The sequence below is a fragment of the Acinonyx jubatus genome, chromosome B1, assembly GCF_027475565.1.
Source record: "Acinonyx jubatus isolate Ajub_Pintada_27869175 chromosome B1, VMU_Ajub_asm_v1.0, whole genome shotgun sequence".
Lineage (NCBI taxonomy): Eukaryota > Metazoa > Chordata > Mammalia > Carnivora > Felidae > Acinonyx > Acinonyx jubatus.
The window spans coordinates 186,498,359-186,642,537 of NC_069382.1; the positions used below are offsets into that span (position 1 = coordinate 186,498,359).

General features: G+C 36.1%; 1 pseudogene; it reads left to right on the top strand.

The window, feature by feature from the left end:
- Positions 1 to 26,879: 26,879 nt before the first annotated feature.
- LOC106986825 (probable ATP-dependent RNA helicase DDX10) lies at positions 26,880 to 117,904 on the top strand (annotated as a pseudogene).
- The last annotated feature ends 26,275 nt before the right edge of the window (positions 117,905 to 144,179 follow it).

The following is a 144,179-nucleotide window of genomic DNA, read 5'->3' on the forward strand; positions in this document are numbered from 1 at the left end:
CTGCCATGAAACTATGAGCTCTAAGAGATGGCTTATCTTTTAGTTACCTTCACACTCATGTGTGAGGGAATGCATTAAATGAGATTTATAATTCTCTTCTGAGGAACATGTAAATCTTCTTTATTTTACTTATTTAAAATATTTTCAAACTTTGGGGCACCTGGATGTCTCAGTCAGTTGAGCCACTGACTTCGGCTCAGGGCATGATCTCACGGTTTGTGAGTTCGAGCCCCACGTTGGGCTCTGTGCTGACAGCTCAGAGCCTGGAGCCTGCTTGGATTCTGTGTCTCCCCCTCTCTCTGCCTCTCCCATGCTCATGCTCTGTCTCTTTCTGTCTCTTAATAATAAATAAACTTAAAAAAATTAAAAAAATATTTTCAAAATTTCAATTTTTTGTATTGTGTTTGGCATATGTTGTTATATTTAGACTCTCCACAAATTGTTAGATGGCAGTCACAATCATGGCCCTAAATTCCTGGGACCTGTGACTATGTTACATTACCTGGCAAAGGGGAATTAACTATCTGATCTTTACCAGTATCTGATGAGTTTCTCATCCCATACCTTTGATATCTGATCACCCTGACTTGCCTTCAGCAAGAATCCTGTTAAATTGGTTTAGCAAGAATCCTCTTATCCTTGATGTCTCTGTTTAGGGATTTTCTCACTCGGCTCCTTGGCTATAAATCCCCACTTACTTCTTGTATTTGGAATTAAATTTGGTTCTATAGTGAAAACTTTTCTCCCCTATTGCAATAGCGACGGAATAAAATCTGCCTTTACTACTTTAACTAGTGTCTGGCTCTGATTCTCTTTATAGTACCAACAACACCTAGCTAGCATCTGATAGAATACCCGTGACATATCTCAACCTTTGACTATCTATCGGTGCAACACCAAAGCAGTAAGTTGAAAGTGAAACACTAAGGCAATTATATATTTATTTTTTGTCTGGTGTGCTCAACTGCCTCTTAATTTATTTGAAAGATTGCCCTCATTTGAGCAATGAATCAAATTTTAATACTTAAATAGTTATTTCAGTTTCCACTATAAGCAATCAACCCAATTTATTTATTTTTAAAAAATTTTAATGTTTATTTTATTTTTGAGAGAGAGAGACAGAGACAGAGCTTGAGCAGGGGAGGGGCAGAGAGAGAGAGAGAGAGAGACACAGAATCTGAACCAGGTTCCAGGCTCCGAGCTGTCAGCACAGAGCCTGACTCCGGGCTCGAACCCATGAACCATGAGATCATGACCTGAGCCAAAGTCAGAGGCTTAACTGACTGAACCACCCAGGCGCTCCTCAACTCAATTTAGGGAGTGATGGGAAATAATTTTGATATGTTGAGTTTCCCTTAATTAACCTGTCAACATTAGGTAAGACAGTAAGGAGAATGAAGAGTTTACAGAAAAGGAGGGCTGTTAGAAAGCACTTGAGATAATCCACACAAGAGGTGGTAATTGCCAGAACCTGGATTGAGGCAGAAGGCTGGAAGGGATGACACATTTCATGAATGTGACAATATCCTTAGAGTTTCACTCCCAGTGACCTGGTTGGACTAAAAGAACGTAGGAGCTATTGATGGTTCCCAGGATTCAAGCCTTTGCAACAGAAAGATGGTAACATTCACCAAAAGGGAGGTCAGGCAGATGAGCTATTCTGGTGGCTCTGAGAATGAGTTCAGGTTTTGATATGCGGAGTTAGAGACACAGCAGGATGTTAAGGAGGGGATGATCAACAATTCCATGGAAGGAAAGTTTACAGGAAGGTAAGAAAAGAGGGTTCAAATAGAGTCTGGGAAAAGACCTGTAGTAAAGAGGCTCAAAAATGAGGATTCAGGGAGGAATGAGTTTACAAAGGAAAGGAAGAGTACAAGTGAATACTGGAGAGAGGTCAAGAATGATGAGAATGTCTGGGATTGTAGCAATATTTTCTCCCCCTGAAGCAGCAGTTCTGGGAAAGTGGTAAGGGTGGAACACATTTTGCAATTGGCCCACCAGTAAGTGTGTTCAAGGATGCAGAGAGAGTGAGAGAAAAATACACTTCCAATAATTTCAGAGGGATATTTGGAACAGGAACTTCGTAAGGTGGTAGGAATGGTGATTTCATCTGTTTCTGCTAAATCCATATACTGCATTGTTATAGGACAACGCTAATAAAAGAGACACAAATATTAAAATTGAGTGATCAGTTACATTTACAAATTCATGCATTCACAAACCAATGGTAGGACCCTATTATCTTTCAACATATACAAATCAAAGTTTGTATTCCTTTAAATTCATTCAAAATCTTTATCAAATTCTTTCCTCCAAGAGGAGAAGTATGTGGCAATATTTTCTTTGTAAAGCAGTTAAGGGTTTTGATACAATTGGAATAGCAGTCCCCAGGGTATTATCTGACCTCCAAGCCTTTCATTTTGGGGAGCTTGATCCACTATTTATGTCAACTGAAACATGGAATTTATCCCAATAAAGAGAAAAGGCCAGATCCTTAAGAAGTTGAAAGCTCCGACTGATAATTCATGTCACCAAGAGAAACTTAAGTTCTGTGCTGCATAGACCAACTCACCTTGGAAGGCTTGGGGATCAGACAGCCAGCTCTAGAAAACCACAGAAATTTTAGCTGAAGACTATAATTTCAGGCAAGGTTGATGAAAATCTAGATGGTGATCTGTGCCTTGTTCCTTTCAGAGAGCTACACAGTGATTTCAACCTTCGGAATAGACCATTAATGAAGGGGGGAAATGGGCAGAAAAATGTGTGATACAGACGAAGCGCACAGTGTTAGTAGAAAATACAGGTGGGGTGATCCCAGTGGTGAATTATCTAAAATTCCTTATGCCAACTCCAGCAATGGAGATAATTTCTGGCAGTATGTGTATCTCAAAGAGGAGCCAATAGCCACATGATGATTATTATAGCATATCCATGTGTAGCTTGGAATACACAAAACAAAACAAAAACGGGGCTCTTTGGGCTCAAATCAGGTAAAATAACTTATCCTTTATTCTATTTCTTCTTGACCACATTGTGCTATAATGTTTTTAATTTGTTGGATTTTGCTGTAGCTTTCCTTTATGTCCACATAGACAGAAGGAATTCTTCCTTCAAAATACTCTGTATGCTTTACTGTAAGAGCATACTTTCTATTTTCTTTCTTTCTTTCTTTCTTTCTTTCTTTCTTTCTTTCTTTCTTTCTTTCTTTCTTTCCTTCTTTCTTTCTTTCTTTCTTTTAAATGTTTTTGTCCCTGTGCAAAACCGAATTCCTCCAGAGTATAGGTCATGCCTTCAGCTTGGAGGGGCTCAAAACACATTTACAGAATAACCTTAATAGAACCAAAGAACTACTTCCTAAAGCAATTTCTATGCATATAAAGAGTTGTGGGCTTTTTTTTTTCCCTCTGACTTTCACAAAAATAAAGGGCTAATATCACCAGCGGGCAAATTTTGTAAAATTACTCTCCAAAGTGCTTCAACAAAACCTGCCAACACAACTCAAACCCAAACTTCCCCCTTCCCTGCTTTGTAGCAAAGGGCCTCCCTGGGACAAGCTGCCAGTCATGCAGACGAGAGCCAAATTGTTTAGTGGATTTGGGAAGTGGACAGATGTTCTCCTGGGATGATGGAGACAGGCACCGCCACATACATTTTCACTTGACGTGTTAACCAATATTCTTAGCCAATTATTCAGAGGCGACCAGCAGTTAATGCATGCAAAGGCAGGAGCTAGAATCATCACTCATGGCTCCCACTCAGCCCCAAACTCCTGCCAAAGTGCTAAATTCCTCCCCTGCTCTGAAAGACACGGAGTTCATTTTGTGTGCCCTTGGATGTGCTTCTTGAGGATTATATTAGAACATCTAAAACTGATTATGAAATGGCCATCACGGATGAATAAATAAAAGAAAATAAAGCAAACGCTGAGGATATATGTCTCAAAATACTGAACGGGAAAGAATGGGTTTTACATATGAGAATGCATTTGAGGTCTCAAAGGTAATTACCCCGAGGCACTGCAATAGTGCAATAAAAACAATAGCAGCTGGGCCACACCAGTGATATACTATGGTAACTGCTATTGAGCTAATTTGCAAAAGAAATATGATGTAATAAGATTTATCATTTTTAATGGAAAATAGAAAAAAAAATTTAAAAGGATGATGTGGTCCATTTCATTCAGAGAAATGACAGCAAAAGAAAGTCAATGACTAGAATCCTTACTGCCAAGCCTCTATATGCACAATGCCACGTATCTCTGCCATTGGGCTTTAAAAGACGCAAACTTGGACCTGTACCTGGAAAATAAGAGACTGGAGGGATGTCAACCTTGTTTTCTAAGAAGCTTACAATCTAAGAATCTTTTTAAAGTAGCTTGTTATTTTAAGAAAAAAGGGCAGCTTATTATTTCTGGGGGAAATTGTGCTATATTAAAAGTATATACTAGCCATTTCTATAATTGTTTTTTTAGACAAATGTATCCATGTGGCAGAATATATAGGATTGTATCTCTTAGTGTCCAGACAGTAAAACAGAAAGGCTCTGAGTTTGTTTTTGTTTTTTTTTTTCCCAAAATAGGCAATAAAATAGGGGTAACTGATCAAGTGATGGTGGCAAACCAAATAAGGGACTGAGCCACCCAGAGATGGGCAATTGCAGGAAGTGGGAGGGAACGGTAGACATGGAGCCACAAGAAGCTGGGGACACCCTGTAACACTGCCCCATGGAAGCTGTGACCGGGGTAAGAGGAAGTGAGAAAAGCAAGAGCCAAAACCACCACAGAGACACAGGCACGGCATCACAACTGCAGGCAGGAGAAGTGGGAGAAATATCTTGCTTCTCCCTTCCTCCCACTCTCAAGTCTCCTGCCGTGCTCCCTATTGGTGAACTCAGACAGGAACTGGCCAGCAAGGGATGCTGGGACACAGCATTTTAGACACAAGGTCTGTTCCAATACAGAGCAGGGCAGAGCAAAGATGAGGAAGGGAAGTGAGAGCAACCTGGGGAAAGACCGGCACTGTTTCCAAAGACTAGCCTTGCCAACCACCCATAATCTCTCTCCCGGATGATGGCCACAGTCTATAGCAGCTCTTCCTTAAGAAACTCTGATCTCTCCCTAATCTACTTTGTATTCTGCAGAGAGATTGATCTCTTTAAATCCCCCATCCTGATGATGGGGTACTCTGATCCCTTTGAAATCCTTCACTGTCTTCTTTTGCACTTGGGAGAAAGATAAAATCCTTTGTGTGACCCACAGGCCCTTCACGAAGTGGCAGGGCCACCTCTCCAGGCTCATCTCATTTAGTTCCCCATTACTGTTTGAACTGCAGTGGCTCTGGTCTTCTTGACACGTATTCACTGATTCATTCGCTCATTCTGCAAAGCTTTATCAAGGGGTTACTTTCTGCCAGACATTCTTCTTAATTCCAGAGCAAGAGCAGTTAATAAAACAGATGCAGTAGATATTTCCCCAAAGTATGTATATTTTGTGTGTGTGAATGTAGAAAGACAGGCACTAAATAAGACACAGATATAGATTATTTAAGGCAGTTAACAGTGCCGTGAAGGATGCTTTCATGTACAAAAACAGCCACATTAGGAAGTCCTTTCTAATCATGTGACATTTGGGCAAAGATCTAAAGGAAGTAAGGGTGCACCTCCTATGTGATAGCTATATATGCTATATGTAGGGGATGAACTTACCAGGCAGAGGAAAGAGCAAGTGCAAAGTCCTTGAACAATAAGTATAAAATTCTAGAACTTTCCATGTCACTACTTCAGAAAAGGATTTCATACTTTCCTCTCACCCTGTGTTGATCAGATCCTTTAAAAAAAATGTCTGTAAGATAAAGTTTCTTGCATAGTTTCAAATGTAAATTGTATATTCACTGGTATGATAAGTTGATAAACAGTTACCTCAGATCCTTGACTGCATACTCTAGGATGGTGGTGACTGGATATCTCTTAGAAAATAGGTTTGCTGCATAAAAGAGAGGAATCAAGTACAGTGACTTCAGAAAGACCAAAGCATATTTTTCCTGCATATAACTGTTGTGATGAGTCTGACAGTTCATGATGTCAAGAACCCAGGCTCTCTATTTTATTTCTCTGGTGTCCCTAGAGTAGTTCTGTACTAGCCAAGATATTTTATCAGTATATTCATAATCCAGGCAGCAGAAGAGGGGAAGGTGAGCAGGAGAAAGAGAAGGACAACAATGTCATCTCTCCTACAGTCACAACCCGGAAGTCACATGCATCACTCCCCCGTGAGGCAAACCTGATCGCATGACCACACTATGCTAGAAGGAGGGCTAATGTGCCCTAATAAAAATGCTATTTCCGTGAAAGAAGGAAGGGACAGATATTGAGAGATACCTGGCAATATCTACTCCACCAAGCAAGAGAACCCAAGAAGACAGAGGTCTAGAGATACACATGAGAGCTAGTCAGCTTAGAGAAAATGGAACTGAGTGACCAAATATGGAAGAACCTAACAACAACAACAACAACAACAAAAACAACAATCAAAATCCTGCAAAACATCCAAAGAGGAAGCTAAATGTGCTTCTCAAGTGCTGTATTACACAGTCCAGTCTCAGCTTAAATTGGTGGTAGATTAGGTTCACGCATCAGTGCCTAAGGTGAAATCACTTCAGTGCTGGAATTATCATTATATCTTCTCAGAAAACTGACAGTGTAAACCAACAAATCAACTATCAAGGCATCCTGCCTATACTGTGAACAGATTGCTGTTTTTTCACTGATACCAGATAAAGGAATGGCCCTTTGTTTAATGGTCGGGCTATATGAAAAACCTTTTCTTTGCCTTTAAACTTCAGAATCCAGTTACAGCCATAGAATAGAGCTGAAACCAACTACAGATTCTTATAATCTGCTAGGCTTGTCTTAGAACATACACTCATATTGTAGAATGGCCTACTCCAGGAGAAGTAGACAAACTTGGACTATAAAAGGCCCAATAGTAACTATTTTAGGCCTTGTGGGTCATATGATCTTTGTTGTGATTATCCAACTCTGCTGTTGTAGCACTAAAGCAGGCATAGAGAACATGTAAATGAATGATCATAGCTGTTTCCTAATAAAACTTTATTTACAAAAACAGGTGGCAGCTGGATTTAGCCCAAGAGTCCTAGTTGGCCAAGACCAAGTTTAATCTCTGTTCTTGGAGGGGCGGAGGAAGCATATTTTCTTTTTTACTTCGAAGAAATTAAATGAGCACATGATGTCTCTCTTGTTAGAAAGGACTCTTATACTGTGGCATGGTGTTTGCTCCCTTGTTAATTATGCAGCATAAACAATTCAGGAAGCAGAAGCGAAGGAAGGAATGGCCAGAGGTCGCAGAATCGTTAAGTGAGGACTTCATAGAGGAGGCAGAGTTCAGCTAAACCATAAAGGATGCTATTTATTCAGAATCATTAAGAGCACTATACAGACTGTGTCATTCTATTCTCCAACACTTCTGTGTAGTTTCATAACTACAGAGAGGTTAAGAAACTTTCTAAGGGTCCCAGAGCTAGCAAGAAATGGAGCCAAACTGAGATTTCAACTCAGATGCCTCTCATTTGTTACGCTATTAGCCTTCTGAATTTGAATGGCTTAGGGAAGTTGGGACTTAAGTTTATTGCCTTTCAATATCAGGAGCCCTATCCCCCTCTACATAGATCCATCTCATTAATACTCAGGTCATTTTCAGGGATGTTGTCCTTACTCCGCATTGTGTGGTCATAAACCTAATAAGGAAATAAAAGATTTCAACTATGTTTATAGTGTTGTACCAGGAGGATACCAGTAGGTTTTGGAAAAGAAGAAGCATTCGCTTTCTATAAATCAGAATGCATGATGCCTGCAACAAGTCCAAGTCTGAACTAGGTCAAACTCCTATCCATTTATTCCATATTTAAATTACTTTCTGAAATACAAGTTCTATGATTTCAAATATTTACCACCAGGCAGAAACAAATTAGCATTTTTTTTTCTTTCTATTATCCTCCTCTCTCTGAACAACAGTGGTGGCTCACCAAGTCATTAAAGGGTCCCATACCCCATGGCTGTACCCGCCACATTAAAGACCAGAGTAAACAGCAGATTTTAATTAGAATTTGGAAAGAGCATTTCTGTGTAAGTAAAATAAAAACACAGGTGGTTTAGTGAGTTCACTCTGAGTCTAAACCCCAAAACACTATTTAAAGAGCAAAGTGGTTAAAGGATTTCGTTTTTCTGGTCAACTTTACCCCAGGTAGAATCAACAACCCTACCATTCCTGACAGCATGGGGTGATCATGTGCATTTGGCCCCAAGCCAACTGTTCTATGCTTTCATATTCTCCAACTGTAGAAAAAAGTTCTCCAGTAAAATGTCAAGCAGTTTTCAAGCATAATATCATTCATGCCTTATTTTTCCCTTAGCTATCTTAAATTTTTGTTAGAATCCTGATGTGCCTCGGCCCCTGCCTACTATCACCTTCCCTGCCCCCAACCACGACCACCACCCTGGGGAATTTCTTTCTGTTTTTCAGTACCTCTTGTGAGAGCCTATTTCATCACCTTATGTTTTGTTTTGTTTTGTTTTTTTTCTCTTCCCCATTAACAATCAAATCAATAGTTATCTTTGGAGCATGCATCTGGCTAGGAAATCATGCTAAAATCAAGCTGGTGACTGATTTGCTGACAATTACTCATCAGTGTCATCGCTGAAAATCTAATTTGGTCTCATTTTGAATGCTGGTTGGACGACTAACACATAATGAGTGAAAAATCTAGACGAACGTGACATTCTGCTTATTGAGATTAAGTCAAGTTCTGGTGTTTGTCAATGGCAGGCACTAAGAATCTCAGGCTTTAGAACAGGGCCATTTAGGTTCAAATTCTAATGTAGCCACTTTCCAGCTATTGGAAATGACAGAAGTTACTTAAGCTTTCTGTGGCTTGGTGTCTTCATCTGTAAAATGGGAGTGATGGTGTAGAATCTAAGTCAGAGGAGTACTTTGAGGACCACCCAAGTTAACATATACCAGGCATTTAAAACACAGGCTGACATATAAGTTAGTGCTACAGGAGCGTCTTCAATTATTACTTGGATGGTATGTGCCAAAGTTTGAGAGCTTGTACTATATTCAGTACTTAACGCACATTATTTCATTTACTCTCCAGTCAACTCTGGAGAGTTGTGTATTTGAGAAAAAGGATCTCAGATATTTATAGCTCCAAGTTTTACAGTAGTAAGATGGAGAAGCCTGTCTGACTCCTAAATCCATAATACAATAGCAGAATGAAAAGATTTAAGACTACTTTTCTCACTGAATGAATGTAAATAAAGTAGGACATCTTCTAAAGCACATGCATCTACAAACATTGTAATATATATTTGCATATGGACATGCTTCCTAAGCACAATAAATGTTTGCAAAAATATTTATATTGAAATACACCATCTCCTTTAAAATCATAAAGAATACTTTATACCTTAGGACAGATGGTAACTTGGGTTAGAAGCACATTTCAGAGGCATTGATCTTGTAGCCAGCACCTTCTCATTATTCTTGCACATTCATATGAACTATTTGGGGGAAATTAAAGGTGTAGTTGTTTTAATGAGGCTTTTATGTTTCTTCAGAATTATCTCTAATATTTCTCAGAATACTCACTCTTAAATTAAATATATGGCATATTATGGAGGTTGTTGGGCTTCTTTGTGGCATTTTTATCTCACCTAACTTCCTTTCCAGGTTATTGATTTCTTAGTGCATTTTACTGAATCATCACTAGCTTTTACATGGCACTATTATAGGGTATTTTTAAAAGATCTTAAATTATGATAGCAGTAAATAATGTAAGTGCAGGAACTTGAGTCACCAAAGCATTTGTAGATGTTCCAGTACAGGTAAATAACCAGGAGGGCCAAGTAATACCAACAAGGGCTATTGGCATTTCTCTTTCATATGTAAATGGAATTTCACCAGGACAATATGAAGGTACAGTATACTATTTACTTGAATTTCAAGCTTAGACATTCTGTGACTCTTGATAAATTTTGAATATTCGGAGAGCATCACTTTCAAATTGGTCACATAAAATTATTCTTCCTATCACATTACAAGATTATATTTCAATCCCACATAAAATGCTTCCATACTATTTACGAGTGGAGCAAGGAGCTTACTCTTTGCTGTTTTCCATATCTCCTTTGAGTTAGCCTCATTGTTCTTCTGCTATGCCACTCATTGCATTGATTCCATTGGAGCATTTGGACATTTAGGACAAAATGTCCTGTTTGGTGCAAGGCATTTAGCCTTCTGGCTTCTGGGCAAACAAACCAGTAGGTCCAGATATTGTGGTGATCAAAGGCCTCCACCCAGTTCATAAAGCCTGGTAGGGAATTAAAATCCCTCCCTCTCAAAAATCACTGGATGCCAAAAAGCCTTCTTTCCCTGCCAGCCCATTGACCACCTTGCACATTTCCTGTTTTCTGACAGTATGCCCATCCTGGCCTTCTCTACACTTCTACATTTCAACATGATGTAGGCAGAGGAAAGTGAAGTGATAGGAATGAAAATAACTGTCTAAGTGGTGAATCTGGGACCTGGGAAAAAATTCTGAGAGGAATCTGGAGGACAGATAAAATCACATGAACGATAATAAATAGCAAAACTAGTAATAAATTAAACATTTCCTGCATCCCAGGCATTACATAAAGTGCCTTGTGTGGGTTATTTTGTGTCTTTATTCTCACAACAGGCTTGTGTGGTAAATACAAGTCATGCCCGAATTCTACAGATCAGAGAATGATTACACAGTGTTAGGTGTAGGTTAGTTATTGTTCAGTTTTATTAATTTAGGGGAGAAGGTACAAGGATAAGAAGGAAGGGAACGCATTACAGGACAAAAGATAAAGAAAGGCCTTGCCCTTTAAAGATCCATACATAATGGCAGATGTCAGAATATAATGTTAAGTTGACTTTCAGCCTCAAGGAAGTGGATAACACTAAAAGTTTATTTAAATTTCTTGAGTATTTTCATAAAGGACATACAAGAGGTCAACCAAGAAGTGAGAAAGCCAAGCTAGAGAATGCTATTCTTACACTGATAGAGAGCCACTTAAAACAGTTTTTCTCAGAAAGCAAAACCAATTTCAGCAGGTCTAGAAATTATACTTAGGCCATCTAATAAATAGCCAGATGACCAAGTTGATACTCAAAATGTTTCTCAACTGGCTGAAACAACGAGTAACAACAAACACATGGAAATCTATCGAATGCAGAGTTCCTCGCTTTGCTTCAGAAATTCAAACGTGTAAGTAGAAGATAGCAAAGTCCCTATTCGAAAACAGAACATGAAGTCATAGTCCTGGGGATCTGACTCTAGTCTGGTTTCTAAAAAAGGCCGCTTAGACAAATTCAGGCTGCATTAACAGAAGCAAAGTATACAGATCACAGGAAGCAACATTTTTATTGCACTCCGCTATAGACCACATAAAACCTTCACAGTGGTAAAATCCTTGTGAGTTTGGAATCACTGCTGAGCAGAGCATGGAATCAGTGCTGGTAGTATAGGTGATGTTTTAAATCATGGCTGTCTTATCTCACGTGAGGCATTTTTGCTGCTGCTGCTTGATTACAGTCCATCAATTACACTGTAAGTGATCGTGGCCTCAAACCCACTGAGCTCTCAGCTTCTTGGAGGTTGTCTTGCAATACTTTTGGGGCCACTGCAGACAGACTGGGCTTGTGATAAAATATGTTGCATTTTCGCATCCAGGATCTATCCATCAAGCTGTGTAACCCTTTTATTTATAATGATTTGGGTTAGATATTTGTCTTGGATAATTTAATAATAATTAGTAGAAGTATTGGTAGTTAAAATTTTCTTTAAAATGTAATGAGTAAGTGTAATGACAAAGTGATCTGGCTTTTCTAAAAAGATATTACACTCAGTAGTCCTAGTCCCAACATGACTTTCTGTAAACCACTACGAGAGAAGAATCAAAGAAGGTAAGAGTTGGAGAGACTCATAACTAACCGAAAAAATCACTAAGACCAATTCAGAAGTGCACACACATGTGCATACACACATATACATATGCACACCTACACCCACATGTGTGTCCACCTGTGCACGTGTGCGTGCAGCCTGCTCTCCCTGGATCCCTGTGGTGACGTGGGTTGGTATTGTTTCCACAGAGCTCAACTGAACTACTTTTCCCATAAATCCCTTCTCTGGTTCCAAGTGAGAGTTGCTATGGGACAGGTTTGAATGGGGTTTGAAAAGAGATAAAGGAAGATTCATTTTCACACTTGGAAGGCAGGCAAGGGTGGTTGGCACCATGGCACTTTGCACACAGCTTTGCTGCTGTGCCAGGTTACCTGCTTGGTGGAGCCACCCCACAGCTTGCCCCTCAACTCCTCCAGATCCTGGAGCAGGTGCATTATGAGCTCCATGTTGCAAGTGACGGATGCTCCTATAGGTCACCTGTACCATCGAGGTTGGAGATGGCAAGAGACAGATGTGGACTCTGGTTTGTCCCCCTGGGTTTCTCCTGGTCTTCGTTCTCCTCCACTTGAGTTCTTCTTTTGTGCTAACCTATGGACTGTCCACTCCTCCCCAACATCGAACACATAGGCTATGGCTTTGCATAGACTTTTAACTAGCCCCTCAGTTGTGTATGGTCTAGTCCCTCAATGAACCCTGTATTTTTTATCTTTTATAGTAATTTTGCTTTTCTGACTGAAGCCTGACTGATTCAAACTAAAATATTAAAGGTGGGATTACATCTTTTGTTGGTTTGGGTTTAAATACAAGCGTTACTGGTTGTGTCATCTTTGCAGGTTACATACCACTTATGAGCCTCAATTTCCTTGTCTATAAAATGGGAATGATAATATTTCCTTTGCAAGGTTAATATGGGGACTAAATGGGATCATGCAAACAATCAATTTATCTCAGTACCAGGCATGCAGTATGACTTCAATTAATGATAATGGTATTGTCACTTGTGGGTTTGTCACTTGTCACTTTATGATTTTAATATATCATTTAATTTCTCAAAGCTTAAGTTACCTTATGGTTGTTTTATTTTTTTTTAATGTTTATTGACTTTGGAGAGACAGAGAGACACAGACAGAGTGCAAGTGGGTGAGGGGCAGAGAAAGAGAGAGACTCAGAATCCGAAGCAGGTTCCAGGCTCTGAGCTGTCAGCACAGAGCCTGACACAGGGCTCGAACCCACGAATTGTGAGATCATGACCTGAGCCAAAGTTGGAAGCTTAACCAACTGAGCCACCCCTATTTTAAAATTAAGAAGTAATATATCAAAATCAAAATTGCCTAAGCCCTTTACCTGTCTCAATTACCCAGTGATGTTAAAAAGCAAAGATAATATAAATTATACCTTGTATATTTTCATGAGTAAATTGAGTACCGTTCATTTAGTTCCTGTTTATTTTTCCCTTAATGACAATTGCAGGCTTTCCTTATTCCACTGTTGTAATAAGTTGCTTACAAGTCATTGAGCTTTGTCATAGATATCACTTAATTAAAAGGTGTTATTTTTCTACATCTGCCTGTCTATCCGTCCAATGTATTCTGATGTTATGCTTAAGAATATGGATTTCCTGGGGCTCTTGGGTGGCTTGGACAGTTGAGCATCAAGACTCTTGATTTCTGCTCAAGTCATGATCTCATGGTTAGTGAGATCAAGCCCCTCGTAGGGCTCTACAATCACAGCAATCTCTGCTTGGGATTTTCTCTCTTCTTCTGTCTTTGCCCCTCCCCAGCTAGTATTAGCACTCTTTTTCTCTCTCTCATAATAAATAAATAAACATTAAAAAAAAAGAATGTAAATTTCCCATTTCTTGGTAGTTCTTATGGTCTCAGATATACAGAACAAAAGCATCCCCAACTTACAACCCTCTTATTCATGCCTGCCCTCTCTTAACACATGGAACAGTCTAGTTCAAAGTTGAATTTACTTCTTCTCTCCTTTCTTCTTCCATCAAGAATTGCAAAACCCTCCACTCCCCCGCCTGCTATTTAACTCCCTCTCCAAGTCACAATCTCTACTCTATTTTACCACTTAGTTATCCTGAAGAGGAAAAGCCCACATCTTAGGTGTAAAGAAAACAAAATGCTCACATTTGCCAAACAAAATCTCCAAAATTATATGTTTTATCCACATGAAGGGAATTTTGTGGTTGAGGAGGCATTACAGTATCGTTAAAGAGTTTATTTTAACGGGAAGTAGGAAAAACACACACGCCAACATATTTGAAGAGAAAGGAGGTATTTCTGTATTCTGTGGTTTGATTCATGTTGTCTGTTTTCTTTTAAATACTTGTTGTATTGGTATATTTGAGTTGTTCTTTTCTAAGTCAACGGTTTTCTAGGATAAATTTTAAATTTTATTAATAACTTTATGCCTTTGTCTTTTCATATTCAGACGAGTTCATAATCCGTGTTGCTCATATATTTAGTTTCAGTTTAGATTTATCTTAAATGTTTTCCTTCCTCCTTTGACCCATCTATGTACTGGCGATCCTTCTCCAGTTCAGTTCTGTGCACCTGATGGTCTGGCTAAAACCCAGCCCTGTGTGTTTATGCTCTAACAGATGATAAAAATTCTCAAATTGAGTTCTGCTTCCATTTAAGTCCATTTCCTTTTTCGGATTTCTTGTGGATCGGGTTGAAGTATACTGAGAAATTGTTCGATTTATTTTGTTTATTTTATTTTATTTTATTTTATTTTATTTTATTTTATTTGGTCTTCACCTCCTATTTTTTCCGCACTAAATGGTTATTCTAAAACTTTCCCCTGTTTCTGCTGGCATTCCTCTGTCCTCAGGGTATTAGTCTAAAGATAGCTTCCTTTCTTCTTGCCTCTTACTATATACCTTCTTACACTTTGTTAACATTTCTTTCTAACTCTGTCACTCTCCTATCATCACCCTATGATCGCTCCCTCGTGTCTGTATCCGTGTAGTGTCACATCCGTGAGTGTTGGATCATAGAAGACTATTGGCTTCATAATCCAGTCTCTCACATCCACTCCACCTATTTTCCTTCTAAAACTTCTCAGCAATGTGACACCTGGGTGGCTGAGTCGGTTAAGCATTCCACTTCAGGTAAGGTCATGATCTCATGGTTCATGGGTTCGAGTCCCACATTGGGCTCTGTGCTGACAGTCCAGAGCCTGGAGCCTGCTTTGGATTCTGTGTCCCCCTCTGTCTTTGCCCCTCCTTTGCTGATGCCCTCTCTCTCTCTGTCTCTCGGAAATGAATAAATGTTAAAAAAAAAAAAAAACCTCAGCGATCATGCAATAGCACTGTAAACAAGTGAGGGAAACACTGGAGCTTCAGATTATTAGAATCATTTTCTCCGTCTAGCAAATTGCTGAGCACACAAAAATGCTATTCCCCTTTCACTGATACTCTTTACTTCTATATGCTCCATGTTTCTGTTCTCAGTAATCCAAGTAAATATATTTTCTTTTATCTGCAATGTTCTTGCACCATATATTTTTTAAATGTGCTTGTGTAATATTGTATCATTAAGATTCCTGCAGTAACATTGCCTCTGCTCAGTATATTACATTTTTTTTTTAATTCTGCTGTGCTTGTTTAGTTGACTTAGAAAATTGATGATTGATTTGCTTTCAACAACCAAGATTAGAAATAGTGCAATTCCAGGTGCCTGGGTGGCTCAGTCTATTAAGCATCTGACTTCGGCTCAGGTCATGGTCTCGTGGTTCATGAGTTTGAGCCCCACGTCTTGTGCTGACAGCCCAGAGCCTGGAGCCTGCTTCAGATTCTGTGCCTCCCTCTCTCTCTGCCCTCCCCTGCTCACACTCTGTCTCTGTGTTTCTCAAAAATAAATAAACATTTAAAACTTTTTTAAAAAAGAAATAGTGTTATTCCCTTTCTCTGTTACTTGAACCCTTAAAAATATCAGTAGATCTCTCACTTAAGCTAGAAGGTTAAGGTTTCCAGAGCTTGGAGAAAACTCTGACACTTATATTCAGAACATTGATTTTTGTGTGCAGATATATAGCTTTTAGGAAAGAAAATCAATAGCATTCATCAAATTCTCTTATTGTCATTTTAATATTCATCACATCCAACTACTATATACCAGATATTGTTGAAATACTCAGCATCAAATATTTTATTTGATGACCAATGCCTGTAGATAGGTATTATTGTCCCATTTTACAGATGAAGACATTAAATGCCAGGAAAGTTAAATGAATTTGTCAATACTAAAAAGCTAAAAAGTAGTAAATCTGGGGCTTGAATGTAGCCTTGGCTATAGAACACACACAATTGGTAAACACTAATGGGTCCAGGTCTACAAATTTTAAAAAGTACTGCTGAGAATTTCCCTTAGAGTATATAATATAGAGTGTATAATAAGTATATATAGAGTATATAATAAATATATCATAGTATAGTATAGTACAGCATAGCATAGTATAAATTCATGAATGTGTCTAGAAATTATACTGGTTTCTAAAATAGTTTCTAAAAAGAATGTGTGTAGTATAAAAGGAATAGAAGATTCATTATAATAATGTTTTTAATTTAAAATGATAGATATGTGGCATTACTATCTAATTCATAAAAGAAGGCCTGTGTTTCAGCTTATACAGCCATCAACTATCTCTTTGATCTTGATCATGTCATCTAACCACCAGAGTCTTAGACCAGTTTTCCAAATCATGCACTTAAACCTGTCAGCGTTTTGTGCAATAGTTTCAAGTGATAAATAAATGAATACTTTTATGTTAATGATGTCTTTACTTTTATTTCATATATTGGAAAGAATTAACTACTATATCAAATTGTGATTCAGGGATATTACCTTTTGATAAAATCATTGAATTGAACTATTGAATTATAAAGGGGATTTGATTCAAAGAAAAACACATTCATACAGTGAAAAAACTAAACAGAGTACAGACTTTTGGGTAACAATGAACTAGATGATTCTAAAAGTATGAAGAAAACACAGAGGAAAAATTCCACAAAAGTGTAGAATCTGGAACATGAAAGTATCAATAAATTTTGAATTTAAATAAATATTGAATAATATTGAATCATAAGATTGATTAAGTAAGTGAGTGAATACCATTTGTATGGCACAGACGTGTAACACCATAGAATGGGACATTTCTTAAGCAGATTTTCATATGAAACAATGTCTATTCAACAATATTATTCAACACACATTTATTGAGCTTTTGTTGTGTGCTCAGTCACTGTACTAGATACAGAAGCACAGTGGAGGACCCGTTAAGCACTGTGTCACACAACACAGAACATAGATGTTTCCTAAATCTTATCTTCAAACACAAAATCAGGGTGAGATGCTCCCTGAAGTTGGGTAATACTCCAGCCCCAGCCAGTAACCCTTTGGTGTTAAGAGTGTTTCTATGTGTGTGTTTGGGGGAATGTGGGTGAAATGTTTTAATTTGTCTTCCAGGAGAATGGTGCGATCACTCAGGTCTCTGTTAAGCTACAAGTCTACCTTACCTGAGTAGGATAGTTATCATCTTATATCCTGCTGTTAAATAGAGTTAAATTAATTGAGATCTCCTGAAATCGTTTAGTATTTATTTTTTGACCAATGTAAATGTCAAAAGAAGCAGCATGAGATTGTGGAAAAACCTGGATCTAAATCCTGACTCTGAAGAATCCTGAACCTGTGCCCCTGTAAATATTAAACGTCCTCAGATTTATCATCCAGGAAATGATGAAACTTCAACTTCATCACCAGGCTGTTGTGAGCCTAATAGGAGAAAACATGCAATGAAACACTAAAAACAGCACTTGGAATGCCCTAATCCCAATCCAAACTAGGGCAAAATGAAAATCACAAATTATCTAAATGGAAAACACAAATCAATTCTCTCACTGATTTACAAAAATACCTTTATTTTTATGAGAAACACTTACTGAATGGAGTTCAAGCACCAAAGATGTAAGGGAGACAAGCATACCATCAAATAATAACAACAAATATAGGAATCAAAGGGACTGAGCCCTTAATCTGTAGGGTTTGGGCTAACTCTGGGTAGTGTCAGAATTGAATTGAATTATAGGACACCCAGATGGTGTCACAGATGCTTGGTGTAGGGAAACACACACACGCACACACATCTGGTGTCAGAAGTGTTTTAACTCTGGTAGTGTGTAAAAGTAAAGGAAAGCAACAATTAGCCATTTCCCAAACACTGTCCATCTTTGTTATTAAAAAAAAAATCTAAGTTACAGTAAACACTGCATAGATTATGTTATTATGTATATTAATTTGTCACCATGATATCCTCTGTTCTTCTTCCTCCTGGTTAAAGAAATAGACACTCCTTTCTCTGCACATGCTTTCTATGGGAGCAATGCAAGTCTGTGACTTGCGACCTTGGGGGTGATCATGTGACCCACTGTGGCCAATGCAATGTGACAAGACTGCAACTGTACTGAGCCCAAGCAGAAGCAATATGAAGCATCGTGGGTCTCCATCAGGGCATTCTTCCATCTCTCTACCACAGGACGGGCAAGTCCAGTAAAACGTTTATTTAACCTGGCTGGCAAAAGGAGCAAACACATGGAATAGAATTAAAATCAGCTCTCCATTTCACAAGATGTGGATCTTGGTTTCCAAGCCTCTGAGATTTTAGGGATTGCTTATTACCTACAACAAGCTGACTAATCCAGTTTATTATCCTGCTTTACTGAAGAAAGGAACTTTTACTGAAGAAAGGAAGCATAATTCAGTTACTCTTTGTAAAGCTACCATGCTATGTGGAAATCATCACACAAATCTCCCCGAACCATGCTGCTTAGGAATTTGGGGACATATCCATAAGTAATATCTATTTCTGGATCAAATGCTCACAGAGACTTTATATAAAATGGAAAAACATGGGTTTAATTCTGTCTCTACTACTCTCCTTTTTTGTGACCTTGGGAAAATTCTTAACCTCTCTGGGCCTTGGTTTCTTTTTTGAAAAATAATATTTATTGTACATACTTCCTAGAGTCACCCTGATGATTATACTTAAATCAACATTTTGCAGATAAGTAAACTGAGACTCACTTTCATAATTCATATTAAGATATTTTGATACCAGAAAAAGACCAACACCTGGCAAAAGTAAGGAAATTTGCCTCTCTAGTCTTTGCAGCATAATTTGGCTTATTAATAATAACAAAAAATATAATAATATTGAGTTCTTACTGTCTTCCAGGCACAGTGCTAAGTGATTTCCAAACTTACTATCTTTTTTATTTAAAAAAATTTTTTAATGTTGATTTATTTTAGAGACAAGAGACACAGAGCACAAGTGGGGAAGGGGCAGAGAGAGCAGGAGACAGAATCTGAAGTAGGCTGCAGGCTCCAAGCTGTCAGCACAGAGCTAGACACAGGGCTCAAACCCAGGACCGTGAGATCACGACCTGAACCAAAATCGGACACGCAACCAACTGAACCGTCCAGGTGCCCCCAAACTTACTATTTTAATCCCAACAACTCTCATGGTTACTTAGATCAAACTAAATTGCTAAGAAAACTTGATCCAAAAGGAAATTTCAAAGGCTAGGATACAGATTTGTTTGAACTAATAAGTTACATGTGAATACAGAAACCATCTTTGCTAACAAGCCTAAAAATAAAATAAAACAACAACAAACAACAACAACAACAACAACAACAACAACAACCCAGCCACGATCCAGGTAAAATATATGGCAGGTTTTTGGTATAAGGTTTTAAAATTCTATCTGGATGTAGTTATGATGATTTTTGTACTAGAGTAAATGGCTTCCACATTTGCTCATATATGTATAATTTATTTAGATGGGTGTCACAATTTTTATATACTTTTCTCAAATCTGGCTTTCTCCAGGAAGACAGTAACTAATGATAAAATCTTTGGTCATGTTGAAATTTTCCATGTGGTAAGGATTAGTATCTGGCCAGGAATAATGTCACTGGAGTGTCATTTTGAAGAGCTATCGCTGCTCATGAGTGCAAAGATTATCTTGGTGAAAAAATGTCACACTCTCTGCACACATGGCTGGGTATGTATTGTAAATTAACAACGGTCTTACAAAGTTGTATCTGGATTGAAGTGTAATTTCATAATGGACTGAAATATAAGTACCTACAAGCATAATATGAAAACCAGAGTACTGCCCAAAATAATTTTACAGAATAGTAATGTGTTGGAAAACCTGTATGTTTATCTTTAATAAGAATTCTAACTTTAATTAAATTCAATTTATATTTTTGAGCTTATTTAACATTATGTATTGAAAATTCATAAAATATGATTAATGTTCTACATTATATATGATCTGATTGCTGTGATATTCCACTAGCATTATTTGTATAACTATTTTTACCGTGTATAAAATACATACATATGTATATACATGTGTGTGCATGTTTGTGTGTGGTGTGTGTGTTTATAAAGTTACCAGTTGTTTAGAGCAGTCTTATAATGTGAATATTAGTATAACTAATGTTTTCACCCACTTATTCAAGAGGAAGAAACAGGTTCTAAAAGAATAAATGGTTTTCTTATGCTCCACAGGACACATCCATGAAATTAGAATCATTGTGGCCCAGTTATTTACAGGCTACATGGTAAAAATCAAATATGGTATTTCTTTTTTTATATAAATGTTTATGCTTCAAAAGAGGGGCAGTCTTTACAATCATGAGGGTATGGATTTTGGAATCAAACTCACTTGTACTTCTATCATGGGTCTGTTTCTACATGTAGTACCTACAACGTTACCAGAGCCTTTAGGGTGAAGGAGTACTGTTTCCTCACTACTGAGGTCATTAAAACAGATGTAATTATTTTTCTTGCCTAAAGAGTAGTAATAATATAATTATATCAAAAAGAGCCACAATATCAGAGACAACAACTAATGTAATCAAAATGCTTAAGAGTAACATTTCTTCTATAAGGGCATCTGGGTGGCTTAGTCGGTTAAGGGTCCAAGTTCGGCTCAGGTCATGATCTTGTGGTTGGTGAGTTCAAGCCCCATGTTAGGCTCTGTGCTGACAGCTCAGAGCCTGGAGCCTGCTGCAGATTCTATGTCTCCCCCTCTCTCTCTGCTCCTCCCCCTCTTGTGCTCTGTCTCTTTCTTTCTCAAAAATAAATAAATGTTTAAAATGTTTTTAAAAGTTATTTCTTGGGGCGCCTGGGTGGCGCAGTCGGTTGGGCGTCCGACTTCAGCCAGGTCACGATCTCGCGGTCCGGGAGTTCGAGCCCCGCGTCAGGCTCTGGGCTGATGGCTCAGAGCCTGGAGCCTGTTTCCGATTCTGTGTCTCCCTCTCTCTCTGCCCCTCTCCCGTTCATGCTCTGTCTCTCTCTGTCCCAAAAATAAATAAACGTTGAAAAAAAATTTAAAAGTTATTTCTTATATATTACCTTTAACCATCACAAAACCCTTCTAATTAGGTATTCTTGTTATTGTTATTATTGCTATTAAAGGGATAGAGAGACAGTTCGTAAAGGTGGTATGGCATGACCAAAGTCATACAGCAAATTAATAAGGAAGCTGTGTGAATCTGTCTATCCCTACTTCATCGCTCACATGCCTTCCTCCTATAACAAAACTAACACACTTTTCATCAAAGAGAAACCTCTATTGGAAAATGAGTTTCAGGGCGCCTGGGTAGCTCAGAAGGTTAAACGTCCAACTTCAGCTCAGGTCATGATCTCAGGGTCCGTGGGTTCAAGCCCTGCATAGGGCTCTGTGCTGATGGCTCGGAGCCTGGAGCCTGCTTTGGATTCTGTGTCTCCCTCTGTCTCTGCCCTCCCCTGCTCACACTCTGTCTCCCCCTCTCAAAAACAGGTAAACATTTAGATTTTTTTAAAAAGAAAGTAGGTTTCTTGTTGTTGTTATTTTTGTTTGTTTTGCTTTTTTTTTTTTTTTTCACTCAGTAAGATACAATTTATGAAAAGAGTACTGGTCAAAACCACAAACCATATATTTATTTTCTAATTCTATTTAAAAATGTACGGAGGAAAATTGCTTCCTTTTCAAGAGAAATGCTGTACAAGAAAGTAGGCACTTCTACCTACAGTGTGAGTTTTCAAAGAGTGAATAGGATAATTGGAATCTGATTAACAAGAAAACATTATTTGCACTGCACAGACTACTACTGGTTTCAATATAATCGAGATCTGGGTCCAGGGAAAATGAGAGTCATAAATTTATTTTCCCATGAGAAATCATAGGAATACTGAGGTATTTTTCAGCTCATTGTTCTGTGAGCATCTCTTTTCTATTTTTCACCTTTGTTTTTTTAAACCTTTAATGCCATTTTATTTTATTTTATTTTTGATCTTTGGTGATTGTGAACAATGCAACAATCAAAATTACAGGGTCAGGGTAAAAAATAATAGCAGAAACTATTATAGCAGAAATAACGTCTGGAAGATTGAAGGATAAAGGGAAGAAACTTATTTATTTGTTGGATGAATTTTACTTAATCAAATAATTGTTTTTGCCTACCATAACAAAATGCATTAAAGATGTGACATTTGCCTTTGTTATTAAGTCTTAAACTCCATAAACAATTTATTCTCCTTTAAAACGTATTCCTTTCTCATATAATTGTGCTTAGAAATGCAGCTATCATGTTAAGAAAAAAAATGTTTTGAGACAAAAATTGCAAGATCTCTAATGCACATGATTACATATGGTTCATTTCTCTTGATTTTTTTTCAATTTTCCATGAATATATTACTTTAAAATCGTTTAAAGTATAAAGGAATCTAGTTGGAAAATTCAGTTTGGGTATAACAAGTCTCATGCAGGCTTTGTGTGTGCTACACTGTATCCATATTAGCAAGCCCCTCTCATAAGTTTTAGTCTTCTTTGATTTTTATACCTTATTTCTTTGTTTTTATTATTTTTATTATTTTAAAATTTTTTCATGTTTATTTATTTTTTTTGGGGGGGGGGGAGAGGCAGAGACAGAGAGAGAGAGACAGAGACAGAGAATCCAAAGCAGGTCATGCTGTCACCACAGGGCCTGACGCGGGGCTGGAACTCACGAATGGTGAGATCATGACCTGAGTAAAAGTCGGACACTTAACTGACTGAGCCACCCAGGCTCCCCTGTTTGTTTTTATTTTAAAGAGAGAGAGCATGACAGGAGAAGGGCAGAGGGAGAGAATCTTAATCAGGCGCCAACACTCAGTGTGGAGCCCATTGCAGGGCTTGACCCCATGACCCTCGGATCATGACCTATGGTAAAATTAATAGTTGGAAGCTCAGCCGACTGAATCACCCAGGCCCAGATTCGTATAACCTTTTTTAAAACTTGTTTTGGACTGAGTTTCCAAAATTGCTCTCTACATCCCAGATGCCACATTCACCCAGCATCAATAGTAAAACCAATGTTTCTTCCTCAAATATGTATCAATTACATTTTATCTTTAGCATGGATACATTGGCATTCTTTTCAAGTTTAATAAGTTTTTTTTGTTTTGTTTTTTCTTTTCTTTTTACATAATAAGGAATGGAAAATACAGTGTGTGTTATGGTTTTTCAGAGAAACAGAATCAATAGAATGTGTATTTGTAGATTTATTATAAGGAGTTAGCTCACTGATTATGGACACTACAAGCACCCAGACTTGCAGTCAGCAAACTGGAGCCTCAGAAGTAATAATGGGACAGTTTCAGTCTGAAGACGAGGAGGCTCCAGACCCAGGAACTGCTGATGGTTCAGTTTAAGTCCAAATCAGGAAAAACTGATATCACAGCTTGAAGCAGTCAGGCATGAGTAGTTTTCTCTTACTTGTGAGAGGTCAGCCTTCTTATTTTATTCACACCTTCAGCTGATTAGATGAGGCCCACCCACATCAGGGAGAGCAACCTGCTTTAGTTAGTCTACTAATTCAAATGTTAATCTCACCCAGAGACATTTTCCCAAATACATCCTGAATACTGGCATAAAGCTGACACAGAAAATTAGCCCTCACACTTTCTTTGACATATTTTTCTTAAAAAAGTATTCTAGGATGTTTTCTGAAAGAGTAAAATTTACTCTGATGACACTTTACCACCACCAATGATCTTTCTCCTCCCACTTGCAATAGTTCATTTGATAGGATAGTCAATGCAGATGCCCTGGGTGGGGATCCAGGTGGGAATCCCAACTTCAGTAAGTAACTGTTGGCATGTTCCTTAACCTCTGAGAACCTCACTTGCTTGTCTGGAAGTTGGATATTAAGTATGTCTATTTCGTGAATTGCTGTGAGGGTTAGGTGAGAATTACACAATGCTCACCTCCCCCACCATTACCCCCACATACAAATACTCTCTCTCAATTCGTTCCCCTTATTTAAATCATTTTCTCCCTTGGAACTCATTAATCAGTTTTCAATTCTGTGTTGCTGTGTAGCAAATCACTCCAAAACTCATGGTTTTGTGGATTAGTTAGGGTTCCACTGTGCAATTCTTGTGCCTCATGTAGGACTGGGTCAGGTTCCTCTGCAGTTGCATTTGTGTGAGGGGGAGTGGGAGGTGTCAGTTAGGGATTAGAATGTGAAAGGCTACCTCACTGGTCCATCGGTCGGTTGGTACTGGCCACACTTGAGATGCTTCAGTTACCCTTCATGTTATTATTCTTCCTCCAGAAGTCTAGACCGGCTTCTAGTTTAAAGCGCTGTAGTTGGGTTTCTAGAGAGCAAATGTGGAATCTCCTGGGTTATTTATAGACTAGTCCTGGTACTGGCACAGACCTTCTTTCACCTCATGCTATTGTTCCAAGCAAGTCACATGATCAGCTCAGATACAAAGTTATATAGACTCCACCTCATAATGGTAAGAGTGGCATATACCATTGGAGAGAAGAGGAATTGCTGTTGGCCATCTTTAAGAGCACTGTCTCATACACCACTTTACATACTTGTATTTGTTTTCCAGGGCTGCCACAGCAAAGTATCATACCGAGTGGCTTGAAAACAGACATTTATTGTCTCACGGTTCTGGAAGTTAGAACTTCAAGGTCAGGGTGTAGGTAGGGTTGGTAAATTCTGAGAGAGATGAGAAAATATTTCTCTGGCCTAACTTCTGGTGGTTTTCTGGCAGACTTTGGTGCTCCTTAGCTTGCAGAAACAATTACAGAAATTGTAATTTCCTTCATCTATTATAGTCTATGTCTATCGTTTCCCGAAAGTGTCCCTTAATCTAATACTCTATGAGAGTAGTTATCTTTATTTTTTTCCTTTGTTTGTTGAAGTAACCCGAGTTCCTAGAACAGTACTTGACATAGAGTAAACTTTCAATAGATATTTATTAAAAGAAAAATGAATGATGCTAATAAAAAGAATATTATTTGGTACATGAAAAATAGTAACAAATAAGTAACAAATATTTGTTTTTATTGTTATAATAATGTATTGATCCTAAGACATCTTTTGGTGTCCTTTTCAAAAATATTCAGTGACAATATATTACTGCGACTATATATTAAACATGCCAGAATGTGAAAATCTGTACAACACATTTCTTCAAAGTAGGTTAATTACTAAAATATGTATTATGATGATTATGCTATATCTTAATAAAAATTAGGGAGACATCTTCAAAAAAATATATTACAAATGTGTCTCTTTGTTCATATTTATTATCCACATTGATCGCTCAATGATTCATCAAACAGAATGTCTTTGGTTGTTTCCTAAATTCAAATATGTCCATAAATTATAGAAAAGTAATATTTCCAATTGTATTGTAAGTCTTACATGTAATTTTAAAAGATACGTTTGCTATACATCTTAATTTGTCTTAGAAAATGGCACCATTATCAGGAGAAAAAAAACAAGCATAGCTCACTAATAGTGTCTGAGAATAACTGTGTTAATCATAGACTTTTCACCTTCCTTCTTTTAAGGGTTAAATTGCAATAGAAATGTCCTAAGATATGTATGCCCAGAATTAAGACCCAGAAGAAATATTGCCTTTCTGTTCTCATAAAGAAGAGCCCCCCCGTAAGATTAGTAATGAAAAGCGAGTTTCTCTCTTTTCAATAATATTTAGGTCATTGGCCTACCGAGGAGTAGTAAAGGTAAAACTCTCCCAGATTAACACCATATGCTACCATTCAGAACCATAAATGCTGGTGATGAATTTTTCAGTTTAGATTAATGCTGCTGTCTCTGAGAGAATGGTAAGAAATTCACCTATTAGCCATTGAGTCCAAGAAGGCCTTCATCAGATTTTCCTTCAATCCAGGCATTCAAAGTCCCCAGAGACTGCCAAGTCATAGGGGTGTGCAGAATAAATTAAAGTTAAAATATTGTCCAAAAGAGACCATATGTTTGAGCAGACTGCATTTGCCTTGACGGGGGAATGTAAGTGTTAAGACAAATCATGTCCAACTTGTCATAAAATTGAATTAGGACCGGAAGGAAGATGGAAATTTTAGTCAAGGGAGCTAGGAAGCTTAACAGATATCCTCCTGAAATTAGCAGACATAAGAGTGGTGGCCAAAATGCTCTTAAACATTCAATTTCTTCCCCCTGAGAAGATAGAGATTAAAAATCTTGAATGTAGGAATATGAGTGTTTTCTAGTTTTCTCATAAGCATATTGTCTGAAAAAAAATTATAAAAAAGCCCAATATTAATATCCAAATGGTCTCCATTCTAAAATCTAGATGAAGAACATTATTTATTAGTAAACAGAAAAGAGTATTTTCGATTACATTTTTCATATTTATTAAACCTCTATTGTGTGCCTAGTAATAAATAAAACAGAAAAAAAGATTCTTATTTTCAGCGACCTTATATTCTTGTGTGGAGAGAGAAAATAACAATATGAAATGTTTAAAATATAGAGCATGGAGAGTGTGATTGGTGCTAAGGAGAAAAACCAAGCAGGCAATAGGGTAGAATTAGCTACAGAGGCTGTAGGGAAAGGCTTCAATGAAAAGGCAAGGAGGTGAAGGTGTGTTATATAGATGTATGAGAGATTGTTCTAAAAATAAAGAAAATCAAAGTGATTACATTCCGGATATACTTTAAATGCAGAGTTACAAGCTTTGTGGATGAAGTGTAAAATGTGAAAGAGAAGAGTCAAGTGTGGATCAAAATTTTGGCCTGTGGTTTGTCTATTAACGGAGAAGGGGAAGAACTGAACCAGAGCAAGTCTGGGAGGAAAAAATTAGAAACTCAACTGTAACACAAGATTTCAACTGCCATTAGATATTCATTAGATATTCAGTTGCCTATTATAAATTTTAATAATAAACTGGAGGTATGAATTTGGAATTTGGGGGAGTTCTGGAACAGGCAGATGATAGGTAGGTAGATAGAAAGGTAGACAGAAGCATAAGTAGATATATAGAGATAGAGAGATTGTATCAAAGACATGACACTAGTTGTTTTCACTGTGGAGTGTGTATAGACCTTAAAGCACATATATATTTAATACAGATATATATTTATATATTATGTTAATATTATATATTATATATTTATATTTTATTATATATATAGTATATATTTATATTAATACGTATATATATTTATACAGATCAAGCTCTGGAGAACTAATGACCAGCAATGTAAAGGAAAAAAACAAGAATGTGAGGTCCTAGAAAGCCAATAAAGAAATAGAATCCTGCTGTATTGAATGCTTCTGATAGATCCAGTAAAACAAATACTCAAAATTGGTCACCACCTTTAGTATATGACCTTGTGAAGAACAGTTTTGGATAAATGGTGGGAGTCCAAGCCTATGTGGAGTGGTTTCAAAGGACATTGAGAAAAGCTAGTTGGAAACACCTGTGTAGGTAGTTCTTTTGAGAGTCTGTGTTGCAAAAATAAGAGAAACAAGGCAATATCTGGAATGATGAGTCAAGATAAGAAGGGGACTTCTTAAGGTGGGAGAAGTTACAGTATGTTTAGATATAGGTAACATAGTAGGGAAGACTTTATCACGTGGGAGAAAAGCATGAATTACTGGAGTCACGTATTTGTGTTTGTGGGAGAGAGTTAGTCTTGGGTAAAGTGGGTGTAATTAATCCATGGTTCCAGAGTGTGAGGGCAAGTATCTGGGTATGGATGCAGATTAGTAAGTAAACGTGGTGGTGGGAGCTTGTAGATATTTTCTTTTAATCCCTACAATTGTCTAAGTGACATAAGAACAATTCCTGTGCTCAAGGTCTGAGGAGAAGGTAGGCAATAGCATTCAAAAGATCTGAGTGGAGAGTAGACTATGGTAACGGAGTTTGATTCTGGTGCAACAATAAGGACCAAGATCAGGGATCATAAATGTAAAATAAGACCAGTCATTTCGCTCTTGTGTTTTCTTTAACCCTGTTCGGCTGCATGCATCAGGACACAGTAGATGTTAACTAGAATTAACCAAGGTGATTTTGGTTTACTAAGTAAGAGAAACCAGTAAGTGATGGTGTAATGTCAGTGAATGTTTATAAGCCATGGATCATAATGAACAATCTTTGGACTGTCAGAGTGTCTTCTTAAGCCTCTGTTTTGATCAGAATGGCTCCACCTACATCTGATTAGGTGGCTGCTCTAGGCCAAGATATAAGAGATCTAAACATTTCTTTGAAATAGGCGTGTCTACAAATACATCTCCCAGGCCACTTGTACTAAAGTGGGTTCTAATAGATGTCTGTCTGTGAGAGAAAACATCAGTAAGGTTTAAGATAGTCTAAGGGTTTAGTGGGTTCAGTTACTCTTCAGAATACTACTAGGTTAAATGCTACTTTCTGAAGTTATGTGGGAAGACTAATCAGTGTTCCTTAAACAGACAAAACAGTGAAAGACCCCGTCTCAGCTGCTCATTAGTATCATAAACCTTTCCCAGAGATGACCAATGCCTGTGTCCTGGCGGTAATAAGAACCTCCTTCTCACTGGCCTCTTCTTTCTAGAAAGATCTATGTTACTCAGTATAATTCCTGACAAGTTAAAAGAACTTCCCAGCAGGCACACAGAGAATCAGCGCTATCTTGATTTGTTATTGGCACAATCAGCCTTGAAAAACTAATGGCTACAAAATGTGTAAAAATCTGCAGTCATGAAATGTATTAGATAAAAATGTCCCATAAGGGCTAGATGATATAGGATGTTCAGAAAGGTCATAGTTTCAATAAATCAAGTATATTATCTAAGGAGAATGACACTGGGGAGTTAGGTTCAAGTCGTCTGAAGACATGCTTTATAAATATATAGCAGATCTATCATTACAGCGATGCGATACATAAAGCTAGCTTTAGGGCAATGCTTTGGGTGAAGTATGCATTGGTTCTACCGCAGTATGGCCTATTCTAGTATTTCCAGTATCTTGCCTGTTGCTGGCTGCTGGCCATTGCAAAGTACACCTGGGAAAGAAAACAAGTGGAAAACAAGAGTGAGGAAAAATAAAAGTAAATAAGCCAATGTTTAAAAACAAAGAAGATATTCAGTCTGGTCTTGCTTTCTTTGTTGAGGGACTCCTTGAAAAAGCCCTCATGGTCAGTGGCCCAGTATGGATGAAAACACTATGATGCCCTTGTCTTGCTACTGTTCACCTTCATTTCTCCCCCTAAAGATGAAAATGCATCACTGCCAGGATCAGAAAGTATGGCATAACGTGTAGGTGAAGATTAGGTTAGAGAGCTGGAAAACTATGGATAAAAGTGCCTCCTTTCTTTGTATTATGAATTGTATCCCATCAGATCTTTAAGAAACATCCAGAGCCATAATAAAATACAAGTTTGAAGGATAATCAGCAATTATCCAACGCAATCCCTCCTTTACAGAAGAAGATACTGTGACCTAGAGAACTGAACTTAACTTCTTGTAACTAAATTGGATCAGAGCCAGAGTCACATCACAGCTTATTTTACTATATTCATAACAATCATTTTTTTCAGCTTGGAGAACCTAATTATTATGAAATGTGTAAAATTCTGTAGTCATGAAATATACTATAAAATTTCCCTATTATATGTTTGCAACATACAAAATGTAACAAAATATAACATAAAGGTATCCTGTTAATATTTAAGGCTAATGGAAAGTGCCATTTTTACTCCAGAATACCCAATGAAAAGGATAGCAGATGCAGAAGTAGAGACAGGGATATTCATTGCAATCAAAAGCAGGGAGCGCCCGGGTGCCTCAGTTGGTTAAGTGTCTGACTTCAGCTCAGGTCATGATCTCACGGTTTGTGAGTTCAAGCCCTGTGTCAGGCTCCGTGCTGACAGCTTGGAGCCTGGAGCCTGCTTCAGATTCTGTGTCTCCCTCTGTCTTTGCCCTTCCTCCCCTGGTACTCTGTCTCACTCTCTCAAAAATAAATAAACATTAAAAAATTAGAAAAAAAACACATAAAATGTGCAATTGTTAGTGACTGGCCTCTACATCCAACTATGGAATACTAAAATGTCATTTAAAATCACCTTGCATATGAATATTTAGTCACTCAAAATTATTGCTAAGCAAAAAAAACTGTATAGTCAGGGGCGCCTGGGTGGCTCAGTCGGTTGAGCGTCCGACTTCAGCTCAGGTCATGACCTCTCGGTTCGTGAGTTCGAGCCCCGCATCGGGCTCTGTGCTGACAGTTCAGCACCTGGAGCCTGCTTCGGATTCTGTGTCCCCCTTTCTCTCCACCCCACCCCTGCTTGTGCTCTGTCCCTGTCTTTCAAAAATGGATAAATATTAAAAAAAAACTGTATCGTCAAATGGCAAAATAGTAAATAAAATATGATTTTAATTTACAAGACAAATGGACAGGTAACAGGAGTGATGTATATCAAAGTGTTAAAAGTGGGTTTACCTGGGGTCTTTTATCTCCTTCCTATGCCATTTTATTTCCTCTCCTATTTTTTACAATGAAAATGTTTAAGTTACATTATTAGAAACACGCTTTTTTATCACTTGATTTTTGAAGTGTAATTATGACAAACACTGCGATTAAGTTCTTTTCTTCTAAACGTAAGAACGATTTGCAGATTCATTGTTGGGCACCTTTCAAGCCAGATATATGTTTCCTAAATCTGACATGAAAGCCGTCATTTCCTGTCTTGGCTTTCTACCAAAAACCTTCACTGATCAGGAGAAGGGAGAGTCAAACACATTTGCAGAATCAAAATTTGACGTTTAAAAGTGAGATTCAATCCCTGTGAATGCATAATCGTCCAAAAATGACAAAGGAAACAACCGACTTCCTGATATGTAAATATATGATTCTGGAAATACTAAATAAAAGAATCAAAGATCTTGATTCCTCATAATTCCATGGAAAATAAGGTATAAAGAAAGAGCAGCAATGACAAAATATAGGTCTTAATGTATTAAAAACACGGCACCAACCTATAAGGACAGATTAATTGGTGAGGGAAAAATGCATGTCTCTCAGACCTTATTCCGTAGCCATGAAATGTAAAGAGTGATTGCAGCTAACTGAAGGCCCCATAAGCTGTGAAAATCATTTGAATAGGAAATGGGCACATATAAAATTCACCAAGCATTTATATAAGCCTTTGTGTCCCCAAATCGTAATTCAGCATGTGTTATCAAAAGATGTAGATACACATTTATGCTTTATAGAACATTTGAAGTAAAAATTCTGCAGCACCTAAACAAATCTACCCATGTTAAAGAAAAAAGAAGTCTTTAATTTCTAGCAAAATAATATATATTAACTGTAGATATTCAGCAAGCCACATAGCCTCTTAAAATGTCAATTTTTATGAAGACACACAAATAGCATTCTCATAAACATTCAGAGTCTTGCAAATATTATACTCTGACAGTCATGTTCCTTCATTCAACAAATATTCATAGCATTTTTATCATGTGCTAGATATTATTCTCGGCACTGGGGAAACAACCTTAAGCAAGAAAAAATTTTTGTCTTCTTGGAATTTTTTGGTATTTAAAGGCATACATCATTAAGTGAAGAATTATCATACTTTATCTATTTAAATATAAGAAAGTGTATGTATCTAATAACTGTATAGTGTGTGGATTTAAAAATATGAACATGGCTACTCAGAAAGTTTTATTTTAATTCTACTTGTGCATATCTTGGAACACCCTTCAGACTCTATGAAAAGTCAAACATGCATTGAGGGCTTGCAAGATTTTATAATTGGCATTTCCTTAAGCATTGAATTAACATGTTAAATGTAACACAACTAGTGTGGGAAGTTTTTAAACGGTGTACTTAAAACATTCACGGTGATGCAGGAACAAGAAGCACTTTTCAGAACTTTATCTAATAGGGAATACGTTTCTGGACAAATAAAACTTTTAAATTACAAAACCTATTTCTAAAGTGGTTTTAGCATTTTATACTCCTACAGACAAAGCATGAGAATTGCAAAAGATTCACCTACTCTCAATATTTGTGGTTACTGATGGTACATGTGTGCTGGTTTCCTCTTGTTGTTTTAATGTTGCCATTTTCCAGATTACACTGATTCTAAACATATTTTCAAGCGTCAGTTGGCTGTCCCTACAGATTTCTTTGTGGAGTGTCTAACTTTTTGTTCATTTTTATTTGGTTTGTTTTTTTATTAATAAGTTATAGAAGTTATGTATGTTTCACGGATAATGGTGCTTGGTCAGGTATATATATTCACTTAAAAATTATTTTTATTTAAGTCAAGTTGGCACGCAGTGTTACATTAGTTTCCGGTGTACAGCATAGTGATTCAACTGTTCTAAATGTTATGCTATGCTCACCACAAGCATAGCTACCGCCTGCCATCATACCACACTATTACCTGTGACTTATTCATGTTATAACTGCATCTCTCATTCCCCTTACCATTTTGCCCATCCCCCAAGCCCTTCCCCTCCGGCAACCATCAGCTTATTCTCTGATTTTACAGGTCTGATTCTGTTTTTCATTTATTTATTTCTTCCTTTTGGTTCTTAGATTCCACATATGAGTGAAATCATATGGTATTTGTTTTCCTCAGTCTGACTTATTTCACTTAGCAGAGTGCTGTCTAGGTCCATCTGTGTTGTCGCAAATAGCATGATCCCATCCTTTTTTATGGTTGCATAGTATGACATCGTGTGTGTGTGTGTGTGTGTGTGTGTGTGTGTGTATACACCTTCCTTATCCATTCATCTATAAATGGACAATTAAGTTGCTTCCATATCTTGGATATTGTAAATAATGCTGCAGTAAACATAGTGTGCTTATATGTTTTCATTAGCGTTTTCAATTTCTTTGAGTAAATACCCAGTAATGGTATTATTGGATCATATGGTATTTCCATTTTCAATGTTTTGAGAATCTCCATACTGTTTTCCATAGTGGCTGCACCACCAGTTTGCATTCTCACCAACCGTGCACGAGGATGTCCTTTTCTCCAAATTCTCACCTACACTTGTTATTTCTACAAATATTTTCTTTGTATCCGTGGCATTCCTGTTGTTTTTATTAATGGTGTCTTTTTTTTTTTAGAAAACATTTTTAAATTTGGTTTTAATTTTTTTAAATGTTTATTTTTGAGAGACAGAGTGTGAACAGGGAAGGTGCAGAGAGAGAGGGAGGACAGAATGCGAAGCAGGCTCCAGGCTCTGAACTGTCAACACAGAGCCCGATGTGGGGCTCGAGCTCATGAACCCGTCAGATCATGACCTGAGCCAAAGTCAGATGCTTAACTGACTAAACCACCCAGGCGCCCCTGGTTTTAATTTTTATGAAGTCTAAATTTGTCAATTCATTCTTTCACTGTAATTGTTTTTGTCTCTGGCCTAAGAAATATTTACATAGACTCAAATCATAAATAAATCCTGATGTTTTCCTCCAAGAGGTTTAAGGTTTTAGTTTTTATTTTAGATGTATGATGCATCTTAACTTAATTTTCATATATGTTACAATGTATAGGTAAAGGTTTAGTGTTCCTTTATTCCAGTATAATTAGTTGAAACAACAACAACAAAAAATTGATTACATTGGCAACTTTGTAGAAAATCAAAAGACTGAGCCAGTGTGGCTCTGTTGCTGGGCTCTTTTCTGTTCTGATCTTTGCGCTGATCTTACACCATGACCGCATTCTTTGATTATGTGGCTTTATAGCAACTCTCAAAGACATGTAGTATAAGTTGTTTTACGAGACTGCTTTGGATATTCTAGATACTCTGCATTTTTATATGGAGTTCTAGAATCAGCCTGTCAATTTCTAAAATATATGTGGGACTGTATTTAATATCAAAATCAATTTGTGGAGAATTGACGTCCTAACTGAACTGAGACTTTTAATCCATGACTTTTAATCTCTCAAGCTAATTTTAACATGTTAGCATCCTATAAGAAAATTAATTTTGTTTTCTAATTATAGGAGTCATTCCTTGCCAGCCTCATATCAAGTTAGTCTCCTCCATCCATTAGAACACAGAGATCATTAAACACATGGATTGAATATTCACTCTTGGTGTTCCTTCCAATTTTGACATGCCACACTGCTCTCAATTGCCTTACACCTATTTGCTCCACACATATACACTACCACGATAGAAGGCATTAAAATTTGACACCTCTGCCCTATGTTTTGATTTCATAGAGGAACTCACCATTCCATAAAATTGTTACACAGTTTCTACCTCCTTGCTCTGCATTCCACGTATCATGCTATTCTACCACTTTTCAAACTTGTAAAATCCTCTACATCCTTTGAGGTGAAACTGAAATATTCTTTCTTTGGTGCAAGCTTTCCAAAAACAATTCAGATAAAATTAATCAAGAACTATATTGGTTACTTAAGCTTTTTTGTAATCTGTCAATTCATAATGTGGCATGTTTTATGATAGCATGCTAACAATAGTCTATAATTGTCTATGAAAACTTAGTATGGAAGAGATAAACATATATGTTTTTATATTTTAACATAATATATCATGAACTATTTCAAACATACATAAATATAAACAGAAGGGAATAGTTAATACTCTGTACCAGTGGTTTTCAACTAGGTTTATATTTTAACCCCCAGAGCAAAATGTTTGGCAACATTTTAGTTGTCATAACTGCTGGGATAGGGAGAGGTTTGCTACTGGAATCTAAAGGATACAGGTCATAAAGCTTGCTACACATCCACATATCCTATAATGCACAGGTCAGCTCCCAAACAAACACTATTGTCCAGAATACCAACAATACAGGGGTTGAGAAACTCTCCTCTATATTAATCATTCAAATATATCAGGTGATGGGGCGCCTGGGTGACTCAGTTGGTTAAGTGTCCGACTTCAGCTCAGGTCATGTCTCACAGTTTGTGGGTTTGAGCCCCACGTCCAGCTTTGTGCTGACAGCTTGGAGCCTGGAACCTCCTTCCGATTCTGTATCTCCCTTTCTCTCTGCTCCTCTCCCATTCACACAATCTCTCTCTCTCTCTCTTAAAAATAAAATAAAAACATTAAAAAATTAAGAAAAAATATATATACATATATATATGCATATGTGTGTGTATATATATACATATGTATATATATACACATATATGCATATATATATATATACATATGTGTATATATATACATATATATGTATGTATATATATATCAGGTGTTAACATTTGCCATATTTGTTTGTTACCCCTCATTTAAATAAAATGTTACAAATACATTTGAAGCATTCATTAACTTCTCTGATTTCATTCTCCACCTTCCCTTTTTGGAGATAATAAGTACCTTAAAATGGATGTGCAAGTAACCCCACACTGATGTATATTATATTCTATATTTATCAAAAACTATATCCTGTTTTGTGTACTTATCATACTTCATACATCAGATATCATCACACTACCCAATTTTCTACAATGTTCTTTTTTTTGATCTATGATATATTCTTAATATTTATCAATTGTAATATTCATATGTGAGGCCATTCATTTTAATAGCTGTACAACCTCCATTTATTGTCTATGTCATTTATCATCCATTGGTATACTAGTGTTGTTCTAAACTATTCTCCATGGCAAATAGTGCCGTGATAAACTTTTCTGTTATGCATTTCTCCTTATATAGTATACTAGGTTGAATAGCGTCCCCCATTTGTCCACCCAGAACCCCAAAATGTGACTGTGTTTAGAAGCAAGGCTTTTAGCAGATGCAAACAAGTTAAGCAAAGATCATACTGGATTAGGATGGGCCTTAATGGAAGGGCCATATCATTATAAGAGGAGAATTCAGACAGACAGACAAACACAGGAAAGAAGAGCATGTGAAATAGAAGGCAAAGACTGGATTGATGTATCTAATAGCCAAGGAATGCCAATGATTGCCCATAGCCATCAGAAGCTGGGAAAGAGGCATAGAACAGACTGTCCCTCAAAGTCTGCACAGGGAAGGGACCCTGCTGACCACTTGATTTCAGACTCATGGCCTCCAGAACTGTGAAATGATACATTCCCGTCATTTTCAGCTACACAGCCTTAGGAAACTACAGCATGCAGGTATGTGAGACTTTCTCTTAGTAATTAAAATGAGGACTAGAATCACTGATTTCTAGGGCATATACATCTATGAATTAAATATTAGAGTTTATGAGATTTTTTTCTTCATGCTCTCTCCTACCTTGGTATCATCAGGCTTTATTTTTAGTAAATCTGATGACTGAGGCAGTATTTTATTGTTTTCATTCACCTTTCTCTGATTGTAAGTGAGGTTGTATACTTTTACATAACTTTTCATTCATTCAATTCTATTATTTTGTGAATTACCTATTTATGTCATTTACCCCTTTTGTGTTTGTGTGTGGTGGTGGTGTTTGTCTTTAAAAAGAAAATGATATGTAGTATGATATAATGTTTACTGGATAGTAAATCTTTGTCCAATATACATTGCAAATATCTTCTCAAAGCCTATAGCTTATCTTTTAAATTCGTGTGTATGGTCTTTCCAGTAGAAGTTGTGTATTATATTTATCAGTCTTATTTTTGAGTTGTTCTTCATCTCTGTTAAATAATTTATTCCACTACTGCCATAAAGCTGTTCTACCTGCTATTTCTAAAAGTTTGATAGTTTCATTGCAACACTTAGGCTTTTATGTGATATTTGGTTTTGTCTATGGTATCACACAGAGATCTACTTTTCCATAAAGAAAATCAATGTTCCTTCCACCATTTAATAAGCAATATATCTGTGTCTCACTTTGCTGTAATGCAACCTCTACTCTGTGTGTGTGTGTGTGTGTGTGTGTGTGTGTGTGTGTGTGAGTGTATGGTTGTTCTGTTCCAGCGATCAGTTTGTCTGCTATTATCACTAAATCATGTGGTCTTAATTAACATACTCTTAAAATACCTTTGATATATGATGGAGCCAATTGCCCAGTCTTGTTATTCTTCAAATACATCTTAGATATTTTTAGCTTACTAGATATTCTTATGGTTCCATAGAACTTTAGGATCAATGTGTCAAGTTCCACAATAAGCCCAAGAGGGATTCCAATTTATATTACATTGATTTTACAAATTAATTTAGTGTTATCTAACATCTTTATAGCTCTGAGTCTTACAATTCAGAAAACTAGCTTCACTTTATTTTTTTTAATTTAGGTTAATAAATTGTAAAATTTATCTGTAATAGTCTTATGCTCAACTTTTTAGATTTACTTACATAGTTTATGGTCATTCTTGCTATTCTATGTCATCATGTATTCTTATTTTCATTGGCTGTTAGTGGTAAATGAGAACACTCTGATTGGACACTTACTTGTCACCAGAATTCTTACTGTTGCGGTATTATTTTTAATAATGCATAGATATTTTTCGATTTTTTATAAATTAAATCCTATTTCATGAAAACGAATGGTAATTTTAGCTCCTCTTTTTCCAGTCGTTATAAAAATTTTGCATTGTCTCAGAGGTTCTGATGAATATTCAGTACTAAGAATGATGGTGAATACACTTGCTTTCTGCATAATTTTAATAGGACCACTTTCAAAATGTCATATTCAAGCATGGTATTTCTAAAGGCTCAGCGAATGCCTTTAACAAGGGAAGGGCAGTTCTTTTTATTTTATTTCATTTGATAAATTTTTCATGATGAATTTGTGATGAACTTCATAAAATTTTTCAAAATAACGACAATCAATGAGTAATCACACAGACCATACCCAATAATTTATAAATACTTCTACTAGCAGGTGACAGGTTGTACCTCATTATAAAAAGTGTGTTGCTGACACTTATTTACTTAATCTTTTTCACATTAAGCTTTGTGTTTGTTCAAATGTGACATTAAACATGTGCCACCAATTTTAAATTTAATACAGTATATAAAGTGTTTATAAGAACTGTATGTGTTTCTGAGTGTTTATGTACTTAATCAAAGTATTTTACGCTCTTTTGAGCAGGTATTTATTTAATCAGGGGTTTAAATGTTTTAGGAAGTGTAAAATGGCTGAACCATATGTAAGGTTTCAGAGGTGCCCTGGGAAGAGAGGGAATGAAACAGCAGAGGAGAGATGGAATGGATTAGGAAGTCCAGATGAAACTCTGTGGGATGAACACCAGCAGAAAACTCAAGAGAGGAAGACTGTACAGAAAATACCAAATGACATAGACACTGCAATGTAATATATGAAAGATACTGAAGAACAGAAGTGAACATTTAAACCACATGCATTAATATTTTATCTATCTATCTACCTATCTATTTTAAGTAGACTCTATGCTCAGCATGGAGTCCAACCCGGGGCTTGAACTCGTGACCCTGAGATCAAGAGTCAGATGCTTATCCAACTGAGCCATGCAGGCACCCCATAATAATATTTTTATTTACAGCTCTTCAGATTGACTAGAACAGCAGAGGGTATGCTGAGCAAAGCTAAGTCTATTGGGTTACATATCAAGCACTGGAACATGTAACTAAGCACTGCCTGAAGTGCCTCACTTTCCTTGTTAGATATTCTAGTTCCAGGGAGTTTACCTATACTCATAGTCCTGAGAAAACTGAATTCAGCATGGTCACATGATAACATGAGTAGTGCAAAGGCAGTGAGAGTGAATGAAGGAACAGCAAGTATCATTTTGCCTTTCACGGACCCTGGAAGGACTCTGTTTTGGAAGGATGGGGGAAATTTTATTACCATTTACATCATTGTCTCTCCACGTCACCCATCTCTTTCATTTCTCTTCCTGTGACTTGTTGTCTCTGATTATGCATCTCTCTCTTCTGTATACATAGGAGTAAGTTATAGAAATTTCCTAGACCTATCTTTCTTAAGGAATAAACCTAACAATAACAGAAGGTATGTTTCAAAAGCCACGTGTTGCCTAAGCTAATGAAAATTAGTCAAATATCCAAATGTAGTTGTGTTGACCATACAAAAAGTAGAAATCAAGTCTTCTTAACTAAGAAATAAAAATAAGTTGAACAAACCCTAACTCATTATCTTTATTCAAATCATTTATATAGCAACGATCTCAGTAGTAATGGTTCAAAAACATCTTCTAATTTGCTGAAACTTTACTCTAAGAATTAAAATCTAATTTAAAATTAAATTTAGATTACATCACTGTATGATAATTCAGCACTAAATTGCTGCTAAGGAAAGACTACTCAAATATATGGAAATATAATTTTATTCACTGTGTAATTAGTAGTTACAAGTAATAGAGAATTCTTTGCAATATTCGCAGAGTGAAGTCTAAGAAATTAAGTATATCTACTCAATAAATCACATTCTCCTATATTAGCGAATTTTAATTCAACACTTCTTGGTAGGAAGACTTATTCACTTGAGAAAAAACAAACACAAAAAACCCAAAAAACAAACAAACAAAAAAACTAGCAGTTTCCAAAGCCAACTGTGTGTAAGCCTATGGAGATGGCCAGCAGGAGGGAAGCTTTCTTCTTTGGTCCCACATGTTCTTGGCACATCTGCTTACGTGATCTCATTCAATCCACACAACCTCACTGGATATTGACTGTGATTACCCTTATTTTGAAAATAACAATAAAAAAAATACATTAGATTAAATACCTTGATGAAGTTCATAAAGCCTACCTTTGAGAGGCACCTGGGTGGCTAAGAAGGTTAAGTAACTCTTGATTTCAGCTCACATCATGTTCTCACTGTTCATGAGTTCTAGTCCTATGTTGGTCTCTGTGCTGACAGTGCAGAGCCTGCTTGGGATTCTCTTTCTCCCTCGCTCTCTGCCCCTCCCCCATTTGCACATGTGTGCTCTCTTTCTCTGAAAATAAATAAATAAACTTTAAAAAAATAAAAGCTTGCCTTTGAATCCCACCCTATTACATTCCAACTTTCCAGCTTTTTCCTTTGTACATTGTTGGGCCATTTGGACAATCAGATTTCTTATTACAAATGTCAATTATTCATCCAATTCAAAGCCCTAAGATATAATTCTGACATGGAAAATGCTAGGCAAAACAAGAGGGGCTCCTGGGACCTGGAATGTACAATATTCACCCACTGTAGCTATCTCGTATTTCATTCACAAGCAATTCTGGTTACACAAGAAAACTCGAGCTTGGGTGGCAGGAGGATATGATGGGTAATAAAGGAGTGGTAGCTATGGGGTTAGATGCCGTATCAGATACTGTCAACTAAGTTTATCGAGGAAAAACTATGAACCAGGCACAGTGTTAGGCCTTGAAATGCATTCCCTCGTTTAATCACGTGAGACATAAAGCTTGGAAAAGAAAAATTAAATAATTAGGGGCACCTGGGTGGCACAGTTGGCTAAGCCTCGGACTTCAGCTCAGGCCATGATTTCTCAGTTCACGAGTTCTAGCCCGCACTTGGGGCTCTGGGCTGGTAGATCAGAGCCTGGAGACTACTTTGGATTCTGTATCTCCGTCTCTTTCTGACCTTCCCCTGATCTCGCTCTGTCTCTCTGTATCTCTCTCTCTCAAAAATAAAAAAACATTGGGGCGCCTGGGTGGCTCAGTCGGTTGAGCGTCTGACTTCGCTCAGGTCACGATCTCACGGTCCGTGAGTCCGAGCCCCGCATCAGGCTCTGTGCCGACAGCTCAGAGCCTGGAGCCTGCTTCAGATTCTGTGTCTCCCTCTCTCTCTGGCCCTCCCCCCATTCATGCTCTGTCTCTCTCTGTCTCAAAAATAAATAAATGTTAAAAAAAAACTTAAAAAAAATAAAAAATAAATAAAAAAACATTAAAAAAAATTTTAAATAATTTTTTCAAGGATACACAGCTACCAAGGCATGAAGTTCATCCCTCAATTGATTTGTTGTAGATTTCATATAACAACAAGTTTTTGATGAAACAAAATTTCAGATGGAAGTGGAAGATCATATCTCTGTGATATATATACATACATATGTACGTATATCACATATATACACACATATATATACAGGCACATATTCTAATATTAAAATAATTCTCATTTATATATCCATTAATTTTCAATCCAAAGTTCCTATTTTCCTATCGTTTTCATGTAATAATCTTACATGATGATAACATAATATATATTCACTTCCTATATCTTAGACTAGTTTATGTCAAAATCTATAAATCACCTTTTAGTTGAAGTTATTTTCTATCTACTCAGAAGACAGACCATTAAAACGCATAAAGGTTTTGAGTGAAAGAAAAAGACACCTCTGAGGGCTCAACTACTAGAAGATTTAACCACAACACCCTCTCCACCAACACAAGAGCAAAGCAGGCACAGCAATAGCAATATTCCCCTTATTTAAGAAGCTATAACAATGAATTCACAAACTCTTGATGAAACATGCTTCATCATGGCCTGAGCAGAATTTATTGCCATATCATCTTTATTAAGCAGAGAGTAAAAACTTTTAAACGATATTTTCAGGATTTAGAAAAAGATGAAAAGCAATCACAAAAAATGTAAGATACATGCAGCTATCAGGACAAAAAGAAAAAATGTAAGAATGTGAAAAAATAAAGAAGAAAGAAAGAAAACAAAGCCAGTTCTTTGAAAATAAATAATTCTATTAAATGAAAGCAGCAGGGAATTTAAGAAAGAAAAAAACAAATATTGAAAATTAGAACTAATGAGAAATGCAAATATAAGAGACTCAAGGACTAAGTTTGTATGGGATAACACTTGGCACAACTATTTGCATTTCAGAAATTTTTATGTCATGAAGACTTTTTTTTTTGAAAAAGTAAATAATGTAATGCTTGGTCTAAAAGAGATTTGAAAACCTTAGTTGATAAAATTGATAATGCAAAAATTATCAAGAAAACTCAAAACATTGCAGACTATGGAAATTTATAGGTGAGATATTTTAAATTTTCACTTGAAAGTTTAACTTAAATGCTCTACACACTGTAATAATTATATATGAGAGAACATTGCATAATTTATTTTATGCAGTACATTTATACCTGAAAAAGGAAATACTAAAGGTGAAAATATAAAATATTATTTATGGATATAAATGAAAATTATACATGAATACTAAATTGTACATGAATACTAAAATTATACATGAATACTAAATTATACATGAATACTAAAAAATTGATTTCCACATGATATTTAAGAAAAGACCTACCTTGAAAAAAAATTTCAATCTCAGTATTGACATAAAGAATCTGATAAATCATATTAACACGTTAGTAAGAACACAACAGGAGCTCCGTGAAATATAATGTCCCCCTAATGATAGCTTCTACAAAACTGACAAAAAGAGAAAATTTTTCTTAACTTGAAAAAGCAAAAATCAGCATTTTACTTGCTGGTTAAAAACAACAGATGTCACAATTAAAGGTAGGAACAAAATTGTCATTATAATTTTTTCTTTTTTTTTTTTTTTGGTAGCTTTTGACAAATGCAAGAAGATAACAAACAGATGTCAGGAAAGGAATTATCATTTTTAACATTTGCAGGTAATATTTCATATAAAAACTGTCAAAGACAATAAAAATGAAATAGTATTTAGTCAAATGACTTGATGTAAGAAAAATGTATTACACAGTCACCTACATAATTATGATCTAAAAAAAAACTTACATAAAGGTTTTGAGGGGAAAAAATGTTTGGGGGCTTGACTACTGGAGACCTCAACACCTTTTCCACTAAAATTATTTGCTAAAAATGAATTTAACAAAATTTGAAATTGATTATTGCAATTTACTGAACATCTACTTTGTGTCCAGAACTTTCTTGTGTATTTTGAATATATTATGCCATTCAACTGTTATTCCCATTTTTAAAAAAAGGAAAATGAAGCTCAGAGACATTAACTAATCTAAGTTCCTGCCCCTAGAAATTTGAAGACCCAGGATTAGAACCCAGTTTTTTCTGATTCCAAAGCCTGTTTTTTAAATATACCAGAAAGCAGTATGAAACCACATAGTATTAAAATCTGATGTTATGGAGTGACTTTTGTTCCCCTGAAATTCATGTGTTAAAATACTAACCATCTAATACCACAAGATATGACTGTATTTGGAGACAGAGTCTTTAAAAAGGCAATTAAGTTAAAATGAGGGGACTAGGAAGTGCCATAATTCAATATGACAGGTGTCCTTAAAAAAGAAGAGATTAGGACACAGACAAAACACAGGGAAGACCAAATGAGGATACAAGGAGAAGAGAGCCATCTATAAGGCGAGGACAGATGCCAATGCAGCACACCCTTTGATCTCCAGCCTCTAGAACTGCGAGAAAATACATTTTTGTTGTTTAAACCACTCAGTCTGTTTTACTATGTTGTGGTAGCCTTACAGGGTTATTGTAGTTGAACTGGTTTGACAATTGTAGATTATCCATGAAAATAAATGAGTTGCAAACAATGATTCCTGAAAGAGAATAAAGAAAAATATCATTATAAGTGGGCTTCCTATTTTGTAATAAAAATCAATTTGGGCCTCAACTGGAAGTATGTAACAAAGCACAATCCTGTTGATCAAAGATTTGGATGTAAAGACTCCAAATATTTGTAAGGGCAAAAATTTTTAATTTCCAAATGCTTAAATTTTAATTATTAAAGCATTGCAAGAAAGGATTAATCAATTTTATTACATAAAAATAAAATAACTGTCATAAGTCAACACAAACTGCATCAACAGGCAGACATTATACATGGCTAATGTCACAAACATACAAGGAATTGACGCAAAGGATTAAGATAATCTCCAATATTCAAAAGAGAGTGGCTTGCCAATGTGACCCCCAAAATATGTTTTGAAATTAATTTAATGACTTTAGAAAATATTTTTTAAATAAATGAAAAACTGAGAACACATTAAAAAAAAAAACATTGTCTTTAGGGTGGCTCAGTCGGTTAAGCTGCCGACTTTGGCTCAGGTCATGATCTTGCGGTCCGTGAGTTCGAGCCCCGCGTCCGGCTCTGTGCTGACAGCTCGGAGCCTGGAGCCTGTTTCAGATTCTGTGTCTCCCTCTCTCTGACCCTCCCCTATTCGTGCTCTGTCTCTCTCTGTCTCAAAAATAAATAAACGTTAAAAAAAAAACTATTAAAAAAAAACATTGTCTTTATTAAGAGCAACTGGAAATTATTGTTTCATGGTACTGGTATCTCTGTCCCTATCTATTCCTATATCTGTAAACATAGGTCCCTCTGTACTTATGTACTAGACTGTGATTTCTTAATCATTTCCTAAGTGGCTGGCAGCTGCAGGAATCTGAGAAACACTGCCTTATACTGGTGAGAGTGTGGTGAATACAATACCCTGTTGTACTGTCTTGGGGCCATTCATTGCTCTACAACCTGACTGGCCGTTAGTTTACCATTGCATGTAAAATAGCATTGGAAATGTTCATACCATTGTCTCACTTATAAGACTTTCTCCATAAGAATTAATTAAATACATGATCAAAGATTTATGTAAGAGGGCACCTGTCATTGCTGTGCTCAAAATTCTCCAATGACTCTTCATTGCTTCCAGAATGTAGGGTTGTCCCCTGTGTCCTTACGTTGGTTTTTTAGATCATAATTATGTAGGTGACTGTGTAATACATTTTCCTTGCAATATGAGTCTATTAGAACTTGCCTCTTCGATTTTTCATTTCCCTCTTACTCTCCCAGCTCCAACCACGTTGCCCTCCTTACTTTTCTTCAAACACACTAGACACATATCCACTTCAGGCTGTTTGCCTAGGAGCTTCCCTATCCCTTGAAAATTATCTCTGTGTGGGTGTGGCTTACTTCCTCTTTGCTCCAATGGCTATCCTTAGCAACTTATTAAAATTCAGCACCAGGGTGCGTGGGTGGCTCAGTCAGTTAAGCAGCCTATTCTTGATTTCAGCTCAGGTCATGACGTCATGGCTCATGGGCTGGAGCACTGCATGGGGTTTTGCGCTGGGTGGAACCTGCTTCAGATCCTCTGTCTCCCTCTCTGTTCCTTCTCCACTCATGCTCTCTCTCCCTCTCAGTCTCTCTCTCTCTCAAAAATAAATAAATGTTAAAAAATTAAAATAAATAATAAATAAATAAACAGATAAATAATGCAGCACCAACTCCAGTACTGCTGAATCCACTTCTCCTTACACTAATTTTGCTCTATAATACTTCTTCCCTCCTAACATACAATAAAATTTAATTATTATTATATTTATTCCTTACTTTATCTTTCCATTCTCCCCTTATTCACCAGTTTCTAAAATATGTATTCCACAGGGAGATAGTTAAATAAACTTTACAGATGTGTATTATTAATAGAGCGAGACACATATTATGCAAAGTAATGATCAATAAAGATACAAAGTAATAATAAAAAGAACAATATGCATAAAAGACAGGAAATAAAAATATTAGCAGTGGTTCTCTAGGGATTGGGATTTTTGTTTTGTTTCTATCCCATATATTTGTCCTCATTTTCCACAATTACTAAAATATAAATATAAGACTAGCATTTAAAAATATATACGAGTTTATTTTTTAAATTGGGGGTTTTGTGAATATATCAAGATAATGTACTCCATAATTTTTATTTTATATTTATTTTTTTTAGTTTATTTATTTACTTTGAGAGGGAGAGAGAGAGAAAGAGAGAGAGAGAGAGAGAGCTCAGGGGAGGGGCAAAGACAGACCCAAACAGTCTTCCCACTGACAGTTGCAGAGTCTAACATGGGGCTTGAACTCACAAACCATGAGATCATGACCTGAGCTGAAACCAAGAGTCAGCTGCTTACCAGTTGAGCCACCCAGGCGCCCCTGTATTCCATAATTTTTAAGTAAAGATAGATACAGAACATTTATCTGATAAAATGTAAAACTCATTCTTTAACTTTGACAAATATGCTGATCAAAATATCTTTTATAAAGTCTATTATAAATAAATACTAATAAGACTGATGACTATTGGGAAAAATAATTAAAAATTGCTATATTTTAGGGACACCTGGATGGCTCAGTCGGTTAAGCATCCGGCTTCGGCTCAGGTCATGATCTCGCAGTCCGTGAGTTCGAGCCCCACGTAGGGCTCTGTGCTGGCAGCTCAGAGCTTGGAGCCTGTTTCAGATTCTGTGTCTCCCTCTCTCTCTGACCCTCCCGTGTTCATGGTCTGTCCCTCTCTGTCTCAAAAGTAAATAAACATTAAAAAAATTTACAAAAAAAATTGCTATTTTTTTCAGCAAATATGTTAAAATATCTAAAAACAAACAAATATCAGATATTCAATTTGAATATTTTCACAACTAGTGATGTTTTATTAAGATCACATGACACAAAATATAAATGTAGAAATTAATACCTTTCCTGAACACCACTGATTATAAGATAGAAAACATAGTGAGGAAAGAAATCCCTCACCATGGCTTTCACCATGGCTATTAAAAACATAAGTGAATTTCCAATGACGGTGTTACATCTATATGAAAAAATAATAGCACTCTACCAGAGAGATACAAATTCCAAATTGAATAAATGTAGATAAATTCATTGTACTTTGACAGAAGAACTGTTGTTAAAAACAGATTATTTTTTCTCAAATTATCTTATAAATTTAAATGAATTCAGAATTATACAGCATAGTGGTTAAAGCTGTATTTCTTACTGCTTATGAAAATGAGCTCAAATCTCTAACGTGTGATATTTGTAACTTCAGGTATCAGTAGGATGAGAATTTACTACTATGTATTCCAAATTCTTGTGGAAATAAATGACATAATGAAAGCAAAGTACTTAACACAGGCCTGGGGCATGGTACTTATTAATCAGTATGAACCCTGATTACAAAATCTCATTTGCCTTATGCTGTTTTTATTTTTGTTTACTTATATAACTTGATAAAAGTGAAAAATATATCACCTAGAAAATATACAGCAAGAAAAACTAAGAAGTCATTTACATTAAAATAAGGAGTCACATGAGGGAATAAGCTATTAGACATATTGCAAAAGTACATTAATAAAATCACTATATCAATCACTTATTCATGTATTCGCTTGTTCAATAATTAAGATTTAGTATATTCCAAGAATTGTGTTTGATGCTGGAGGTTCAGATATTGCCCCGAAACTCACAAAATGTTGGGAAAGACAAATTATAAAAATAGTCAATTTTAATATAACTTGAAGAATGGTAATCACAGTGATAATGACAGGGATTCCATGACGTTTAAAATATGTCTATATACGTCTTGAATCTTAATACAAGGCATCAAAAGGCCCTACAAAAAATGAAGGAAGAGAATGTGGGGAGAAACTCACTGTCTATATTTGGAGTGTACAAAATGCCTTGTAGTTGCCAAATAAAGCATATTAATAACCTCCCATCTAAAATTTGTCAAGCCATTGACCTAGCAGTTTGCCTAGTGCTTCTAAGACTTCAAGAAAGAGGTCAGAGAAAGATGCCTGGTGAGAGGGCCTAACAGAGAGCTATAGGGCCATCCCTCAAATTTCTGGCCTTCTAAGAATGGATTTATCACATGAAATAGAAAATGAAAATGTGAATCACACACCTGCTGGGAAAGTAACACGGGCTGAGAACACAAAAATCAGGGCACTGTCAAGGGGGACTGCCATCTGAGGCTCAGGAGCCAGTGGGGCTTACTCATCTAGGAGGAAGGGACCAAGGATGGCTAAGGGAACTGGCCACTACCTGTTGAAATTAAGACACAGTCACAGAACTTACATTTTATCTCTTTGAGTCATTAATTATGGCAACTGAGGAAGAATGGAAGTCTTTTTTCAAGTAAGGAGCCATTTTTTCTCTCTCTCTGGGAGTGCTGTATTTAGGCGATGAGATGATGCTCTTCCCTCTGCACTTCTTATGCATTTGGGGCCCTAGACTTGCAGAACTGAAGATAACAAAGAGCTTTTGATCTGATATGGGGAGCAAGCTGAATATTAATCAGAATTCAAAACAAAATGAACCAGCAAATAACAAGTGGGATTTGAAATTTAAAACACAATATTGTTTATATTAGTACCCCCCAAAATGAAATACTTAGGTATAAATCTAACAAACTATGGACAAGACCTATATAAGGAAAACTATGTAACTCTGATGGGCAAAATTAAAGAATTAAATAAATGGAGAAATAGTCCATGTTCATGGATAAAAAGACTCAATACTGGCAAGATGTCAGTCCTTTCCAACTTTATCTGTAGATTCAGTGTCATATCAATCTAAACCTCAGCAAGTTGTTTTATGAATATTGACAAACTGATTTTAAAGTTTTAATGGACAGGAAAAAGACCCAGAATAATCAACATCATATTGAGAAAGAACAAAGTTGAGAGGACTGACACTACTCAATTTCAAGACTTAACTATACAGCCACAGTAAACAAGACAGTACAGTACTGGTGAAAGAACAGACAATAAATCAATAGAACAGAATCCAATACCCAGAAATAGCGCCACATAAAAACAGTCAACCCATCTTTGAAAAGGAGCAAAGGTGATACGATGCAACCAAGATAATATTCTCAACAAATGGTATTGGAACAAGTGGGCATCCATGAGAAAAAAAAATTTAGACACAGACCTTACACCCATCCCAAAAATTAACTAAAAATTGATCACAAGCAAAACTGCAAAATGCAAAACTATAAAACTTCTAAAAGGTAAAACAGGAGAAAGTCACGGAGACCTTGGGTATGGCAATGACTTTGTTTTAATACAACGCCAAAGACACAAGCCAAAAAAGAAATAATAAGCTGGATTTCATTAAAAACATGTTTGCTCTGTGAAATGCACTATTCAGAACATTTGAAGAAAACCTACAGACTGGGAGAAAATACTTTCAAAATGCACATCTGCTAAAGGACTGTTATCCAAAATATAAGAAGAACTCTTAAAACTGGACAGGAAGAAAATAATCCAAACAAAACATGGGCCAATGACCTCAACAGACACCTCAACATAAAAATATACAAATGGCATATTAGCATATGACAAGATGTGTCCCCCTCATATGTTATTAGGAGAATGCAAATTAAAACAACAGTAAGATAACACTACACACCAATCAGAATGGCCTAAATCCAGAACACTGACAGCAAATGATGGTGAGGATGTAAAGCAACAAGAACTCTGATTGCTGGTGGGAATGCAAAACGGTACCCTCACATTGGATGGCAGTTTGATGATTTCTCATAAAACTCATTGTATCCCTACCATACAAAGCAACAATTGCATTTCTTGGTATTTACCCAAAGGAGCTGAAAACTTACGTCCACATAAAAACTTATACATGAGTGTTTATAGAAGCTTGAAAGCTGGAAGCAACCAAGATGCCCATCAGTAGGCAAAAGGGTAAATAAACTGTGATACATCCAGGCAATGGAATATTCTTTGGCACTGAAGAGAAATGAGCTATCAAGCCATGAAAACATGGGGGAATCTTAAATGAATATCAAAGTGCAAGAGGCCAATCTGGCAAGGCTACATACATCATTATAGTATTATTCCAACTATATGACATTGTGGAAAAAAAATACTATAGAGTCAGTAAAAAGATCAGTGCTTACAGAGTTTGGGGGAAGTACAGGATGAATAGGTAGAGCATAGGCGATTTTCATGACTGAAAATATTCTGTATGAGGCCATAATGATGAATATATGTCATTATATCTTTATCCAAGTCCATAGAATATGCAACACCAAGAATGAACCCCAATGTAATCTGCAGACTTTAGGTTATTATTATGTGTCACCATAGGTCTATCATTTATAACAAATGTACCACTAGTAAGGAATGTTGATAATGACAGAGAGGGCTCCCTGTGTGGAGATAATGAGTATCTGGAAAATCTCTGTACTTTCCCTTCAATTTTGTACTGAACTACTCTAAAACAAATAAGTTTTAATTTAAAAAAATGACCAAAAAGCTAAGAATAGGCTTGCACTTTGCTTAACCAACCCATTTTTCTGCAGGTAAGGAGTGATCAACATAAAATAGTTGAAAGCAATGATTAGAAGAAATAAAAATTTTATGTTTATACCCCAAATTTAAATTCAAATATAGAAAAAAAAATCAAGTTATTTAAAAATTGATTAGAAAAAAATCTCAGAATAAGTAAAGATATTTCTAAGCTTAATCAATAGACAATATCAGAAATAAATACCTAGGAATGGTTTATCTCATAAATTTTCAACTAGGGGCTACTCTAGACCTTCAGGGACTATTAACAATGTCTGCAGGCACTTTCACTTGTCACAAATGGAATGTAGTAGGTAGAGGCCAAGGATGCTACTAAACATCCTACAATTCATAGGACAGTCCCTAATAGCAAAGAACCAGCTGGCCCTAATTGTCAATAATCCCCAGGCTGAGAAACCTTGATTTAACTCCTACCAACCTGTGCTTCTCAGGAATCACCAACTGTTGAGGGCAGTTAAAAGCACATTATTCCTAACCTGAGCAAAACTTTGGATTTTATAATAGGGGCATTTGTTGAAATAAGCCAAATGAAAACTGTCGGCTAAGATCTGATGCTTAGGCATTTGTTTCTTCTTGATTTTATCTGGATAAAGAATATTGGAAGATCCCTGTGATCAGGGGATCTCTCCTAATTTAACTGAGTTAGGTGCCTTCCAAGAGGTCACACAGATTCCATTTCTCATGCTCCTCTAATGTACTCTGTGATTTTAGCAGCCTTTCTCAAGACCCCTATTTCCAATTCTGAAAAAAAAAAAAGGGCATTGATTTAAGAATAAAGGTTTTAGAGCTTTGACATTTTCTGTTTGCTTCCCACACACACTGGTTTGCACCTTCTCAATCCATGACAGATCCCTAGGTTTTAACTTGCATCCTTTGTCATATTGACAAAGGAGAAGTGTGAAACACCTGACTTTTACTAAGACAAGCGTGTCTCATGCCCCAGTGGAGTAGGCAGAGAAAAGGAGCATTCAATTATTCACACACTCCAACTTTTAATTAAAATTCTTTCCACTGGCCTATTAGTGTCTTGGTATAAAGGAAGGTATAAAGGACCAAAGAGCCATTTCTTTACCTTTCTTTATTTGCTATCTTCATAGTGCCTAAGCTGTAGGATATAACTTTTAATAACAACTTTGGGAAAAGTCTTGAATGCTACCTGGTATTCATTGACTTCAATGGTGAGAAACACAGTGCCCCATTAACAGTACACGTTATCATTTACACAGCACTATGTGTGTTTTAATGACAGACATTATTTTAGAGAGGGGAATGTTGTACGGAGTTTTATGGTAAATATTTTTGTATCTGCAATTAAGTAGAGTAATTATTTTTCTCCTATTAAAAAAAGACTATGAATTACTAGGTTATACCTTTGTCTACAGTGTGCATTTTTCCATAATGAATTTACAAAATAACAAGCTGATCTCCACACTCCTGAAATACATGTGCACTCTATCTCCACATCTACCGATTGATTCCATGGAGTCTGTATATAGATATATAATACATATATGCTAATATTATACAAAATATAACATATAAATTACAAATGCTTAAGTTAATTATTTTGCCTTCTCGTTCTTGTGTCCCCCCTTCCATGTGGACGGAGGGCTATAAGGAACAGAACATTACAGAATGCTCCCTGCACATACTCCCACTATAACACAGAAAATTTTACTATCAAAAAGTACCCTGTAGAATAAAATTAAACAACTATAGCAAGAATTTTTATAGACTTGAGAGAAAGGTGTTCTTGTGTTCTAAACTAAGATCATACGAATAATTTGAGTGAATTTCTGGGCTCCCCATCATATTAGTTTTTGTTTTTTAATTGTTTTGTGTTAGTAGTTTTATTGAGGTATCATTTCTAAACAATACACTGCACATATTTGAAATGCACAGTTTGATATGTTTTAGCATATGTATATGCAGATAAAAACTTCACCACAATCAAGGTAACAAAGAAATCAATCACCTCTTGGGGTTTTCTCCAGTGTGTGCTGTGTGAGCTCTGCTGTTGTGTCCTGGCCACTTTATCCTCCAGGCCAGTCGTCTGCAGAGATTCTCTGCCTGTTGTGGCAGTGTTTGGTCCCTGACCTGAATGTGTTGCATTTTAACCTGATATGCTCTGGTCTGCTTGTGAAATGAGACTTGTCTCTGCCACCACTGGAACCAAAGCCTCACAAAACTCCTGGGTTGGAAATGCACTGTTGACAGGGTTTGGGGCTAGTCTTCTGGGGCAGGGGCCCACAGAGCTGTGAGTGAGGTAAGTGTGACTGGGAAAGGCTGTTCCACCAGAATGTGTAGCGGGGGTGGGGCTTGGTTGTAAGCAAGTTAGACAGGGAGCCATATACTTGTTCCTATAGGTAGCTCTGTGTATATGCTGAGGGGTCAGGGAGGGAAATGGCACCTGCTGTTCCTTTGTTCTGGAGTGGTCTCTCTGTAAATGCTGCCACTCTGGACATGCTCTGAGATGAACAGCTAACCTCCCCACCGTGTACCCCAGGTGCTCTTTAAGATGACTGTTTCCATGCTTTAAGATGACTGGTCCACGTCTGTGGACCATTTGCACTGCCTTGTCTCCAAAATTGGCCCTAATGTCCTCTGAGATTTCCCAGAGCCAAGCCCGCTGACCTCTAAAACTCCAGGCTTGCAAGAACTCACAAAATTTGGGCCCTCTCATTTTCCAAGCCAATTGCTATGGGGATCCGTTTTCCCTGTGTGCGCCCCTGTGTGCTAGTTTTTCTCTTGCTCTTCTCCACAACCATGGCTCCCTCCCCACTGCAGTGGCCATAATCCATTTCTCCCTCAAGCCACGACTCCACACTTCCTACCTTCTTCAATGTGACCTTTTCTCCTTTCCTTTACCTTTAGTAATGGGAGTTTGTTCTGTCAATCTTCAGGTCAATTTCTGTGGTATTTAGGATGATATGATAGTTATCTAGTTGTATTTCTGAGAGGAGGCAAGCCTAGAGCCCTCCTACTCCATGGTCATGTTCCCTCCAAGCCCTCCAGGTGATTCTGACTCTTCTGTTTATATGAGAATTGTTGATCTAGAGTTTGGCTCATTACATCATGAAACAAGTTGGTGAAGAAGAATTCCCTAAACTCTGAATATGCTCCTCTAGAAGTCAACGATATGATGGTTACAGTGATTTGCTTAACAAGGATTTGGAATAATCACTGTGCTTTAAATGTGAGATGCTCAAATTTTTGCAAGGGAGTTGAATAAATTGAGCTTTATTAGGATTGATGAAATGAGGATACTTACTTCCCTAAAGAACAGCTTACGCCTGAACATGAAATAAATCAAAGGAAAATCTAGACTTGGAATCTGCAGATGCCATTAATTAGCAGATGAGGTACTTGGCATTCAGATTTAGTAAGAATCTTGACTTGGGGGAAATGGCACTTGATATGCATTATTCTGCTCTTACAGAAAGCTGGAAGGCCCTGCAGGTCCCAACCACACATATGCAGAAGACAATAAGAGACACTAAGTCTTTCTTTCTCCTAAACATAAAACTCCACTCTGCAGACTTAAAATAATCTCAAAAAGATAGTGTATTGGATACTTTACATATAATTAGAAATTAGGTATTTTGATCATGGGATGGGGATTATTATTACAATAGACTAAGAAAATGAATAAACTAACACAGAGATATAGAAATATAAGATTAGAATATATATATAGTTTTTGAGTAATATAATAGAACAGAATAATATTCTATGGTAGGTTCTTTTAGCAAGTAGTATTAACAAACTTTAATGCTAACAAAAAATAGTATTAACACAATAGAATTATATTAGGAATACAGCAAATGTGAGAAACATATATGACTATGTATAATTATATACAACATATGCATAATATTGTAATTATATTTATATATGAGTGTGTATTCCTTTAAATATCCAAATCTATTTTTTCCCAAAAGATATTAGCAAAATTTTAGATACTGAAAATCTATATGCTTCATTTTAAATCGGGGAAAAATGAGTTCACAATCTATACAAAAGCCCAACAAATTTCCAACACATAAAATGGTTTAACTCTTTATTTAACAATCCACAAAATATTTCTTCATAAGATTAAGTACTCGACCTGTTTAATTTATACCACAAAAACTCTTTAATGAATATATTTATAGTTACCATGTAACAATTACAATATTGGAAACAAATTACATTTTTCTTCTATTCATTCACCTACCTAATTCACAGACTTATGATTTACAGATGTTTAACTAAAGACTTGGCCTTTCTAGGCTCCTTGGGTTCATTTACATTTGTGTTATGAACAACAACATTGGGAAGATGACAGAAAACATGTCACCTTCTAGACAGCTTGATCTGAAAACACAACCCTAGTCATTATCCTACTCAGAGAAAAACTGAGATACTAATGTAGACTTACCACAACCTCCCATCTACTTAATCCTTGATGCACACCTTTTTACTCACCGACACAAGCATATCTTTAGAGTAGGGTTTAGATTTTAGAATCAGATGTTGAATTTTGTGTAAAATACTTCTACAAATCTTTATATTCCATACATAAATATTCAAATAACAAAATATTCTCCCAGAGAAAAAGAACACAAATATATATTATATACACCTATATGTTTTCATATGTGTATAATGTATGTATTATGGATGCATTGCGTATATATGCATATATGCACTTACTTATGAATATATGTATATAAACACTAAAGATAATGGCTCCTATTTATAAATTATACAATGAGATAAATAGTTAGTAAATAGATGGTTTTATATTATCTCCACAAAGGAACTCATATAATATGTTAGATAAAATAGGAGTGAGTGAGGGGCGCCTGGGTGACTCAGTTGGTTAAGCGACTGAATTCAGCTCAGGTCATGATCTCAAAGCTGGTGAGTTCGAGCCCCATTTCGGGGTCTGTGCTGACAGCTTAGAGCCTGGAGCCTGCTTTGGATTCTGTGTCTCCTCTCTCTACCCCTCCCCTGCTCATGCTCTGTGTCTGTCTCACAACAATAAATAAAAGTTAAAAAAAAATTAAAAAAAATAGGAGTGAGTGAAAGTAATCCCCTTAAAAAGCTTGTAGTTTAGTTAGGGGAGAGAACACATAAAGAGACAAGATATCTGAGGTAAGTAATTAATTATCAAATATGGAGATAAATACATAATGTAAGCGAATTGAAAGATTATATATGTTTTATCAAATAATGTTCGAAGTACAATAATAGATGTATGCACAGGGTATTATGGCATTGTACAAACACCCAGGTGTTCCTTATACAATAAATGAAGGTATTCAAGCGGTTCATGAAAGTTGCATAGGGAAGAAAATGCATGACCCAAATGGAATGAAGCATGTGAAGAAGACAAAGAAAAGAAACCTTTCTAACATGAAACCTTCTAACAGAAAGAATACAGAAAGGACATAGATGTAAAAGAATCAGGTAAATAGGAAAACAGAGGAAATTCAGGGTTTCTAAATCATAGTCTATGGAGAAAGGAACGCGAAATGATGAAATTGGAGAGGTATAAGGGGGTCAGTTGATAGATGGTCTTACATCTGTTTTAACAAACTTTGACCATGCTCTGTAGGTAACAGGAAATCCTTGAAGAGAACATGACAAGTAGAGGATGTAACACAGTGATTTCCGTGAAGAGTTGTGAGGTTTTGAAAAAGGGGGATAAAAGGTGGGGTTCTGTGTAGACAGAGAAATTCAAGAAATAATTAGGAGGAGAGTCATTAAAACCAGACAAATGTGTGTGTGATGGAGAAAGGGAGGCAGTAATGGGATAAATTAAACCTCCCTGATTTCTAGGAGAATAGTGATTACATTAGTTTAAGAAGAAAAGGATGAGTTGATTTAAAATATATAATACCTAGTTTCAAATAAGAAATGTGTGAATGAGTCAAGGAAATGCCTACTGCCCAAAAATCAAGTTTAGGATTTGAATTATTTAGTAATGTGAGACACAAGCCTGAAGAGAAACTCCTATTGTTTCACTCACTTGATGTGTGACTATAGCTTCTTAGAGTCGTATTTAGATTTTCCCTTGTAAAATAAAGTACAATTTGCTATTTTCTCGTGAAGATCACGTGAGATATTTTCTATGAAAGAGCTCTTTAAACTCTATACCTTTCTAACAATAAAGCCATATCATCATCAAATTAACCATGGCTCTCGCAGAGCTACATCCCACATTAGCCTTTGTTAGTCCAGCTAGTCTATTGATGGATATATATGACTTTTAGAATACTTTTAGAAGGCAGGAATGACTTGTAAGTTGGACATGTTCCTTAGAGACAGAAGGAAGATAAACACAAATAAAATGTTGGGAATGAAGATTGAACTTAACTGGGGAACCCACTTTGAGAATACCAGAGTAACCTGGAGGGTTAGTATGAGTTCTACTTACATGAAGACCTGGGCCAATTGTGAAAAGTGCTAAAAGGACGCTGAGACTCATGAGTAAGCACTGATATGGAGAACTTAAAATTCTGAAACAAAGGAGAGATACCAAACTTATAGCACATATTCAGAGATAGCAGATGCCATGAGTAAAGTGATATTAATACAACACTTTTGGGATGCCTGGATGGCCCAGTTGGTTGAGTGAGTGACTTCGGCTCATGTCGGGCTCTGTGCTGACAGCTTGGAGCCTGGAGCCTGCTTCCGATTCTGTGTTTCCCTCTCTCTCTACCCCTCCCCCACTCATGCTCTGTTTCTCTCTCAAAATAAATAAACATTATTTTTTTTTAATACAACACTTTCATATGCAAGATATCCATATGGTACCTGAGTTGTTCCTGGAAAAACAATTTACCATTTTGAAAAAGAAAAACAATTGATTGTCAGCTGTCATTTATAGTTCTCTGACAGTACCCTGGAAGAAAACAAGTCAAATTTCTTAAGAAAAGCCTGTATACCACAGAAAGGTTTAGCACATAGTTTGGGGAATGAATGGAAAGCTAGACATCAGTGGAGAGAGAAATCTCTATTCCAGGATAATAGAAACCATGATAGAAACAGTGAGAAAGATAAACAGCAACAGTGAAGGAAGTAGAGGGCAAGGACTGCATTTTGAAGCTCTCCAGGAGCTGGAGAAAGTTCACTAGACTCATGAGGTGAAGGAGAACAGTGAACAGAATAAGGGGTGGGAGAGGGAAATGAAGAGTATTAGGTGTTCAAATGACTTTACGAGACAAAATTTATAAGATTAAGATTACATAAAGTTATAATCCACACTCTTGGTTGCACCTCTTCCCCTTTCTCAATAAAGAGGTTCTATTACATGTGTATTTATAATTGGTCATGAATTGACACACTCTGGATGGCTGGAGAGGCTCCTTGTTTGTTTTGAAATCACAGGACACAAAGATGACCCTGTAAAAGATGAGATGTAGTCTCACAGAGAGAATTCAGAAATCTCTCCCAAACAGGCTGCTGCACTTTACTGAGTGCAGCTTGAGCTGTTATTAGACACAAGGATTATGCTAGTCATCTGGCTCAAAGTCTCAAATGAATTTAAATGATCTGGAAGAACAAATGCTCATTTGCCATATAATATCTACAATATTACCTCTAGTGGTATCTGAGAGGTGAAAATATCTGATGATTTTTCCTCACTGCATATTTCTCTAACCCCTCCTCTTCCCACACTTCATTATCATCTCCAGCCCCAGTGAAATGGGAATGATCCTGGCCGGCAATGTGGTCTTTGCATTCAACAGTCTCTCAACAGTCTCTAGTACGCCTTGTCCTCCACAGACTTGTCCAGTCTTAGATAAGAAGTTAGAGATTTTTATCTATGCCCAGTATATTTTATCTATGCCTGGTTTTTCTTCCCAGTATGGGTACTTGTTTCTCAGAAGAAACACCAGTCCAAGGAGAGCATAAGAAACAGGAAATAAAAAATGATAATCAATGATATAACGAAAGAAAACTATCTTGAATTCAGCTTCCAATCCATTTATAAAAAACATGCATCATGCTCTATACAAAATGAAAATAAAAATAATATATATAGTTGTTTTTGATAAATTCAAAGACTCGGATAAAATTCAGTATCTCTTTCTAATAAAATAAACTTATAAGAATATATAGATATTTCTTTCATATTATTAAACAATAAAAATGTCTTAAATCAAAGGTCAAAATGATACGTAAAGGCAAAAAACTCGAAACATGTCAAACGGTAAAATAAAAGAATAAAGGAAAAACTATAATCATCATTGCTTTTTAAAATTAGTTGAATTGCTTTACACTGCAATTGAAAAGAAAAAATAAACAGCATAACTTATTTAAAATAAAGGAATTCAACCACAATTTTCTGCAATGCTAATACTTTCTCGTCAAGGGAAATATCTATAAAGTAATCGCAGTGTTCAGAAATTTCTCAAAAATACACTTTCTTTACTAAAAATTGATAGTAATTTTACATTTAGTAAAGAAAATCAGACGCATAATAAATATTTAAAACTAATAACTAACTTCATAAAATGTGGACAATATGAAAAATTAAACTACCTTAATCAACATAAATATTAGGCAAATAAATGAAGAGATAATGTTCTTGAACAGGAAAACAACCTAATAAAAGTGTCATATCTTCACAAAATAATTTATACATTTAACAAAACTGACAAATATTTTGTGTTTTTAAATGGATTTTGATAAACTGATTTTAAAGCCTTTGGTCCTATAAACATGGAAGAAAAATTAAGAGAACATTTGAAAAGAGAAGCAACAAACAGAGATCTGCCTAAATTACAAGAACATGATATAAAGTGACAAAAATTTAAATGATGTTTTATTAACAAGAGAAATATGCTCTTAGCTTAATGGGACATATAAGAAAAACACTGAAGTATGGGAGAATGAATTATGTAATAAAGATGACATTAAAATTAGTAAGAATAAAAATATAATTTGATAAATGGTGTCTGGAAATATGGCTAAACTTTTATTTAAAAAACTAAGTTTCTAGGGGCACCTGGGTGGCTCAGTCGGTTAAGCGTCCAACTTGGGCTCAGGTCATGATCTGGCATTTCGTGGGTTTGAGCCCCGCATCGAGTTCTGTGCTGACAGCTCAGAACCTGGAGCCTGTTTCAGTTTCTGTGACTCCCTCTCTCTCTGCCCCTCCCCCACTAGCACTCTGTGTTCCTCTGTCTCAAAAATAAATAAACATTAAAAATAATTTTTAAAAATTAAGTTTCAATATCACACCATATTTAAAAATAAATTCTAAATTACTTATATTTTTATTTTCAGTCATTCAATACTGCACTACAACTATAAAAGGTTATTTGTAGAATACTGGTTGATTCTTGGGATCATAATATCACAGTTTTATGTTTTGAAATTCTGCATGAACAAATACTGTTAACACTATTAATAGATTTATAAAGCAAACATAACATATATTTCAAATTAATGAAAAAAAGTTTAATAAGACTTTTGATAATATACTCAGCCACTCTATATCTCTGTTTCCCTGTCTGTAGGATGAGGCTCATAATTGGGCCATGTGGGCCATGTGACATGGGAATGGAGGTGACCCTGTGCTTTAAGAACACTACTTGTTTCTCGAAACTCTTGTTCTTTCCCTATCCCTCAAAAATGGTATATTTCAGGGCCACCTGGGTGGCTTCGTCAGTTAAGTGTCTGACTTCAGCTCAGGTCATGATCGTGGCACCAAAACCCTTGAAGACATGTTTTAAATTCGCTTACCCTTGGAAATTAGGAAGGAAATTTAGGTTTTGCGTTTTTATGTTAGCATCTTTCTTATCTTCATTTTGTGTCTCAGGTGTTCTCTTTATTTTCCTGTGTTTAATTTTTTTTCTATGTAAGCATGAATTGTTTAAGGTAGATGTAAGCTTAACTGCCTTAAACCTCTTTTTTTTTTACAAGGGATATAAAGAAACAGATATACTGAAAATAAAGCATGTTTTAAGTGCCTACTAAATGCCATACATGCTTTGTATATACTGAATGCTTTAAAAATAAACCCCAAGATCTACATTATTACCCAGTTTATCACTTGAAGAAACAGATCCTCATTGATGTTAAGCAGCTTGCCCAAGGTGACAGAAGCAGAGGGCTTGGGTACATGTGATTCCAAAGGGTCTCCCTTATTGTAACAATTTGAAATTGCCCAACATAGCTGTGTATTTAAAGTTCATTATGTTTGAAGGTCAGGAATGGTTATAACCTCATGTGATGAGAAATAAGAGTGATCAGGTACATTTGAACATGTTATGTTGGATTTTTCTGTAGTCTGAATTATATTGTGCCTTTCAATTAAAGCCTTTAACCTCACATGTAATCCATCATTAGCTTTTCACAAAACCAAAGATTCTTGGGCACCCCTGAAATGCATCCCCAGTGCTTTGATCATTAAGTTTCAAAGCCATGCCAAGTTTTCCTCTGATTGCATGGCATGCAGCCTTTAGTAGCTTTTATTTTTGTCTTTATGCAAATAAACAAATGCCTGGAACAGGAAAGCAAATCAGAAATGAAAGTCTGTTTATAAGAATGCCAAAACAACTTGTTTATCCTTGTTCCTATCACTCCTCTCTTAAGTCTTCACAGATAGAAACAATGACATTGGATAGGAGTCATCTAAACAGAATATCAGAAATAACAAGCAGTTAGATTGCTCTACAGACTAAGCTTGCATAAAATCTCAGGAAGTCAAACACTTGATTAATCTAGACCAAATTAGCAGCAAGCATTCACTGAGCTTACAGATGTCAGGCATTTTGCTATGTATTATATACATTATCTCATTCAATCTTTTTTACAATAGTGCAAAGCAGCTACTGTTATTATTAGCATCGTACAATTGAGGAAACAGAGAAAAAATAAATTGTTACCTGTCCAAAATAATGCAGCTAGGAAATGGCATCATCAGAACTTGAGCACAGACGTATATGAATCTATATCATTATGACATCCAAATTCATCTGCACCTTGAGAAATGCCTTATTGGTACTCTTAAAGGTAAGCCAAAATGAAATTCTGTTGTCTCAGAATGTAGTAAATTAAATACTATGCTTATCATTTCTACATTCTCAAATTTTATTTCAAATTTTCAGTCTTCCTAGAGTGTTCAGATTTACCCTGTTCCTCCTCAGCATAGTAAAACTATTGTTTCTTTCATTTTATTTATTTTCCAAAGCACCTGATTAAATGCATGAGCTTTGCAACCATTGATATATGCAAAGAGATCTGGATTTCTTTAGATCCTTGATGCATTTGGTTCTTCCCACATTGTGTAACTATCAGCTGTTGGGTGGCATTGGCTGTACCCCCAAATCTAGGGGTGGACTCTCACTGGTCTAAAACAAGTAAAGTAACCCCAACCACCTTTCTAGCCAGAAGTTCCCATTTCTTGAACTAAGAGTATCAACAGCCTGTATGCCTTCTGCCATAAGAATTCAAGCAGCAGAAGCCTGAAGTCTTTTATTGGATGGTTTTAGAAACATATTCTCTCTCCCTCCCTCCCTCCTTCTGTCTCTCTCACTTTCTATGTGTGTGTGTCTCTCTCTGTCTCTGTCTCTGTCTCTCTATTTCTATCTCTATCTTTCTCTTTCTGAAAACTCTTAGCAATAATTTCTGCTGCGGTTAACCCTTACAAACATAAGGACAAACAAACAAACAAACTTGGTAACTAAATGCTGGGTCCTTGGCAACATTCCTAAGCCATTGTATCTACCAATCATGCCCTACTTTCAGAATCCCAGTTTGTAGAACCAATTAATTCCCTAATGTATATGCTAGTTTGAGGCGGGTTTTCACTTATATTCAACTAGAAACATCTACTTTATACTTCTGAGATTTTTACCAAAGCTGATGGTGATAGCATAGTTACAGAATTCAAGCTCAAATCTTGGCTCTGTTATTTTAAGATGTTTGATCTTGAGAAAATGATGTAACCTCTCTGAGTTTTAGTTTTATTAACTTTAAAGAGATATTTACTCTGGTTATTGTGAAAATTAAACAAAATATCATATGTGAAACACTTTGTCCTGTACCAACGTGTGGAAAAAATGAATATCATATTTAATGGGATAAAAACCAATTTCATCTCCATTAATCTCTTCAAAGTAAGTCCATCTGGTTCCAGGCACTTCAGTTGTTCTGATTTTCCTTTTGCCACTACAAAGCCATATTTGGTTATATTTTTCTTTTCTTGGTATATTTAAGGACTAAGCTTATTTCACTTCCTCTAAAATATTATTCTTTTTGAGAGAAACTTGGTCTTTCCTGTACTATAAGTGCTCATGGCATTCAAAAAAATGTTCTTTATAGAGTAGGGATTTGATAAATCACTGTTTCTTTTACATGTAAACATATAAAGTAAGGGCATTTCATATAAAAGTAAAGCATGCTCTGAAGAGCCATTCAGCAAAATATAGTTTGCTCAGAGGTGTTCATTAATCTCAAATTTATTAACTACCATGCATACAAAATCCTATTTTTAATTTGAGGTCTTGCAGACATTTTAAGAGTATTCAGGAAGAAAAAAGAGGAAAAACAAGAAATATGTTTTCAGCATGTATCAGGCACTGATACCATGCCATATTTAATATTTATTAACTCTCAGAACAGCAACTGTTTATTTCCTCACTTATACAATTATTCAACAAATTCTTTTTGAGCCATAGACATTAAGCTAGATCCTGTGAGTTGTTGTATGTATGTTATTCTGTGATTTAAATTAAATAGGTAATTATAAGAGATCATTAGGTGGGTAAAAATTGTTTTAGGTATTCACATTAAGGGGAAGGAGGAAAGTCATTTGCCCCAGGTATTACAGATCATAAGTGCTAACGTGTTTGAATACAGGATACTTGAAGGATACAGTGGAAAATAAGATGTAATCTTTGCCCTCAGTAACATAAGATTTATGCTACCCAATGCATCCTTGATGGATGTTTGCTAAACAATGATTTTGAACCCAGGCCTATCTTTCTCCAATTTCCACATCATTTCACTGTGCTATACTGTTCAAGTAATCCATATTTCAGCCATTATTCTTAAAAAACATAGTATTTCATGGATGAATATGTTTTTGGCATAGTCAAGTCCTATTTTTCTAATACATCTATTAAATTTAAAAACTCATTTTAAGTCCCCTTGTTTGAATATTGAATATAAACCTACTTAATTTTATTTGAACTTTATATTGGTGTTTTGATTTGGAGAGCACATGAGACTTTTCTATTGCATCTTTTCTTTACAAATGAATTAATAAACTGAGTCAAATTGAAATAAAAATAAAAGTCACATAGATTTAATCAAATCAAGTAGCCCAGTAAACCAAAGATCTGTACAATCCATCAGATCACTAATAATTATTTTGGTTCAGATTAAAGATAATCAGGGGCGTCTGGGTGGCTCAGTCGGTTAAGCATGTGACTTCGGCTCAGGTCATGATATCATGGTTCACAAATTTGAGCCCACATCAGGCTCTGTGCTGACAGCTCAGAGCCTGGACACTGCTTTGGATTCTCTGTCTCCCTCTCTCTCTGCCCCTTGCCCTCTCTCTCTCTCTCTCTCTCTCTCTCTCTCTCTCTCTGTGTGTGTGTGTGTGTGTGTGTGTGTGTGTGTGTGTGTGTGTCGGTCTCTCTCTCTCAAAAATAAAGAAACATTAATTTTTTCTTAATTTAAAGATAATCAGTTATCCAAAGAATGTTTGACATAATTAACTGAAAAAGGATAGGAATCATCAGAAACAACAAACAACAAAATCAGTCTGGTTATCATTCCAGTCCATTGGATGGTGTGGAATAATTTAATTGTCTTTCCTAGACCCCAAACTCAAAAGTATCTTATACTTTAAAGATTTTTCTGGATCTGGAACCTATGATCTTAGTGATATTTAGAGACAGTTAAATCGCTGATTTTCAACCTACTGTCCAGGGATGCAATGCTCTGGAAATCATATACATGTTAATGGATATATGTGTGCACATTCTTATAAGGATGGATTCTGTGGCTTTCTTTGATTCCCAAATGAACCCAGTATCAAAAATAGTTAAACACTGAAATGCTTTCTTGCCTTTATCAAGCTTCCATATTTGTCCACAAGTCTTTGTTTGTGGTAAATTGGCTATGTCATTTAAATATATTAAATGAGATATTAATGTTACCTATCTCACAAGATGGTTGCAAAGATTAAATGTTGCAATGAAAGTGAACTGCCTAGAAGTGTGTCTGAAACAATGAAAGGATTATGTAAGACTTAGTATTACACAAGTATTATGAAAAAGTAAGAAAGTATCATGTTGCAGTATTATTTCATTATTACTATAAACACCCATGATATCACTAGTCATTAGAATGTTACTTCCAAACTATACTCCCCAGAGCATTCATATTCACAGTTGCTACAGATATTCTGTGAAAACTATGTGAAAAGGCCAAATAAGTTCGAGAAATATTTCATATTTGTTCTAAATAAAGATTCATACACATACTAATTTCTTAAAGATAACAAGGATTACTTAAAGAAACATGTTTACATTTATTTAGCCACATATTTTTCAACACAGAACTCTTTTTTTGGAGGGAATACCTATTATTTTCTTGTGGAGTTTGCAATTTAAGTAATGTTATCCTACCAGATGGTGGTCACTTCACTGCAGATAATGAAATGCTACCAAAATCTAGTTTCTTCTTCAACTAGTATCATATAAGGATGCACTTAGCCATAGCATTTGATACAGTAATTTCCAAGCTTATTGGGTCAATTACAGAGTTCTTTATTCTTGGAAAGCTGAAAATAGTAGAAAAGCATGTCTCTCACACATAAAATGGCCACACAGAAAAATTCCATTTTAAAATTGCCTGGAATTGGAGTTCTGATTATAAATCATTTGGGGGAAGAACCAAGAGTTAAGAGTAACTAAATGGAAATGTCAACATTTCATAGATATCATGTAGTCACCTCAACTATGGAATCAGCTAGACAGCCTACATTTATCAGAGCCTAACACCAAAATATGTGGTCAGAATTTAAGTGGACAATGTATTCTATTGTTTTAGTTAACTCTTATCCTTGGGAATACTTATATTCATCCTATGTTTTATCATCCAAAAGTATATTTGGTAAGTGATTCTTACAGATGTATAGGTTAATAGGAGGCATAGGAGAGAATTTTTTAAAACATACCTATTTTAGTTTCCTAGGATTTCTCTAATGAATCACCATGACTTGGCAGTCTAAAATAACAGAAATTATTCTGGTATAGCTCTGGAGGCTAGAGGTCTGGAAGGTCAGTAGGACCATGGTCTTCCAGAGTTACTGGGAAAGAATCCTTATCCTTCCCTTCCCAGCTTTTGATGGCCCCGGATGCTCTTTGGATCATCACTGAATATGCCCAGTGCCTGTTTTATCCTCACATGGGCTTTGTCTCTGTACATCTTTCTGTGTCCTCTCTGTTTTTGTAATGGCACCAGTCACTCGATTTAAGGCTCACCCTAAATCCAGGATGATTTTATCCCAATATCTGTAACTAATTACATCTTCAAAGGCTTTATTTCTTGACAGAAATAAATGAGGTCACATTCTGAGTTTAACATATAGTCATTAAGTGAGCAAAAAAGAGGTTACTATTTAAAGCACTATGATACATTCTAGCAAATCTGTCATTAATTCCTGATATTTAGAGAGGCTATATAAGCCAATAGGATTTGTAATTCATCTAATATATAGCTAAGATGGACATTAGAAACTAAAAAGGTAGAAATTCAAATGGATCTTCTTTATACTATGCAAGAATATCAAATACATTTAGGCAGAGGAACTTGATAATTTCAGGGACCTGCAACGTTTCCAGATAATTTTGATAAATTCTACATTTACCATGCACTACATAACACTACAATTCATGTGGAGTAAAAGGAAAGAGATTATCATGATAACAACTTGAAATTTGTAGAGATACTAACCTTTCAATATATCAAAAACTATAGCAATGAGCTAGAAGAAGAAGAAAAATTACACTGATTGGTATTGCATTTGAGAACTTAGAGAATTTAGCAAACGAAACATCCTTTCTCCTCTCTGCTTTTAACCCAAGGACTCACAATGAACTCACTTCACTAAATCAATTTAAACTGAAAAGAATGTTTATTAAAATGCTATGAGTCAAAAAATTCCATAGCCAGATATGACACACTGAAGCCAAGAAAATTACGACAGTCTGCATGATCCCAATGGCAGTCCAGAAAGTCAACAATCTTCAGAAACCTGTATGTTCTTCTTACCTGAGAATATTACACATTATTTTTATTAGAATCAAAACTGCCTTTTTTATAAACTATGTTACCTTATAACCAAATAAAAGTAACTTCTGCTTTTTTAAAAAAAAAGTGCTTTATGTTCACAAATAAGTGTGGCATTAGCCAACATTTGAAGGTGTTGAAAGAGGAAGCTTATTTGTAATACAGTAAAAAGCATATTGAGTTATTGAGTTCAAAGGATCAAACAGAGGCCAAACATTAGGCAACAAATACTGGGTGGTCTTATAGCAAATGTTTAGAGTCACTGTCTACATGTGAGGACCATAGTGTTTATGCTCAAAGTGCCAAAAACACTAATCAAGTACACACAATTTTAATTTTGTATAAACCTATATAGCAGTTTCTATTTGAAATTATGCTGAAGTAACCAGAACTAGATTTTCCCTTCCAGCTGCAAAGAAATAGAAAACTGGACAAATTATATGAAAATCTGCTTTTAAATATCAGAAAGTAGTTAACACAAGACTGGCACCACTGAAAGAAGGGGAGAAAAAACATAAGATTGTCTTTTCCTCCTAATAATGTGTGAGGAGCAGAAGTAAGAAGGCATAATAATGATCTAACAATTTTAATTATCTAAATATAATGAAATAAAATTCTTTAATTAATAAATTCACGAAGCTTTTACAAGATGGTGGCTTTCCATAAGATTTGAACCACTTGAAGGATACAGACTGAAGGAAGACAGGGCCATTGTCCCTCAGAAGATCACAGTTTTATTAAAGAGATTTGTAAGTAACAAATAGACATCCAGTTACTGGTTCGGAATGTAAGGATCTTGAAGTTGCCACTTCATCCTAGCAAGTAAAAAGCTAAACAGACTCAAATAAATAATTCCTTTGGATCCACAGAAGAGGAGAGGGAACAGGGAAAGCCCCAGCATCCACAATTGGAGAAGACATACAGGCAAACATAGGGAATCGAGGCTTACTGGTGCCGAGACTAAAAACAGAAACCTCCAGAATTGGTGCTGGGGTGGGAAAATCTGAACCGCGTTGACACATTGGAGGAGGTCACGCATGGTCACATTAAGCAGTTAAAAACTCCAAGGGGACCCAGTCATAGAAGGGACTCCGCAGTATTATCAGATTTACTTCCAGAAGCTCCATCAGATTCTCATAGTGAATATGTGAGAACAATCCCCTCAGGCTTCCAAAATAGGGAGAGGAAAGGGACCATTTTGAAATATTCCAGAGTGCTATGTTGTTCCTAACAAGGGGCTGCCCTCAGGGGAAACTAGTTAAACAGAACCTAACCTACTGGTGTATTACCAGAGCCTAATTGAACCGCCTAGCAAAAAATGTTAAAAGTTCTTTGGAGAGAAGAAAAATAAGATAAGTCAGAAACTCTAATCTCCACAAAGAAAGGAAAACCATTGAAGAAGGGTTAAGTAAGGTAAAATAAAAACTTTTATTTTTCCCATTCTTGATTCAACAGGTAACAGTTTGTTCAAAATAATAATAGCAACGATGTTTTTGATTATGTATGCTTATATATATAATGTATATACATACACACACTTACATATGCATATATATATATATATATATATATATATATATATATGACCTAAGTGATGGGAATGACACAAGAAATAGGAGAAAAGAATTAGAATTATTTTGTATTTACAAGATACTCATACCTCCCATGAAGTGGTATATTGTTACTTGAAAGCAGAATTGTCTTAGTTGTAAATGTGTATTGCAATCTCTAGGGCAACCACAAAAAAATGCTAAAAAAGGATTTATAATAATATGCTAGGAAGGGAGAAAACATGGAATAATAGGAAAAAGCTCACTTAGAACCACAAAAGGCAGAAAGAGTAGAATACAAAAATGGGAACAAAGAACAATGGCAACAAATAGAAAACAATAAAGAATATAGTAGAAACCAATCCAACTGTGTCCAACTGCATCAATAATCATTTTGAAATCAATTATCAAATACACCAATTAAAAGAGATATTGTTATAGCAGGTCAAAAAGCATGACCAACTCTCTATTGTCTATAGGAAACCTACTTTAATATAAAGAGACACATACATTGAAAGTAAATGGATAGAAGGGACCTGAGTGGCTCAGTTGGTTAAGCTTCTGACTATTGATTTCAGGTCACGATCTCACAGTTGTGAGATTGAGCCCCATGTTGGCTCTGTGCTGCGTGGAGCCTGCTTGGGATTCTCTTTCTCCCTTTTTCTGCCCCCCACCCCCGCCAACTCACGTTCTTTCTCTCTCTCTCTCTCTCTCTCTCTCTCTCCCTCTCTCCCTCTCTCTCTCTCTCTCTCTCTCTCTCTTTCTCAAAATAAATAAAATTTCAGATAGCATAATTTAAAGTAAAAGAAGTTATCAAGGGTAAAAAAGGGCACTGCATAATGGTAAAAGGGTCAGTTTTCCAAGAAGATGCAATAATTCTTTTTTTAATGTTTATTTATTTATTTTGAGGGTGAGAGTGTGAGTGAGGGGGAGGGGGAGAGAGACGGAGAAAGAGAATCCCAAGCAGGCTCTGCACTGTCAGCACAGAGCCCAACACGGGGCTCCATTTACAAACTGTGAGATCATTACTTGAGCCAAAACCAAGAGTTGGACACTGAACTGACTGAGCCACCCAGGCATCCCCAAGAAGATGTAGTAATTCTTAACCTGTATATGCCTAACAATGGAGCAACAAACTACATGAAGCAAATACTCTTAGAACTTCAAGGAGAAGTAGATGTATCAGTTAACATCAGGGTGCTGGACACCTCAGCACCCTTCACTCAGAAGTGGATAGATACAGTAGACAGAAATAACAAACACACATACATTGTAATTGGTGCTTTAAAGGGATATAGATGTAATTAAAATATAGTTAATTTATGAGGTTGGCTGTATGCCCCAACTGGTATATTTCTTATTTTGGAATACCTCTGTTTGCTTAAATATTCTGTCCAAAATTTAAATGAAAGTGATCTCTTTGTAATCTTCATCCAATACATTATTTAGCCACACACAAAGAAATGTTTGATTCCAGCAGCAGATGCCAACTTTTGGGTCAAACTGAAGCACTAAACACTGTATTTGCTTTATCCTTTCTATGCATCTATTTGCTTAACCTATATGAGCAGTTTAAACCCAGTCTTCTTTTAGCTGTAAACCCTGTCAGGTACTCGGCATTCATGCATGCATGTCAATAACTGCATCATCCACATCAGAACTAGTGAGATATCTGCTCAGCTGAGCCTTAGAATCACTTTCTGATTTTGTAATGTAATAATAAAGCTAACATTTTAATGTTTGGGGGGAAAATATCATGCTTTTGTGAAAATTTGGCATAAAAAATCCTGTATGTATTTACCCAACTCAATGTTCATTTTCTACAAGTAACAGGTTGCCTCAGTTTCTCTAGCCAGTAAAAGTACATATTCTTTAAGTTTCTGCAATGAAAATCAAAAGTAACTTTTAAGCCTTGAGTTTTAATAGTAGGCTGACTTCTTTGTCTAGTTGGTTAGCCACATTTAAATAACAATTTCATAGGAAAATACCTTTCATATAATTTGCATGGAAACTTCTAAATATGAAATGTTTACCAAGTGAACTCCCTTGGCTCTTTACCAGTAAGTTCGATTCTGTAGTTATGATTTTGTATGCGTTATTAATAAATTTAATAATGAATTTCTTCAACTCCAAGATCTTTGGCAAAGAAAAACAATGTCCAAAAGTGAAAGCCAGGACTTTGAATAATAGTTCTTAAATCGATCCCATTTTGACACCATCATAAACTACTTAAAATCATGTAAAGAAGCTTAAAATTTGACCAGTGGGTAGTCATTTATAGGTTTGTAATGTAAGTGAACTAAGGTACAATACAGATTGAGTCAAATCACACTAATTTTTTTCCTTTTAAATAAATTAGAAAATAATATCGGTTTGTATGCCAAGTAATATGAGAATTAAGCTATTATAAAATTCCCAATCTTTGCAATCCAAGAGGCCTCTATGTGAATCCTGTCTCAGGTACTTCATGGTAGGTGTGCAACTGAGGAAAGCATATGACCTTTCAATGTCTTAAAATTATCATTTCTTTAATGTAAATAATTGTTCTTAATTCTCAAGATTATGTGAAAATTAAGAAACATGTAATATATGCTAAACAAATAACATAGATGGTTTCTAGTAATAGATGTTACTTTTCCTCGAATATTAATTTATAAAATATTTAGTGCCAATAAACGCAACTTAAACACTGGAGGAAATAGAATTATGGAATGAATTCATTATTTATGTGTATTGTCAACTAATTATCCTCTCAACTTTGTATTCAAGGATGACTCTCTTGGTTCACGTTGAATGTCAGGTGTACTCTTTCTTTCCTTGCTCTTTAATTCATTTGCTGTCCTGTCAATAGTTTTTAGAACAGGGAAAGAAATCTGTTTTGCCAAAAGTAGCATACACACACAGGCACACAAGCATGTACACTACTTGATGAAATCAACCCAAATTAAATATTTTCATTTGTTTACCCTTGGCAAAACACAGCTTCTTATGTTTAAGAAAAAAACGAATCATTGATGCTGAGTGTTAAATATCCCATGCAGAGTCGCTTGTTGATAAGTTCGGTGGGAAGGGATAAGGAACTCAAGAATTAAATTTCTGTGGAAAAAAAAAATGTCTGGGTTTAACAATTAGAGGTGGAAAGTGCTCAGAGGACCATATGCTCTATGTTGCCTAACCTGAAAGATTTGAAGAAGAGTATGATATAAACAGAAACAAGGCTTTCTTTTCTACTCCTGAGGTACCAGCATTTATTTGAAAATAAAGGAATCGTCTTCTACCAGAATTTTTAAGTTTGCCTAATTCCTTAAAGTTCTAAATTTTATAATGGAAAATGAAGATGCCTTCTAAGGATAAAGATATAGCATCTCATCCTTTACTCCAGGCCCTAGAGTGTAACCCTGTCTTCAGCTTGGAAAGCCCCATATGTACCAGGCCATGTGTAAGTATCCATGGCTTCCAGCATATGGTTCATACATAGCCTATCGCATATTTGGTGATTAACATTTTTAAGTAAATACTACACTATGTCTTTATATGTTTTAATAAGCAAATCAGCATGATATTGGGGAGGCATTTATTTTTCCAAACCTTCTTATGTATTTTCTATAGCAATTTAACAACTGAAATCTGATTCCCAGTGAGTACAATTTTTAGCTATCACTTTTTATGTTCTATTTTTAAGTAAACCCTTTTAGCATTGCACAAATAATATCACTTACAAAAATCTATAGTCTCGCCTCTTAGCAATTTCAATAGAAAAGATGAATTTCATTTACGACTGATAAAATATTAAAAACATTGCAAAGTCCAAAAACAGTTTCTTTGAAGTTCTAAACAGAAAAGGGTTATAAAGTTGTACAAGGAATCATCAAAATATTTACTGTAGAGATTTCGCAACCTTCATTACTTTTATAGGCCAGAAGGTAATACCAATAGTTTTAACGTTGTTGTAGCAGTGGTCACACTTGGGATTACTTTCTTGACCTATTTTTCAGGTGGTTACCATATGTTTGGCTTTAATACATAGGTGGTTTTTTTTTTTTATTTACCTCTCTGCATATCCATTACTTTACATGGAAAAATGACTTTTAGAACATGCACTAAGTCCATCAAATTATCAGAAATCTATCCACAGAAAGGTAAGATACAACATGGAAGTGGGGAATATGGTTCGAAGAAATCAAAGCAAAATTTGAGGAGTTACATCCAAAGTAAATGTGTTAAAAATTCACAATTACTCAAAAACACATATATCTGGATCATTTCAGGGTAACTGGCAAATGTGATGCTGCTTTTTTTGGCATGTATGTTTGATCTCCTTTAATCTGAAACAATTTCTCAAACTTTTTTGTATTACATGAAATTAACATTTTTGAAGAATACAGGCCTGTTTTGTTTTGTTTTGTTTTTGTTTTGTTTTGTAGAATGTTTCTCAGTGTGAATTTGTCTGATGTTTCCTCGTGAAGAGATTCAGATTATGCCCATTGACAGATTGTGTATATAACAAAGGTTGTATTTTGCCCCTCTCGGTGCATCCTGTCATAAAAATACATGATATAAGCTTGGCCCATTATTGATGAAATTAACTTCGGTCACTTGATTAAAATGATGTCTGTCAGGTTTCTTCACTCTGTCATTATTAACTCACCTTTTGTAATTGATAAGTAATTTTGGGGAAAATACATTGGAATTATGTATATATTCTGTTCCTTATCAAACTTTTACAACTAGCTTTAGCATCTAGCTCTGATTGTCTATGCAATTCATTATCCCATTGATAGTTGAAATATGATACATTTTCTAACTCTACAATATTTTCTGCATTTATTGTTTGGTATTCCATGATAAATAAGACATTTACTTCCTTCTTCTTTCCTTTTTCTTTGCCTGCCTTCCTTCCTTCCTTCCTTCCTTTCTCTCTCACTCTCTCTCTCTCTCCCTTCCTCCCTCCTTTCCTCCCTCCCTTCCTTCCTTCTTTCTTTTCTTTTCTTTTCTTTTCTTTTCTTTTCTTTTCTTTTTTTCTTTCTTTCTTTCTTTCTTTCTTTCTTTCTTTTTTTCTTTCTTTCTTTCCTTCTTTCTGTGTGGACACATAAATTTCATAACTCATTATTTCCATTATTTTTGATGCTCATATTACCCTTGATTTTGGTGGTCAAAGACCATTCAAATGATCTTATCTCTCTTCATAATACTTTTTTTTTAAGAACTTCCTTTAAAAAGTGATGATAAAGAGCCAGCCATTCAAATATCTGTGGCAAGAAGAAAACTGAGGCAAAGGAAACTGAAAATTAAAAAGTACTTCAGCAGAAAAAAATCTTGGTATTTTAAAGGTATAACAAGGATCAAGTGCTATTACAAGGTATCAATGAGAGATAAAGTGATATAACTTGGAGTATGAGAGATGCATAGACAAATAGGGCCTTGAAGACTCTGACATAGAACTGAATTTTATTCTAATTGCAGTCACAAGGTAATGGAAGCATTAAAGCCATTACAAAATATGATCTGATTTACTTTCTCACTGGTCACCTTAGATACTATCTAGAAAACATACTAAAGTGGGACAAGGATGAAGAAGGGAGAATAAAGGGGCTTTTGCCGAAGTTCAGGAATGTGATCATTGTGGTTTGGACTGGAGGAATAGCAGTGAATATGTAAAGAATGTTAAATTCAGGAGGTAATTTGTCACCAACATATTTCCAGTGGACTGGATTATTACAGGATGAGGGAAGGGGAGGAATAAACATAAGTCTGGGATACCTGGGTGACTCAGTGGGATGAGCCTCTGACCCTTGATTTCCTCTCAGATCATGATCCCACAGTTCATGGGTTCGAGCACTGCGTGGGGCTTTGAACTGGCATTGTGGAGCCTGCTTGAGATTCTCTGTCTCCCTTTCTCTGCCCCTCCCTCCCATTTTAAATAATTTTTTTAAAAATCTAAAAAAATATATATGTACATGTATATATAAGCCCTAGAAGTTAGACCTGAGTTACTGTATGGGTGATGATGTCAACAATAAAACGAGGAAGCATATCAACTGGCTGTTTCTTGTTCAGTGTCTCACAAGCCATCACTGAAACGTCAGCTCATCCTGCATCACCTGAAAGTTTGACTGAGGGAAGGTCAGGTATGAAGCCCCCCTACATGACTGCTGAAAGGCTTCACAAGAGCTGCTTCCAGGATCATTCACACCACAGTTGAAAGTCTTCAGAAAATCTACTGTTGAGCTCACTCAGTCAGGCCTCATTGTGGGATACTTCAAATGGCTTGTTCCAGAAATAAGCAACCGAGAAAGAGAAAGAGTACTCTAGGCAGAATCTTTGTATTTCCTAATATTGGAAGTAACATCATATCACTTCTACCATATTCTGTTTCTTAGGAGTGAATCAGTAAATCCAGCTCATTGTCAAGGAAAAGGAATTACACAGGGGATGATCCCTGGGAAGTATAGATCATGGGGGACCATCTTAGAAGCTGCTTATCACAACTACCAAATGACACAGCAATTTTTAGTCCTAAGAGTCAAAGGAAAATAAGTGTGTATGTTCACCCAAAGAAAGGAACAAAAACATTCGAAACAGTTTATTCATAAGAGCTAATAGCTGGAAACAACTGAATATTCATCAGTAAGAGAATAGATAAATATGTTTTGTTGTATACATAAAATAGAAATCTGCAGAGCAATAAAAAAAGAAAAAAATTAATGCAACAACATGGGTGAATCTTTCAGATATTATGTCGAATGAAAGAATTCAGACATAAAATAGTGTATGATATCCTGTACTAAGGAAAGACAAATTTTGTAAAACAATCAGCACTAGAAGTCACCTCTGGAGGATGAGAATAGACTGGAGATGAATAAAAGAGAATCCTTTGAGGTGCTGAGAATGCTTTATATCTTGATTTGGGTGATAGTATAGCAGATGTATACATATATATTCATTTAACTTAAGGTTTTAATTTGTGAATATTACATAATTCACTATATATACATGAGTTAGATTTATATATATGTGTTATATGTTATATATGTATAAATATGTTATAACTCATATATAGTGAATTAAGTAAATGTCAAATTCAAAAATTAAAACCTTAGGTTAAATGAATCTTTATATATGAGTTATAACATATATATGTTATATATAAGTATGTTAGATATTTTTTAATTTGTGACTTTTATATATTTTTTAATTTTTTAATTTGTGAAATTTCCATAATTTATGTATGAATTATTTATTTCTATGAAATTCATTTATAGTGAAATTTATATAATTCACTATATATATGAGTTATAACATATGTATTATATATCACATACATATGTTATAATGAGCTGTAACATATATAAAACATATATGTTATAATTCATTAAAAATATTGATACTTTGAGAAGACTTCGTGACATCCTCAAGGTAGCTTAAAACTTATGGTATGCCTCTGCAAGGAGGGCATAGGTTACAAATTGCTTAGTGGTTTTGTAAAATCAGTGAGCAGTCAAGGTTAGCTTTGTGCAAAAAAAAAAAAAATCACTGCAATCTTGAAACATGTCACAAATCCTAAATCTTAAAAACATTCACAAAAATTTGATAGCAATTCTAAAAATGTACATAACAACAAGTAACAAGTTTTGACTCAGAAAGACATTTCTAAACAAATCTACTTGGTAGCTGTTACTCAAAGACTGTTATATAGAATAAAATATGTAAAATGTGAAATACTTTCATAAAAGCTTCACAATTATGAAGAGGAAATGCAAAGCTTAATATATATGTTTGGCGGGTAGTATCAGTATTTGATAATTATTTCTATTGGTATGTAATCACAGGAATTTCTTTTTCCCTATTTCTTGTCTATTTGCTCACATGTTGAATAGGGGCTTTAAACTTGAATAGATATTTCTCTGAAGAAGATATACAAATGACTAATAAACGTATGAAAAGATACTCACCATTATTAGTGATTAGGGAAATGGAAAACCATTTCACAGCCATTAGAGCAGCTTTTCTTAAGAAAAAGGGGGGACACTTGGGTGGCTCAGTGGGTTAAGCACCCAACTCTTGATTTCAGCTCATGTCATGATCTCATGGCTTGTGGAATTGAGCCCTTCATTGGGCTCTGCACTGGCAGCATGGAGCCTGCTTGGGATTCTCTCTCTCTCTCTCTCTCTCTCTCTCTCTCTCTCCCCCCCCCTCCCCCCCACCCCCTGCTTGCACACGTGCATATGCTCTCTCTCCCTCTCTCTCTCAAAAGAAATAAAAAATAGACATAAAAAAAGAAAAAGAAACAAATGGAAAGTAACAAATGTTAATGAGGATGTGGATAAAGTGGAACCTCCCTACATTGATGTTGGGAATCTAAATGCTGCAGGAGCTGTGGACAACAGTTTGATGATTTCCCTGAAAATTAAACACAATTATCATATGATCAAGAAATCCCACTCTAGGTATATAGCCCAGAGAATTAGAAACCAGTATTCAGACAAATATTTGTACACAAATGTTCATAGAAACACTCTCCCCAATAGTCAAAAGGTGGAAACAACCAAAATGTCCATCAACAGATGAATGGAATAATGTATGTACCAATACAATAATATATTATTCAACCACAAAAAAGAATGAAGCACTGATGTCTGCCACAATGTAAATGAACCTCAAAAATGTGCTAAGTGAGAGACACCTGATGCAAAGGCTTCTGAGACAAGCTTAATCACTGTTACGTTGCCTGGGGTGTTGGAGAAATAATGGATAACACTTACTGAGCATGTATTCTGTAATGGCGGGTTTCATGGAGAGACAGATTCTTCTAGGGCTTTTCAGATATAAGATATTTGATCAACTATTTGAAAAAGAATGTAAGCTGATAAAAGCAAGAGTTGCAGTGAGCTTGAGAATGGTATTTTCATGGAGAGTGACAAAATTAGCTTCACTAGAATCTATTTTTCAAAAACAAAATCATTTTGGATTCTTCCCAGCTTTGAACAGGACTGAAAAATTGTTTCTCCATATGACATGATTAAAAGATATCTCAGGAGTGCCTGGCTGGCTCAGTCAGTAGGACATGTGACTCTTGATCTCAGGGTCCTGAGTTTAAGCCCCACTTTGGGGGCATAGCTTACTTAAAATAAAAAAAAAGAAAAAAAATAGAAAAAAATAGAAAAAAAAACGACACCTTAGAATTCAGATGTAAAAAATATTCATATATTAAAATGTTTTTAAATAACTAATTTCATATTGCTTTTCTCAAGCAGCACTATCCAATAGAATTTTCTGTGATAAAAGTAATGTTCTGTATCTGAATTATTCAACATGGTAGCTTCTAGCTTTTTGTGACTATTAGGATCCAAAAATGTGGCTAGAAAAAAAGAGGAACTGAATTTTTAATTTTACTGAACTTTATTTAACTCCATTTACTTGACCTTAACTTTGGTTAATTAATTTAACTGGCCACGTGTGGCTTAGTGGCTACCATTTCGCACAGTCCAATTCTACTGTCCATCCTACTTAAAATATTTAGATGATATGATTTTGGCACAGTTTTAATGTATCTTATCTCTTTTAGTTTAAACCCATTCAGTTTAACCCATTTCTTCCACGTAAAGCCTTTTAAAGTCTTTCTGAACTTGTTCTCAAGACTGCTTCTGTCCTATCCCTTTTTCTAATATCCTTTCCCCAAGATGGCATCTGAGAGTTGGGTGCAGTGGGAGTGTGAGGACTGGTATTTATGTATCTTCAGTATTTTCAGAATGCCCTCTGAACCTTATCTGGGGTGTGTCATTATCCTTTGTCTCTGGACCTCAACCTCTAGTCTCCTGAGTCTTTGTTTTGTAAATAGGTTAACTAGCCTTGGTCATCCAGAGGCCTGCTGGTGGGATTCCCTGAGAGATGGCAGTTCCCCCAATTATTTGGCAATTGTGCTAATACCTAAACTTAATAACTGTGGATCCTGTCTCTGCTTGTGTGAGTGATTTTCTTCAGGCCTATTCATATCCACTGTTTCTCACAAAACATGCAATTTCTCACTCTTGGGAACAGAAACCTCACCTGGCTTCCCCACAGAGGCTGGTGTGTGCACTTCCCTAAGAGGAAGCCCTAGGACTCAACTCAGGCCTTTCTCTAGCCATTGCTGCTCTACTCCCAGACCCCAGGAGTAGCAGGCTTCTCCCAGAGGCTGCCAAAACTTCCAGGCTCAATCAGGAAGCAGAGAAACCGGCACTCCAAAAACTCTGAGCTTTTCAGCAAGAGAAGATCATGGTAAAATCCTCTGTCTCCTTCTCTCCCCCTCCCTCAGCTGTCTCATCAGTCTTGGAAGGACTTGGTCAGTGGTGTGGTAAATTTGTTTGCTTTCAAGCTTGCATTCCCTCTAGCTCTTGGCTTACTCTGAGATTAATTCCCTACATTTTGGTTAGATTTTTGTAACCAAATTTTTACAAGTTGATTTTATAAGTTGATTTTTATAGGTTAAGATTTGTATAAAAGAATCAGAGATGCATTGCCAGATTCTTCTTCAAGGAAACATTTGTAGCCTTGGCCGTCAACAGCAGCCTCAGCCCAGGAAGCCGCCTTACCCATCAGGGGTTGGCCTGTATACAAACCACTGAGGAGGCTTTACACCCACAGCTCCCTGGGGGTTGACCTTTCCAGGGCTTTCTGTGACCTGCATGGTAATCCTCCTTCTCCCTCTGCCTGATCCTGCTTCCTCTCTTTTCCACAGGTGTGAATCCCTAATAAATTTCTCACATGCTAAACTCTGTTTCAACATCTGCTTCCAAAGAACTCAACCTGGGGCATTTGGTTTGAAGTTCAAAGCTGAGCACTGATTTTTTTTTTTTTTTTTTCCTAGGCTGTATCTGCCTGCCTCTTATCTATGGCAATAAACCTAATCCCTTTGGCCTAGTCTTAATTGCAAGATGATTCCAGGGAGAAAATATAAATTTTTAAAACGGAAAAATACTTTGGATGATATTTCAAAACATTACCCTGCCTGACTTACTGGGCTACACTGACCCCAGGGGATCTGACGGTCCTGAAATCTGACTTTCCTTTATGAAACTTCTGTGGTAATTAATGACTTTCAGGAGAAAATGAGCTTCAAAACTACAACATGTAAATGTGTTCACCTGTGTTTCACATAGCCTGAGCATACCAAAATCTCTATCGAAGACTAGTTCTGATAATTTCACTTAAAAATTTCCCTAATCATGTATTAATAATTTAACATTAACACAGGAGCAAAATTTCAACAAGCATGACATTTTCGCTCTCCGGCCAAAGGATTGTTTCCCTGGAGAAATATGGATATGTTTTATGATTCTCTTTCATTTGCATCTTCTAAGTGCCAGGTCCTGATTTCTGCTTTCTCTGCATATAAATTTTCTAGTGTTTGGGTAATAGAACACTCACAAGCTTTCCTACCAAGGAAGAGCTGTGCAGTGACACCTATGTCCCAGTACTGCCGGGGAATGAAGTTTTTTATGTAATGAATTATCCAAATTGCCGAAGGCACATTTTCAAGTGTTAGAAATTTGTAAACTACCTTAGACGAAAAGAATTCTAAAAAAGCATATAAACTTTTTTTCTTCCCAGTCAGGTCCATTGCTCATGGTTTGTTGTAAAGGTAATATCTGGAATATTTGGAAGTGAGTTTTTTTTTTTAAATATTTTTCCTAAAGATAGGTAGACTTTCAGGGAAGTAAAAGTAGCTATTCAACTCCCCATACTTGGATTTTCTCCCACACAACTTTCTTTTTACATGCTGCATTTCATTTCTCTCTGAATCTAAGTGTTCTGGTATCACCTTTTCTCACATTTTACTCCCACGGTGTATGCGTCTAGCATCATGGGATTGGGAACAAAAGCAAAAGAATCACAACAACAAAAAGTAATAAAAGTATTTACATGGGCAAAAATCACATCTCCAGAATATTGCACCTGGACACCATGGTGGTCCACATACATTCCTGTGTCTACTCTGCTACCCCCGTGTATGTGACATAGGATATACTTCAGCTCATGGTCACTCTTGGCTTCCACCTGTAGCATTTTCTGCTTCACCTTGGTACTATGTTTATCTACTTTTTAGTTATCAGCATGGTTGGTTTCTAGATGTTTCTGACTCTGCACTTTTTATCTGAGGACTGTACTCTTATTTCTCAAAAAATTTTTTAAGTTTATTTATTTATTTTGAGAGAGAAAGAGAGAGTGTGCACACACATGAGCAGGGAGAGAGAGAGACAGAGAGAGTCCCAAGCAGGCTCCACACCAGCAGCACATAGCCCAACATGGGGCTCCAACTCAGGAGCCATGAGATCATGACCTGAGCTGAAACCAAGTTAGAGCCTTAACAGACTGAGCCACCTAGGCACCCCTCAAATATTTTATACCCCTTCCTAAGTCTGGACCTAAATATACACATGTGTGTTACATAAGCCTTGTTTGTGGACATTCATATTTTATAAATTTTGTTTCTCTGAAGTTCTACCACATATACTAAGCTGCAGTATCTTCTTACTCTCTTATAAGACTTTCAGTTTTCTTCCATTAAGTGGCCTAAAAACAAGTCTTAAGTCTCTTGTTCTTCAAAACACTTCCAATGCCGGTCACCTGATGATCTTTCATTTCATTTTTTGATCTCGTGGACTCAAGTAGGGAGGTGTGATGCTGATCATTCTGGCCACTCTGGGTACAAGTCTTAATCTGACCATTTTATTTTTCTTAAGTTTTTTTTTTTCCTCACTCATTTCACATTTGGTTTTGTTTCCTGTCTATACAGTTTTTGCCAGGTCATGCTGTTTTTTAGTAGAATTTTAGTAGAAAAATGACCCTTGTAAATTACTTCATGATACTTTGTTTGGATTCACTTTCAGAAATATCTTTTATTTAAATTCATTCCTTCTTTATTTTTCTTCTTCTTTAGATCAAAAATGGTACAAAGCATAAAAGCATGTAAGATACAAGACACTAACGTTCCCTGAATTTTATTTTATGTAACCCCAGAATCCCTACTCTTAATCCATTTAGATTAACAAGAGTGGAAAGTCTATTGTGCATCAGTTATTGAACCAGATTCTGGGGATTCAAAAATAAAACACAGCTTCTCTTCTGAAAGAAGACAACTGTGTAGAGGGGGAAGAATATATGTGAAACAATTTTTGCAATAGACTCTCATAACTAACATTATTGAGATAAGAACACTGATAGGTAAGTCAGGTATTGGTGGGTGATACAAATCAGAAAAGAGTGAGAATCTCCTTACTCTCTCTGAATGTATCACCATGACACGGGCTCTCATCCATTTTACCTTTTTTGTTGAAAGGTAACATAGTTTCTGAAGGAAAAAGTGTGCTTGCTTCTAACTCAGGGACCAAAATAGGGTCATCTAAACCAATTTCCTTATACTGTTTTTGTTCCTCTCGTCTACTGATTTCTATTTACTCTGTAGCAACATCAATTCAATGGCAAGCTCACAGCTTGGGTGGACATTTTACCTTATGCCATACCCAGGGCTTGCCTAATTCCAACTTGGTTTCCCATTTGTTGTTTGTTGGAGAAATGTACACCCCCAAAGCTACATGTAGTAAAATGAAGGCCCATTATACTATTTTATCACGAGAAGTAAATAATGCTTAACATGTTTCATATTCATCAGAATAATTTCCTTATGTTTCCATCATTTGGCCATGGGGAATTTCTTTCACACTAAAACCTGTTCCCTGGCTTCGCAAACACTGTCTAGCTCCAGGACCCTTCTGACCTCAGCAGTCTGTTCCATTGCTGCTAAAACAGTGCTTTTCAAGGAAGAAAATATGTTCTGTTCTATTCTCTCACTGTTTCAAGGATGAAGTTCTAATTATCTACAATGGAATTGATATATAAAATATTGTATATATATATGATATATATATGTTATACATATATATATCATATATCATATATCATAGATGTATCTATTAGAAAGGAAAGGACTTTTCTCCAGTGTCATCTGTATCTTTTCTATTCTTTGTCAGTGTAGCAAAAGGTTTTCAGAATATGAACTTAGTGCTAATTAAATTCCAGCAAAGATCCTATGGTATTGCCAGTTCAGATTCATTGACCTTTTCTGTGGTGAGGTTTTGAGGTAGTTCTGTATTTTAAAATCTAGCAAATCACATAGTAACTAATCTTGTATTTGTGAACCAGCCAGAATGTGTTTTGCATCCTCCAAGATGCTTTGAAAAATTATCAGCTGTACCCATCATTTTATCTCTGATATTGTAATGATCTTTTGAGATTTAGAATGCTTTGTCTGTGATGCACACTGCATATTTAAAGGCAAGCCCTTTACATTAGAAGTTAGCTAGATTCTATTCTTACCAAATAACTTTAAAAAGTTAATGGTATAATCCTGACTATTCTTAGGCAGATTTTTTCATAATGTATATATATGAATCAGTTACCTTATTGGCATGCTTTTAAAAGGACTATAATTTAGAGGTTAGACATGTCTTGCATTGTAGACTTTGGAATAGCACGCAATGAGGTGAACAGTTTATTATGAAGCTTGAACAGAGTGTATTAAGCATTCAGAAGACTAATTCCTTTCATGCCTTTGATAATAAATCCAGTTTTCTCATGCAGTGAATTCACTTGAGATTCATAGTCTCCTCGTAAACCTTGTAGTAAATGTTTAACCTCAGATTTCAAATGCTATAGTACTTTTTATGATAATAAATGTTATCCCTATGGGATTGTGAATTTGGTGATCATACATAGTGCTCCAGTTGGAGAGACTTTACCTCCCACACACAAAATACAGAGTTCTTAGAGTATTTGATTACCTAAATTCATCAAGATTATTTTTAAATACACATATGCATCCTGCATCGCTATGCACATGGATGGAGTTTTTCTTAGCCTCAATACGATTAATTCTTAAAACAAATCATGATTCAAAAATTTTTGGAGTACAGCCTTTGCTATGTTTCATTAAATTAGGTTGAATTTTACTGTGGAATATTTTAACATCTAATAAATGCTAAGAACATTTAAGAGTATTTTGATTTGAAAAAAGGCTCCTTTTTTTCCTTTTTATTTCTAAAAAGAATGTCACAATTCTGGATTCTAATACAATATCTGAAGTATTTAGGTGCACTTTTAGGTAAGATGACAAGAAAATAACAACAACAACAAAAAAGGCCTGGGTAACATTCTTATACAGTCTAAGGATTCCACGTACCTACACTAAAAAAAAAATTAGTATACACTCGATGACATTCAAAAGAAATCCTTTGAATGCTGAAAAATACTCTTAAAATCTACAAAACAATTGGAATTTAGTATTTATATAACCTAATTAATACATAAACAATGACAAAATGTGAGAAATAACATTCAATTCAAAATACGTCTTGAATGCTTAGCATATGCTAGCACTGAGATAAATGTTGCATTGTGGTGAAATCAAAGACTAATATAATCCAACATTTGGCAGAATAACCTAAGCAATAAAAACAATATTTTACTAAAACACGCACACACACAGAGGCAATGAAATAGTAAAGGTTTTACCTTGCTCCCGCTCTTTGTCTAATGTAGATTTCCATGGGGACTTTGTGTGTCACACTCAGTCAGGGACATCCCGATTGCTGCCCCGCCCACATAACTGGCCATGACAGCAGGGGAAGAGAGCACTGTAGAGTCTCACTCTTGGTGATTAAATACTCTGGCCCAGAAATGACATCTGTCATTTCCACCTAAAACTCTCTGGCTAAAATGATCCCATGGCCACTCCTAACTTAATAGGAACAGGGACATACTATCTTCTTATGAATCCAGAAGGGGGAAAAAAAAATAAAACAAAACAAAAAAGAAACAACAACTCCAATGAACACTAGTAACATCTTCCATACATACACTAGCCTCCATCTTGAAGGTTAATCAATACAGGCAAACACGGACACGAAAGCAATCGTTAAATCATTCATGTGAGGATGAACTTTTTAATGATAGTAAAAGGTACAAGGAGACAGTTAATTTTTAACTCAACCCTCAAGAAAGGTAATAACTTTACTGGAAAAGAAAAAAAAAGTAAGCCTGAGATGGAAATCTGAATACCAAGTGAAGACAAAGGTTACTTATATTTTCATGATCTTATTGTCTCAGGAGATGAATTTTCTTTTTATTATCAAAGAAAACAATTTCTGCCACTCCATGGTGCCTCTTCTGTTTAAAAGTTGGTCTCTATCTTTACTGGCATTAATGGTTAGACTTTGAGATGCCATTTTCCGTTTTTCACTTTATCAACTTGGTGCTACTATTCTCATTTAGAAAGCATATTAATTTCAGACAGCAGTTTTCAGATGAAATGAATATTGGGGATCAATAAACTAAAATTGGGTGTCAAAATGCAAAACTGTTGGTAGTGTTCATGGCCATCATTCTATTGTGTTGTTAGTAATTTTCTGGAAAATATAAGCTGTTCAGATGGATAGTAAAGAATTTTAATCCAAACTGAATCAGACAAGCCCCAAGCAATATATAAAGTGCGTGTTTTTTCTCTTAAGAGATGTATATTTCCTTTTTAATATCTCTTTATATCAGTGACAAGTATAAATGCAAAACATTTGACTTCAAATGTAGAATGTTAGCATTGGAAATGTGTGGGGATGTATAATTGGAAGTGTCTGGGGATAGAATCTGCCACTGGCCGTCCAAAGTAGCTGAGCAAGAGAGAAAATGTGAAATACGGTATACAGGATTGTGGCCAGAAACACCAACCACCACATGTGATGAGTAAGTTGCAATGAGAAATAATTGCAAAAGAAATTATGGGGAGGCCCTGTGGTATAGGGCATAAATGCATGGACTGGTTGCAGACTACCTGAGCTGGGCACTCAGCTTTACTAATCCTTCCTTTGTCTCACTTCATTCATCTGTAAAATGAGAAGAATGATGGTAAGAAGAGGAAGTGTGATATTCCTGGGGATATAATGCACAGCATGGTGACTGACTATAGTTAATAATACTGTGTTGCATATTTAAAAGTTGCTGAGAGAGTAGATCTTAAAAGTTCTCATGAGAAAAAAACATTGTCACTGTATAGTGACAGACATATTATTATAAGTGACTATATTTATTATGTTGATCATTTTGCAATACATACAAATATTGAGTCATTATATTGTATACCTGAAACTAATATAACCATACCTCAATTTTTTTTAAGTTTATTTATTTATTTTGAGAGAGAGAGAGAGAGAGAAAAGTGTGAGTGGGGGAGGCAGAGAGAGAGGGAGAGAGAATCCCAAGCAGGCTCCACACTGTCAGCACAGACCCTGATGCTGGACTCCATCTCACAAACCATGAGATCATGACCTGAGCCAAAGTCAAGAGTCAGATGCTTAACCGACTGAGCCATCCAGGCGCTCCTCAATTTTAAACAGAAGGAAGTGAGAATGGCCAGCGCTGTACAAAACCACCTGCATGCTGTACGGTGTTTTCAGGTTCAACGGTATAGACCCAGTCTCCAGAAGTTTCCCTCCATTTACTCCCTGATGCTTATAATACTTCCATAGTAAACTTAAGGTTTTAGTACTTATTAGGATGTAATTCTCTCTAAGCAGGTAAGTTATTACTAGACACTGATAAATGAACCTTTAACGTTCATGAGAGGGGTTTAGGGAAGGCTAAAACAAAAGGACTTGAGGCTTAGAGATTGAGAGAAAATGTAGGGCAACTGTTACTGACAATAGGAATAAGACAAAACACTGAAACAACAAGCAAGAACCCTACAGTCTGGTGCAAGTTGAGGCTACCAACACGAGTTTGCTAGACTAAAGGCAGAAATGGAAGCAGAAGAGTTTCAGTTGTGGCATAAAATCCCATAGTGAATATATGCCATGTGGTAGCTAAGCAGGTCACTATTTTCAGACAATTCTATTTGCTCCACTTATTATTACAAATATTATTGTTGTGAATCTCCTGACACATAAAGGTTTTTTTTTTTTGACTCATGATTATTAAGTTAGATGGTTATTTTCTTCTCATATTTTCTCACATGCCCTCTTGAGTTGATGTATAATATAAACATATTTATCTCCTACACCTTTTTCCTCTGAGTTATATGGTGATTATTCTCTATCAGTTTAAGTTTTGGAGCTTCTGTATACTTCTGTCCTCCAGTCTTGATGAACCAAGATATTGGAGCCTCTATGATGGGCTCTGTAAATAAAATGTAGAGACAAGGATACTAGATACCTGATAGTTTTGGTACCATATTGCACAAAACACTTTTATCAGATAGTAAATTATAGGGAGAATAATATTTTGCTTAAAAATTTGCTGAAATATCAATCCAAATCAATCCAATGAGTCCTTTCCCAATTTATACTCTCCATGGTCACTATTACTTTGGGGATCATGGTTGAGTAGAGCCTGGATAATAGCCTCCTATTCATTGCTCTCTCTAAACACTTAACTCCTCACTGTTGTCATTCAGTTCCACTCAAAATTCCCTAGAAATGCTGAGTTCTCTCCTGCCTAGCTTCTCCCACATGTAGTTTTTTTCAACTTGGATTAATTTCCCCATCCCCTCCTACCTAGCTAACTCCTGCGCACTATTCACAACTTGGTGTAGATAATATCAGAGGAACCCCCCCCCCTTGACTAATTTTCACCTTGTATTATAGCTTCCTCTGTATTTGTTTGCCTTCCCAGTTGGACAATACATTTCCATACAGTGATGAGTGTGTGAGCCATTATTATATCCCTGGCACCTAGCATGACACCTCATACCTGAAGTGCCCAATAAATATCAAATTACAATGGATGAGGCACAGTAATGTTCTATGTCATGTTACCTGTAGACACACACTATTGCTTATTTCATATGTTTCCCCTGTGAATTATAATCATTGTTAATCAATGCCATTCTACTCTGTAAGGTCTACATGTGAAGTCAAATTGTCCCTGCAAGGATATCAAGAGCTAGGCATGCAACGGGGAAAGTGTAATTCTGAATCCATGCTGTTAGATGTGCAGGTATATTTTAAGTGGTATTCTTTAGTTGACACTATACAGATTGATTGTTCAGGTAATGATCTTTTTTCCAGCTTTGTATATCAAACTATTACTGGCATACAACATATACAAGTTTACCATATACAACATGATTTGACAGATACATATATATATATATATATATATATATATATAGTGAAACAGTTCTAACAATAAGGTTAGTTAACACCTCCATTCCATCACATAATTACCATTTTTTATTTTATTTTATTTTGTTATTTTTTAATGTTTTTATTTATTTTTGAGAAAAAGGAAGAGAGAACACGCGCAGGGGAGGGACAGAGCGAGAGAGGGACATGCAGAATCTGAAGCAGGCTCCAGGCTCTGAGTTGATAGCATAGACTGATGGAGGGTTCAGACTCACGAGCCGTGAGATAATGACCTGAGCCTGTCAGACACTTAACCAACTGAGCCACCCAGACACCCCTAATGACCATTTTTTTAATGTGTGGTGAGAATATTAAAGATTGATTCCCTTAGCAACTTTGAAGTATATAATAAAATATTGCTAATTGTAGTCACTATGCTTTATGTTAGATTCCCTAAATTTACTTTCTTATGGCTAGAACTTTTTACACTTTGACCAACATCTCCCCATTTTCCCTGACCCTGAAACTCTGGTACTACCATTCTACTTTATATTTCTAGGAGTTTGGCTTTTTAAGATTCCACATGTAAGTGAGAACATACAGTGTTTGTCTTTCTCTGTCTGACTTATTTCACCTACTATAATGTCTTCAAGTTCCATCCGTGTTGTTGTAAAAGGTACGATTTCTTTCTTTTCTTAAAAAAATTATATACTACTTATCTATTTATTTCTTCATCTGATGATGGATACTTAGGTTGTTTCCATGTCTTGGCTATTGAGAATAATGCTGCAATGAACATGAAATTTCATATATCTCTTTGAGATGGTGATTTCATTTCTTTCAGATATATGCCCAGGATGGGGATTACTAGATCATATGGTAGTTCTAATCTTAAATTTTTGATAAAACTCCATAATGTTTTCCACTGTGGCCATACCAATTTACTATCACCAATAACGCACAAGGGGTTCCCTTTTCTCTACAGCTTCTCCAACATTTATCATCTCTTGAATTTTTGATAATAGTCTTACCAAAAAGTGTAAGGTAATAAATATCTCATTGTGGTTTTGTTTTGCATTTCCCAGATTATTAGTGATGTTGAGCATCTTTTCACGTACCAATTGGCCATTTGTATGTCTTCTTTGGAAAAATGTCTTTTAAAGTCTTCTGCCTACTTTTTAAAAAAATTTTTAAATTTTTATTTTCTGCTATTGAGTTGTAGTTTCTCATGTAGTTCTTATTAACCCCGTATCAGATGTATGGTTTGCAAATATTTTTCCCCTTCCAAGATTAGCTTTTCATTTTGCTGATTGTTTCTTTTGCTGTGTAGAAGTCATTTTAGTTTGATGTAGTCCTATTAGTTTATTTTTGCTTGAGCACTTCATGTCATATCCAAAAAGCCAATGCCAAGACAAATGTCAAGGAAATCGTTCCTTTTATTTTCCTCTAGAACTGTTATGGTTTCAGGTCTTACATTGAAGCCTTTAATACATATCAAGTTAATTATGAGAGTAATGTATAATCAGGGTCCAATGTCATTCTTTCACATGTGAACAGCCAGTTTTCCCTACACTATTTATTGAAGAGACTATCCTTTCCCTACTGATTTTTCTGGGCTTCCTTGTCAAATTTTAGTTGACCATATATGCATAGGTTTATTTCTGGAGTCTTAATTCTGCTCTGTTGACCTCTATGTCTGTTTTTATATCAGTATCATATTCTTTACATTACTATAGCTTGTAATAAAATTTGAAATCAGGAATTATGATGCTTCTAGCTTTGTTCTTCTCTCTCTGGATTGCTTTGGATATTTGAGGTCTTTTACGGTTCCATAAGAGTTTTAGGATGTTTTTAAATTTCTGTGAAAAATGCCATCAGGAATTGGCATGGTGCTGGGGTGAGGTGGTTCTGGGGACTGTGGTGAAGTTGGGTGCTCACATCACTCCCCTGTGATTGGGTAGGTGTCTCTCTCTGTACTGGGATGCTTGGGCTTGAAAGAGGGTGGATTATGGGAATAATTTGAATCTATCTTTCTTACCCTCTTAAGTGTGTCTTGTCTTATTTCTGTGCTTTACTTGTATGCTGTAATCTTTCCCCTAGAATTTTTTTCTGGATAGTTCTTTTTTTTTAATTTTTAAATGAATGTTTATTCATTTTTGAGAGAGAGAGAACAGAGAGCATGAGTGGGTGAGAGGCAGAGAGAGAGGGAGACACAGAACTTGAAGCAGGCTCCAGACTCTGAGCTGTCAGCACAGAGCCTGATGTGGGACTCGAACCCACAAACCTTGAGATCATGACCTGAGCTAAAGTCAGATGCTTGACCCACTAAGCAACCCAGGAGCCCCTAGATAGTTCTTTAAACTGATGTTGAGGGGGTGGGTGTGACAGATGAGGGCTAAAACTCCTATGCTACCATTTTGCTAATGTCACTCTTTAGCCAACTCTTAAGGAAGAAAATATGCAAAATGTTATCAAGACTTATAAGCCTATTGCTATTAGTGATATTATTGATATGAGGAATGTAAAGTTAAAGGGTCAAGATATGCAACATACATATTAAGACAATAAATACAGTAGTGCTTTCTGAAGAGTCAAGGAAAATGAAGTTTGATGAATGTGAAATTTTTCCACATCTTAATATTTAAATACTTTAAGATAGATTTAAGACTGAGACTTTGTGTTTTACAATGGGTAAAGGCAATGTAGAACACCCATTATATAGCTATCTTTTTTCCAACTTATGGATGGAAAACAGAGTCATTGAGATCATTACATTTTCTCGGGGAATGCAAAATCATCAGTGTCTGCTTCAGTGTTGATCGCCAGCAAGTATAAGCATATTTGGGGTACTTGAAAAATGCATTTGTTTCACCAATTACAAATAGAATACTTAAGGGGAAAGTGTCTTTTCGAAATTATGCAACACATCCAAGATTTATTATCCTTCAAGACCATATATGAAGGAAAAAGACCCTATATGAGTGTATTTTTATATTTTTAATGATTAATGAGCTGTGACAAAGTAGTTTGAAGGAGGAGACAAAGTAGAGGTAGAGAAATGATCAAAAATTTATGAGTAAAGAATAAATGTTCTGTTCAATAAGTATAGACTGGAATGGAAATTACAGAAGCGTATTCTAATTTTTGCTAACCATTGAGAAACTACTATACAAGAATATTTTCCATTTCTTACTTTAATTCCCCATTTGTAAATTCACCAAAATGTGACCTGGAGAAAAGCATCAGAACACAAATTAGGGCACTAGGTCTCAGCTCATCCACCAACCAGCCCTGGGAGACTAATCAAGCCCCTAAGCCTCCCTAAGCTTCCGTTCCTTCATTCCTTTTAATTCAATGACTATTTCTTGAGAGTGTAAGGATGAGAATCTCAGATAACACAGAACACTTGCTGTCAAAAAATTTCTAGACTATTTAAGGGACAGGTGAAGCAATTGTACAGCTACCCATAATGAGACTTTGAACAAACGGCCCATCATCTGCTACCATTGGTAAAAGTTTCCCTCATTATAATAATTCATGATGTGGACCCTCACATGCACCAAAGCAAGAACTCAGCTGGCAAACAGAATTGCTTTGAATCACTCCCATTGCCTCAGGAAAAATACATCACCTCTCCAATTCTCAGTCACCTGATCTATAAAATAGGCAGGAAGGTAACTATCTTAAGAACTAAAACAAACAAAAATCTGCATATAAAGTACACAGAACATTGGCACAAGAGATAGCAAATTTATTCTCTAAATACTGTACAGATTTGCTTGATGAAACTTATCAATCCAAAATAATGATTGAATCATCCAGTAAATTCTTGGTTCTGCTGATGACCCATCATGTGACATCAGGCATATTATTGTTTTCACAATAAGATGGTAATGTCATTTACCTTGCAGGATTGATAAGAGAGTTAAATGAGATAACACTTATTACTAACCACAATATCTAACCCATGGTAACTGTTCAAGAAAGGTATTTTATTATTATAAATATTAAATTAATTTTGTTCCTCTTTTCCTTCTGTCATTCTTTTTTGAAAAATAACAGAAAACAATAAATGGTAGTTATTACTATTAATATTAGTAGTCTATTTATCAGCAGCACGGATTGTGGAAACTTCTTAAGGAAGGGACATGGGCAACTTAACAGTAGTACTCATGATTAAGTAAGGTCATGAAAATGGTTATTATAACCTGTTGTAATCTAAACCTGAGAGCTGTTTGATTAGTTGACTTGTCCCTTTATTACTGATGTACAATTTCTCACCCAACTGATGAGGATATTCAATCAGGAAAAGTATTCCTTTCCACGGAAAATGACCCCCTAGGATGGACAGAGTGTAGGTAACTAAATGAGAGACCTATAAATGGCAATGGGGGGTGGGAAAGAGTCTGAAGATTTTGAAAAGCAGTAAGTAAAAAAAAAAGTGACAGTTTGTGCTGGGTGGAGGAAAAGTAATACTGTCGTACAGTGAGGAAATAGAAAGTATTTCTGGGAAGTAAAGCTCCACTGATGATAGTAGGCAGCTGTGTGGAGCCTCGGAGACTATGAAGAGTGTCAAGACCATCAACATGAATAAATTGGAGGTCAGGGGATCATGCTGCTCATCAGTCAGTGTCACTGGTGATGAATGTTTCCAGGGGAAAGGTCAGTGGATGAGAGGTGACTGGAGTATTTGAGGGAACAGTGCTCCTCTGTTAAATAGGAGGCTCTTGGAATACTGACATGTGATCATTAAACCTGTCATGTCAGTAGGCAAGGGCCAAAATGAAATCAGAGGGAAGACTGCAAGAGTTTTAATAGGCTGAAAAAAATGGATCAAAATTATTAAATGTCTTTCTATTGAGCTATTTTATTTTTTGAGCTATTATTTTTAGATAATTCATGAGAAAATGCCAATTACTGTATTAGAACACACTCCTTTCTTCAAAAACAAGTGCTCTATATCTAAACAATTGCAAAATAAGCCAACTTTTTGTTTTTCTGTACAATTTGTTTACATATCTCTGATGAATGTACGCTCGTAGAGCTGTCATCGGTGGATGTAATCTCAGGTCAAGAGCCCTGGGGACCAAACACAGTGCCAGAATTAAGTAAGGTTCATCTTTAAGCAGGTGCATATTGTTTGTGTGAACTGGAATGACTTAATGTATACAGTCGGTGTAGATTTATTAACTCATTTTTAGATCAAGTGCAAATACATGTATCAGGACAGGTGTGAGGATAAGCAGAATGAACTGGATGCACCCAGACCAGTTCTCAGAATTGTTATCCATATGTGTCAGTCCCTACTCCTTAATTTTTCTGAGGCATAGTTTCTAATCCTGAAAAATGGGGAGGGTGAACCCTATCTCAGATCTGCTATTATAATTAAATAAAGTAATGTGCAAAAAATATTTGGTAAATTGAGAGACACATGTTAGGTTATCACTAAATGACAGTGTTTATGTGTGTTTATGTGTATAGGTCACAAAATTTGGCCTTATACCATCTTAAATCCGAATACTGACTTCATGTGTAAAATTATTTCAGCAAATATCTGTTGAGTCTCAGGTACCATTTACGTGCCAGAGATGCAGCAGAGAGCCAAACTGCCAAAGTCCCAACCTCATAAAACTTACATTCTAGTGGGAGGGAAACAGAAGATAAAGAATACAAACTGGATGTGCAGGACGACACTAATACATCAAGGTAGGCAATATGCACAGTGCCATCAGGACAAAGATGGAAAGGACTATAAATTTAGAAATATATGGTCGGTGGTGATTTCAGAGGGAATGGCTGTTGTCCCTCACGAAGATGAGTGAGGGAGCCATGTGGGCAACAAGAGTAGAGCATTTTAGGCAGAGGAAGGAATCTGTGTAAAGTGTTGTGAGTCAGAACATGCGAGGAGAACAGTGTGGCTGAAGCAGGAAGAGCAAGAGTGACTGTAGTGGGGAAAAGCCCAGAGATGTAGCCATGACTGGATTCCATGGGGCTTTGGAGGCCATTTGAGGGGCTTTGCTCTGAGCTCCGAGGGAGATGAGAACCACTGAAAGTTACAAACACAGAAATGACAGGAATTAACCGAATATTCCGGTTGCTCTTTTAAATATGTCTCCAATAATCTCTATTTGAAATTGCCACAATACCCAGTGGAGAAGTTGCTATTCTTGTTGCCATGATTCAGGCAAGGAAATGGAGGAGCAGAGAGATGAGGTCATTGACCAGTGCCACAGGGCTAGTGATAGCTGAGTTGGGTTTCCAGTCCGGGCATGTTCAGTGAACAACCTGGGCTTTTTCCATTTTCAGTTGTGTCGGTTCTATTCCTTGTCATGTCTAATCTACACCTTTGTTGGGTAATAATACTTTTATGTTCATTTCTTCTGTTTTGTAGTCTATTTTCAACTCATCTTCTCAGTTTAGCATGTCGTTGTGAAGCATGTATGTATGTATTTTAGATTAGAATCTTAACAAGTTCTAATCTTTTTAATAAACAAGTTGTAATCTTTAATACAACACTCCTTAAGAAGGCACACTTTTCCTTGGATTGTCTGTTCTTTTATTTCTTCTAGACTGTGTTTTGTTTTTTTTAATGTCATTTCCCTTTACTTTCCTCTTTTCTTGCCGTCCCTCCCTCTATTCCTCTTTTCTTTTCATCCTCCTAATTTCCTTCCTTTTTTCCTACCCTCCTTCCTTCTTCCCTCCCTCCCTCTCTCCTTCACTCCCTCCCTTCCTTCCTTCCTAATTTCCCAACTTTCTTTCTAACTTTTTAACTTGCTGTCTCTTTTTATTTTCTGAAGTAAGTTAGGTATTTCTTATATATATTATGTAATTTATCCTACTATATTGTTGCTCATATCTGTCTTTCCTTTTTTTTTATTCATCCTAACACAGAGTCCTTCTAATTTGTGGTGGCTCACTTTCCCAAAATATAGCCTCCAGCAACAAGTGCTTGGAAGCTTATTAGAAATGCACCACCTCAGGCTCTGCCCCAAGATCTGTATTTTTGCTGGATCTGTAGGTGATCTGCAGACACATTAACATCTTACAAGCACTTTCCCTGCATAATAGGAGATATGGCATAGGACTTATTATCCTTACTCACTGTCCACTGGTCTCTTAGGTAGAATATGCTTTTCAGATTCACATCTTCAGGAAAGTTTAATTGCAAATATAATCCTATAGCCATCATCAAGAAAAAAATTGAACTGATGTCACTAAGATAACAGAATAGAAGTCCCCAGCCTGAGACCCCACAAAGATAGTAATTACCCAGCTATTCATAAATAAAAATAGTTTTGGGAGAGTTCAGGAGTCTGCAACACAGGGGAACAAAACACTGGGGAATAACCACACAAAATGGGAAGGAAGAATGCCATGATCTTATACAGAGAAAATGCTAAAGACTCCACCACATAACGTTTAGACCACATAGAGGAATTCAGTAGTTTCAGGGCACAAAATCAAGAAAAAAATCAGATGCATTTTTATAAATTAACAGTGAACAATCTTGAAAAGAAACAAAGAAACAATTCCATTTACAATAGCATCAAAAACAGTGGAATACTTAGAAAGTAAAAGACTTATACACTGGACACTATAAGACATTAATGAAAGAAATTAAAGAAGAAACAAATAAATGGGGAAAAGGTATATAGAGTTTAAACATTAAGAAGTTAGGAAAGATATTCAATGTACATGAATCAAAAGAATTAATAAGGTTAAAATGTTTAACATATCCAAAGCCATCTGTAGATTCAATGCAATCCCTACAAAAATTCGAATGGCATTTTTCAAGAAATAGAAAATGTTATTCTAAAATTTGTATGGAACTTCAAAAGAGCCTGAAGAGCCAAAACAATCCTGAGACAGAAGTACAAAGCTTCACACTTCCTGCACTTATATTACAAAGCTACATTAATCAGAACAGTGCATAGTGTCATAAAAACAAACACATTGACCAATGGAACAGAATTGAGAACCTAGTAATAAGCCCATGCATATATTGTTAGCTAATATTTGGCAAGGGAGGCTTGAATACTCAGTAGGGAAAAGATAATCTATAATAAGTAGTATTGAGGAACCTGGCTATTCACATGAAAAAGAATGAAATTGGACCCTTATCTTACACACTCAGAAAAGTTAACTTGAAATAGACTGAGTACTTAAACATAAGACCTGAAACCATAAAACTCATCTAAGAAAACATAGGACAAAGTTCCATGATATCAGTCTTAGTAATAATTTTTGCATATGACACCAAAAACATAAGCCTCAAAAGCTAAAATAAACAAATGGGATTACACCTTAATAAACACAGCAAAAGAAGCAATCAACAAAATGTCAAGGCAACTTATGGACTGTGAGAAAACATTTGCAAATTATATATTTAATATTTAAAATATGTGAGATACTTGTGTTACATGGCCAAAAAGTAAATAATTGAATTAAAACAATGGGTAAAATACCTGAACAGACATTTTTCCAAAGACATACAAATGGCCAATAAGTATAGGTAAAGGCACTCAACATCACTAATCTCTGGGAATGCAAGTCAAAACCACAGAGAGATATCAACTCGCATCTCTTGGAAAAGACAGATGACAAAAATGTTGGTAAGTCTGTGCTCTGATGGTGGGAATGTGAATTAGTATTGTCACTACGGAAAACAGTATATAAATTCCCCCCAAAACGTAAAAGTACAAGTGCAATGTAATTCAGCAATCCCACATCTGGATACTTATCCAAGGAAAATGAGAACAGGTTATCAAAAAGGTATCTGTTCCCACTATGTTCACTGAAGCATTATTCACAATACGCAAGACATGGAAACAACCTGAATGTCCACCAATAATGAAAGGATACAGAGAAGGTAGTGTATATGAATAATGGAATATTATCAGCCATTTAAAAACAAAAGAAGAAGGGGCACCTGGGTGGCTCAGTCAGTTAAGCATCAGACTTTGGCTCAGGTCATGATCTCACAGTTGGTGAGTTTGAGCCCCACGTCTGGCTCTGTGCTGACAGCTCGGAGCCTGGAGCCTGCTTCAGATTCTGTCTCCCTCTCTTTCTGTCCCTCCTCCCACTCATGCTCTGTCTCTTTCTCAAAAATAAGCAAACATTTTTTTTTAATTTATAAAAAATAATTAAAGGAAATTCTGACATTTGTAACAACATGGATAAAACTTAAGGGCATTATGCTAAGTGAAATCAAACAGAGAAAGACAAATACTGTGTGATTTCACTTGTATGGGGAATCTAAAAAAGCCAATTTCATACAAGCAGAGAGAATGGTCATTACCAGCAATTGGGAGGTGGGAGAGATGTTAGCCAAACTGTAAAAACACCAGGTTAAAGAAGGAATCAGTTCTAAGGATCTAACACACAGCATGGTGACTATGGTTAACAATACTGTATTTATGCTTGGAAGAGGCTATAAGAGTTCATCTTAAAGGTTCTCACTATTTGGGGCACCTGGGTAGCTCAGTCGATTAAGCATCTGACTTGATAAAGTTATGATCTCACAGTTTTGTGAGTTAGAGCCCTGCATCCGACTCTATGTTGACTCCCCACAGCCTGTTTGGGATTCTCCCTTCTCCCTCTTTCTCTTCCCCTCCCTTGCTCATGCTGTCTCTATCTCTCCTAAATAAATAAATAAATAAATAAATAAATAAACAAAATAAATAAAAATAGGGGTGCCTGGGTGGCTCGGTCAGTTAAGCATCTGACTTCAGCTCAGGTCACGATTTCACGGTTCGTGGGTTCAAGCCCCACGTCGGGCTCTGTGCTGACAGCTCAGAGCCTGGAGCCTGCTTCAGATTCTGCCCCTCCCCTTCTCTCTCTGCCCCTCCCCTGTTCATGCTCTGGCTCTCTTTCTCTCTCTCTCAAAAATAAACATTAAAAATTTTAAAAATAAATAAAAATAAAAATAAACGTTCTCACCATAACAACAATGAAATCGTAATTATGGGAAGTGAAAGATGTGTTGAATAACTTTATTGTCCCAAACATCTCTCAATATACACGTGTATCAAGTTGTCCCAGTGGGCACCTTAAACATATATCACACCATGTAATATGTCAATACAGCTGAAAAGGAAGAAGAAATTTATCTAAAAGTCTTGCTAAATAAAAGTGGAGCCATTTTCTACCCCCATTCTCTCGTTCTTTACACATGTAAACATGAATTTTATAAGCTGCAATCTACAGCTTTCACTACTTTCAGGAATCTTTCAGTTTTTGCTTCACTAATTATTTTTTCTGTAAATGTACATTTCAAGGATGCAATGAACCACTGTTGTCTCCTTCCTGATCAAGAGTCAGACGCTTAACTGACTGAGCCACCCAGGGGCCCCCCTTTTTTTTAAATATTTTTTAAAATAGAAGTCACTAAATATTCTCCTGAGAAGAGGTACTGATAGAAAGGAAGAATGCTGTACTCATTCTTTCTCAGAAAGTCTATCCAGTTCTTCAGTGTCTGAGACAAGGGCAGAAAAGGGAGGAGAAATAACATGTCTCCTTCCCCCCTTCAGCCCAGTGGGTTTACTCCATTTCTGATGGCAAAATATGCACTGGAAACCAGCTGTGCTTCTTAGGTCATTGCTATAATTAGAAAATCTTTCCAGATTCTGGCAAAATCCAACACTGAGGATTAGTTTTCAGTGTTCTCATAAGACTCAGAAGTGAAAATACCTGCCCAAATTGCTAAGTGATAGAGACAAGAACCAAGATGTTCACACACACACACACACACACACACACACACACACATCCTTCTAATGCTTTTCTACTAACATGCTCTAACATTTTTTTTTTAATTTTTAATGTTTATTTATATTTGAGAGAGAGAGACAGAGCATGAGCAGAGGAGTGGTAGAGAGGGAGCCACAGAATCTGAAGCAGTCTCCGGGCTCTGAGCTGTCAGCACAGAGTCTGCCACAGGCTCAGACTCAAGGGGCGTGAGATCATGACCTGAGCTGAAGTTGAACACTTAGCCAACTGAGCCAGCCGATCCACCCAAGCACCTCTACATTTTTTAAGCAAAATCTGAGGAATACTAGCACAGGTACTCTCCAATGGCATTAGTATCACTCCATTTCACATTTCACTGCATTTTTTTTTTTTTTTTTTTTTTTTTTTTGCAGCTAATGTGGTCCTATATCTTCTAATTACATTTCCAGGTCTCAGCCACCACAAACATCCACAGATCAACATCTTTTCCTAAACCATGGCCTCCTTGTGGTTACATCTGGGGCCCTCTTCCTTCAGCCTCAACTGTTTGCATCCTGCTGTGAGAGACTGAGCCCCTGGGTGCTAAACAGCCACATGCCCAGAAAAAAGACCAGCACCTATCTCTGCTCCTGAAGCCTTTAATTGGTCTGTTCATGTGGTTTATTCATATCAAAACAGAGAATAAGTTTGTTCATATCAGGACAGAGAATAAGGGGAATAAGAACCTCTCTTTCCAAAATAGTTGCATGTTTCACTTTTACCTCATGCCCTGGGAGTCCTAGACTTACAGAGTGTAAAGCAACATCCACCTTATAAACTCGGAGATGTTTGGTTTAATCTAAATTAGTTTAATTGCATTTGTTTTGTGTAAACTTTTAAAACCACAATAATATTATTCATAGATTTGAGTCCAATTGCTCTGTGTTTTCTAGGCCACTATTACCTGCTTTTTGCCATCCAGTATTTTACTGTGAGTCCTGCAAGTGTTATAGATTTTGAAACGTTCAAGGACTGGAAATAGCAAATGGGAACTTGGGGGGCATTATATCAACCAAATCATTATTTTACTTGGAAAATTTAACTTAGTCAAACCAAATAGTAATATAAGATGAAACCCATGTGTATTCAACTGCCAAAAAGTCTGTTTATTTTAAATGGCTTTTATTTCCTCTAATAACACTCCTGGAATATCACTTATAGCATATTCACTTTTTTAATTGTAGTATTTTTAGTTTTGGATATCCTGAAGATATATGTGTGTGTGTGTGTGTATATATATATATATACACACACACACACACATACATACACACACACATACGTATATAAAACTAATTAGTCCTCAGTGCCTATTGATTAAATTCACTTACATTTCATAGTTCTGGAGAAAGGAAAAACATATTAGTGGAAAGTTATTCCAGAATACTACACATAAAAAAATGAATAAAAATGAAAGAAAACAGTTTAAAATAACCAAATGCTCAATATAGACTCTTATTGCCAATCAATTTTGACATATTCTAGTATTAATCATCCTGTTTAAAACTATACCCACAGATATTTTTCTCCCTTTAGCAATTGCCTTTTATTGCCCCATTAATTTAACATGGTGAATATGTTAATATTGTTGACTTATCCTAGGCTTGTCCATAGTGTCTAAACTATCTTTGTAAAGGATCTTGTATGCAAAATTTATTTCTAAGAACTGTTTATAAATTTTGAAGTGCTTTGGGTCAATTCAATAAGCATAATGTCAGTAATTACTCCAGCAATAATTATGCAGTAGGAATTATATGCCAGGCATGTCTGAGACTCAAAAGAGTCAGAAATGAAATGGCAGTCAATTTGAGCTCATTGACAATGGAATGAGATAAGAATTTTGATGATATTGAGGTGGTAAGGCATAAATATTGCTACTATGCATAAAGCCCTGTGATACAAAGAAGCTTATTTGTTTGTTTGTTTGTTTGGCATGTTTGTTTGTTTATTTACTTATTTATTTATACCTATGTGTAGCTTACAATCCCATAGGATACATTAAGTTTGTACCTTAGTTGAAGAAGACTAGATTTTTCCCCTAATAGATCCTATCTTCCAGCCAGAGGGGAAGGAAGCCATATTACTAGCACCTGGCTAATCAATGGATATCTTTTTTGTTGTTTTTGCCTCAGTGTTGTCAGTATTTTTGAAGGAATTCTGGAAGAAAAGACTGGTAAACTGTTTAAAGGGAGAAAAACCTGATTGATTAGTTTGTTGGCTGTATCTTTGTCAGAGATATAATTATCTTATTGCACTCTGGTGTGGTTACCCATAGGCTAAATTTAATCTCATGTTGAGGAGCTCTTTCTTTGAAGGCGTTTGGTATTTCTGGTATCAGTGTCATCAGCAAAAGATTTAGAGGCTGCATGCATTATCTATGGCTGTTGTACCAAATTACCACAAACTTAGAGGCCTAAAAAGATAGAAACACATTGTCTTATGGTTCTAAAGCTGAGCTGTCTCAAATGGGTCTCACTGGGTGAAAATCAAGGTGTCATCAAGGCTGCTTTCCTTCCAAAGATTTTGAGGGATAATCTGGTCTTTACCTCCTTCAACTTCTAGAGACCAGCTGTATTCTTAGCTGATGTCCATTTCCTCCAATTTCAAAGTCAGAAGGTCAGCATTTCCAAATCCCTTACTGACTCTGATGTCTTCTTCTGCCTCCCTCTTCTATTTTGAAGGACCATCTTGTAATTACATTGAGCCTACCTAGATAATACAGAATAATCTCTTTAAGTCAGCTGATTAGTGAAACTAATCACATTTATATCCTTAATTCTCCACTGCCATATAACCTAACATATTCAGAGGTTCTGGAGATTAGAACATGAACATCTTTGGGAAGCCCTAATTCTGCCTACTATAAACGTTTGACCAAAAAACTCTGAGTCCCCTATTCTTGGCTATGAATTTCAACTGGTTTTGGTGGACTCTCAGATACGTGTATACAATCACCTTTCCTATGTCTAGGAGCCAAGTAAAAGGGTCACTTCCTGGATTATGAAGCAAAGAGGAGTTAGACTGATATTTATTTTTCATTCCTGAATGCTTAGCAAAGTTATCTACCTCCTTCCTCATGGTGCTGGTCATGTTGCAGGCAGTAAGAGAACAGTTGTGAATCCAAATTTGAGCATGAGAAAAATAGTACCACACTGAAGCCAAAATGGGATTGATTTTTTAAGGAAAAATGTTCATTCTTGGGAACAACCTTCGAGACTACAGGGTACTGACATGCATCTACACTTGCCATCATTCATTGCTTGCTAGTATTGGAGACATTTGGCTGCATTTTGTAATATGGCAGCTTTCTTTACATGAAGTAGTCCAAAAATTAATCAAATGTGATATAAAAAGTAACTTAGTATAGAAAACCCCATAAAGTAATAAATTCAAAGCACTATGAAGTGAGAGTAATGAAACTTTGGGGCAAGAAAGAGACCCTGTGTGGAAATTTCTAGTGTTTATCCATTCAGCTACACTCATGGATATCCTCACTTGATGTACTAACTTGCTGTCATGATCAACTGGCCATTGTTTCCAAATCCTCACTCCCCTCCATATATTAGAATTGTATATCCATGTCCTTTGTTATAGGACTATGTATTGTTTCCTGGTGTGAACAAAGTGTGTGTTGGTGCTTTGTTGATATTGGACTTGGCCATTTTACCAATTAGTTGAATGTGGATGGAAATGACAGTATGTGTGCTATGTACCTATACCTTAAGAGGTACTGCATGTTTCTCCTTTTTATCCTGGGCTCCTGCATTTTTTACGATATAGGTAATGCTCCAGATAGCATCTGGTCCAAGAAGAATGAATGACACATGAAACAGACCTATGCTCTACCCACAGCCTGCAATCCTGTGCAAGCATGTAGTCATGTAAGCAAGAAAAATACAGGGTTCATTAGTCACTAAGATTTTTAAGTTGGTTGTTTTACCGTATTATGGAAGACGGTATCTGATTACCACAATATCCAAAATTGCACTAAACAAAAATTTCTCTTGATTGTATCATCATGTTTTCAGTAATGCAAATCAAAATGAATCATCCTTGATTCTACTATTTTTCTCAACTTCCAAATAAAATTAGTCAACTAGGTCCTATAAATTATCCCTATAATTTTTTTTTCCATATTTGTCCCTTACTTACTAATCATCTGCCACTGCTATCGTTCAGGTCAGCATCATTTCCCTGCTTGATAATAGCAACAGCCTCCTAGCTAGACTGCCTTCATCTCAAGCATTCCAATCCATTCTTCACAATGATCAAGAGTCAGAAAGTGCCAGACCCCTGAATAGAATTTTTAAGTGTCTCTCTATTCCCTATACAATGAAGGTCAAACTCATTGTTGTGAAATGTGCAGTCCTTCATCATCAGACTTCTGCTTTTCTGATTACCATGTCATTCTTCCACATTATCCTATGCCCAACCCCAGTCGTCAAGTCCCTCAACATGTGATTTATCAGTCTCGTTTTTGTCTTTGTTCAAAAACAAAATTTCCTTTTTTAGAAATGTGCTTACTTGATGCATTCATAATCATCAATTAAGTATGCTCTAAGATAGAACAAGTCTTTTATTTTTTTTTGTAAAATATTTCCTGACTCTCTTTGTCCAGACAAAATCAGATGTTGCACTCTTGACTCATATAGTCCATTGCACAGGTTATGACTATAGTACTTATTATACTAGAACTGACAGAATATCTAGAGCCACTGTGATGTACATGGTCCTAGTGACTTGAACAGGATCTGGTAGATTACCCTATGTACTCATTCCCTCATTCATAAAAAAAAATACAAACGAGAACTATGTATAATAGGTGATGCTTTAGGCATCGTGGATAAAACTGAATGAAATCAACAAAGGACTCCTACCACCTCCATTACCATATAGTGTGCAAGCACAATATTAAACACGTTACATTATTAGATGATTTCATTTTCTCAATCACTGAAAATTATGTAGTGTCCTTATTTTACATGTAAAGAAAGAGCCTGAAGCTTAGAGAATCTAAGAAGCAGAAGTGGTGTGATTCCTCATTCAATTTAATTATTCTTTGTCCAATTTTTCTTTCTCACCTAATACAGGCCAGTAATGGAGCTCTGTGAATGCGGAAGTGGTTATAAAGACACGGTTCAATTATTCTTTGTTGTAAAACAACTGTAGGACATGGTGATGTAAAACTGTTATTTTACCTTTGTTCTCAGTTTTGTGAGAAAGGAATTCAGATGGTTGATCTCTCATCCACATAGTGACAATTATACCCAGAAGATCCACTTCAAATGACTTCTTTACTCAAGCTTGTTGCCTTAGTTCACCTTGATGTCTCTCTTCTCTTCTTTTGCTTCCCTTCTCTTTCCTTCTCTTCTCTCTCTCTCTCTCCCTTTCTCTTCTTCTGACATATCTCAAACTCCAGGCCTCTAACCACTGCTTGGACTTTCTGAGAACATGATAATTTCTGGATAATAGCACATAAAATTGATTTCTTTCTGTCATGAATATCTCAGCTTCAATGTCAAGACCTCAGAGAGGTCTTTCATAACGACCGATCTAGGATAAGTCAGTCACTATCAATTATTTCACTCAGTAGTAATTCCTTGCAGAGTATTTATCAATATCTTACATATTATTTATTAATTAATTGATTCCCCATAATTTCCACTTGTTTATTCATTATTTAGCTAGTAAATATCTATGGAGAACCCACAAAATATTAACCACTGTTGTAGAAGTTTAGCAAATATCAGAAGGAAAAACAGAGTATTAAGACCCTTGATGGCATGGTGTATACCCTCTAGAATGTGTATTCCATAAGGAGAGCGGTCTAGTCTGTCTTACTCATAATTGTATATCCAGAACCTAGAAACATGTCTTACATGTAATAGATGCCCAATAAACATTTCTGACTCACCAAATGAACAAAATTACAAGCTCAGATCAAAGGCAGAGGAGAAATCTTGGGATGATATGAGAAACACAGCATTATTTTTTGAAACTCATTATTATTTGAAGATCATAGGAGACCTCCTTGTGGAAGTGATATTGAAGTTCAGAGTTGGAGGATGAGTTGAAGTAGTGACAACAGCATTGTCAGTAGAGATGGGTTTTTCACCAGAGGGATCTGCCTCTTAGTGATAGAAGTTAGACTTGAGATTCAGAAGAAAAGGGAGAATAATAAGAAATATATAATTTGCTCTTTGGAGCTTTCACAATTAAAGCTTAGATCTATATTAATTTTTATATTAAAATAATTGTAACTTTATTTTGAACTCCTAGCTGTTGAAACCATACCTTATAATTACATAGGAAGAAGGTCTTCACGATCACCACAGTGCATTGACTTTTCAATGAAGGCTTTTTAAATTGTTGCTCCCAAATGCTAAACCTGTTTTTGAATTAAATTGAATCGTTATTTTCAAGGGACAATTCATAATCTTCTTTTAATCATAGATTCAAGATGTATTGGAATTTTACTTAGGATCTTCAACAACTCTTTAACATTACCTGAAGAATGTGTGTTTCAAATCCCTTTTTACCTCCAAGCCTCTTTTCTCAATTACCATCTATCCACAGGCTCTTTATATGATTCTCATAAGTCCTTCATGGTCTCAATAATTCTGAGACTCCAATTTCTTCCCTGACCTTGGGAAGTCTTCTGTTTTAAAGATACGACAACCACTTTGACTCTCTTTTTTCAGGATCAGAGAGAAAAGCACTATTTCAAGATTTTATCCACATTTAGTTTTGCCTTCTATAACATGTCACTGCGATTACTTTTAGTTTCAGAAATAAGTTCATGTATAAATTATGAAACCACCAAGAAATACAGAACATTCATAAATTTGATAAGTACTCAAACACTTGGATACGTTCATGAAAATGTAAATATTTAATAGTATGACAAAAAATCAGAAATTAAAGCCAGAATTTTAAACACAATAAAACTATATGCTATTATGTGTAATCTCAGATCTCTACTCTTTGAAGAGCATTAGGTAAAGTCACAAGCCGATATTTCTGACGTGTTGTTTCATAACAAGAGTCTTATATTAAGATAGCACTGAACTCTTACTGTCCCTGTATTCTCATGGAGGATGGATAATTTGGTAAATTATGAAAAAGAAACTGGGTGGTCAGAACTCAACCCCCTAACCATTCGGTTTTAGAGTATGGTCTCCAATAAGCTTATATTTTGGTCCAGTTTTGTCCATAATGGTAAATTTACTGGTAAAAGTTCCTCCTTGGTGTATGTGTGTGTGTGGGGGGGGGGGGGTCCTACCTATGACAAGGTAAGCCCTGATTCTGAGGAAAAGTCTTTTGTTACCATACAATGAGCCATTTTTTTTCCAGCAGCTCCACCAATTACGTGAATGATGTTTTTATCTCCATATGATGAAATCCTTTTCATATATGTTAACTTGTTCAGAAGTTGGATGGGAAATAGGAATATAATTTAATGAGATCCTTCAAATATCAGTGCTGTAGGACTATTGCAGGAAGCCTATGGGTGCATATGTTACTAAAGTTCCATAGAACTGAGCTCCATGTTCTTGTTTTGGGGTTAAAAATGTTTGTGCTCTTGGGGAAATCATTTACACGCCATTGGCCTCTGTTTTTAGTCACTAAACTGAGGGGGGATAAGCTTAGTTCATATATTTCAAACCCTACATTTTCCACAATCCCAGGAGGAAAAGTGGAGGAAAGCCAGGTAGGGAAGTCATTTTGGAGTCCCCACATCTGCTTTAATAAGGGCAGCCCTACTCTAGCAAATATTGAGCCTCCCAATAGGATTTTACAGCTAAATATTTGAAAACCATTCCACAAGGTGATTTCTATTATATCTTCCATTTCTAACACAGTGTGGCTCCGAGTAAAATTCATAGGCAGTGACTTAGTATAATAGGAATTATTCAGGCTTGGGAGCAAAGATGGACCTAAATTTGGATCTTGACTGTAACATACACAGTGACAGTGGGCAAGATACACAACAGAATTCTTGGATGCATGGATAGCTAGCAAGATAGAGATATGCCCTTCTTGTTTACATTAAATGGAGTAGCATGTGGGCAATCCCTGAGATCAAGGAGAGTTTTCAATAAGTGCTAACTCATTCCTATTCTCTCCTTTCCATTTTCCAAAGGAAAGCCTGTTCAATAATAACATCAAATATTTATACAGTATTTTAACCATTTTTACACATGCATTGTCTCATTTGACTCACATGGTTCTCCAGTGCAAGTCTACATTAATTTCCTCCTTTTTAAAGTGAGGAAACCAGCTTAGTGGTCTGCTCAAGTTCATTTAGCTAATAAATGGCAGCCTTGAGGTTTGAACCTGGGCTCTGCAATGCTGAATCCGTGCTAGCTCCCCTGGACTAATAAGGCAGCTCTGAATGAGTCATACATATTCAGTTTCATCTATCATCATCACTTCTTCTGGTTCAACTCATCCATGTGACTCCTGTAAAATGAAATTGGCAATTGTTTATGGCACCGGCGGTGGGTTGCTATGTCAGCTCATCTACTGAGGCAGCCATTGTGAAATAACGTGTGCGGTGACCCCTCAGTGTGAAGTCTAGCACCTATGTCATACTTGTCATTGTTCAGCACTAATATCTGTCCCGCTACTCCTTAAGTACACTTTCCAAGTACTCACTTCAAGGTGTTTTCTCTCAAAGCAGTTCAACTTCCAGGTTTGGGAAAAATGCAGACTGATAAGCATGGCTTTCCATGTGTAAGCACAATACTTCATTTTTATTCCAGGTGAAATATTATTGAGAATAAAAACATTCCAAATGATTTGCATGAATCAGCCGTTAGTATCTGTTAAAGGATGCTGTCTGCATAATTACTGTTGATTTTTTAATAATTAACCAAATTCCATAGAACATCTAACCCAATTCTGCCATTTCCTGTAATTTCTGCCTATGGGACAGTAACTGTTTTTTAGGTGAAAAACAGAATAAGCAATGGGGCCCTGCTTACTGTAATGATATTTTTATTGCAAGTTTGCTGGGAATATAGTTCTTACAGTCTCTTTGAACTTACCCCCAGTAACATTAATTTCCCTCACCCTTCTTACTCTCTATTCTTTCTCGGACCACTCCTACAAAAACAACAAAGAGATAAAAATGATAAAAACAAGGTAAACAACAGCAGCACATACTCACAAACCTAGCTGGCAAATGAAGGAGGGTGAAATATGACCTATTACATTTTATACTGTGCTTTTCATTGACGCCTCTCTTCCTTGCATACCCCACATCTGGTCCTAAGTCAAATCCTGTCATCTTAATCTTAAAAAGATATCCAGAATTTGATCCCGTTCCACCATCTCCTATTCACTGACCATATCCACTGTCATTGATTATTCCAATGGCCTTCTAACTGACTTTTCTACATTTTCTGTCAACAGAGTCTCGTGGCAATACAACAGACGAGGTGATTTTTATTTAATGGAAACCAGATACCATCCTTTTGCTCTGAAGCCTGCAATGACTGCCTGTCTCCCTCAGTCAAATAGCCAAAATCTTTGCAATGCCCTAAGAATTCTTGTGAATTTTGGCCCCTTGTTACTCTTTTTGCTACTCTCCCGGTGTTTCTTCTCTTCTAAACACACTGATTTCCTTGTTCCACAAACACATACCTGGCCTCAGACACCTCCTGCCTAAGGTCTTTGCACATTCATTGTCTTTACTTGGAAAACCCATCTCTGAGATCTCAGTGGGACTCTATCCCTCCTCTCCCACAGGGCTTTAATCAAATGTTACCATTCCAGTGAGGCTTTCTATAACCCCTCTAAGATTTCTCTTGATGTTCCTTATCCCTTTTTCTTGTTTTATTTTTGTTCTGAGTCCTCACTACCACCAACATACTACATATTTTGTCCATGAATCCTGTATAATTTCTGCCTCTCGCCTCTAGAAGATAAATTCCACAAAAACAGGATTGTATCTTATATTGTTCACTAGTTTATCCCTAACACCTAAGCCAGTGCCTGGTGCTTGGTAGGTAAATATCAGCTATTTGTTGAATGAGCAGCTTTTCCCACCATTCACTTTACAGATTGAGCCCTGATCAGTACAAAGAGGCCAGGTCTCTCTGTAATGCATACCCTTCAGTATCTAGAGTTTGATCACATGACTTCTGAAAATATCAGCTGTGTGACTTTGCACACACCATTCAGCTTTACACGCCATTCAGCTTTTTAGTAAAATGAAAACATTCATATGGAAGTCATCTAGTGACTGTCCAATTTAAATGAGACACTGTGTAGGATAATTATTTTAAAATTTTGATATGAATATTTATGTTGTTATCATTGTATAAAGTTTTATTGCATTAGCTATTCATGATAATTTTCTATTTTTTTAATTTTTTCATGTTTTTGTTTATTTTTTTGAGAGAGAGCACTCAAGCAGGGGAAGGGCAGAGAGAGTGGGAGACACAGAATCTGAAGCAGGCTCCAGGATCTGAGCTGTCAGCACAGAGCCCAAGGTGGAGCTCGAACCCACAAACATTAAGACCATGACCTGAGCCAAAGTTGGATGCTTAACTGACTGAGTTACCCCGGCATCCCTATGATAATTTTCTGATACAGTGGTAAGGATGATCCCCAAAAGCATGGAAAGACTTTTGATATGGGTCAGGTTTTTTTTTTGGTTTTGGCTTTTTAGGAGTTACTTTTTACTAATCTTATTGATTTTAATAAACCTTTTTTTCTTCCATTACTCCTCCTACCCACCTCTTACTGCACTCAGTAACAATTTACTTACAGGTTTCAGTCAAAAAAGTTACTTCCTCCGTAATATCTTCCCTGTCTTCCACACAGATTAAATTGGATTTATATTTTATGTGTTTATATAGGATATAAAACTTTATCATTCTAAATTTCATAAATGCAAAAAAATCATTCAGTGTATATCTTCTCTAAGTACCACAAGGAAATGAACTAGATGTTTTGCTCCCATTCTATTTCCAGCATGAGGCACAATATATAACATAGTAGGTTTGTTTGGCTAAGCAATAATGCATTTTTAGAAAAATTTCAATGTCAGTGATATATCTCAACTTTGAATCCTTATAATACATTTCACCTCTCCATAAGGGCATTATTTTTTCCTCTTAGTAGACTTTTTGTTTATATGGCTTATCTCCTTGATTCTTATTGTCTAGATGCTTATCACCTTCATGTTATTCCCCATATATTTAGCAAGAATCTACTAAAATAATATTTTGAGTATATTATGTATGATAGACAATTCTAATTTGTTTAATTTTTTTATATTTTTGTTTCATGTTGCATGTGGTAATTCATATGGTATACCTACCCTGATCTATGTGTAGTTTCTCTAATATTAATCTCCATTTTATAGAAGAGGAATCTAAGCTACAGGAAAGTCAGATATCTTGCCACAGAAGTAGGAAATGCAGGGCCAGAATTTTAAGTAAAATGGTGAATTTCCAGAACTTATATTCTACCAGAAACATAGAGAAATAAGTTAGAAAGTTCCCCAGATGCTGAAGAAATAAGTATTTAGTGGTATGGAAAAATATAACTTCATTGATAATTTTGATATAGTTGTTACTAATGATTAGACTGCCCACTGAATATAATGAAAGTCTTGACACTCAGTAAATTCTATAAAAAAAAACTTTTTTAAAAATAAATAATGCTTTGGTTTTAGTACCTAGGTTATCAGAACTATATATACTCTCTCCACCACACACACACACACACACATCACACATTCACAGATGTTTGTGTGGGTTTTTCACCCTATTGACTAAAACTCACATATGTGTATGTGGGTTTATGAAAAAGAAAAATACAGAGGTGTCTGGGTGGCTCAGTCAGTTAAGCATCAACTTCAGTTCGCGGATCATGAGTTCGAGCCCACATTGGGCTCTGTGCTGACAGCTCAGAGCCTGGAGCCTGCTTTGGATTATGTGTTTCCTTCTCCCTGCCCCTCCCTGGCCCGGGCTCTGTCTCTCTCTCCTTCAAAAGTAAATAAACCTTAAAAAATTTAAAGAAAAAAAAAGAAAAGAAAAAGAAAAATGCAGCCCCAGGGTCACTTTGAAACAGAATGACATAGTTTGTGAGGTACAGTAAAATAAAACAAAATATAATAAAATAAATGTGCTATGTTCCACTTTGAGAAGCCACCTAAAGAGGAAAAGTATTGTATCTTTCTTCAGCTGTAAGAGATTCGGTGTGTGTATCGACTGTCCTGCCAGCTACATCCTGGCTCCTCTATTCTTGCCCTCCATGTTTGACAGCAGAATGGAAGTTTATAATGAATCTGTCTGCATGAGAATTGCAGTGCTCTTTGCTACTGTTATTGCAGCCAAGGTCTAGACTTCCTGGCTGTGAGCTGGCTTCTTCAGTTTGATTGTCCAAAGAATGCCAACACACATCCACAGAGAAGGTAGAATGGCCAGATACAGAGAGGATGACAAAGCTTTATTAGTTTTGCTTCTCTCAGAAGAAAAAGGGAATGGTTCAGCAGCTTCTCAGGAAGAAAGTGCCTGTGAAGGAAATCAAAACCAATCCAGATAAACTTATAGATATTTAGGAAAAATAAATTTGGAATTGTTTTTAGAAAAAGATAAAGATTTAAAAGAGAAGGCTCAAATGGGGCGCCTGGGTGGCTCAGTCGGTTAAGTGTCTGACCTCACGGTTCGTGGGTTCGAGCCCCGCGTCAGGCTCTGTGCTGACAGCTCAAAGCCTGGGGCCTGCTTCAGATTCTGTGTCTTCCTCTCTCTCTCTGCCCCTCCCATGTTCACACTATGTCAGTCTCTCTCAAAAAAAAATAAACATTAAAAAAAATTTTTTAGAAAAATAACAGAGAAGGCTCGAAGATGTTTTGTCCCCCACATACATTCAGCATATCTGATGAAGAATAAAGAAGTATTTGATGTGGACAAGTTATCTACACCTGAATATGGCTTGTGTCTTGGTCTTGCTGTGGCACCACAGGTAAGATTTCTTCACAAAATGCAGGAAAAAAAACCACCAAAGAATTGTTAGTTAGGATAACAAAGTAGTTGTGCCAACAACTTCCTCCCTCACCAGTGATGAAGTGGAAATTTTCTCACTTCATTGAGAAAATGTCCATCTTTCAGAAAGGGGGTAAAGGACTAGAAGGGTCAGAGTACAGACTGGCTAATGGTATTAGGGACAAAGAGGAAGAATCTAAAGTAGATGAGGAAGAAATGGAAGAGCAACTGGGAAAAGCAAAAGGTTGTCAACCTTCATCCGTTGCTAACATTGATGAGACAGAGAAGATCAAGGAAGGTCCTATGCAGTTCCCGGACAGAGATGAGGAGGAGAAAGAGATATGATGCTGATTTCTTCAAGGTGAAATGGCACAATGTTTGGGTTGGACCTTAAAGAGCATGAAGCAGCACAGAAGAAAGCAGCTTCTAAATCCAGTGTCAAGGAAAGAGTGGCCAAGTTTGCAGAAGCAAGTTGTAATGACGAGAAAATTATATATTTATATATACATAAATGATTATATAAAGTTAAAGATTATAAAAAGTTACACAAATGTATTTGTTTATTCAATGTACATTCACTTACATTATTTCCTGGGGAACTTACATGTGTAAATTACTTAGTTCACAATAGCTTCTTAACTCTGTATGTAGTGTCTGCCATGCATCTCAAGAGAGTTGTTAAATTTCTATAGTCAAAAACGCAAATGCAGCATGAAGAGTCTGTATTTCATAGAAATATGGAGCTGGAAAGAACTTTAAAATATAGGTGGTCTCTTCTCAGCTCAGAGAATGGAGGCACAGAAAGGTTAAGGGACCTCGCCAGCATGACACAGAGCATTGATTCCCAGAGGAGTGCTCGGACCATGTTACTTCTCCATTAATTCTCCTGTGAATCATTTTACAGCCTGAAGACTCCCTGTGCAATAAAAGTTTATTAGCCATGTGTCAGGAACTTTGCTAGGTGCTGGAGTTACAGTGATTTATGAGACATAGCCTGTGCCCTAAAGGACATCACAGTCTAATGGTAAAGGTAGGCACAAAACATGCTACAGAATCTAATAAGTGAAATGCATACAGAAGAGAAACACATAGCCCAGCATAGAGGGGTCACAGCAGAGATATTAGAGTGACCTCCAATCTGAGTCTTAAATGATAAGTGGGAGTAGAATTTTTCCAGGCAGGATGTGGAGACAGGGGTAGGAAAAGGTCCATGCATAGGAAAGGATTAGCTAGGAGATACACATAAGAAAAAGCAGTGTGCTATGTTCGAAAGAGGGTGAGGTATAGACAAAATATAAGCATTTCATTGCTGCTGGAGTATGAAAGGTGAAGAGGAAGTTAGCAGGCAGTAAGTCTGCATGAGTAGGTCCAAACCTTGAAATGCCTAGGAGGCCATATTTAGAAAATGTGGAGCGATTGGAGAATTTTCAATAGGAGGGTCATGTTGGGTTTGTATTTATGGGACCTTGGTCCCGGCATGCTCTAAGGAGTCAAGGAAAGCAGAGAGATTAGCTAGGAAGTTGGTACACTAATTCAGTTTTGAGATTTCAGAGACATAAATTAGGGCAGAGAAATTGAGATGCGGGCAGAGGAGACAGATGTAGAGAGATATAGATAGATAGGAATTGTGAAGGGTTTCTTACATAATGAGAGTTTCTAGAAGAGCAAGTTTTGATCTTCAAACTGACTCCAAAGGAGAGAGAAAGTAGGCTTTCTTATAGCTCACCAAGATGTAGGGTAGAAGGGGACAGTGGGGCAAGAGCAGGAAAGCTGTTCACAACCAAACGTTAAACATGGAGCCACACCCTTGATTTACAAATGGATTCCCTTGCCTTCAATGGCCAAGCATTCCATGATAAATAATAAATAAGATAAAAGTCTAGAAATAGCAGAGCTAAGGTGTTTATGGTCTTTAAGCTTAAACTATTCACACATAGATTCCAGTGACCAGGAGTCGCAAAACCAGGAAATCAAGGTGGCAAAGCGGCAAGCCATCTAGGACTCAAGAAAGATTTCCATTTCAGAGGGGCAGTGGAGCACTCAACCCAGAAACTAAACCACGAAGGTACAAATCCAGCCAAAGGAAGAAACATAAGAAGGTAAGATCCGAATGCCAAACCTGCTGCTGATCAGAGGTTCACAAGTCCTCAGGAATTTGGCCAGACTAAGCCTGCAGGTGAAGGTTATTATCGACTGCATCTGGGAGATGCCAGAGTCGTGTCACATTTTCAAGAGCTTGCAGCCTAGTTAGTCGAGAGGGAAAGAATTCCTGTGAGTCATACACAGCACACCTTACCTGTAGAAGACAACCAAGGCCATGATCAGAATGAAGACCAGGATGATCAAAGTTCAAATTTTAAGACCTCATGCCAAGTTTATAAACCTACATGTTCTATTCTTTTGGTTAATCCAAAGAGGAAAGAGGAGAGATTTTTCAGTTCTTTAGGACAAGCAGCCTGTCTAAGAAGGCTTGAGAAGAAGATAAAGATTCTTACTGGGTTTTGTGACTGACTACCTGGATGCAGTTGAAATTTTGCTATTCAAAGAGAGCTGAGACAATCACACAAGTAGAATTTAGTCTTCTGTTAAATTCTTTACTTCTTTTTTTTTCAGAAGTCACAACCTGATCCATTAAGCTCCTGCTTTCATTCAGTGGTTCTCTCTCTAAGCTGACATCCCATAACACAGGGACATTTTCCAAATATATTTATGCCATCAGTTGAAAAGAATTCCCACCATTAACACACTGTCAAAGACATCATCACCGAAACTGCTAAGTGTTTATACAGAGTCATGGAATCTCAGCAGTTTATTTGAGAGCCTATTGTGCACATTTGTGCCTCAAATATCTCAGCCTTAAGTGGGTCCTTATTAACAGTAGATCTAATAACGTTACTATATTCTGGAGGGAAAAATGAAGGCTGATTAGGCTGGCTTTTCAGTAATGGAGAACCAGTGTCATAATAGAAGGCAGAGGAGTTTGAAAACATGACAAAATTTTCTGAAAGCTGGATGATATATAAAACATTTGATTTATCATCTCTGTACAGCCAAGAGTAGGAACTTCTAAATAGGGTGTTTTGAAACTCTCCTTTTTTAGCACAGTGGTTAAAATCATAGGCATTGGAGCCAGAAAGCTTGGGTTCAAATCCTGGTTCTGACACTTTCCTGATCTGTCACTCATCCATAAAAACAATAGGAATTAATAACTGGACTTACCTCACAGGGTGGTGGGGAAGAAATCAACATTCACAAGATGCTTAGAGCAGAGCTCAGATTATAACAGCACTGTACAAACAACATTAGATGAGCATGGGGTATTATTTTTCTTGGGAGTTGATCCTGATAGGTCATTCCCTCACCTTTCTGTCTGAGGACTGATAATTAGAGTGTCAGACATTTCACTGTTTACTCATGTGCTCAAATCATGGCAAAAGCTATACTGTGAGCACAATAAATCCTCTCAATTGTTGCCACATTACTGTAGTTTTAATTCTTCAGTTAATTCTCCAAATTGGCTCAAATTCTCTATCATCCTTGTCATTTTCACCTAATTCCATAATTAATTCTTGATGGGATTTGGTTCCCAATGCTATTTGCGTTCTAAAACAGTCAGGGATTGGAAAGCAGCAGGGTAATTGCCTTGACAGCGTTTTGCTTGGTTTTGTGAACCTTGTTTTGGATATATTCTAGAAAGAAGGATCCAAGATTTGTGGAATTCAAAATCTCATCTTGGCAGCAATAGCATTTGACTTTGCACAGATTGTTAAAGAGGTGAGGTACTTTGCTCAGCAGGTGAGAAAATTATTTCTGTTAGCCATTATGACTGTCATGATTTGGGGAAGCAATTCAGAAAACCACTTTTATAATACTGAAAGGTTTCCTTGACTTTCACTAAAAGAATGGGGGAGCATTAGCAAAATTAATTTAGTCAAAGCAAAGCGATAACCAATGTAATCATCATTTTGCAGATGCATTATTCATTCAGTAATTAATTCAACAATTATTTATTGGGTGTTTTCTATGTGTCTCTTACTGTTTTGGTGTCACAATAAAATGGTGAATAAAACCTGGGCCTGGCATCCATATGCCATAGTCTAATAAATTTTAGAAATGTGGTTTTGAATATTAATTCTAAGTATCTACAAGTATAATTGAGAAAGCATTTTTCTTGCTATTACCTCTAATCAGTCCCAATATTCTTGTGTACACAATAAAACAAATGTACTCGGATTACATTTTAAACTCAGAAGTTTAGAAATAAAGATGATTCTGGGAGAAACTTCCTCAACCACTGGATATATCCCTGTGGTTAATTGTTCAGTCTCAGTGCCATGTGTAAGAGGGATCATTATTTCACTCAGTGGTTCATAACTGTTCTAGACTGTAAGATCTTACAGGGACCATTTTTATTGGTCTTCATATTCCCAGTGCCTAGAAGAACATCTGGAATAATGGTTCTTAGTTCTGGCATTTTTCATTCTTTCATCTTTTATATAGCCATATTAATATGGTTGTCTGGACTTACTGTGGGCCTACAAATGAAGAATCTTCCAAGGTATGGACATGTCTATTTTAAAATAGCCAAGAGAGGTTTCAGATGCTCAGTTAGGCTTGAGGGTTGGGTCCCACCAGTATAGAACTATTAACTGAATGAATGAGTGAGTGAGTGAACGAATGAAAAATGTCATCACAAATGTGTACAGAAATCATGTTACATATTTCGTTGATATGTATGCCCAAATTTTAAACTTTCCTGCAACAGAATTGAAAGTGATTTAAATAAACAACTGTCCGTGCCAGTCTTCCATTCGCAATTATCCAATTTGTCAATACCATATATGTCTTACTTCCATTAACTTCTGTATTTCCAAAGGAGAGCTGTACCCATTAGAGACTAGAGAGCTTTCGCTAGGCTGACTCACAAATTAGAGGGAAGGTTCACAAGATGTGAATTAGTTGATTTTTCAGGCAAGCAGGGTGAGTAAGGAGAAAAGTCATTCAAATACCTGGGACCTGAAGGTCAAAATCTTCCTAGAAGTCAGAGATGCTAAGAGTGAATAGCAGCTGGTGTTCAGCAAGCAGCCCACAAGTTGCAAAGGAAAGTAATGACTCAAGGCAAGTACTTGCACTAATATTTTGTCCCAGAGTCCTCTTTTCAGTATCTATTAACTTTCCACAGGAAAGTTAACACTTAAATATAGGATCTTAAGGGCAAGCTAGTAACGTTATGAATTCTGTTAGATTTACACAAATCTTAAATGAAGTCATGATTCCTTTGCACACTTTGCACATTTAGGATATGCCTAGAATGTGTTTTTTTTTAAATGCTAGTAATACTGAGAAAACATATGGATAAGAATAAGCTTTGCCAACAATTTTAAGCTCTGAATAATTGCAATGCAAGAAGTGATTAATTACTAAGTGTTTTAATACTAATTCAATTAACTCCATTCATTTTCCTCACCACACTGTCTTTAATTAGCTGATTTGCCATTAAAAACAGCACATTTGTGACAAGAATTGTACAGGAAAAGAAAAGGAACATGCTGTCATTTGAATTCAAATGCTAATTTACAACCAGAGCCTAGGGAAAGAAATACATTTTGTTTACAAAAAAATCAAAAAGGAAGAAAGACAAACAAAAAACTCACTGCTAGGCAATAGTAAACATATATTCATCTAACTATAAATATCTTCTATAATATAAAGCTTTTCGAATGAATTGTCAGTTAGGAACATTTCAGGAATTGGTTCTACAATTCAATCAAATTTAATATAATTTTAATGTTTTTCAAAAGCATTTTTTCTTCCAATGTTTTTACTGCAGAATACAAACATGTTAATCTAATTGCTTGTGACACCACTAATTCCCAAGATTGGATCATTTGATTTTCAGGATAGGTGAGAATCAGATTTCTAGCAGAAAGAACCATCATTATATTGGAACTTAATTGAATACTTGACCTCAACCTGATCTGCAAAGTTATTAATGGGCTAGCATTTATGTAAATTGATATTGCTTTATCATCTTCTTCTTACCATTTATGTAAAGGGCATTGTGCATAGAATGCCTGGAAGGATGAGTTACATTAAATAATAACAAGGAATATTTTATTCATTTATAGCTTACCTTTCTGGATTACAGATCGTTTAGTATCATAGCAAGTATGCTTTCTCTATTATAACATTCTCAATGCAGCAGCATGTTCATTAAATACCATTGTTAAAGCATATGACATTGTTTTGTAATCTCTGTAGGTAGATGCCATTTTGGTGGTGTAAATGTGAGTTGTTATGTGGTAAAAGAAAAACGACACAGAAGCCAGTATTTATTCAGAAAGGTGGAAATGGCAGACATCATTTTCCAATCTGATTTTAATCAAGAAATTAAAATAGTATCTAGTTGTATTTGAAAAGTACTATATCAACAAGATAACACCTGTTGGTCTGTCACTTTGGCTTGCAATTGTGGTATTAAAATGTTTTCGTTAAGAATTTATATTTTCATAAAGGACAAAACATAATAGTAAAACACCAATTGACACCAGTTTATTTCAATTAACATAAGCAATATCAACAATATTTAACTTCAAAAACAGATATAAAAACACGTTCACTTAAAAATTGCTAGTCTTTGAAAACATTCCTCACAGAAAAACTGTTATCAGCTCTTATAATTCTACTTGTTTTCTAGGGGCAAGATTAAAGGCTATAGCACCAAGATACTTCAGAAGAAGGTGTCTCGTGAAGATTTAATCACTATTCCACCTGGTTCCCTATATGTGCTGAAAAATGATACTTAGTCTATGGCCTAGCAAAGATGAAGTTTGGAGATGAGTGATAAATTTTATTTTATCACTTGATTTTATCACCTGTCCCACTTCTTTTCTAAATTTTTTTAATGCTTATCTATTTTTGAGAGAGAGAAAGAGCATGAGCGGGGGAGGGGCTGAGAGAGAGAGAGACATACTACCTGAAGCAGGCCCCAGGCTCTGAACTGTCAGCACAGAGCTTGACACAGGCTAGAACTCACAAGCTGTGAGATCATGACCTGAGCCAAAGTCGGACCCTTAACTGACTGAGCCACCCAGGTGCCCCTCCTCTCCCACTTTTTGTAGCCCCTTTTTTCTCCTTCCTTCTTTTCTGATTTCAACATGCCACATGTCGTTATAGTCCTTGCTTTCCAAGGCACCAACCACTGTAGCTTGCAAGGCCTGATGTAATCCATTTCCCACCATGGGAATAGAGTTGAATTTGCCAGGATCTGCTTTGGGCCTAGAGTGAGTATTGAGACAAGATAGGGTAATGTGTCAATGACAGTTGGGGTGGGCGTGCTGGCAATGCCAGCAACAGTTTTATACGAGAAATCACTCACTCCTAACCCCCATGATAATTCATTGAACCTGAATCCAGCACTGTTGAATTTAGATCCTACATAGTGGTCAAAGGACCATCTGTGGGAAAGTTAAAACAACAATGACACTCCATTTGGCATTATGAGAATTACATTTGCCTCATGGATCTCTGTAATATATAGCATAGTGGGTTACAGGGAAAACTTTGGAACCAGACATATCTGAATCTGACTACCAGCTTCAATGCTTATTAACTATGTAAACTTGGGCAAAAACACAAAGCGATTAAACCTCCGGTTTCTCATGGAAGCATAATAGTACTTTCAGAGAGGACTGTAGAATAGATTCCATTAAATAATGACTATTCGGCACTTAAGACATCATCATGCCCATGGTAAATGTTCAGTAAATGTTAGCTATATTGTTATTATTATTATTATTATTATTATTATTATTATAGTCATCAATGATGGTGAGCAATAACAGTGTTCATCAAGCAGCCTCCCACATCTCCAGCTTCCACTGCAACTTGTTGGGACCATGTGATTACTACTAGCAAATGAAATGTGAGGGACAATGGTGTGCATCACCTCCAGACTGAGGCAATTAAGAGGTAGTGTGCTTCCTTCACCTCTCTCTCATTCCCTGCTACTGTGACCTTGGAGACTACATATTCCAGATAATATAGCTACAAGGTAGAATAGTTCCAGCAATTTAGATTGAACTTTATATGAGTGGGAAATAAATCACAGACATAGACATGCTAGGGCTATTTTATTTTATTTTGTTTTAATTTACCATAACATAGCCTAGACCAAACTATCAAATACAGGTATTTTGAGATAAAGATGATAAATCTAATTGCTCCCATTTTATAGTAGGAGATACTAAGGCTCAAAGATTTAAAACAATTTCCCTAAGCTTCCAAAGATAATTAGTGATGTTACCAGGATTCGCTTTCAAATCTTTCCATCCTGTGGAATGTTTACTATAATCTAGAGAACTTGGATTATGATCACCATAATAAAAGAACATTTATGATGAAGATCTGAATCTATGCAAAGCCTCTCTCAGTCAGCCAGCATAGCATTAACAATCTCTAGACTTACCCTCACCAAAGTAGGTGCTTATAGAATAAGAATAGCACTGTATATTAAACTCTAGTATTCATTGTAAGAAAGGTATTTTTATTATAGTAGGTGTCACTTGATGGTAGGTTAATTATTAAAATATCATCTGCTTCACTGGAAAAAAGAAATCCTTGGATTGATTTTCCAGGCATCTAGTGTTTCACAGGCTCAGCTTGTCACCTTGAAATTTCAGAGATGTTGAGCATAGATCACTCTTTTCCCTCTAGAAATACAATTCAGTAATTCAGGGCAAATAAACTAAAATTTGCTTATCTTATTCCTAGGAGAATTGTGGCTTTTGGAATCCTCACTCTTTCTTTGGCCTCAAATGGATTTAATCGTCATTATAAAACTAATAAATTAAACTGAGTGCCAAAATTGTTACTGAGTTGACTGATATCATTGATGTGTCATCGCTATTCCCCACCCCCACCCACCAAACTCCCTTCCTAATTTGCCAGGTGGAACAAACACGATCAGGCTTACATCTTGCCTATTATTTCAAGGAAATTACTTGCATTCTGAATACTTTCCACTGTTAATAGGTTTTCTTTTTTTTAGACAAATTGGTATTCATTATGTTTCCTTTGAAAAAAAATGCATTCAAGTTTCTTAAAGTTCCAAAAAAACACCTTTAGCTGGTTTTATTTTCTTTCTCAATATGTACTCAGGGCCATTTCTAACAGAGTTCATACAAAAGCATTTGCTTTTTTGTGCCAATTCTAAAGAGCAATAATGTTTTTCAAGAGAAAACTTTGCTTTTAACAATTTCAGCTGAGTTTTTAACAGTTTTTGAGTAAATGAATTATACAATGCACACTGGATATTTCAACAGACCTAGGATCTAGTTTTAGTTCCTGCAGTAACTAGCTATTTGAAAATAGAAAACTCGCTTACTCGTATTGAGCTTTAATTTAAAATCCAGTAGTGTGGGAAGACAAAGCTCTCTAAGGTCACTTCCATCTCTACCTCTGCACACCGATGTATATACATGGTGCTTTCAATGTAATCTCACCTGGATTTGTGCAATATATTCCTAGCTAATCCTCTGTAGTTAATCTTTTATCCACCACCCACCAAACAGTTCTCTTCCCTGTAGTCACTCATTTTTCAATAGCTTCATAAAGTTACAATTTCCATATGATAAAAGTTCTCCACTGTAATTGTGTAATTCAACAATTGTTAGTAAATTCATAGAGTATTTCGCAATCACCACAATTTAGAATATTTCTATAAACCCCCAATCTCTCTTGTACCTGTGTATGTTTAGTCCTGACTCTCACTAACAATGTGAGACAATGGCTGATCTACTATGCGTCATTACAAATTTGCATTTTCTGGGCATTTCACCAAATTCAGTTATACGATATGCAGTCTTTTGTGTTTGGCTTCTTCCACTTCGCATAATAGTTTAAGTTTCTACCATATTATAGTATGTATCAGTAGTTCATTCCTTTTTATTGATAAATAGCATTACTTTATAGGGATACTACCACATATTGTCTATCCATATACCAGATGGTGGAAATTTGGATTGTTTCCAAATTTTGGCTATTATGAATAATGTTGCTATGAACATTTGTGTACATATTGTTTTGGGAGCATAGGTTTTCTTTTCTTCGGGGAAGATTATTAGGTGTGGAATAGCTGGATCTTATGGAAATGGTAACTACTTAAGAAATTGCCAACTGGTTTTACAAAGGGTTGTATCATTTTACATTCTAAGCAGCAATGTGCAAAAGATTCAGTTCTTCCGCATCCTGTTCAAATCTTGGTATTGTCTCTCTTTTTGGTGATAGTCATTGTAGTTGGTGTGTGGCGGTACTTCACTGTGGTTTCAATTTGTGTCTCTCTAATAGCTGGTATTGTTGAGCATTTTCATGTGCTTACTAGCTTTCAATAGTGAAGTCTTTAGTGAAATGTCCATTCAAAATTTTGCCTATTTCAATTGGGTGGATGGTCTACTTATGATTAAATTGAGAGAGTTCTTTACATATTGTGGATACAAACCTTTTACAGTTATATGACTTATAGATATTTTCTTTTAGTTTGTGCATTTTCTTACTGGTATATTTGAGGCACAAAAGTTTTTAGTTTTGAAGAAGTCCAATTTGTAGAATTTTTCTCTTACCATGGTCATATCTTAGGATTCACTAAGCAACCTAAGGTCACAAAGATTATCCTACATTTTCTTTTAGAATTTTTATAGTTTTAGCTCTTACATTCAGGTATCCAATCAATTTTGAGTTAATGTTTCGCATATGGTGTGAGTTAAGGATCTAAGTTTCTCTTCTCCTTTTTCTCCTTCTCTCTTCCCCTCCTCCTCCTTTCCTTCCTCCTCCTCCTTCTTTTTGCATAGAGATTTGCAATTGTCTCAGCATCATTTGGACTCACAATTGTGTTTCATTATTCTCTATACCTATCTTTGTGCCAGTATACTACCTTGATTACTGTGCTTTTATATAGTATGCCTTGAGATCAGATAGTGTACATTCTCCAACTTTCTTCTCTTTCAGAAGAGTTATGACTGCTCTTAGTTCTCTGAATTTCCATATAAAGTTTAGTTATCAATTTCCATTTGAAGAGACTACTGGGATTTTTAAAGAAAATGCATGGAATTTATAGATCAATCTGAAAAGAATCATCTTTTAACAAATATTGAGCCTTCCAGTCCAGGAAATGAAATGCCTTTTCATTTATTTTAAATCATCTTTAATTTCTCTCAGTGATGTGTTGTAGTTTTCAGTGCATCTTGCATTTTATCTTCTATTATAACTAAGAGTTTTATTATCTTTGATGCTATTATAACAAGAACTGTTTTGCTTATCGACTTCAAGTTTTTCAGGGCTAGTGTATAGCAAGAAATTTGTAGGAACCATCCTTATCCCCATGGATTCTTTAGGATTTTTTTTCAGAGCATCAATATCATATAAACATTTTACTTCTCCTTTTCCAATATGAATCTCTCTGTCTCTGTCCCTCTCACTCTCTGTTATTGCCTTATCACACTGATTAGAACCTTAATTAGCAATGTTCAGTAACATTGACAAACCAGACATCTTCCCTTTATTCCAAATATTAGAAAAAACATATTGTCTTTCAACAATAATTTTGATGTTACCTGTGAAGATGCCCTGTAGCAAGTTCTGTTCCAATTTTGAGGGGAGTTTTTATCATAAATGAGTGTTGCAATTTTTAAAATGTTCTTTCTGCAACTATTGAGATAATCATGTTGATTTTTGTCCTTTATTCTACTAATAAGGTATATAATATACATGGATTTTTGGTTATTCAACCAACCTTGCGTTCCTGGAATAAGCTTCACTTGGCTGTGGCATCTAATCCTTCCGTAGATTGCTGGACTTGGTGTGATAACTCTTGATATGGAATTTTTGTGCATATATTCATAATGAATATTAGTATGTAGTATTCTTTTCTTGTGAACTTTTAGTTATCAGGGTAACACCTGAGTCACAGTTTTGAGTTAGGTAGCGTGCCCTTCTTCTGTAAGAGTTCTTGAAAGATTGTCATTTATTCTTTAAATATCTGAATAGAATTTTCCAGTGCAACCATCTGGGCCCGGGCTTTTCTTTGAGGGAGATTTTTAATTAGTTATTCAATCTGTTGTTGAATCCCACTAACAGATTTTTAGTTTCAGTTACTGCACTTTTCCTTTCTTAAATTTTAATTTAGTTCTTAATTTTAATTTATAATTCTTTTTTTTTTACCATATCTATTTTTGATTTATTGTTGTCATGCTTTCCTTTAAATCCTGAAATATGCTTTTCTTTAGTTCTTTGAACACATTTATATTTGCCTTTAGGTCTTTGTCTGCCAAGTGCAACATCTGAGATCCCCTCAGTGACAGTTTGTATTGACTGTTTTTTTCTGGTCCAGGCCACACATCTTTGTTTCTTTGCATATCTCAACATTTTTTGTTGGAAACTGGACATTTTAGATAAGGTAGTTGTAACAACTCTGTTTTTTTGTGGGGTTTTTTCCACCACAAAGATTGTTGGTGGTTTTTGTTTGTGATTTCATTTCATTTCTTTTCTTATCTTCATTTAATAGTTTCTTGGACTAAATCTATGAAATCTGTCTCCTCTTCAGTTTGTAGTTATTGATATCTTTGCTCAGTTCATTTTTATTATTCTTGGTTTTTCTTTTAATTTATTTTTTAAAATACACCCAGTGTTAGTATACTTTAGTCATCAACTAATAATTGGACAGAAGTTATGCTCACCCACCTCAAGTCGGTAAGATTTTGGTGTGCTGCATATGAGATATATCTGCATATGTGGAAAAGTTCATTAAAATTCAGATCATTATCACAACTACTCTAGATTTTACTTTCCACTGAGCCCTTTTTAGTTTTCTATGTGCATGTGAGCATCTTCAGATTTGGTCAGAAGTGTGGTTGGTAGGTCTTTTCTTTCTCAGACTCAGTCAAGCCTCAAGCATGTTCCTATACACTTGGTTCAACGATTACCACATTGGGCCAATAGAACCCTTGGTTTTCCCTGTGATTAAGAGTGGGCATCACCACCACTATGAACTGAAATAGTGCCTTTCGATGGCAGCAGAAGCTATTGTTCCTCATGTCTTGCCATGCTTTGGTAGAGCTTTCATATCTACTGTCTTGTGGGGGTGTGGATGGGTAGGAAACAGCCTTGAGCCAGAATATCACAGAGTCCCACTCTTCTGGTGAGAAGTTCAGAAGTTTTTTTTTTTTTTTTGGTTTTTTTGTTTTTTGTTTTTTTAAACAAAATACTTCTCATACTATTTTATGCCTTTGGTTTTATTAATTTCCAAATCACTGAAAAGATTTATTTTTTGCTTTATTTCTGTGTGTGTGTGTGTGTTATTTTTGCAAAATATGGGGCAGGATTTGCCTACCTTTCTACCCAATTGTAGTCTGAAGCCACTTATTTTTGTTTTATATATATATTTTCTATATATTTATATTTATATATTCCTGTTTCTCTGCTTAAAACACATTAGTGGCCTCCCCTTTTCCTTAAGATAATATCTTTCACAATCTTAATATTTAGTACCCCATCTATTGCATCTCTATGGCAATATTTCACTCCATGCGTCCCCTTCTCCCTATGGTCTACCACACCGGCTTTATTTGATGCTCTGTGTCCCCTCCTGCCATATTGCCTTCATAGTTGGTGTTTCCTGCCTGGAGCACCTTCTCCCCCTTTCCCCCACTCCAAAGCTAACTCTTTTCCCTCAGATTTTACCTCAGTCATCATTTTATTATCTTTCCAGCTAGATTAATTGTCCTATTAAAAATTCTTAAGCAGCAAATAATTCTAAACCTTAGTATTTACCGCATTATTTTCTCTTTATTTATTGCAGGCTGAGAAATAATCTGTTTTGCTTTCCATCATATTCTCAGTGCCTGACAGGATGCCTGGCATTCATTAAAATAAACAGCTGAAGGATCATTTTCTTAAACATTTGTTAAATATGGGGTCTGATTATCCTGAGCTGGTAAATAAAGTTTGACATATAATTTCTTTACATCCACTATGAACCAGACACCTTGGCAGGCATGTAGAATACAAACATGAATTAGATGCATTAACATCACTTTTGCACATATTAATTCGAGTGGGCATTTTCTGCTTTAACTTTATTCCAGTAAAAATACTATCCCTTGAACTAGGCCAGGTAATACTTCTCTCCACAATTGAACGTGACATAGGCAAAGCAGTTTATGCAAAGTATCATTGGACACAATGAATTAATGTTTTGAAGTTAAATTTTAATGTTTCACTGATTTCTGTATTTAACGTATAAAATTGTTTCTCTTTCCAGGTTGTAAAAGAGATAGAAGTATGAGAAAATTATACTAGTTTTATAAAGTAAATATTTAAATAACATTATGCTAAAGGTAATGCAATCAATGACAGAAGTCCACAGGTAAAATTTTCTCATAAAATTGTACTTTACCTGACTTATATATGAGCAACATAGAAACAGCTGATTTTATAATGTTTTTGCTGTCAGAAGAAAAAGAAGTAGAGAAGCAGAAGGTAGAAGAGAAAGGGGAGAAAGAAATGGGAGAGAATGAAGAAAAAGAATTGTTGTATGCGTAGATACTATGGAAAAGTATCCTATTGTTCCCGCCTGCTCATCACTGTGTCATTTTCTGTGTCTTACCGGAAGCAGTATGTTCCTCTGCCATTGGCAGCCCTGGCCACGTGATCTGCTGTAACCAAGGACTATAACCAGAAGTGATGTATATCCAGAGCATGTTTTGCCAGTTCTTTTGTCTTTCTCCTTTGCCACAAGAATCGCACGTTCTGGAAAGGGGCCTTTCCATTAGCCTGAATCCTAAAATGAGAAAATGTGCGGAGCAGAGCCCCCATGTAAGCCACAGCCATTATTTGAAATGGGGAAATAAACCACTGTTGTTGAAATCCTCAACGAGTTTGAGGTTATGGCAGTCATACCTAGGAGATGAGGACCAAAACAAGTATTGTAAATTGTTGAGAGCTTTTTGAGGGAAAAAATAGAGAATTCTGGATTTCTGCTTTTTAAATGCCATTTTATTGCAGTGAAAATAAGCCATGTTAACCTGATACACATTTCCAAATGTTTGTGCACACAGAAACTACATGAGAATAGTGAAGCAAGTTAAAATAACAGCCACTCCAAAGAATCAATTATTGTTTTCCCCAAGAGCCATTGAAGGAAGTTAGTTTCCCAAAGTCGCTTTGATAAAAGTGATACTCCACAGGCATTACCCCGGGCTTGGATATGAGCTTCCTGCACTATAGTTTCCAAATGTGGAGGGTAACAGTGTTTGAACTTCAAAAGATAGAAGGAAAAGACACTGATCCTGGGGACTCACAGAAGACTAGATACCCAAAAACTGTTAAATGGGGGGTCTTAGTATTGTTTTTGTTTAAACAACTTACTACAGATTTAAGAGCAAGACACCTTCTCAGGTAACTCTCAACTTACTTTATTTTACTCATTTCACACATCGTGATTTTATTTTTTTTTCACATATTGTGATTTTATTTTAATTTATTTTACTAAAATTTTAACTTGATTTTATTTTCTTACTTGTAGTAACTAAAGGGCATGGTCTGAGAAGTCCATTTTCATCAGTTCCTGTTCCCAAAGGAGGAATGTAGAGAAGGCACACAGGGCTTGACGCGTTTCAAAGCTTTTTTTAAAGGACATTTATTGGAAAATGGTGATCCAAACCATGGAAGCCAGGTTGAATGTTGTTACTGACCACTGCAGAGGCAGAAATTTCATAAGGGATTCAGGAAGAAGCCAAAACCTTAAGTGACCATTTAGGCACTTTTTTCATGTGAGGATATACAGGTCTTTCCTTGACAGGAAATTACCTGCAAGCGAAGCATTTTCATGGTGCACAATTTCTACGTGCATCTCAGACAGCCTTTCCCGTGTCATTTTCTTTCTTCTTACTCTGTCATTATAGAATATAGACTTCCTAGGGACAGACATTGCCTTTGTCATTCATTCATTTATTCAACATTGTGGTTTTGTTTTGTCTTGTTTCTCATTTATTTTTTCTTTTTAAAAATTCAGTTCTGTGCTTGCGGTCTAACAGAGACATGTTTGGTAAATACAACGTTATAATAAAATCTGGAGAGGGCTCTGATAGGAGTACATGAGTAGGATGGAGGAGGTGTGCTTGCTTCAGCCAGTGTGCGGAGTAAGGGGTTAAAAAGTGAGGCCCTCTTAGAAAACAATTGGAGCTGGTAGGTGAAGGAAGGAAAAAGAAAGTTCCCTGTTCCCGGGAAAGGGACACGAGAGGACCAGGGGCAAGACTGGAAACTGCAAGTCACTCCACTGAACTGGAAACTAGCACTTTGAACTTGCTTTATTTTCGTATGATTCAAATCTTCCACTCATCAAACCATTTTGGAATTTCCATTGAGGTGCCCTTCTTCGTGCTCTCATTTCTAATTCATTTACTAGAACTGACTTGCTTGGGTTCGGAGAATTGGTGGTGAGATACACACACAGATGAACACTTTTTTTTTTTTTTTTACTGTCATTGGTTAAGTATTTTGTCTTGTTATAAAGTAGTCCCAAGAGTAGCTAATGTTCAATGTGTATGTTTCCTGAAGATAGACTACACTGGCAATTTTTAGCTTTTCCTGGAAACAACTCCTTTATTTAAATAACTTTCTCCACTCCCTGCACCAATACCTTAGTTTAACTTAGCTCTCTACCTCCTGACTTATTTTTATTCACCCCCTGGCTTGTTTTTCTAGCTCTGGTCTCTCCATCAACTTATTCAAAGTCAACTTGATCACGTCACTTCCTGGCTCAAAGAATCTTTCTTTATTCCCTCTGTGTCTGGCAACTTCTCCTGGATTCTAGTCCTCCTTAAGCAACCTTTTACTTTCCTGTTTTCTCTGTTTCCCATTCCTCTCCCCAAAGCCAGACTCTTCTCTCCAATCTGTCCTCTTGGCTTCCTTCATCCATTTTTCTTTCCCATCCCTTTTTCAGGCAAGCTTTACTCATCTTTCAAAGCTCTATTCAATTCATTCATCTTCTTTAAAGTTTCCTTGTCAACACAGAGAGCACCACTTCAAGCTGAAGACTTGTTCTCTGATTTTTTCCTGTGCTTTCAGTCAATTCCATGAGACTTATTGCTAAAAGAGATTGCTGTTTTGTGTAAATCAATTCTGTCCTTTAAATGTTGGTATTGTCTTCTCAACTAGATTGTAACATCCTTAGGGATGGGAACTGTAGCCCATAGTGTTCTGTGTTCCACACCAGCCTCCCTGTCTACTAAGCACAGAGGAAACTCAGCAGATGCAGATTGTAGCAGAAGCACTTTTCTTATTTCCATTCTTCACTTAATTAAAGACTTCAAATTTGTATGTTAAGTAACTGATAAATCATCTTTTAAAGTTGCCTCTTACCTGCTTGCTTTACAATATGCATACAAACACAAAACAAACACGTTTAAAATTTAAGGTGTATGATGTATCTCAATTTCAAGAACTTGAATTATTTATGTTGGTCCGTTTATTTATTTATTTATTTATGATTTTTTACCTTTATTTACTTTTGAGAGAGAGAAAGCACGGCCAGAGGAAGGGCAGAGAGAGAGAAAGAAAGAGAATCCCAAGCAGGCTCTGCACCATCGGCATGCAGCTCTGTGTGGGACTCCATCCTACAGACCACAAGATCATGACCTGAGCTGAAGAGTCAGACACTCAACTGACTGAGCCACCCAGGCACTCCTATTTCTTTCTTTCTTTTTAAATGCTTATTTGTTTATTTTGAGAGAGAGAAAGCACATGTGGGAGTGTGAACTGGGGAGGGGTGGGGGGGTGAAAGAGAGAGAGGAGGGAGAGAGAGAGAGAGAGAGAGAGAGAGAGAGAATCTCAAGCAGGCTCTGCACTGTCAGTACAGAATCAGAGGCATGGCTTAATCCCACAAACCACGAGACTATGACTTGAGCTGAATCAAGATTCAGATGCTCAAACAACTAACTGAACCATCCAGGCACCTCAGTGTTGGTCCTTTTAATACCTATGAATATTCATGTATTTCAGTTTTGTTACCTTCTTATGGCATCGGCAGTGGTATCATGTAAGAAATTTGAAGGATGTCCTTCATAGAAGTGTGCGAGTGTGAGTGTATGTGTGTTTATGTGTGTACTTGAAGTTGCTAAATGCTAAATTGCTAAAATGATGGTCAATGATGGTCACTACTACTAATTACTCCAGTTTGCATTTCCTAAGAGCAAGATGTTATCCTATGTACACACAGCAAATATATTAAATCCGTAAATTAACACTGATAACAATACCACTTTGTAAGCCACAGATCCCATTTTACACTTTGTCCTTATCCAAATAATGACCTTTATAATAAAAACGATCAAAACATCCTTTCATTCCCTTTTTATTCTGATCAAGATCTCATTCAAGATTTTACTTTGAATTTAGTTGCTGTGCCCTGTAATCGCCCTTAATCTAGAAAAATTGTTACTTTATTTGTATATACTGCCCTTAATAGTTTTAACCAATTAGGGCAGATATTCTACAATGCCCTCCACTTTAGGTTTTCCAGCTATTTTCTCATAATAGATTCAGGTTACACATTTTTGGCAGAAACACCATAGAAATGATGTTCCATTCTCATCACAGTATATCAAGAGGCACATGAGGTTTATTTGTCCCATCAATGGTAATATTAAATTTCAACCCTAAGTAGGATACTGTCTGCCAGATTTCTCCACTGTGAAGTGAATTAGTAAATACTTTGTTGCCCCAGGTATTAGAACTGCTAGAATTGCTACACTTTTTTCACTCCAATTGCATGATTGTTAGAAACATCCATGTATCTCCTTCCTTCACACTCCAATGCACAGAAACTCCCAAGATACCTAAAAAAAAAATTTAAGTAGTTTTAAAATGTGATACGTTATCTACCTAAAGAAATTAGTTGCCATATGTTTATCTTATTTTAACTTTTGAACAACATATATGTTCTTTCTTTCTTTAATGTTATGCCTCATGAAACCAATGATCATGTATATTGTTTTTGTTAAGTAGGTTCCATACCCAACGTGGGGCTTGAACTCACGACCCCAAGACCAAGGGTTAGTTGCTCTACCGACTGAGCCAGCCAGGCACCCCTAATGATCATATTTTAAAATTATATATCTTACAGCACCTAAGACAGTGTCTAACTTTTAATAAATGTCTAATTGTATACATTGATTCACTTAAATTGGAATACTTGCAATCTTCAAATGCAAGGACCTTGATTTCCTAATGAAACAGTTAATATCCACCTTACTATTTCCACTGTATATTTGACATTTAAATACATACTACTTGATTAGTATTCCACTTGTGTCAAAGAATGATGCATATTTTCACAATAAGCCCCTTTTCTAACTTGATTTCTCAAGCTTTTCCTACACACTTTCAAGATTTTTCAGCGTCCAGTATCCATTCTAACACATTATACTTTTCCTGTATTATCATAAATTGCCATTTTATTAACAATCTCATTTATTCATTTAGTTAATTGGAATAAATTAGGTTCAAGTCTAAGCTATCACTTACTAGTAACATTATCTTAGGTAGATGGATTTACCTACCTAAGCCTCTACTTCCTCCTCTATAAAGTAAGGTCTATATTGTGGATAACCCAGAGTACAAAGTAGATAGCAGAAAAAAGAAGCAGCTTTATAGTACTTCCTCCAACAGGAAGCTTATGCTTCCATTGTACAATTGCCATTCATATAAGAAACCAATACACCACCAAAACTATTTCAATCTTTGTGTGGAGATGAAATGGCCTATTTTATCATCAGAGATACAAAACCAAGCTTGTAATATGCAAAATAAAAATGTCATCATTTCTGCCTGTAATAATAATGTGTTATAAATACAGCAGCTAAACTAAAAAAAACCACAGCAACAAAAAGAGTTATAAAACTAATAATAAAAATAACAACATGACAAAGGAAGTACAGGCCATGTTTCTTGGAAATGTGAATCAAATATAATGGGGAAATGTATAGAAATAACCAAGAAAGATTTAGAAAGTCAGTAAATGTCAGCAATATAAATATTTTTTAAAAAGATATACGTATAGGTAGAGTGTAGTACCATACATAGGTATTTAGTGGTAAACTAGAGAAAAGTCACATTTAAATACATTTTCTAAAGACTCCACAGTCAAGATAAACTGCCCACATATCCAATTGCAAAACACAAAATGTGTAAGATATTCATAAATTTATAACGAAAATAATTTTGAGCAAATAAAGTGGAAAAAGAGTGATTTTAACAAAATTAAATTGATGTTTTCTGCAAGACTTCTTAAGAACATTCTTTCTTAAGCCCATTACTTTCATTTGAGTGAGACTTGACAATTTTAAGCAATTTTTATAAAGATCTCACACACACACACACACACACACACACACACACACTTTATACCTAATGCAGAAAAACAATGAGAAAAGAAAAAATGGGTCACACAAACCTATATCAGCACAGAAACCTGACAAAGGAAAATATCTTAATCATTTTATGCTAATAGATTTAGCAAATAAATAGCTAGTTTAGATATGAAATAATCATTACAAACACAAGTTCTACAATATTTATAGTTTTCAACGTGCAAACATAGTTAAGGCATAGTAAACTCTTGCATAGAGTTTACTATGCAATATTATGACTTTAGACATTCTGAACTAATGCATTCCATTGGTTTTGTATAGCTCCAGTATTTTTTAAAGCCAGAATGTTTCATAAATTACATAGATTGGAACAGATTGGAAAAACAGACATACATAGGGTAACATCTGTGGCAGACTGAATGTATTACCTGCCTAATTCTCCAACTACTTTTGTGACCATTCTTTCTGCTAGGTAACTTTTATTGATCTCTAGCTCTGACTCTGAGATCAGCCATGTGATTTCTTTTGGCCAATGATATAGCAAATGCGACAAAGCAGAAACTGGAAGAACTATGTGATAGGGATTGTTCACTCTTGCTTTTCTGCTATGGCCAAAAGAATATTCCTGGACTACCCTGCAGATAATAGGACTGAGTCACTGCAATCAAACCAGCCAAGGCCAGCTTAGACCAACCAAAAGTCAGTCAATCCTGGGATATGTGAGTGAGCTCAACCAAGGTCAGAGGTGCCTCACAGCCGATCTCTATCTAACCACAGACACAGGAGCAGGCCCAACAAAGCTCAGCAGGTCTAGATCAACTGAACTCTGCCAACTCATTTGTGTGACACTGAAGGGCTTTGATCATTTTATACATGGTATTTCTTTGGTAATACATAACGAATAGACTGAATAATTCATTATCTGAACCAGGAAACATTGACAAAAGGAAGGAGAGGCTGTGTATTATAGTAAATGGACTCTGTACCACACAAATCTGGAGGAATGTTTGCTTCACTTAAAATCAATCTCTGAGTCTCTTGAAAATTAAAGTCAAGGATACCATATCTCAGTTACAGATTTCCTAGCTAATGGACAATATTAAATAAATGTAGTCCATATACACAGCCTGTTGGCGATCAAGTTTTAAGCATAACACTAATTCATATTCCATACTTACTCATATTACAAAAGGGCTGAGAGAACTATGTCAGATTGTGCAACTGGCCAATAGTAAAAACAAATACATGACTTAAACAATGATAAATGACTCCTGATATGTGGCCCCAGTATGGAAGATAATAGAAAAGGGTTTGTCTTAAGCTAAATCGGACAATACATTCCCTACATAAAAAGAGCAACCACTTTGCTTTTGTTGCTTGTTTCCAGGTACAATATAAGCACAGTGTTGCTGGACATTTTATTTTAATCTTAAAAGTAGTTTTTACAAAAACACTGCTAAGTTGTGGGGTTTTTTAAACGATAAATGTTGCAATTAAAAAACAAAATATCTGTGTAATCCACACACTAAGCATGTATATAAATCAAATTTGTCTCATTGGCTACCATTTTGAGACCTCAGACCTCTTACCAAGAGAAATGGCTAAGTATAATAGTTTCTAGGTACGATTTTCTAAAAAAAAAAAAATATTTCACTTTGGTGTTTGTCGTATGGTACTACATTTAAAACAGTACCTTCTACGGAGATTCTGTCATCTAACTATTCTGATCTTTTGACTGGAATAAGTATCAAATAGTAGAAGTACCAGATATCCAGTCACAAGATATAGATCTTTGTATTACTCATCTACTATGTGACAACATTAGCACAAATATTATGTTTTAAAACAACACGCATTTATTATTTTATAGTTTTTATAAATGAGGAGTCTTGAAACAGCATAGCTATGATTCTACTGGAATCAAGACATTGACCAGGGCACTGGTCTTATGCGAGGCTTGACTGGAGGAGGAACCACTTTCAAGCTCACTCAGATTGTTGGCATAATTTAGTTCCTTGCATGTGTAAGACCAAGGGTTACAGGCTCTTGCTGGCTGTCAGTCAGTGGCTGCCTTAGCTCTAGAACTGTTCCCAATTCCTTGCCACCTGGGAATACTCAAGATGGTCCACTTGATTCTTCAAATCTAGCAAAGGAAAGAGAGTCTCCAGGAAGACAGATGCTGCAATATCATGTACAAAATCATGTACATCTAATCACACACATCCTGTCATCTTTGTTGTGTTCTATTGGTTAGAGACAAGTCACAGGTCATGCCCATACTTAAGGTGAGGGGACAGGACAAGGGCTTGAACACCAATAGGTGAGAATCATGGATGTTTGTCTACCATACTTTGTCATCCTAGAGTTTGTCTACCACAATTCTCCAAACAAGAATGAGGCATATTAAGGTAATATGTTCTTTCTAAAACTCACCAAAACCAGAGTTTCATTTACTTAATAGCAACATAGTTCAGAGAAAGTAATGGCATGGTGATTTGATAGCTGCTTCAACATGTGGTCATTCATACAGATGGCTTTCTGCTTGTTACATTAACTTGTTCAGGTTTCCTACATGAAGCTTTAAGTGATGTGTCTCAAGGATTCTAGACTATTTTAGGACTTATACATATTTTTATTATAAGGAGAATTTTGTTATATTCATAATCTTCATAAATGTCTTTTATAGGCTCTCTTAAAAATGTAGTATTTTATGCAATATTATCTACTGGGGCAACTGAAGACCAAAAAGGCATCTCGTTTTGTCCTGTCTACCAGGTGGTACCAAAACCCCTATTGAGTGACAGGGAACTCTAAGAGCCCAATGTCTAACTCATTGACCAGCTGCCATGATTTTGAAGATTAGATGTAAAATGGGTAAAATGTTTAAATAGCAGTCTACATTTCAGAACATATTGAAATTTCATCCCCTGCTAATTAACCACGGATGGAAGTTACTATTTGGCTTCCATTGAGCAAATGCAGCAAACTGTTGTCTGCTGGAATGAAATACAAATGTAGCCTATTGGTTCCTGTAACTTCTTCCACTGCAAAATTAACCTTCCCTCCTATCTTTCATTTATAAGGTGAAAACTCATTACTTTTAAAAATTCAATGGAAACATACAAGCCTCTTTGGGAATAGCCTGACTCTTAAAAACTAAACCAAAATACGCAGGTAATAAAAGCAAGCCTTGTTGCTATAGAAAAATTGCTCAAATAAGAATTTTGGTGTATTATTGTTTTCCAGCTAACCAATTATGGAGGGTAAAATTGGAACCTAAGTGAATAGCTATTTCATGTTGCTGTAAGTGAACTGCAAGAGTTCTCCATTTCAAAGTCACTTGACATAAAACTTACACATTCCAGACTTCTGAAACTTTCCACCTACTTATATCGCTGCCACTTACACATATCGTTAATCCATCAATAACTCTCAGGGTTACAACAGCCGAATGGAAAAATGGCCAGCGTTCCCCTATTTCATAAATCTCAGGGTGCTTGTGATTCTTGAAAATACTGAACATATTTTTATTTGCTGTTTCAGAATGATTAAAATAATTTAGAAACAGATACTCTTAACTGGTGAGTGATTTAGTCTGGAGTTAGAATTAATATTCCACGTTTTCTCATTTTTGGACAGAGAACTATTTACTAAGAGCATTTCAAGCAAGAGGAATTAATATACTTCTTCTGTTGACTTTCCACCTTAATATTAAAAAGGAGAGCATTTATTAGGGAAAATATGATTTCACATTTACTCTAGATAGTTTTGTATAGTGAAAGTTTCATGGTTCATTTTATCAAGGCTTATTTTTCCCTAGTACATGTTGAGTCGTTTATATCACAAAGACTGGGTTATTAATTTTTTTCAGTAAATCTGTCCCCAAAGAAAAACAAAGCAAGTTCTTATACACTGACAATATGAAAATGTAAATACTTGAAAATCAAAATTAATTTTAATTATATTAGTTATGCTAATTTAGAGTTCTTGAGGGTGTACAACTTGAACAATTAAGAACAAATATTCTGGGACTGAGGAAAATTATAGGGAGAAGCAAAAAACAAAAAATAACCTTGAAGAAAACTTAGAGAAAAAGAACATATTTCTAAAGAAGAGATACAGCAAGAGATCTTGATTTTATTATCATTTTTTTGAAGAAATGAGCAAATAAATCTGAAAAAAAAGCCATTAAAAGAAAAGGGAGAAATGGCAAATCATGGCAATTGAAATAATTTCATTATAATTTGAAAAGAATAACCACTGCAAAGAAAGTAGAGACAAGTAGGACATCTAGAAAAGTCTCAACTATGGGTTGCTATTAAAAAAGTGAAATAAGTATGAAAGAAAACAAATAAATGGAACCTAGGGTGTGGGCTCTTGTTAATAAAGGCCTGTTCCCCAGGGAGCTTTCAATGACCTCTTGCTCCAACTATAACTCTCTGCTAATTAAAAGCTTTTGCTCCCATGCAGTTGTCTCTAAGTTCCTTAACCTTTGCTGCAGCATTGAAATTGGGTGTTCAATTTCATTGTTTGGAGCCCAAGTAGATATAAAAGACCCTTACCTTGCTATACCCATGTATGTTCAACACCTCTCTAGTGTGAAACCCTGGAACAATTCACCTGGCAAACACAAGATCTTGAAATCCTTCTGAAAATAAGTGAAAACTGTCAGGAACAAACTTACTAGTGAGTTATCCAGAGGTTTTGTTCATAAAAGTGCTTCGATAGATGAGGCACTAGAGTTTTTCAATTTATGTATGGGCATTGTCAAATTGGTGTGGCAATAAAAATGCCCATAGTTTCCAAACCATCTGTCATAATGGTTGATATTTGGAAATACCTTCATTTGACACTTTCATTTCCAAGCGTTACTTTCACACACGTATTTTTGTACCATGTTTTGATAATAGACAATATACAGAGCTCATTTGCCATGTCATCTCTATAGGCAACAGGTAGCTGTGTTAAGTATTTCAAATTCTAGCTGAGACTTTTGTATAGGAGAGTTTTGATACATTTACATTATCATCATATTGGATATATTGGTCTTAATTTAATTTTTTCTTATTTATTTTATGCTTCCTTTGTGTCCTACCAATTTTTGTTACTTGCTCTTCAATTTCTTTTCCCCTTTATCCTTTTTATGTTTGCACTCATATTAAAATGGCTAATAGTTACTGAGCCCTTATTATGTGTTGGGCACTAGAGTAAATATTTAGCTCACAATAAATCATCTATTCACAAATCCTGCAAAATAAGTAACTCTTCTTCCCCAATTTACAAATGCAGGACTGATTTGTAACCTACTGTAGTTCAGAAAGTGTAAGGAACAGCAATAGGACTGGAACTCAGGCCTATTGGATCTAGGAGCTTGTGTCTTAAACATTACAATGCAATATGTCTAATCATCAATGCAGAGTGAAGAAAAGGCTAGCAAAGACAGAGAACACACACCTGGAAGACCCAGAAAGAAATGAGGCTGGGGTGGGGGGGAGGGCGGGGAAGTGGGCAGTGAATGCTGTCTTTTCTCTCCTAATTTGAAATACTACTCTATTATGTATATCTTCCACATGGATAGATTTAACTATTTCTCTATTTGTCATTTGGTTTACTTCCCTTCATTGTGTTTCCTTTCATTACACTCGTAGTAATTTTAAACCACTTTATTTTTAATTTCAACCTTTGATCATATTTTTAATTGATATCCCACATTAAATGAATTTTAAAATAGTCACCTATAACCTTTGCTAATATTTATTTTTTGATCTTTAAAAGAAATATCGAATATCCTTAATGTTTGTTTAACTATATGATGCATAAGGATTAACTAAAAAATAAATTGCACTATGAATTTTTACAAAATAATTTGTCTCTGACTAATATATGTGATGTATATACATATATACAAATATTTATGTGTATACATACATATACATGCCATGGATCTATTTCTTGAGTCTACCAATAGTTCTATTAATTTGTCTGTCAAAAATCTGGTACTCCCAGATACCTGGGTGGCTCTTGGTTGAGAATCCCACTCTTGGTCATGATCCCAGGGTTGTGGGATCAAGCCCTGCATCAGGCTCTGCCCTGAGTGTGGAGCCTGCTTAAAACTCTCTATGTTTATCTCTATCATCTCTATCTCTATCTCTCTCTACCTGTCTCCCCGCCCCCCGCCCTTCTCCTCCACTTGTGTTTGCATGCTCTCTCTCTCTCTCTTTCTCTCTCTCTATCTCAAATAAAAAAGATAGGGGCTTCTGGGTGGCTCAGTCAGTTAAGCATGCAGCTCTTGATTTCGGCTCAAGTCATGATCTCATGGTTCATGGGTTCCAGTCCCACATCGGGGCTCTCTCTCCCTCACTCTCTGCCCCTCCCCTTCTCAGCTGTCTCTCAAAATAAATAAATGAACATTTAAAAAACCTAAAAAATAATAATAATCTGATACTCCCATCATACTGACTTTAATTATCTTTATAATACCTTTTAAGAATGGTTAAAAAGTCTGTATTATACTCCATTTTAAAAGTTTTCCCGGATATTCCAGATTATGTACTCTTCTAGATGCACTCTGGAATATTAATTTGGAGAATCACTTTATAAATATTATTACAAATAGCATCTTTAGTGGAACTTTAGGCCCATTACTTTCAGAAACATTAAAACACATATTTGACATATTAACAGAATTGTACAAACTTAAAGATTAATTTAGGAAGAGTGTATGACTAAGATTTACTTTTCTTTAATGAGAAACGTATTGGATTCATAGATGATTACTTGGAATAAATAAGTATGATCATTTCTTCTCATTTGCACTATTGATATTAATTTCATAATATCAGACCTTCTTTATATGCCTCAGGATAAATATAGTCTACTTCTCTTTTAATGTACAAATATATTTGATTTATCGACTTGCTATTTAATATTTGCATTTGTACTTACCTGTGATATTGTCTATTTTTTTTCTTCTATTTGGAAAATTTTTGTCACTGGTGTTACCTAGACTTAAAAATGAATTGAGACAAGTGCTTCCTTCCCTAAAGGAAAAGTGGAAGAACTTAAGAGAAATTATAACAGGGACTCTGACATAGATTAGGGCATCCTGTAAGAGGATGTGATATTTAAAACATGACTTGAAAAATGCATAGAATCTATGCAGACAAGAGATGAAGAGCATGAAAGAAAATCTCCTGGCAAAAAATTCAGCATGTGTAGAAAACTTGAGGAAGCCAAAACTTTGTCAAAGTCAAGAAAATGCTAATAGGCCAGTTCTGTTAGAGGGTAGGAGATGAGGTTCCAGGACCACTCAGATTTGGAGTCAGAAAGGGGAGTGGGATCATAATGTAAAGGAAGCCAAGTAGGAAACGTATCTGAGCAGTGTCACAGACACAGTCTTGAACGCTATTGCGAAGTACATTCATAGGGATATTGTAGATGCATTGGGAATGTTTGGTTTAAACAACAAGAACTTCTACTGGATCACATTCTGTAATTTATTGATCTAGCATCTCAACAAGCGTGTAAAGGAAGATGATATTTCCACCTGTTTTCTCTGCTGTCTGTAGTGTTCATGTCATCTTAAGGCTGGATCCTCTCTTGCCAGTGGAAAACAGAGTTACATGAGTTTATATCCCCTAAAAGAGACTTTTCCTTTTTTTTTCAGATATTTTCCAGAAGTCTCCCACAAACATCTTTTTTATGTTCCATTAACTATACCTGCTTATTTCTGCATGAGCAAGGGAAGTGGGAATAACTTTAGACCAATCATGATGATGCTGAGGATGGGATCAGCATCTCCTATGGCATGTGGCTGGGTGGTGAAGAGTTATGTGCCTGGCAGAGCTAAGATTCTGTTAGAAAGCAAGAAGGGAATGAGATGCTTTAAAGGAAACCAGCAATGCACACCACAACATTAATGTAAAATGAAGACTGAAAACTGTGTGTTTGATTCAGCAACCAGGCCATTTGTGATCACAGCAAGTTTCAGCAAACATGGGGCCAGAATGGAAGAGGGAATGAGTAGTGAGGAACTAGAGTGAGAGAGTTAACGACATTTTCAACAGATTTTGCCAAGGATACAATAGTGAGATAGAAGTGGAGGAAAGGAGGCCTAGGAAGGGCAAACAATAGGGCCGGGAAGACAGAGGTGGGATCTAGACCAAATGTGGAAGTTTGGCCACTAGCAGGATTCATGGGTACCTTCCATGGCAAGGTAGTGGTGAGAATATGGATTGAGATGCAGGGCTATTTCAAATCTCTGTAGGAACATGCAACTATTACTATGTGGTGCAAGAATGTTATTTTATGAAGTGCAAGGTAGGGTCATTAACAGAGAATGAAAAAGGCAAAAGAGGTCAGAGTCTGAGGAAAGCAGGGAAAGGATCAAATGGTCAATAGAGAGCAGAAAAAGTTTCTTGCCAGGGAAGGCAGATAAGGAATCCAGATGGTGTTGAATGCACAGTTGGGATTGTGTGCAATGGTTTTTCGTGTTTTGAGCATTTGGTTTTGCTTTCTCTATCTTTTTTTTTCTTCAGGGGTAGGGATATGTTATCAAGAAAGTATGTTGTGTGTGTGTGTGTATGTGTGTGTGTAGTTGTGTGTGTTTTTAATAATTGTACATGTGTGTACCATTGTGTGGTTTCTAAATCCCCGGAAAAATATTTTTCACTTTCTTAGACATGCCAGCCAACGAGGCTAGATATACATTTATTTTCCTAAAAATTTTCTCCTTAAAACATTCGTTTGAAGAGTACAATTTGGACAAAAACACTTTATGTTATTTTGTGGATATTTGCTTTTCCATTAATAACTAAATATGATACTTGATTTTTATATTTTGTTCATTTGTTCTTCATTTTACCTGGTGCAAGATTTCTTTTCATTCCACTTACATTGTTCTTTCTTTAGAAAAGCGTTAATATGCTATCACTACTATATTTCGATTTATTCTTCTGTTCTATCAATCATTAGTAAGACTTTCCTGACATATGTTATTATGGAAGAAGCTGTAAGAGAGTGGAAACAATCACAGTTATTAGACTGTAGTTCAAACCCAGCATTCCTTATACATGACTAAAGTCTATGCCCTAAACCAGTGTTTTTCAGAGTTTGGGTGTGTCAGAATCACTTGGAGCACTTATTAAAATACAATGGCTGGATCCCTTCCACACTTTCTGATTCAGTAGGTTTCAGGTTAGGGCTGAGAATTTACATTTCTAACAAGCTCCCAGGGGTTACTGATACTGCAGATTTGGGGGCCACACTTTTAATGCTTTAAACCATTAAATTGTCTTGCTTCATCAAATTAGAGTAAAGCAATAAAGAGAGGAACTGTGTTGGCAGCATTAAAAACATTTGCACTGAATAAATTCCAAAGGATTTTTAATTCTTCTGCATTTGGGATATGGTTATTTGAGGGAAGCTTTACAGAGGGGGTTATGTTTCAAGCTGAGCCTTGAGGAAGATGCATGGCTTTCTAATGTCACAAACTATTAAACACTGGAGTGGTCTGCCTTTGAAGGCGGAGAGATACTGGTCCATGGCGATGTCGAAGAAGACATGGGATAAACTACTGAGATGGATGTTATTGGTAAAACATAATCAGATATCAGATGTGTTGGACCAGACATCATTCAAGGCCCTTTTCAATGTTGCTGTGCCCTGCTCTGAAGAAACAGGAAGACTTAAGTGTTAAGTAAATGGACTAGAGTCAGACAGGTCGGGATTCAAATCCCAACTCCACAGTTGATTGGCTCTTTGAGGCTGGGAAGAGCATTTAATTGTTCTCAATCGCCTCCTGTTACTTTGCTAAGGCTGCCTAACAAGGTGTCACAACCTGGAAACTTAAACAACAGAAACATCTTACCTCACAGTTCTGGAGGCTGGATGTCTGAGATCAAGGTGCTGGTGGGGCTGTGCTTCCTCAGAGGTAAGGGAAGGATCTGTCCAATGTTTCTAGCCTCTGGTAGTTCCTTGGCTTGCAGTAACCTGCATGATTTTTCCTTGTATGTCTGTCTATGTCCAAATTTCCCCAGTCATATTTGGTAAGGGACCCACTCCACTCTAATATGATCTTATTTTTATTATTTACAGCTGCAATGACCCTATTTCCAATTAAGCTCACATTCTGAGGGAGGCTAAGGCTTCAACACCTGAATGTTGGGGGTATACAATTCAACTTATAACACCCTTCTTACTCTCTTGTAAAAGAGGGTTAAAGTTATCTAACAGGGTTGTTGTGGAAATTAAGTGAAAAAAATGTGTGTAAAGTTTTATCTCACAGTAGCTTTTCAATATATTTTATTATTATTATTATTATTATTATTACTGTAAAAATGTATCCACTCATGTCTAATGTTTTAGAAGTAGTCGTCTTTTTCCTGCCTACCATCTGTATTAAAAGTCACAGCATCATCCATAATTCCTTCTAATATACTAAAGATATAGAATTTTTGAAAGACGTACTGGAAAAAAAAAGATGGCTTACCGTTGTTCATTTGTGATTTATTCTACCTTGCCTATGGAAGGGATTGGATATTTTGAGTCATTTCTATCTAAGCAGAGCACCAATGCCTGTAGGTGGCCCATTCAGAAAGAACATCTTCAGGGCAAAGGGCGACTCTCTCTTTATACTAGACCAGCACTTGGTTCTTTTTCTTCCTCTTTTTTTATGTACTTATTTAATTTTTGCCCTGTTTGCTGCCAAAGATGTCCTGGATGATGAGACCCTGTGCTGGGCATGTGACCGACAGGAAAAAAATCAATGCTGAGAGCAGATTCTAACAGTTGAATGGGCAGCTTGCAGGTGGTAATGACTTTCAGTCACAATTTGTGTGAGGCCCAATGCCATGCTTCAGCGTGCTAGTCCATTACCAATGTTCCCATGCTCTCAGTCCACTACTAATTTAACTCCCAAAGCTCCCTTTCACTCTCTCCTGTTTGCTCTTGTTCTCTTTCTTATTAAATTACACTGACTTTGGTTAGGGCCTGAATAGAAGTTTCGTGCAGCACAAGGCAAAATAATGTTGCTGTTCCAATACCACCTGCATCATAGGCATTTGGATTGAAAAAAGACTTGACATTCCATAGGCAGGAATGCATTTTTATCATATAAATGCAATATTTTGGTCAGCTTTCTAAGGTACCTGGTCTTGTATCCCCTACTCAACGTAAGAATAGGCAGAAGGATATATAGGGAATACTGTGTGTTTATTTCTATGAATTGTATAAAGCACCCCCTCCTTACCTACCACCTTCCATAATGAGAGGGGTAGAATTAATTTGACCTGAAAGAGAAAGAGAAATTACCTACATTAATACAGAGGCACGGGTGCCTGGATGGCTTGGCCGGTTAAGTGCACGACTTCAGCTCAGGTCACGATCTCACGATTTGTGGGTTCAAGCCCCGCGTTGGGCTCTGTGCTCACAGCTCGAAGCCTGGAGCCTGCTTCTGATTCTGTGTCTTCCTCTCTCTCTGGCCCTCCCCTGCTCTCTCTCTGTCTCTCAAACTGAAATAAGTGTAAATTTTTTTTAAATATGGAGGCACATTTTCATATATATGTATGTATATATATATATATATATATATGCACATTTTTATTAGAGTTAGGGGGAAAATTAGGGGGGAAACAATCAGTCCAAGTATTTATCCAGAAAGTAACTACCCTTTATTAAGTATCTATACTGTATAAATGTTAATCTTCCCTCCAAACACTGCAAGTTTACGTATTATTCATATTTCTCAAATTAAAAAACAGAGATTTAATAAATATAAGTGACAACTTATAGTTATATCACCGTTAAGTAGACAATCTGGCATTGCATCTTGAACTCCTAGATGGGTTCCCTAAAGCCTCTGCTCTACAGAGGTTCTGCTCATATAACCTTAAATCTCTACTTTGGTCACATTGTAGATGTGCAGAACATGTGGTGTATTTAGTTGTATCTAATCATAGGGCTTTCCCGGCAGGGCAAAGTTGCCATCAATAAAGACCTAGAGTGCTTTTCTTAGTATCTGCTCCTTTACCTCACCCTTTTGTCTGGACAAACTAGAGAAAGGCAGATCCAGGTGGGATTGCTGGATCCTGTGTTAGTGTGTAACAAGCTAAGAAGGCAAGTATTCATTATAGCTTCCAATTTAGTACTTCCAACAGAGCCCAGAATATCCATATCCAAGTCAATTTTAACCTGTTTCCAGCTCAGCTACCCGGCCTCCTACAGTTGGCTAGAAACATACTTATGCTCATTTAATTTATGTATACATGTACATGTACACACACACACACATATGTATATTTATAATCTCCATAATAACTTGATATTTTTGTCAATCAGACTTTTAATCATATTCTATCCCAAATTTGGGCATTTTGAGGAGCCCAATACTTTAACATCTACATCTTATATTTTATCTGGAAAATTACTATCACATAATTTTTATCGTGATGGTATTTGATTGTGTCCTACCCTCCTCTACTGTTTCTAAATATATGGTCATTGAAATTACAGCACTTCAGCTAAATAATGACCTGGGCAGTGGATAGGAAGTGGATTATCAAAACCCTCCTTTTCCTTATGAAATTTAGCAGTTACATGTTTGTAAAATTTGTCCAATGTAAACTGAATTTACATAAACATTTTTACTCTTAGGATTCAG